Source organism: Pseudophryne corroboree, chromosome 2 (assembly GCF_028390025.1).
Source record: "Pseudophryne corroboree isolate aPseCor3 chromosome 2, aPseCor3.hap2, whole genome shotgun sequence".
Lineage (NCBI taxonomy): Eukaryota > Metazoa > Chordata > Amphibia > Anura > Myobatrachidae > Pseudophryne > Pseudophryne corroboree.
This window is the reverse complement of record NC_086445.1, coordinates 18,682,070-18,802,465: the sequence shown is the minus strand read 5'-3', so window position 1 is coordinate 18,802,465 and position 120,396 is coordinate 18,682,070. Positions and strand designations below refer to the sequence as shown.

General features: G+C 48.2%; 1 protein-coding gene across 1 annotated transcript; it reads right to left on the bottom strand.

The window, feature by feature from the left end:
- Window positions 1-14,715: 14,715 nt before the first annotated feature.
- Window positions 14,716-76,772, bottom strand: LRIF1 (ligand dependent nuclear receptor interacting factor 1). Its single transcript, XM_063950874.1, has 4 exons — window positions 76,551-76,772; window positions 57,275-58,667; window positions 18,022-18,216; window positions 14,716-16,106 (listed from the first exon to the last, which is right to left on the bottom strand). The coding sequence occupies exons 1-4, from the start codon at window positions 76,601-76,603 to the stop codon at window positions 15,609-15,611; spliced, it is 2,139 nt and encodes a 712-aa protein (XP_063806944.1). The 5' UTR covers window positions 76,604-76,772; the 3' UTR covers window positions 14,716-15,608.
- Window positions 76,773-120,396: the final 43,624 nt, after the last annotated feature.

Sequence of the window (120,396 nt, the reverse complement as noted above, 5' to 3'; positions counted from 1 at the left end):
CAGAAGATGCACCGATACAAAACCCGCAGAGAACATACAGTATACTCACCTGCCGCAGGTCTACAGCAGACGCAGTCTCCTATATATTGGGGTCCGCAAAATCCAGGTTATTACTGAAATCTGGCTTCACCCCATTCACTGAACTACCTGTAAAAAGGGCCCAAATGTAACAGACTAAAAGCTGCATAAAGTGCCAGCATTTCTACGATTTCGCAGTGAGACTTAAAGCGCCATTTTTTTTAGACGACAATACTAAGTTTTGCAGCATTAATTCTGACAGCACTTGCCGCATGTGTCAGGCTGTTACAGTTGTCCCTACATTGGTTTTCTCTAGACATTAGGTCTGTTGTCTTCCCTTGAAAAACCCACAAAACAGCGTCTCATTCAGCTAATACCACAATGGGGTTTACTCAGGAGCAATTTGCCCCCTAAATTTACAGGTTCGAAAAATTGTGCAACTCGACATGAGAAAGAATGCAGCCGCGTCAAGGTAAGTTCAGACACATTAAGATGTAACTCCTCAAATGTGGTTAGGGCCTTTCCCATCACTGGGAACCATTGGATTGCTCACCGCTGGTCTAGACCTACTCATTTTTCTTGACTGAACCCATATTGCTGGGGGAGGTGCGGATAAGACGGAATGTCTTACAACGGGTATTATGGGCACCTGCCCCGTCTCTTTGCCTCAAAGCCACACAGTTTGCACATATTACAATTACTTGGTTTCACAATTTTTGCATGATGCAACAAAACGAGATTTATGGTAAGAACTTACCTTTGTTAAATCTCTTTCTGCGAGGTACGCTGGGCTCCACAAGGATTGGACAATGGGGTGTAGAGTAGGATCTTGATCCGAGGCACCAACAGGCTCAAAGCTTTGACTGTTTCCAGAATGCACAGCGCCGCCTCCTCTATAACCCCGCCTTCCTGCACAGGAGCTCAGTTTTTAGTTAACCAGCCCAATGCAGTAGCAGGAAGCAAGACGACAACGGTTAATAGCCACATACACCACACTCTCACGACAAGAGAAGTGTCAGCGGCTAATGCCATACCAACCCAAAGAAGCTAAGTGCGTCAGGGTGGGCGCCTTGTAGAGCCCAGTGTACCTCGCAGAAAGAGATTTAACAAAGGTAAGTTCTTACCATAAATCTCATTTTCTGCTGCGGGGTACACTGGGCTCCACAAGGATTGGACAATGGGGATGTCCTAAAGCAGTTCCTTATGGGAGGGGACGCACTGTAGCGGGCACAAGAACCTGGCATCCAAAGGAAGAATCCTGGGAAGCGGCAGTATCGAAGGCATAGAACCTTATGAACGTGTTCACTGAGGACCACGTAGCCGCCTTGCACAATTAATCTAGGGTCGCACCACGTTGGGCCGCCAAAGAGGGGCCAACAGACCGAGTAGAATGGGCCGTTATGTGAGCAGGAGCTGACAGACCAGCCCTCACATAAGCATGTGCAATCACCATTCTAATCCATCTGGCCAGGGTCTGCTTGTGAGCAGGCCAGCCACGTTTGTGAAATCCAAACAAAACAAAGAGAGAATCAGATTTTCGAATAGAAGCAGTTCTCTCTTAACATAGATACGGAGAGCCCGTACCACATCCAAAGACCGCTCTTTGGGAGACAAATCAGGAGAGACATAGGCCGGTACCACAATCTCCTGATTAAGGTGGAACGAAGAAACCACCTTAGGCCAATATCCGGGACGAGTCCTAAGAACCGCCCGGTCACGGTGAAAAATCAGATATGGGGAACTACAATACAAGGCACCCAGATCCGACACTCTTCTAGCAGAGGCAAAAGCCAGTAAGAACACCACCTTAAGGGAAAGCCACTTAAGGTCAGCTGAACCCAGGGGTTCAAACGGAGGCTCCTGCAACGCCTCCAAAACCACCAACAAGTCCCAAAGAGCCACAGGCGGGACATAGGGAGGTTGGATACGCAACACACCCTGAGTGAAAGTATGATCATCAGGTAAAGTCGCAATTTTTATCTGAAACCACACCGACAAGGCAGAAATATGAACCTTGAGGGAGGCCAGACGCAGGTCTTAATCTAGGCCCTGCTGCAGAAAAGCCAAAAGTTTGGCTGTACTAAACTTGGAAGTGTCATAATTATGAGATGCGCACCAAACAAAAGTAGGAATGCCAGACCCTATGGTAAATCGGAGCAGAAGCCGGTTTCCGGGCCCGCAACATAGTTTTAATGACCTCTTCAGAAAAACCCTTAGCCCTCAAGACGGAAGCTTCAAGAGCCACGCCGTCAAAGACAGCCGGGCTAGGTCCTGGTAGACACAGGGGGCCTGAACGAGGAGGTCTGGGCGTTGTGGAAGCAGAAGTGGACGCTCTGATGATAGGCCTTGCAGGTCTGAGAACCAGTGCCGTCTGGGCCATGCCGGAGCTATGAGAAGCAGATTTCCCTTTTCTTACTTGAACTTCCGAATTACCCTGGGCAGAAGTGACACCGGAGGGAACACGTACGGCAGCTGAAACCTCCACGGCACTGCCAGCGCATCCACGAATGCTGCTTGAGGATCCCTTGTCCTTGCTCCGAAGACTGGAAGCTTGTGATTGTGTCGAGACGCCATCAGATCTACATCTGGAAGACCCCACTTTTCCACTATGAGTTGAAACACTTCTGGATGGAGGCCCCACTGGCCGGCATGCACGTCCTGACGACTGTGAAAGTCCGCTTCCCAATTCAGGACTCCCGGAATGAATATTGCCGATATGGCCGGTAGATGGCGTTCCGCCCAACGTAGAATCCGTGAGACTTCCTTCATTGCCAAACGGCTTCGAGTGCCGCCTTGATAATTTATGTAAGCCACTGTGGTGGCGTTGTCCGACTGTACTTCAACAGGATGGTTCTGAATTAAATGCTGGGCCAGGTTGAACGCATTGAAGACCGCCCGCAATTCCAGAATGTTGATCGAGAGGAGAGATTCCTCCTTGGTCCACCAACCCTGAAGGGAGTGTTGCTCCAGCACCGCGCCCCAACCTCTTAGACTGGCATCGGTCGTCAACAGGACCCAGTTGGATATCCAGAAGGGACAGCCCCTGCAATATTGTTGGTCCCGAAGCCGCCAAAGTAGCGACAGACGGACCTCCGGAGTCAATGAGATCATTTGAGACCTGATCCGGTGAGGCAGGTCGTCCCACTTGGCTATAATCAGCCTCTGGAGGGGGCGAGAATGGAATTGAGCATACTTCACCATGTCAAATGCTGAGACCATGAGGCCCAGCACCTGCATTGCCGAATGTATCGACACTTGCGGACGAGAAAGGAAGCAACTAATCCTGTCCTGAAGCTTCAGGGCTTTCTTCTGAGACAAGAACAACCGCTGGTTGTGAGTGTCCAATAGCACTCCCAGGTGCACCATGCTCTGAGCAGGGACCAGGGAGGATTTCTTCCAGTTGATGAGCCACCCATGGGCTTGTAGAAACCGGACCGTCATATCCAGATGACGTAGGAGAAGTTCTGGGGAATTTGCCAGGATTAACAAGTCGTCCAGGTACGGCAGTATCCTGACCCCTTGTCGACGGAGTAACACCGTCATCACTTTGGTGAAGACTCGCGGAGCCGTTGTTAAACCAAAAGGTAACGCCCGAAACTGGTAATGGAGGTTGCCAATAGCAAACCTCAGGTATTGCTGATGTGACGCTGCTATAGGAATATGCAGGTAAGCATCCTGTATGTCCAGGGAGACCATGTAGTCCCCAGGTTCCAAGGCCAGAACTATAGAGCGAAGAGTTTCCATATGGAACTTGGAAACCTTCACAAACCTGTTCAATGCCTTGAGGTTGAGAATGGGCCGGGAGGACCCATTCGGTTTCGGGACTAGAAACAGCGGAGAATAGTACCCCCGGCTCCTCTGAGCAAGAGGCACCTGCACTACAACTCCTATATCCAGGAGAGTCTGTACCACCGAATGCAGAGTGTTTGCCTTTGTCTGGTCCGACGGGACGTCTGTCTGGCAAAATCGATGAGGGGGTCGGTTTTTGAAGGCTATGGCATGACCTCGAGTGACGACTTCCCGTACCCAGGCAGGCTTATCGGTCTGAAAAGCTGGCTGACAGGCAGCCCAGGCTCTTTTGGGCTTCGGCTTACCAGGTTTGGAAGTGTGGGCCTGCTTGTGGTATGCCTGACCTTTTGCTTTACCTGAAGGGCGAAAGGACGTACCTTTAGACTTCGACACAGAAGGAGCGGTATTTGGCAGACAGTCAGTTTTGGCAGTAGCCAAGTCAGCCACTATCTTATTTAAGTCCTCCCCAAACAGAATATCTCCCTTGAAAGGGAGTACCTCCAGGGTTTTTCTAGAGTCCAGATCCACAGACCAGGATCTCAGCCACAATATCCGATGAGCCAGGACTGACGTAGTAGAGGCCTTGGCTGCTAGGATACCGGCATCCGAAGCCGCCTCTTTAATATATCGAGAAGCTGTGACAATATATGACAAGCATTGTCTAGCATGGTCAGAGGAGATTTCAGCTTCTAACTCCAAGGCCCATGCTTCAATGGCCTCTGCAGCCCATGTTGCTGCAATAGTGGGCCTTTGTGCAGCACCCGTGAGGGTGTAAATCGCTTTCAGACAACCCTCCACACGCTTATCCGTAGGCTCTTTTAGAGACGTGACGGTAGTGACAGGCAGAGCTGAGGAAACCACCATCCTAGCCACATGTGAGTCCACTGGAGGAGGCGTTTCCCAATTCTTAGAGAGCTCTGGCACGAGGGGATAGCGAGCCAGCATCTTCTCTTGAGGCACAAACTTCGTACCCGGGTTTTCCCAGGGTTCCGGACGTATATCCACTAGGTGGTCAGAGTGAGGTAAAACTTGTTTAACCACCTTCTGATGCTTGAACCTATCTGGTTTCTTAGGAGGGACGGATGGCTCGGGATCATCCGTAATCTGTAGAATTAACTTAATAGCCTCCAAAAGATCAGGAACATCCACATGTGAACTACCCTCCCCATCAGCCGTATCCGAGTCAGAACCTGTGGGGTCAGTGTACGTGCCGTCTTCATCAGACGAGGTGTCAGTGACAGCAGTGGATTGTGAGGAGACAAGCGCTCGCTTAGAGGACCCCTTGGACTTAGGCGAGCGATGGTCAGACTTTTTAGTAGTCAGGGACTGGTTCAAATTCTTTAATTGAGCAGATAGATCGTCCGCCCACGGCGGGTTAGCTGCAGGGACCACATACGGTTGTACCGGCATTGGGGATCCCATAGGGGGTGTTCGTTTATGAACTAGCGTATGTAGAAGCGTGGAAAAAGCAGCCCACGGTGGGCCAGTATGTGCCTCCGTTGCCACAGTCCCACTGGGGGGCAAGGAGCCCCCAGAACCAGAGCCCACAGCTGCTATATTTCTCCTCATATGGGTCTGTGGCTTCAGCAACACCGGCAGTGTGTTCAGCCCCAGAACTGTTACCCTCAGAAGCAGACATGATATAACTTGCAGTATCAGGTAACACAGTACAATTTTTAGTAGCACTATACCTCTAAACCCAAACCCCTGCGCAGTGTAGTCAGCACTAGCAGAGATAAAGGAGAGATATGGTGACTAAATCACAGAGAAAAATACGTAATACAGTATATCTTTGTGAAAATCCTATATTAGCTAAAACCTGATGCACCAAGCCCTCTCAGGTTATAGAATATAGGGATAGCAAGTTGAGTGAAAGACACGAAATGGACACCACTCAGCTATCAAATACACACACAAATAGTCACAGTTTGTACAATGCAGATGTTATTACTGACAATAATACTGCACTGGACTAGCTTACACAGCTATATAACAATAGATATAATAGTACACAGTAAGAACTGGATGTATATCACAGGGTAATTGTACTATAAAACCCCTGACTAAGTGCACTCTTTCTTAACTATCACGGTCTAAAAAGGCAGGTAAGGTCATGTAAAGTCACAGCACTGACAACCAGGCGGCTTTACATAGGAGGATTTGCCCAAGCAGTCCCAGGAACAGTGAGCTGAGGGATAATGGCGCTGCAGACACTGCCAGGGAGTGAGGAAAAGACAGATATGCAGCTCCAGGGCGGGAACACTTGCTAGAAATGGCGCCCTGGGGCTGGGGGAGGGGCTTCAGGTCTAAGACTTATCCCCCTGCTGGCAAAACCACCGGGTACTGTGGGCGATATAAAAATCGGTTTAGAGAGAAAACCTGACCTGCGCCCATGCCCTGGTGATCTAGTGGGATTGCCTGTACTGCCACAGTGTCCACCGCCAGCGCGCGCGTCCCACTGACCGCGCCGGATCGCGATAAAGACCGGGTCCCGCAAGCGGGACCCACTTACCACCTCCCGAAGCGCGGCCACGCGATCCTGGAGAGCCCCAGCCGTGTGTGTCTAACGTGAAGAAAACCGGAGCCTCCGCTGTAGGTACCCGGCAACCAGGGCTCGGGAGTGTACAGCGCCGCTGGGGAGAGCTGGAGCTGCAGCAGTGAATGTTTCCTGACATTTATCACCGCTGCTGCCCTTGAAGTCTTCACTTTTTCTTCACAAAAAAAAAGCTCTTTTTAGGGCTGCCTGGAGCAGCCCCCCTGTTAAGTGCCTGCTTACTGCAGCACCAACTACAAGACCGAGATCCTGTGCAGGGAGGCGGGGTTATAGAGGAGGTGGCGCTGTGCATTCTGGGAACAGTCAAAGCTTTGAGCCTGTTGGTGCCTCGGATCAAGATCCTACTCTACACACCCCCCATTGTCCAATCCTTGTGGAGCCCAGTGTACCCCGCAGCAGAAATGGCCTTAAATCTTGGTGAGCCAAAGAGAACATCTCTAATGAGATGACTGAGAATTGTAAACATACTAAAAAGTCCTGGGAGGACAATATATCATCCCAGAGGAAGGTCTACCAGATATGTACCATGCAGACGCCTTTGCCACTCCTTTAAAGTGACAGAACCACACCCAAGCATATCAGTTAATGAACACCTAGCCTGGATATTACCAAAACCTGGACTGTTAAGTGTGGCTTGAGGACAGAGGTTGGGAATGCCTGACTGAGCCATTCCCAGGTGTTCATTAACGGATATTCTTGGGTTTAGTTCTGTCGCTTTAAATGAGTGGGACGGGATCTAAACCCATGATAGAAGCATACTGTGTATTTAAAATCCAAATTATGTCCGAGAGCAAAACTCATTGTTGAAAGTCAGTTTAGGGACGGACCAATAGGGAATGTCTGTGAAGGGACTGACCAATAGGGAATGGTCGGGAAGGGGCTGGTCAGCTTAACAAACCTATTGCAATATTTTGAAACTAACGTTTCTCTGAATTCAGGTCACTCGCCATCCTAGACAGGAGGGTTTACTGGCTGCAGTAAATGTGCGGTCCGGGTGGCTGGCGTTAGACTGCGCAGCGTGACTAGGGAGGCCAATCCCGGGATCGGCGGGATCCCGGGATTTAGGCCCAAAAACGTCCGGGATTCAATCCCGGGATTGGAAGCTCCAATCCCGCGGATTGAGGGATCAGCGTTGAGCGTCCTCAGGACGCTCAGACGCTGCCCGGCTCCCTCCTCCTGTCTCCCCCTGCGCAGCGTGACCTGTGACGTCACGCTACGCTTTCAGCAGCCGCCGAGCCGGAAAGTACGGCGGTCTTCACCCGCTGCCTCCTCCCGGCTCCCCTACATTCACCCGCCGGCTCCCCTACACTCACCTGCCGGCTCCGCTGCACTCACCCGCCGGCTCCTCCTCACCTGCTACCTGGCTGTGCAGGTTTGTACGGGTTTATTTTATGTCTGCAGGGCGGGAGGGGCGGGGCATGGGGGGCGGCCGGACACAGTCTAAAGCCAATCCCGGGTATCCCGGGATTGACCATTTTTCAAACCCGATACCCGGGATTGAAAAAATGGCCCGGGATTGGCTTCCCTAAGCGTGACCTCTGACATCATGTGACGCTACGCTGTACGCAAAGCCAGAGGGAGCTGGGCAGTGTCCGAGCCTGCTGAAGAGGTTCCACGCTGCCTGGCACTGATAAAAACAAAACCGTGGACTGGCTAATCCCGAAATCCCCAGGAATGGAAATTCCAATCCCAGCCAATCTTTGGCCTAAATCCCAGAATCGGCCACCATAGATATATGTCATATATACACACACACTACATTCGTTAATACATCTGCCCTAATATTTGAAACTGCATGTACCCCATAGGGTTCAATCAATCAGTGTGCCTTATATCCAATGCAAGTAATTGATCTCATTTTAATGTTTCTCTCTCAGATTGTGTTTCCCGCGTGTATATCAGCAACCTAATAAGGGGCAAGGTGTGACCAGGGAGATGGCTAGACTCTTCAGTGAGTCAGGGAGATTGCTGCTATTACAGGGAGTCTCCCGGATACTCAGGGAGAGTTGGCAAGTGTGCTTTGCATGGGGTGTAGTATGATATGCCGGCGGCCGGGCTCCTGGCAACCAGCATACCGGCGCCGGGAGCCCGACCGCCGGCATACCGACAGTGTGGCGAGCGCAAAGGAGCCCCTTGCGGGCACGGTGGTGCGCTACGCTATTTATTCTCCTTCCAGTGAGGTCGTGGACCCCCACGAGGGAGATTATCTGTCGGTATGCCGGGTGTCGGGATTCCGGCGCCGGTATACTGTGCGCCGGGGTCCCGACATTCGGCATACTGAAGACCACCCCTTTGTATGTTCCCGGCTTACTGCGGCAGTCTGACCGACACAGCCAACACTTCTAGCTATCTTACAGCACGTACAGATGTGTCCTGATACATTACTGCCGCAGTCACAACAAAACGGGCCATCTCGGCGTGTCAAGTCGTTTGAACAGGTTTCTTAGTCACAATATATGCAACAAAACCGCTTCACGAGACTGCACCGATTCATTATGTACAACACCTGTACATCGGTGTGTGAATATGTCTGACTCTGTATGTGAAGCGGAACGATGCAGCAACCGCGGCTTTTTCTAACTTCAAGTCCTGTTGTGTGTCATCTGCTGCTCTGTACATATTTAAAACGAATTCCTGCGCAGTTAACGCCGCATACGTGGTGCGATGGAGACGCATATTTAAAGAAAAAAAAAAAAAAGGCATCTCGCACCACGTGGTGTATTGAGGCTAGGTGTATAAATAAGATTTTACTCACCGGTAAATCTATTTCTCGTAGTCCGTAGTGGATGCTGGGGACTCCGTAAGGACCATGGGGAATAGACGGCTCCGCAGGAGACTGGGCACATCTAAAGAAAGCTTTAGGACTACCTGGTGTGTACTGGCTCCTCCCCCCATGACCCCCCTCCAAGCCTCAGTTAGGACACTGTGCCCGGAAGAGCTGACACAATAAGGAAGGATTTTGAATCCCGGGTAAGACTCATACCAGCCACACCAATCACACCATATAACTCGTGATAGGAACCCCGGTTAACAGTATGATAACAATGGAACCTCTGAATAGATGGTTCGCAATAACAACCCGATTTGTGTAACAATAACTATTTACAAGTATTGCAGACAATCCGCACTTGGGATGGGCGCCCAGCATCCACTACGGACTACAAGAAATAGATTTACCGGTGAGTAAAATCTTATTTTCTCTGACGTCCTAGTGGATGCTGGGGACTCCGTAAGGACCATGGGGATTATACCAAAGCTCCCAAACGGGCGGGAGAGTGCGGATGACTCTGCAGCACCGAATGAGAGAACTCCAGGTCCTCCTCAGCCAGGGTATCAAATTTATAAAATTTTGCAAACGTGTTTGCCCCTGACCAAGTAGCAGCTCGGCCAAGTCGTAAAGCCGAGACCCTCGGGCAGCCGCCCAAGATGAGCCCACCTTCCTTGTGGAATGGGCTTCTAGAGATTTAGGCTGCGGTAGTCCCACCGCAGAATGCGCAAGCTGAATAGTGCTACAAATCCAGCGCGCTATAGTCTGCTTAGAAGCAGGAGCACCCAGCTTGTTGGGTGCATCTAGGATAAACAGCGAGTCAGTTTTCCTGACTCCAGCTGTCCTGGAAACATAATTTTTCAGGGCCCCGACTACGTCCAGTAACCTGGAATCCTCCAGGTCCCTAGTAGCCGCAGGCACCAATAATAGGTTGGTACAAGTGCAAACCTGAAACCACCTTCGGGAGAAAGTGAGGACGAGTCCTCAACTCTGCCCTATCCCTATGGAAAGTCAGGTAAGGGCTTTTTCATGACAAAGCCGCCAATTCTGACACATGCCTGGCCGAAGCCAGAGCCAACACATGACCACTTTTCATGTGAGATATTTCAAATCCACGGTTTTAAGTGGCTCAAACCAATGTGATTCCAGGAACTCCAAAACCACATTGAGATCCCAAGGTGCCACTGGGGCACAAAGAAGGGGCTGAATATGCAGCACTCCCTTACAACGTCTGAACTTCTGGCTGACATCCTTCCTGGCTTTGATCAGGATAAGAATGACTACCTCCGGAATGCCTTTTTCACTCAGGATCCGGTGTTCAACCGCCATGCCGTCAACGCAGCCGCGGTAAGTCTTTGAACAGACAGGGCCCCTGCTGCAGCAGATCCTGTCTGAGTGGCAGAGGCCATGGGTCCTCTGAGATCATCTCTTGAAGTTCCGGGTACCAAGCCCTGCTTGGCCAATCCGAAACAATGAGTATAGTTCTTACTCCTCTTTTTCTTATTATCCTCAGTACCTTGGGTATGAGAGGGAGAGGAGGGAACACATAAACCGACTGGTACACCCGCGGTGTCACTAGAGCATCCACAGCGATCGCCTGAGGTTCCCTTGACCTGGCGCAATATCTTTTTTATTGAGGCGGGACGCCATCATGTCCACCTGTGGTCTTTCCCAACGGTTTACTAGCATTTGGAAGACTTCTGGGTGAAGTCCCTATTCTCCCGGGTGGAGTCTGCTGCGGAAGTCTGCTTCCCAGTTGTCCACTCCCGGAATGAACACTGCTGCCAGTGCTACCACATGATTTTCCGCCCAACGGGGAATCCTTGTGGCTTCTGCCATTGCCCTCCTGCTTCTTGTGCCGCCCTGCCTGTTTACATGGGCGAGCGCCATGATGTTGTCTGATTGGAACCGTACGGCTGGTGAAGCAGGGGCCTTGTTTTGCTTAGGGCCTTGTAAATGGCTCTTAGCTCCAGAAAATTTATGTTAAGTGAAAACTCCTGTTTGGACCATAGTCCTTGGAATTTTATTCCCTGTGTGACTGCACCCCAGCCCCGAAGGCTGGCATCCGTGGTCACCAGGACCCAGTCCTGTATTCCGAATCTGCGGCCCTCTAGTAGATGAGCCCTCTGCAGCCACCACCGCAGCGACACCCTGGTTCTTGCCGACCGGGTTATCCGCTGCTGTATCTGGAGATGGGACCCGGACCATTTGTCCAATAGGTCCCACTGGAAAATCCTTGCGTGGAACTTTCCGAATGGAATTGCTTCGTACGAAGCTACCATTTTTTCCCAGGACTCGTGTGCATTGATGTACCGACACCTGTCCCGGTCTTAGGAGGTTTCTGACTAGAGATGACAACTCCTCTGCTTTTTCCATTGGAAGAAACACTTTTTTCTGGTCTGTTTCCAGAATCATTCCCAGGAACAGAAGACGTGTCGTCGGGACCAGCTGTGACTTTGGAATTGAGAATCCAGTCCTGCTGTTGCAGCACTTCCCGAGAAAGTGCTACCCCCTTTACCAACTGTTCCTTGGACCTCACCTTTATCAGGAGATCGTCCAAGTACGGGATAATTAAAACTCCCTTCTTGCGAAGGAATATCATCATTTCGGTCATTACCCTGGTAAAGACCCTCGGTGCCGTGGATAATCCAAACGGCAGCGTCTGGAACTGATAGAGACAGTCCTGTACCACAACCTTGAGGTACTCCTGGTGAGGAGGGTAAATGGGGACATGCAGGTAAGTATCCTTGATGTCCAGAGAGACCCTGTAATCCCCCTCGTCCAGGTTCGCAATAATCACCCTGAGCGATTCCATCTTGCACTTGAATCTTTTGTTATATGTGTTCAAGGATTTTTTATATTTAGGATGGGTCTCACCGAACCGTCCGGTTTCGGTACCACAAACATTGTGGAAAAGTAACCCTTTTCCTGTTGAAGGAGGGGTACCTTGATAATCACTTGCTGTGAATACAGTTTTTTGGATTGTCACCAACACTGCCTCCCTGGTAGAGGGAGTTGCCGGTAAGGCAGATTTTAGGAAACGGCGGGGGGGAGACGTCTCGAATTCCAGCCTGTGCCTCTGAGATACTGTTTGAAGAACCCAGGGATCCACCTGTGAGAGAGCCCACTGTGCGCTGAAATTTCTGAGACGGGCCCCCACCGTACCCGGGTCCGCCTGAGCAGCCCCAGCGTCATGCTGTGGACTTACCGGACGCAGGGGAGGACTTCTGCTCCCGGGAACTAGCTGTGTGCTGCAGCTTTTTCCCTCTACCTTTTCCTCTTGGTAGAAAAGATGAGCCTCTAGCTCTCTACTTTTCTGGGGCCGAAGGGACTGTACCTGATAATACAGTGCTTACTTTTGCTGTGGGGTAGCTTGTGGCAAAAGTTTTGATTTCCCAGCCGTAGCTGTGGAAACGAGGTCTGAAAGACCATCCCCAAACAGTTCCACCCCCTTCTAGGGCAAACTTCCATGTGCCGTTTTAAATCGGCATCGCCCGACCATTGCCGAGTCCATAACCCCCGTCTGGCAGCAATGGTTTTACATAGCGCTTATTAGTGATGCCAGTCGGCAAATATCCCTCTGTGCATCACGCATGTATAAGACAGCGTCTTTTATATGCTCTATTTTCAGCAAAATGTTGTCCCTATCTATAGTATAAATATTATCAGACAGGGAATCTGACCACGCAGCTGCCGCACTGCACATCCATGCCGAGGCAATAGCAGGTCTCAATATAATGCCCGTGTGTGTGTATATAGCTTTAAGGGTAGTTTTCTGCTTTCTATCAGCAGGTCCTTCAGGGCGGCCGTATCCGTGATGGTAGTGCCACCTTTTTTAATAAGCGTGTAACCGCTTTTTCTACCCTAGGGGTTATTTCCCAACGTGACCTATCCTCTGGCGGAAAAGGGTACGCTGCTTTAGAAATTATCAATTTCTTATCGGGGGAAGTCCACGCTTCCTCACACACCTCATATCAATTCCTCAGATGCAGGAAAACTACTGGTAGTTTTCTGTCACCAACATAATACCCTTTTTTGTGGTATCTGGGGTATTATCAGAAATGTGTAATACAGTTTTCATTGCCTCAATCATGTAACGGGTGGCCCTATTGGAAGGTACACTAGTCTCATCGTCGTCGACACTGGAGTCGGTATCCGTGTCAACATCTGTGTCTGCCATCTGAGGTAGCGGGCGTTTTAGAGCCCCTGATGACATGTGAGACGCTTGGACAGGCACAAGCTGAGTAGCCGGCTGTCCTATGTCGTCAAACCTTTTATGTAAGGAGTTGACACTGTCACGTAATTCCTTCCATAAGTCCATCCACACCGGTGTCGACCCCGCAGGGGGGTGACATCCCATTCACAGGCATTTGCTCCGCCCCCACATCATTATCCTCATCATACATGTCGACACAGCAGTACCGACACACAGCACACACACAGGGAATGCTCTGACAGAGGACAGGACCCCACAAAGCCCTTTGGGGAGACAGAGGGAGAGTATGCCAGCACACACCAGAGCGCTATATATCACAGGGATATCACCTATAGAGAGTGTTTTCCCTTATAGCTGCATAATATATATATATATATATTGCGCCTAATTTGTGCCCCCCCTCTCTTTTTAACCCTTTTCTGTAGTGCAGGACTGCAGGGGAGAGCCAGGGAGCGATCCCTCCAGCAGAGCTGTGAGGGAAAATGGCGCCAGTGTGCTGAGGGAGATGGCTCCGCCCCTTTTTCGGCGGGCTTTCTCCCGCTATTTTATCGTTTCTGGCAGGGGTTAATATACACCTATATAGCCTCTGGGGCTATATATGGTGTTAGTTTTGCCAGCCAAGGTGTTATTATTGCTGCTCAGGGCGCCCCCCCCCAGCGCCCTGCACCCATCAGTGACCGCAGTGTGTGGTGTGCATGAGGAGCAATGGCGCACAGCTGCCGCGCTGTGCGCTACCTTGGAGAAGACAGAAGTCTTCAGCCGCCGATTTTCCGGACCACCTTCTTGCTTCTGGCTCTGTAAGGGGGACGGCGGCGCGGCTCCGGGAACGGACGACGAGGTCGGGTCCTGTGTTCGATCCCTCTGGAGCTAATGGTGTCCAGTAGCCTAAGAAGCCCAAGCTACCACCACTTAGGTAGGTTCGCTTCTTCTCCCCTTAGTCCCTCGTTGCAGTGAGCCTGTTGCCAGCAGGTCTCACTGAAAATAAAAAACCTAAACTATACTTTCTTCTAGGAGCTCAGGAGAGCCCCTAGTGTGCATCCAGCTCAGCCGGGCACAGAAATCTAACTGAGGCTTGGAGGGGGGTCATGGGGGGAGGAGCCAGTGCACACCAGATAGTCCTAAAGCTTTCTTTAGATGTGCCCAGTCTCCTGCGGAGCCGTCTATTCCCCATGGTCCTTACGGAGTCCCCAGCATCCACTAGGACGTCAGAGAAAAGACACGTGTACGTGTATGTATGCTTGTCCCAACTCGCTTCCCCTTAATCGCCTGTGTAGTCAATCTCCAGGTTTAAAGTCAAGGTCATATAGTGGTAACTCAGGTGCTCAAGTGGTTAAATCACGTATTCAATTTAAAATAAATTAGCAAGATAAGTTCAGAAAAGAAAGGTTTAATGAGCCTTCTAATACCATCCACATAAACACATTGCAGGAGAAGAGACAATGCATCTCAGTGTGACTGCACAACACAGTGCCATAAGAAACAATACCACCTTTAGCTTCTAACAAACAAGGAGAACTGTTCAATACTGTCAGGTTCTAGGGTGTGACGCAGAGACGTACAAAGCTGAAATGTCTGTGTATGCGCCAGAGGGTGGCGCTGTAAGAACATGCATGCAATGGGGCATCCGACGCGGCTTTGTACGCACACATTTAAAAAACAAATTATTATTAAGAGATGCCCGGATTGTCTGTGCCTGTAGGTCTGTACATTACAGCAAGCAACGCGCTTGGCTTCTCCCAGTAAATACATTGCGTAGGTAGGATCGGCTTCTAGCACGGACCTCTCCTTGCAGAAACACTGAATAATAGTCTCTCACTTTGCTTTAGGTTTAGTAACGATTGTTTCAAAACACCTTTTCGTTATTTTGCAGCAAATTCAATGGACTTGCAAAAAAAAAAAAAAAAAAAAAAAAAAAAAAAATTCCAAATAATTTAGTAGTGTTCAAGTCTTAAGGGAAATAATAAAAGAGGCGTCAGGTGGCCTCTGTAGTACACAGGATTTTAGATGACATTAGCCTTCTGTCCTTGGAAGGATAATGGTGGAGCTGCAATGGTTTGGTTGCTATTTAACAATTTAATAATACCTAAACTAAAAACTCACTGGAATGACATTTCTCCGTGTCAGGTTTACTTTGTATAACCGTCCTGACACCGGCCCACCACCAGCTCTCCTGGAAACCCACTGAAACAGAACATCTTAGGCTACTATGAAGGTAAACACGGCGACTTAACTATTATTAACTTAAAAACAGTTCGACAAGTCCGCTAGATCTTCTTTTGGCGTCGCAGAGCTTCCAGGGCCTCCTCTCGCTCCTTTAGAACTTCTTTCAGACGCTGAATTTTTTCATCCTTGGTGGTTTCATCTACATACCCCGATGACAGCGATTCAAAGTGATACCTCTGACTTGGCAGAGAGACTTGGCTGAAATGTCCTGTGATATCTTGGCTAACATGGAAATCGAGGCTGTCCGAAGGACTGGTGAAAGTTTCTGTGCTGTAGTGTGAGAGCGGAGGTTCGGGACTGGTTCTTCCGTGGGGATTGGCAGACTCCGTAGCTCCGAGAGAACTTGTTTGGAACAGTGGGGAAGAAAATTTGCCAGCTACGGATGGAAAGACCGATGGTGTGGTATTGGCAGACGCTAGTGAAGACGAGTAACCACTAGACGCAGTGAAGGAATCTACACTCTTCCTCTTTGGGGCTCTAACACTTTCTGTACCTGCTGGCTTTCGATTTATGTTTTTCTGCCGAGTTCCAAAATAGTCCTATAAAAAAACAAAGGTAATTGGTTAGAGTAAGACAATAAAAAGACCCTAGCGTATAGAATGGGAAACACCAGTAAATACCTAAACGTTTCATCATCACTGTTCTCTACTACATTTAATAAACGTGACATGTATCATTCACTTAGCAATGACTGCGCCTATAGGGGGTCATTCTGACCCGTTTGCTCGCTGCGTTTTAACGCAGCAGAGTGAACGGGTCCCTACTGCGCATGCGCCGTAGTGCGCCGGCACATGCCAGATGGCCGTAGCAGGGATACGATCGCCTCTGCCTGATTGACAGGCAGAGGTGATCGCTGGGCGGAACGGCGGCCGCCGTTTCGTGGGTTTGGTCCGGCCAACGCAGGCGTGGCCGGACCAAACGGCGGGCGGTCCGCAGCGGCTGCGTGACGTCACACACAGCTGCTGCGGGCCGGGGAGCAATGGAGTAGCTCCCGGCCAGCACGCTAAAGCTGCGCTGGCCGGGATCTACCCTTGAAGTGCAAAGGCATCGCCGCTGTGCGATGCCTTTGCACTTCTGCGAGGGGAGGCTGGACTGACATGCGTGGCGGACTAGCCCTGTGCTGGGCGTCCCCCCGCATGTCAGGAAAGATCGTAGCTGTGCTAAATTTAGCACAGCTACGATCAACTCAGAATGACCCCCATAAACCGCAATCTTTTCCTACTATGCATGTGCAGAATGCTGGGAAAATGGGTGCAACATTTTCTCACTGATTTCTCCCCAGCTGCCATTGGCGAATAATTAAGAAATGGGTGCAGGGTGTATTGCAGGGCCCTACACTGGACCCAGGGGCCCCACAAGACACACAGCAACATACGGAAGTGGAATTAGCATCATAGTGAGAGTATTAACATTACTACTGAGCTCGCTTTGTTTTCTACTGCAATATATTGCAGATTTCACGTCATGGGAAAGTGGCTAGCATCTCTGCCTCACATATAGGAGTACGAGTCCGGACCCGCTCTGTTCTATCATCTCCCGCGTACTTACAGCAGACATACTTGTGACAGAATGAAACCTAGTGTGCGCCCGTGTGATAGGGAGTATACAGTGAAGACAGACACAGTCATGTGTGGTCCTAATTCAGACCAAATCGCACAGCAGCCGATTATCGAATGGCCATTTTCTGGGAGTGTCAGGAAAAACGCAGGCGTTCCTAGGTGTTTTCAGGGAGGGTTTGTGACGTCCGCTCCGGCCCCGATCAGCCCGTTTCTTTCGCACTATAAGAGTAGATCCTGGGCTACGCACAGGCTGGAATAAACATTCGATGGTGAGTTGCGAACGGATTTGCAGCTGGCTGGCGTTTGCAAAACTTTTTGCACGGGGTACACAGACTTCCACGGGGCAGATTTCCACCCTGTATGGGCGGTGGCTATATGATCGCAGACCTCCGCAAACTCTCAGAGGAACGATCAGACCTGAATTAGGCCCTATTTCAGGATGACAGTCAAAAACACTGGACCCGATTCAGGTTTGTAAGTAAAGCAAAAAAAAGCCAGTAACTGTCTGGAACAAACCACGTTACCATGCAAGGGGGAGCAAATAAATTAATATTGTTTCTGTGCAGGGTAAATACTGGCTGCTTTATTTCTACAATGCAATTTAGATTTCAGTTTGAACACCCGCCACCCAAATCTAACTCTCTCTGCACATGTTATATCTGCCCCACCTGCAGTGCAGCATGGTATTGCCCAGTTGCTTGCTTTTTTTTTTGCTTTGCTTGCACACATGAATCCGACCCATACACCCAATGTACTATATTACTGAGCTAATAAAGTAACCTGAAGAGGACATCTCCTAAAAGGACAAGAAAATAAGGTTACACAAAAACAGGCTCACAGCACAGAGGATATAGGGGAGTCCATCACAGGGAAGACGCCAATCTACAGCACAAACCTTCACGTCTCGCTCAGCAGAAGGCGCTTTGGATCTTGCGCCATTTCCCGCCTGCAGCAGAGGAATCCTCTTTAATATAACCTTTTCTTTTCTGACTAAACCATATTTCTTCCTCCAACTTTCGTCATACATTCTTTTTACTGCCGTCACGCTGGGGGTCTTGGTGGTACGCTTCATCTTCGCTTTTGCAATCACCTTTAAGAATAAGTGAAAGTTTAGAAAATATATTTAATATAAACGTATTCCAGTGACATTAATACACTTAAAATATAGACTTTGGGGCTTTGCTACTAAACTCCCTTTTTCCAGCGCACTGTACACAGAATCACACAAAGTATAATGGTGTTCATTCTAGCACCCTGCACCTTTCAAAACATGTGCAGTTCCTCTTTCCTGCCTGGGGTGTCGCTCTCTCCTCTGGTGCTTCTCAGCACACTCTGGTCTGTATTTCAGTGCTGAGATACAGACCAGAGTGTTCCGAGAAGCACCAGAGGAGAGAGCGACACCCCAGGCAGGAAAGGAGAACTGCATGGATTTTGAAAGGTGCAGGGTGCTAGAATGAACACTATTATAACACGCATTAAAATAAGTTTTCAGTGTTAAAATGTTATGTTACCCAGCCCAACATACCCTGGGCGCACCCGCTGTGGGAAGGGGCAATAACTCAGCCCTTGTACTCAGCTCCAGCTCTCAGTGACTGACGGCATCACATGCTGGCCACTCTTACATTGCCTTGCAGGTGCAGCCAGTGAGTACAGCACATCCTGCTCCTAACACGTAACAGTCATATAAACATAACACCTACACAAGAAATGGTACCTACGTATTAAAAGGAACCTCATCAGCTGTCAGCGGTCTATTACCTTATTGCTAATTGACAGAATGGCCAATTCTACACTTTCTTTCAGTTGGCAAACACTGAGCCTCTATTTCCTCCACCATAAAATACCTCTTTCAATCTGTGTGCTCAGTTTAAAGTTAATATCTGATCATTAACCCTTCCCACATAATCACACAAGTTCTCAGATACGTGAAGCCACATTTGGCCCACAGCCTTGGGAGAACCTTCACGTGATAGAGAAGTATGGTGAACGACACTGCCTGGAGGGACATGACCTCAAAGCCCTAACCAACTTTAGCAGGCTCTGAGCGATGCAGATGCACATGAGAGATTGGGCCAGCCACATCAGGCTCTCAGCCCCACTTGTATTTATCATCAATGCTATACAATAGCAATCCAAGCGGCATGGCTGGCTGTGCACCAATTCAACGTGAATCAGTTCCCCGAGTAAGAGCTTCACACATCTCTGAAATATAACATTGCTGGCCAATCTATACAGTAAAACGGACTGCTGATAAAAATGATGTCACCAAGTTTGCATGTAATAACAGTTGGTATAGAACGCTGACCCGTCCCACCCGTGCCAGGGATGTTACTTCCAGAGTTCCAGCAGATCACTTCTCACCAAAAGCCTCCTCATGATAAAGATGCTCCTAAAAATCACCCAATTACATCACATTATCCAAAAAGAATGCAACAAAAAAAGGAGATATTATTATTATTACTACTACCAGTTATGTATATAGTGCACACATATTACGCAGCACTTTACAGAGAATATTAGGCCAAATCACATCAGTCCCTGCCCCAGTGGAGCTTAAAATCTATATTCCCGCACACACACTCACTCAAGGGTTAATTTTGTTGGGATCCAATTACCCTACCAGTATATTTTTGGATTGTGGGAGGAAACCGGAGTACCCGGAGGAAACCCACGCAAGTACGGGGAGAATATACAAACTCCACACAGTTAGGGCCATGGTGGGAATCGAACCCATGATCTCAGTGCTGTGAGGCAGTAATGCTAACCATTACACCATCCGTACTGCCATGGTTAAATCTTTGTGAGGTACACTGGGTTCCACAGAGAATACATTGGGGTGTAGAGATGGACCTTGATCCAGAGGCACCAACAGGCTAAAGCTTTAGACTGTCCCAGAATGCATTGCGGGGTCTCATCTATATAACCCTACCTCCAGGCACTGGAGCTCAGTTTTGTTAACCAGTCCAATGCAGAAGCAGGTAAGAGAGAGAAGACAGATGTTAGTCACATAACTACATTCTCATGACAGGAGAAGGGACTAGCAGCTGATGCCATACAAACCCTAAGAAGCTAGGTGTGTCAGGGTGGGCGCCCTGTGGAACCCAGTGTACCTTGCACAAAGATTTAACCATGGTAAGTCTACCATAAATCTCCTTTTCTGCAGCGGGGTACACTGTGTTCTACAGGGAATACATCAGGGATGTCCTAAAGCAGTTCCTCAAGGGAGGGGATGCAGCTTAGCAGGTATGAGAACCCGGCATCCAAAGGAAGCATCCAGGGAGGCGGAAGTATCAAAGGCATAGAACCTAATGAAAGTGTTCACTGAGGACCAAGTAGCCACCTTACACAATTATTCTGGGGACGCGCCACGGCGGGCCACCCAAGAAGGTCCAACAGACAGAGTAGAATGGGCCTTAAAAGCAGCAGGAGCTGGGAGCCCAGCCTGCGCCTAAGCTTGTGCAATCACCATTCTAATCCATTTGGCCAGGCAAACCACGTTTATTCGCAGGCAAACCACGTTTGTGGAAACCAAATAGTACAAAAAAGAGCATCTGACCTCCTAAAAGAGGCAGTCCTCTCCACATATATATGGAGAGCCCTTACCACATCCAAAGACCGTTCTTTGTAGGACAAGTCAGAAGAGATGACGGCCGGAACCACAATCTCTTGGTTAAGGTGAAAAAATGCCACCACCTTAGGCAAATAACCTGGGCGACTTCTAAGAACTGCTCGGTCATGATGAAATATCAGAAAGGGTGGACGACAGGACAATGCGCCTAAGTCTGATACCCTTCTAGCAGAGGCAATAGCCAGTAAAAACAGGACCTTGGCTATGAGCCATTTGAGGTCCACTGTCTCAAGAGATTCAAATGGAGACTCTTGCAGGACATTCAGGACAACAGACAGATCCCATGGAGCCACAGGAGGGACATAGGGAGGCCTAATCCATAGTACACCGAGTGAATGCATGAACGTCAGGTACAGACGTAATTTTCCTCTAAAACTACACAGACAAGGCAGATATGTGAACCTTGAGGGAGGCCAGACGAAGTCCTAAACTTGTAAGCACAGTAATTCTTAGCAGCACACCAGGTGAAATAAGAATTCCAGACCCTATAATAAATCCGTGCAAAAGCCGGTTTGCGGGCCCTTAGCACAGTTTGGATAACCGCCTCGGAAAATCCTTTGGCCCTCGGGAGTGAAGCTTCAATAGCCACGCCGCCAAAGCCAGTCTGGCCAGGTTCAGGTAGACACAAGGGCCCTGAACGAGGTGGTCTGGGCGTTGAGGAAGTAGAAGAGGATGCTCTATCGACAGACCCTGCAAGTCTGAGAACCAATGCCATCTGGGCCACGCTGGAGCGACTAGAAGTAGTATTCCTTCTTCTTGCTAGAACTTCCGTAGTACCCTGGGCAGGAGTGACACTGGAGGGAACACTAGGGCAGCCAAAAGTTCCATGGAATTGCCAGTGCGTCCACGAACGCTGCTTGAGGATCCCTTGTTCTTGATCCGAAGACCGGAACTTTGTGATTGTGTTGAGATGCCATCAGGTCTACATCTGGGATCAGTACTAAATCCCAATGCCAGAATCCCGTCCACACAATCCCGACAGGGGTGGCGAGCGGAACGCAGCCCCTTGCGTGGACACCCACGGAGGGAGAATACGTCGGGATTGTGCCGGTCGGGATTCCGGCGTCGGTATTTCGACCGCTGGGATTCCGTCCGGCGGGATCTTGATCGCCTCCCCTACATCTGGTAGGCCCCACTTGTCCACTAGGAGTTGAAAGACTTCCTGATGAAGACTCGTCTATGGCATGCACGTCCTGACAACTGTGGAAATCCGCTTCCCAGTTGAGGACTCCCGGAATGAACACTGCCAATATTGCTGTCAGATGGCGTTCCATCCAACAAAAGATTTTTGACACCTCCATCATTGCCACGCGGCTTTGAATGCCGCCTTGATGGTTAATGTATGCCACCGTGGTGGCACTGTCCGATTGTACTTGAACAGGCCTGTTCTGTATCAGAGGCAGGGCAAGAGTCAAAGCATTGAACACTGCCCGCAGTTGCAGAATATTTATCGGGAGGAGAGATTCCTCCCTGGTCCACCAACCCTGGAGAGAGAGTGTTGCTCCAGCACCGAGCCCCAACCCCTCAGACTGGCGTCCGTAGTCAGTAGGACCCAGTTGGGGATCCAGAAGGGACGGCCCCTGCTCAACTGCTGGTCCTGTAGCCGCCAGCTCAGCGACAGACGAACCTCTGGAATCAAGATCATGTGAGACCCGATCCGATGAGGCAGGTCATTCCACTTGGAAAGGATTAACCTCTGTAGAGGGCGGGAATAAAAGTGAGCGTACTCTATCATGTCGAAAAGCTGACACCATGAGGCCTAGTACTTGCATCGCCGAGTTTATCAACACTCTTGGGGGAGAGAGGAAATATCTGATCCTGTCCTGAAGTTTCAAGACCTTCTCTGGAGACAGAACCAGTCTTTGACTGTGTCTGTGTCCAGCAGTGCCTCCAGGTACACCATGCTCCGAGCAGGAACCAGCGAGGACTTCTTCCAGTTGATGATCCACCCATGGGCTTGTAGGAAGTTTACCGTCAGTTGCAGATGACTGAGGAGGACATCAGGGAAGTTCACCAGGATCAGCAAGTCATCCAGATACGGCAGGATCCTGACTCCCTGGCAACGGAGATGAGCAGTCAGAACGGCCAGAACCTTGGTGAAGATTCGAGTGGCCGTGGCCAGTCCAAAGCGGCAGAGCCTGGAATTGATAGTGAAGGTTGCCAAAAGCAAACCGCAGATATTGCCGATGCGATACGGCAATAGGTATATGCAGGTAAGCATCTCGTATATCCAGGGATACCATATAGTCTCCGGGTTCCATGTCCAGTACAATTGAGCGCAGTGTTTCCATATGGAACTTGGACACTCACAAACTTGTTCAGTGATTTGAGGTTGGGTATAGGCCCGAAAGACCCATTGGGTTTCGGGACCAGGGTTGGGTAGTATCCTCTGCCTCTCTGGGATAGAGGTACCGGCACTACCACTCCTGTATCCAGGTGGGGACGCACAACCATTTGTAGAGCTTGTGCCTTTAACGGATCCAAAGGGATAACCGTTGTGCAGAACTGGCGAGGGTGACCTCTCCTGAAAGAGACTGCGTACCCGTGAGAAACAACTTCTCGCACCCATGCATCTTAAGTGGTCATTAACCAGACCTGGGTAAATTGTAGAAGTCAGTCTCCCACCCTGGGGACCCCCAGGGGGATGCCTGTCCCATCATGCAGCAGGCTTGTCATGAGAAGCAGGCTGACGAGCAGCCCAGGATTATTAGGCCTTGGGCTTAGTGGTTTTTGGGGGCACAAGATAATCTTGGATATGCCTGACCTTCGCTTTCCCTTAAGGCCGAAAGCAGGGAAAAGTGGTACCTTTTGCCTTCTGTGCAGAAGGAATAGCATTTGGGAGAAAGGCAGTCATAGTAGGCGCCGGTTCAGACCCATTTTTTTTTTTATAATTAGGTTATCCCTAAATAAGATGTCCCCAGTAAAGGGGAATACCTCCAAGAACTTTTGGGATTCAGTTCAACCTTCCATGACCTCAACCACAGAATACGGCAAGCCAGGACAGACGTATTCGACGCCTTGGCAGCCAACACACCCGCCTCAGGGGACGCTTCCTGGTGTAAAAAATAAGAATTTACTTACCGATAATTCTATTTCTCGGAGTCCGTAGTGGATGCTGGGGTTCCTGAAAGGACCATGGGGAATAGCGGCTCCGCAGGAGACAGGGCACAAAAAGTAAAGCTTTATGATCAGGTGGTGTGTACTGGCTCCTCCCCCTATGACCCTCCTCCAAGCCTCAGTTAGGTACTGTGCCCGGACGAGCGTACACAATAAGGAAGGATTTATGAATCCCGGGTAAGACTCATACCAGCCACACCAATCACACCGTACAACCTGTGATCTAAACCCAGTTAACAGTATGATAACAGCGGAGCCTCTGAAAAGATGGCTCACAACAATAATAACCCGATTTTTGTAACTATGTACAAGTAATGCAGATAATCCGCACTTGGCATGGGCGCCCAGCATCCACTACGGATTCCGAGAAATAGAATTATCGGTAAGTAAATTCTTATTTTCTCTATCGTCCTAGTGGATGCTGGGGTTCCTGAAAGGACCATGGGGATTATACCAAAGCTCCCAAACGGGCGGGAGAGTGCGGATGACTCTGCAGCACCGAATGAGAGAACTCCAGGTCCTCCTTAGCCAGGGTATCAAATTTGTAGAATTTTACAAACGTGTTCTCCCCCGACCACGTAGCCGCTCGGCAGAGTTGTAATGCCGAGACCCCTCGGGCAGCCGCCCAAGAAGAACCCACCTTCCTTGTGGAGTGGGCTTTTACCGATTTTGGCTGTGGCAGGCCTGCCACAGAATGTGCAAGCTGAATCGTACTACAAATCCAGCGAGCAATAGTCTGCTTAGACGCAGGAGCGCCCAACTTGTTGGGAGCATATAGTATAAACAGCGAGTCAGATTTCCTGACTCCAGCTGTCCTTGAAATGTATATTTTTAAAGCTCTGACAACGTCCAACAACTTGGAGTCCTCCAAGTCGCTTGTAGCCGCAGGCACTACAATAGGTTGGTTCAGATGAAATGCTGACACCACCTTAGGGAGAAAATGCGGACGAGTCCGCAGTTCTGCCCTGTCCGAATGGAAAATCAGATATGGGCTTTTGTAAGATAAAGCTGCCAGTTCTGACACTCTCCTGGCCGAAGCCAGGGCTAGTAGCATGGTCACTTTCCATGTGAGATATTTCAAATCCAGAGTTTTTAGTGGTTCAAACCAATGAGATTTGAGAAAGTCCAAAACAACATTGAGATCCCACGGTGCCACTGGAGGCACCACAGGGGGCTGTATATGCAGCACTCCCTTAACAAAAGTCTGGACTTCAGGAACTGAAGCCAATTCTTTTTGGAAGAAAATCGACAGGGCCGAAATTTGAACCTTAATAGATCCCAATTTGAGACCCATAGACAATCCTGATTGCAGGAAATGTAGGAATCGACCCAGTTGAAATTCCTCCGTCGGAGCACTCCGATCCTCGCACCACGCAACATATTTTCGCCAAATGCGGTGATAATGTTGCGCGGTTACTTCCTTCCTTGCTTTAATCAAAGTAGGAATGACTTCTTCCGGCATGCCTTTTTCCTTTAGGATCCGGCGTTCAACCGCCATGCCGTCAAACGCAGCCGCGGTAAGTCTTGAAACAGACAGGGACCCTGCTGAAGCAAGTCCCTTCTCAGAGGTAGAGGCCACGGATCTTCCGTGATCATCTCTTGAAGTTCCGGGTACCAAGTCCTTCTTGGCCAATCCGAAACCACTAGTATCGTTCTTACGCCTCTTTGCCGTATAATTCTCAATACTTTTGGTATGAGAGGCAGAGGAGGAAACACATACACCGACTGGTACACCCAAGGCGTTACCAGCGCGTCCACAGCTATTGCCTGCGGATCTCTTGACCTGGCGCAATACCTGTCCAGTTTTTTGTTGAGGCGAGACGCCATCATGTCCACCATTGGTCTTTCCCAACGGGTTACCAGCATGTGGAAAACTTCTGGATGAAGTCCCACACTCTCCCGGGTGAAGGTCGTGTCTGCTGAGGAAGTCTGCTTCCCAGTTGTCCACTCCCGGGATGAACACTGCTGACAGTGCTATCACATGATTCTCTGCCCAGCGAAGAATCCTTGCAGCTTCTGCCATTGCACTCCTGCTTCTTGTGCCGCCCTGTCTGTTCACATGGGCGACTGCCGTGATGTTGTCCGACTGGATCAACACCGGTTTTCCTTGAAGCAGAGGTTCTGCCTGGCTTAGAGCATTGTAGATTGCTCTTAGTTCCAGAATGTTTATGTGAAGAGACGTTTCCAGGCTCGACCACACGCCCTGGAAGTTTCTTCCTTGTGTGACTGCTCCCCAGCCTCTCAGGCTGGCGTCCGTGGTCACCAGGATCCAATCCTGTATGCCGAATCTGCGGCCCTCCAATAGATGAGCACTCTGCAACCACCACAGAAGAGATACCCTTGTCCTTGGAGACAGGGTTATCCGCTGGTGCATCTGAAGATGCGACCCTGACCATTTGTCCAACAGATCCCTCTGGAAAATTCTTGCGTGGAATCTGCCGAATGGAATTGCTTCGTAAGAAGCCACCATTTTTCCCAGGACTCTTGTGCATTGATGTACAGACACCTTTCCTGGTTTTAGGAGGTTCCTGACAAGCTCGGATAACTCCTTGGCTTTTTCCTCCGGGAGAAAAACCTTTTTCTGAACCGTGTCCAGAATCATCCCTAGGAACAGCAGACGTGTTGTCGGAATTAACTGGGATTTTGGAATATTCAGAATCCACCCGTGCTGTTTTAGCACTTCTTGAGACAGTGCTAATCCCATCTCTAGCTGTTCTCTGGACCTTGCCCTTATTAGGAGATCGTCCAAGTATGGGATAATTAATACGCCTTTTCTTCGAAGAAGAATCATCATCTCGGCCATTACCTTGGTAAAGACCCGAGGTGCCGTGGACAATCCGAACGGCAGCGTCTGAAACTGATAGTGACAGTTCTGTACGACGAACCTGAGGTACCCCTGGTGTGAGGGGTAAATTGGAACGTGGAGATACGCATCCTTGATGTCCAAGGATACCATACACAAGGTGGGAAGCTGCTCAATCAGATTGTAATGTCACTCAGGTGCTAAAAGGGGAGGGGTAATTCTGTGTAGGAAAAAAAAAACTGTGTTCCCTAATGCACACCGAGTGAATAATATTACTATATGATTTATATAATATTATTATTATTTTTTTTCCTGTCCAAGGATACCATAAAGTCCCCTTCTTCCAGGTTCGCTATCACTGCTCTGAGTGACTCCATCTTGAACTTGAACTTCTTTATGTACAGGTTCAAGGATTTCAGATTTAGAATAGGTCTTACCGAGCCATCCGGCTTCGGTACCACAAATAGAGTGGAATAACACCCCTTTCCTTGTTGTAAAAGGGGTACCTTGACTATCACCTGCTGAGAGTACAGCTTGTGAATGGCTTCCAAGACCGTCACCCTGTCGGAGGGGGACGTTGGTAAAGCAGACTTCAGGAAACGGCGAGGTGGATCCGTCTCTAGTTCCAACCTGTACCCCTGAGATATTATCTGCAGGATCCAGGGATCTACCTGCGAGTGAGCCCACTGCGCGCTGAAATTCTTGAGACGACCCCCCACCGCCCCCGAGTCCGCTTGAGAAGCCCCAGCGTCATGCGGAGGCTTTTGTAGAAGCGGGGGAGGGCTTCTGTTCCTGGGAAGGAGCTGCCTGTTGCTGTCTCTTCCCCCTTCCTCTGCCTCGTGGCAGATATGAATATCCCTTTGCTCTCTTGTTTTTAAAGGAACGAAAGGGCTGCGGTTGAAAAGTCGGTGTCTTTTTCTGTTGGGGAGTGACTTGAGGTAAAAAGGTGGATTTCCCGGCTGTAGCCGTGGCCACCAAATCCGATAGACCGACACCAAATAACTCCTCCCCTTTATACGGCAAAACTTCCATATGCCGTTTTGAGTCCGCATCGCCTGACCACTGTCGCGTCCATAAACTTCTTCTGGCCGAAATGGACATAGCACTTACCCGTGATGCCAGTGTGCAGATATCCCTCTGTGCATCACGCATATAAAGAAATGCATCCTTTATTTGCTCTAAAGACAGTAAAACATTGTCCCTATCCAGGGTATCAATATTTTCAATCAGGGACTCTGACCAAGCTACCCCAGCACTGCACATCCAGGCTGTCGCTATAGCTGGTCGTAGTATAACACCTGTATGTGTGTATATACTTTTTTGGATATTTTCCATCCTCCTATCTGCTGGATCTTTAAGTGCGGCCGTCTCAGGAGAGGGTAACGCCACTTGTTTTGATAAGCGTGTGAGCGCCTTGTCCACCCTAGGAGGTGTTTCCCAGCGCGCCCTAACCTCTGGCGGGAAAGGGTATAAAGCCAATAACTTCTTTGAAATTAGCATTTTTTTATCGGGGGCAACCCACGCTTCATCACACACCTCATTTAATTCATCTGATTCAGGAAAAACTATAGGTAGTTTTTTCACACCCCACATGATACCCTGTTTTGTGGTACCTGTAGTATCAGCAATATGTAACGCCTCCTTCATTGCCAAAATCATATAACGTGTGGCCCTACTAGAAAATACGGTTGATTCGTCACCGTCGCCACTGGAATCAGTGCCTGTGTCTGGGTCTGTGTCGACCGACTGAGGCAAAGGGCGTTTTACAGCCCCTGACGGTGTTTGAGGCGCCTGGACAGGCACTAATTGATTGTCCGGCCGTCTCATGTCGTCAAACGACTGCTTTAGCGTGTTGACACTATCCCGTAATTCCATAAATAAAGGCATCCATTCTGGTGTCGACCCCCTAGGAGGTGACATCCCCATATTTGGCAATTGCTCCGCCTCCACACCAATATCGTCCTCATACATGTCGACACACACGTACCGACACACAGCAGACACACAGGGAATGCTCTTAACGAAGACAGGACCCCACTAGCCCTTTGGGGAGACAGAGGGAGAGTTTGCCAGCACACACCAAAAGCGCTATATATGACAGGGATAGCCTTATAATAAGTGCTCCCTGTATAGCTGCTTTAATAATATAGTTTTGCCACAATTTTGCCCCCCCTCTCTTGTTTTACCCTGTTTCTGTAGTGCAGTGCAGGGGAGAGCCTGGGAGCCTTCCTGACCAGCGGAGCTGTGTGAGGAAAATAGCGCTGTGTGCTGAGGAGATAGGCCCCGCCCCTTTTTCGGCGGGCTCGTCTCCCGCTCTTTAGTGGATTCTGGCAGGGGTTAAATATCTCCATATAGCCCCCGGAGGCTATATGTGAGGTATTTTTAGCCAAAAAAGGTTTTCATTTGCCTCCCAGGGCGCCCCCCTCCCAGCGCCCTGCACCCTCAGTGACTGCCGTGTGAAGTGTGCTGAGAGGAAAATGGCGCACAGCTGCAGTGCTGTGCGCTACCTTAAGAAGACTGAGGAGTCTTCTGCCGCCGATTCTGGACCTCTTCTCGTTTCAGCATCTGCAAGGGGGCCGGCGGCGAGGCTCCGGTGACCATCCAGGCTGTACCTGTGATCGTCCCTCTGGAGCTAATGTCCAGTAGCCAAGAAGCCAATCCATCCTGCACGCAGGTGAGTTCACTTCTTCTCCCCTAAGTCCCTCGTTGCAGTGATCCTGTTGCCAGCAGGACTCACTGTAAAATAAAAAACCTAAAACTAAACTTTTCTAAGCAGCTCTTTAGGAGAGCCACCTAGATTGCACCCTTCTCGGCCGGGCACAAAAATCTAACTGAGGCTTGGAGGAGGGTCATAGGGGGAGGAGTCAGTACACACCACCTGATCATAAAGCTTTACTTTTTGTGCCCTGTCTCCTGCGGAGCCGCTATTCCCCATGGTCCTTTCAGGAACCCCAGCATCCACTAGGACGATAGAGAAAAAGGTGGCGGTGGTATTGTGAGACAGGGAATGTCTGGCATGGTCCGATATATCCTCGGGCAGCTCTTCCTCTAATGCCTGATCCAATCAATTTACTGTGTAGCTCCAAGAGGACGTAATCGTGGTCTATGTACAACACCTGTAAGGTCCCTCCACACGCTTATCTGTCGGTTCCTACAGTGAGGGGACAGTGGTGATAGGCAGAGTGGACGACACCCAAGATGGGTGACATATAAGTTCACTAGCAGTGAATTACCTACTTGTTATATAACTCTGCAGGGGGAGGATATCGAGCTAGTGCCCGTTGTAGACGGGCAATGTCTTCCCTGGATTAGACCAGGGGTCTTGTCGGATGTCCACTTAATGGTCAGATTGTGGTAACAGAGTTTTAATTACCCTCTGACGTGTGAACATATCAGTTTGCTTAACCACAGTAGGGGAATCCTCTTATCAGTGACTTATAGGATTTGCTTACCAGTAACCACAAGGGCAGTGGTATCATTTAGCAATAGAAAATCCTTGTCAGAAACACCTAATATAGATACTGACAGGACAGCATGTTCCCCCACTCGTCAGATAAAATATCAGAGAGATTATTGGATAGGGAGGAAGAAGCAGCCCGCTCAGATGACACAGAGACACGACTGTGACCTGGAATAGGGTTTTGCCTGACCAGGGAATGAGTCATACAATCTGTGAGGTAAAATTTTCCCGCCAAAAGCGGAGTAACCATAGGGACATCAGTGACTAATGTTACAGGTGGTCCCATAGGGGGCATAAAGCGTTCAACTAGAGTACCCAGTAGGTTTGAGAACGCAGCCCAGGTTGGCTCCTGATTGATTACAGGAGCTGCGGACTGACTGGGAGATGTATGAGACATAGTACACAGACCATAACACAAAACTTCCCCCTCAGGTAAATATGTTGCGCATGCTCTGCAAGATGCAGGAGCGTCCCCAGATTAACTGCCCTACATGTTAAACATTATACACAAACGCAACAGAGCGCGGCTTAGCACAATACCTGCAAATAAATCCGTTACCATGTGACCGAGTACCCAATACACAACACCTGCTAATAAATCCGGTATTATGTGACCGAGTACCCAGTACACAACACCTGCTAATAAATCCGGTATTATGTGACTGAGTACCCAGTACACAACACCTGCTAATAAATCCGATATTATGTGACTGAGTACCCAGTACACAATACCTGCAAATAAATCCGGTATTATGTGACTGAGTACCCAGTACACAACACCTGCAAATAAATCCGGTATTATGTGACTGAGTACACAGTAGAATACACATAATAGGTAAATACTGTGACACACTATATATTTACCAGACCACCTAGTCCCCTAGGGTACAGCATACAGTGAGAGATATATCTGGAATACACTGCAGTGAAATCACATAACAGATACAGGCACACAGTCACGTTTACAATGCAGATCATTATTTTCATGACAATAAAATTGCACTGGATTATTATATGAACACACAAACACAGATAGATATATATATCTATATATCTATCTATCTATATCTCTATCTATCTATATAAATGCACGGTCTGAGACCGTATGTATATGTCAGAATACTCGTACAATATATTCTGGTAGAGGTACACTTGTTCTGAACCAACGCTGTCTTAATAGTGACATGTAGAATACTTAAGTGTCTGTAAAATCACGGCGCTGATGTACAGGCAGGTTTACAAAGGAGACCTTGCCCTGCAGTCCCGGAGACCAGTCGCAGCTATTCTTAGAAAATGGCGCCCAGCGTCTCAGTCAAGGAGTGAGGGAGAGTGTAAGGCAGCTCCAGGGCAGGAACACCAGCAGTAGATGGCGCCCGGAGCTGGGGGAGGGGCAACAGGTCAAGCGCCTTATCCCCTTTGGTCCTCACCACCGGGTACTATGGAGCCTTATTAAAATGGATATTTTACGTATCAGACCTGTGCTCCCATGCCCTGCACGGCCACAGTGTCCACGCCAGCGTCACGGTCCGTATTCTTAGACCGCGACCGGAACGCAATTTAATGGCGGGTCCTGCCTGGGGGAAGCTCTTACCTCCTCCCTTAGTAGCAGCCATGCGATCCAAGAGAGCGTCTGCGGTGGTGTGCCAAGGAACCGGAGCACCTCCGCCGCAAGTACCCGGAAACAGAGCCAGCAGGAGTATGCAACACTGACATATGAGGTGCTGCAGCCCTTGAAGTCTTCTATAAAGCTTATTCAGGGCTGCCTAGCCCAGCCTCCCTGTTAAGTGACCTGCTCTGCAGGTACCAACTCTAAAACAAAACTGAGCTGCAGTGCCTGGAGGCGGGGTTATATAGAGGAGGCCCCGCAATGCATTCTGGGACAGTCTAAAGCTTTAGCCTGCTGGTGCCTCTGGATCAAGATCGCTGCAGAAAAAGCAAAAACAAAGGACATCCTGAATAGGGCAATAGTAAAGATAAAAAGTAAAAAAGGTAATGGTAAGGATAATCTATATAATAAAATTAAGTGCTGATAAAAAAAAAAAAATTATGCCAACTTGCATAGCTATCACCTGGCAATAACTTTAATCTTAGATATGTTGAGTTTAAGAAAGCAATAGGACATCCATGTAGAGACGGGAGAGAGAGTTAAAGACGAGAGGAGGATGGGGAAGGGGTTCTCAGACGAGAAGATGAGTTCCTATTGGACTTATGAAATGCATCAAGACCCACAGTGTTCATGGGATGAGGAGACTAAAAGGCCTTGTTGAGGCAGGAAGGGATAATACAGTTCTGACAGTGCCACCTTTCTTCAATGCCGCCATCATTGCAGAGACTCATTATGTTACTTCTTCAGCAGCGAGGACCCCAATCTTGGTCATCCTGTCCAATTCTGCAGTTAGCTTGCCCGTCACAGTCAGTGGTATGCGTCATGGTGCCTATACTATGGGGTGGCTAGAGTCAGCCAGCCCCATGGGATAGATTTCTGGAAGTCTTCCTATTGTCTTGTCAAATATACTTTAAACATGATCCAATTCAAAATGCTCTATTCCGAAATGTTATTTTTTTCAATTGCACTGTTACCCAGTTAGATAAAATCGAGTGAGTGTCAGAGTTAGTACAATGCATGCACATCCCACTCGATGGCCAATACGTAAAAGTCCATGTAAATCTAATTACTCAACTGGCCAATAATCGTCAGGAGGAAAGTCTTTAAGTTAGACTTCCTGCAGCTTTGTCTCACCACTTACAGGAGACTATAAATGGAACCATCCAGTTACCTAAAAAGACAAAGACCTTGCAGGAATCCAGGGCAAGAGAACATGCCGAGTACAGCGTTTCGCAGCTATCAAATCTTTATGCGTTTCTCCACCTCTGTCGGCAGCTTCCTGCTGAAGAGTAGTCCCTATTGGCCAATTACTAACAGCTGTTTATATTAGCATCTCTTCTTTATTTAATATCTTGCATCAGTAAACGGGTTCTCCACTGCAACAAGGACAGACCACTTTGTGCGGCATATAGGCTGCACCCTCCAACTACTGTCACATCTGTTCTGCCTTCAATTGCCATTTTCTGTGTATTTCCATATACTTACAGCATACTCCACACCTCCCTTGGCTGTTTACTTCTGCTAACATATCAGCTCTCCACTACTCCTCCTTCCCCATCCTACCCCAAACCCCATGGACCCTGTCACAGCACTCTGCCCCAGCCTGCACTCAAATACGCCAACCTGACACAGACGGAAGGTTGTGATGTTGGTGTTACTCAAGCCACCACCACGCAGAGTATTGAATAGCGCTATTGCGATCGCCAGACACTAAAATCACACTTACAAAATCCACAGTTATTGCATATATGTAGCATGGGCCTCTCTAGGCATGTGAATTCATAGAGCACAAAGATAACGCTGATAAAGTTAATATTTATTGAGAAAAATAACTCCAGGGTTAAGTTATCAAGAAAAACAAAGGTAAACAAGAAAGACATACAAATATGATTTGCACACATTGATTTCAGGTAAATAAAAAGGAATGAAAGTCACAAAACCTAAATAATCTTACTGTGAGGTTTTAGGATAAGCCAAGGGAGAGACCACAGAAACAGAAAATGGGATCACGCCTAGCACGAAGCTACTCCCTTGAAGAGTGAACACTGTATTTAGTTAAAAAGACATTTATCTGACCAGCATGACACACACCCACCCTTGTGGATTTTAACCCTTCCAGAACCAGAATTGTTTGTGGGCTTGTAATGCAGGGCTCCCTCGTCAAGTGAGCAGGGGCTACAGAGAATTTACAACCCTTGTATTCAAAAGATCTTGCACAGCCTTGTTGTTAACAGAAAGCACATTTGAAGAAGGAAAAATAAAAAAAAATAAGTCACCTACACTGGACCTCATTCTGTGAAGAGCAGACATTCACTTCCTTACAACCAAATTGGTTAGGGGGGGTACCAACGGACAGATCCGTGCTTAAATTCTAAGCAATCGGACTAGATTGCTTAGAAACTAAGCACGGGTCTCTCAGTGCGTATGCCCCACAGCGATATCTATGTGCGGCCCCGCGCGTCGCTATTGCCGGTGCTAGATTGACAGGCACAATCTAGGACATCACTCACTTTACCGCTGGGTGAAATGAGCGCCCCCCCCCCCTCCCTCATCACACATTGCGCTGTGTGCTGAGCGGGGGAGAGATGCGTGTTAAACGTTCGTGCTAGATTGCTCAGCACACATCTCTGGGGAAATCTCCCAGTGTGTACGGGGCTTTTCATAGTTAATAATAGGCTTGCAATTTGTCATGAAAGAACCTCTTTCAAGGGCCCTACATACTAGAAGACACGACCAATGTGGAAGATGAGCAATTTCCCTTGAACTTCCCAGAGCCCTGACAAACAAAATGGAGTGTACACACTAAGCAATTTTTCAAACAATTTGAAAGACGAAAGATATCTTTGGAATTGGCACCTTATTTACATACTTTAATATTCACACCTTGATAAAGGGGCTACGGGCCCCGAAACGTTGGTTTTCATATGAAGCTTTTTTTAAAATACATTGCAGCACTTGTTTAAATCCTGGAGCGCCGCTGCCTTTTTCGTTTACGTGTGCATGATCCACTGCGGGGGTTAGGGCACCCAGGTATTACACTACTAACGGAGAGTGTGCCGGGCACCACACATCCAAAATATATTATATTAAATAAAATTTTTATAAATTATATTATATATTATATATATATATATATATATATATATATATATATTGGACAGTGGAAGTATGGCGCCACAGGTGTGTGTGAGATAGATAAATATGACAGAATCAGACACTCCTTAAATAATTCAAGGCGTCAGCTAACCCTCAAGTATTAGGCAGGGATAAACTGCCTAGGTTAAATTGTATAAAAAGAGGGGGGATGAGGGTTACAGCGACCAAGAGAGAGAATGCTGCTTATCTTTTTAGGGTGTACCTCCATTGACTCTCCACCTTAAAAAGATAAGCAGCATTCTCTCTTTTTTTGGATATTCTATCATCACTGCCTTTATACTATTTATATTATTGTTTTAGCTATCCTTTTAGTTGGTATTAATTTTTAGCATATACCCTCCGGCTTTTAAACCCACTGTGACATTTTATTATAACTGGTTTTATACCTTGGTTTTATATTTTTTGTATTAATAAATATACTACTATTTTTTTACGTATCCAGTTAGTCTCTTCATATTTTTTATTTGACACCGTTGGTCGCTGTAACCCTCATCCCCCCTCTTTTTATATATATATATATATATATATATATATATATATATAGGGTAGTGGGGGTATGGCGCCACAGGTATGTGTGAGCAGATAACTATTAAAACAATATATATGTTATTTATAGACACTCCTTTTAAAAATGTAAGGTGTCTGCTAACCCCTAAGTAATCAGCAGTGATAAGCTGCCTTTAAAATGTGAAAAAAAGGGGGGGGAATAGGGGTACCAGCGACTTACAGTGTCTATCAAATTAATGTAACTATGAAGAATATAGCAGGATACGGTTTTAGAAAAAGAGTAACAATATATTTATATATACAATTTATAACATAATGCTGGGATAAAAAAGTAGGTAAAAATTTGATATGCAGTAAAAAGATTTTAAAAACATAAACAGGTAAAAATAGAGTATATAATTTAGCTAGAATCCAAAATCATGTAAAATCAGTAAAAACAATTTCATACTGATAAAAAATATTTCAGGATGATAAAAATGATGCTTATCTTTTTGAAGATGGAGAGTCAGTGGAGGTACACCCAACGCGTTTCGTCCTTAGACTTCATCAAGGGGACCCCTTGATGAAGTCTAAGGACGAAACGCGTTGGATGTACCTCCACTGACTCTCCATCTTCAAAAAGATTAGCATCATTTTTATCATCCTGAAATATTTTTTATCAGTATGAAATTGTTTTTACTGATTTTACATGATTTTGGATTCTAGCTAAATTATATACTCTATTTTTACCTGTTTATGTTTTTAAAATCTTTTTACTGCATATCAAATTTTTACCTACTTTTTTATCCCATCATTATGTTATAAATTGTATATATAAATATATTGTTACTCTTTTTCTAAAACCGTATCCTGCTATATTCTTCATAGTTACATTAATTTGATAGACACTGTAAGTCGCTGGTACCCCTATTCCCCCCCTTTTTATATATATATATATATATATATATATATATATATATATATATATATATATATAAAAATTCTCGTAGTTCGCAGAGGATGCTGGGGTCCACATCAGTACCATTGGGTATAGATGGGTCCACTAGGAGCCACTGGCACTTTAAGAGTTTGAGAGTGTGGGCTGGCTCCTCCCTCTATGCCCCTCCTACCAGACTCAGTCTAGAAACTGTGCCCGAGGAGACAGACAACTTTGAGAGAAGGATTTTACACAGATGGTGGTGAGATTCACACCAGCTCACACATACAAAGCAAACCAAGCTAACCAGCTTGAAACATCAGCAACGGCTGAACAATATTACTTAACCAAGTAACAAAACAGTACTTACCCAAGAACTAAGCAGTACTGAACTAAGTAACCACTGCAGGATCACGAAGCGCTGGGCGGGCGCTCAGCATCCTCTACGGACTACGAGAAAAGGATTTACCGGTAGGTAATTAAAATCTTATTTTCTCTTACGTCCTAGAGGATGCTGGGGTCCACATTAGTACCATGGGGATGTACCAAAGCTCCCAGAACGGGAGGGAGAGCACGGAGGCTCCTGCAGAACTGATTGGCCGCTGAGGACCTGAAGTTTGGTCAAAGCATCAAACTTGTAGAACTTTGCAAACGTGTTCGACCCAGACCAAGTAGCCGCTCAGCAAAGCTGTAAAGCCGAGACACCCCGGGCAGCCGCCCAGGAAGAACCCACCTTACCAGTAGATTGGGCCTTAACAGACGTAGGACATGGCAATCCTGCCGTAGAATACGCATTGCTGGATAGTGAACCTGATCCAGCGAGAGATCGCCTGCTTAGAAGCAGGACACCAAAGTTTCTTGGGATCATACAGGACAGAGTCCGATTTTCTGTGACGAGCAGTCCTCTTCACATAGATTTTCAGAGCCCTTACAACATCCAAGGACCCTGATGAAATTGAGGAGTCAGTAGCAACTGGCACCACAATAGGTTGGTTGATATGAAATGCCGACAACCTTTGGAAGGAACTGCTGACGTGTCCGGAGCTCAGCTCTATCCTCATGGAAGATCAAGTAGGGGCTCTTACAAGACAAAGCCCCCAACTCTGACACACGTCTAGCAGAAGCCAAGGCCAACAAAGTGACTGCCTTCCACGTGAGAAATTTGACCTCAACCTCCGGTAGAGGTTCGAACCAATCCGACTGGAGGAATTGTACACCACGTTAAGATCTCAGGGCATCGTAGGCGGCACAAAGGGAGGCTGGATGTGCAGAACCCCTTTCAGAAAGGTCTGAACCTCAGGAAGGGAAGCAAACTGTTTCTGGAAGAAAATGGATATGGCCGAAATCTGGACCTTTACGGATCCCAACCTCAGGCCCATATCCACACCTGTTTGCAGGAAGATGAGAAACTGTCCCAGTTGAAACTCCACCGTAGGAAACTTCTTAGACTCACACCAAGATACATATTTTTTCCAAATACGATGGTAATGTTTAGACGTTACTCCTTTCCTAGCCTGTATCGGGGTAGGAATAACCTTGTTCGGAATGCCCTTCCGAGCCAATATCTGGCGTTCACCATGCTGTCAAACATAGCCGCGTTAAGTCTTGATAAGCGAATGGCCCCTGGTGCAGCAGGTCCTCCCGAAGAGGAAGAGGCCTCGGCTCTTCTAGCAGTAGATCCAGAAGATCCGCATACCAAACCCTCCTTGGCCAGTCCGAAGCAATGAGGATTGCCTGAACTCGTGTTCTCCTTATGAGTTTTAGAACTCTTGGAATGAGTGGAAGTGGAGGAAACACATACACCGACTGGAACACCCACGGAGTCATTAGGGCGTCCACCGACACAGCTTGTGGGTACCTCGACCTGGAACAATACCGCTGAAGCTTCTTGTTGAGACGAGAGGCCATCATGTCTATTTAAGGTACACCCCAAAGATCTGTTACCTCCGTGAACACTTCCGGATGGAGTCCCCACTCTCCTGGATGGAGATCGTGTCTGCTGAGGAAGTCTACTTCCTAGTTGTCTACTCCTGGAATGAAGATTGCCGACAGCGCCAACGCGTGTTTTTCTGCCTAGAGGATGATTCTTGTTACCTCTGACATTGCAGCTCTGGCTCTTCGTTCCGCCCTGTCGGTTTATGTAAGCCACCGTCGTTACATTGTCCGACTACACTTGAATGGCTCGATCTCGCAGAAGATGGGCCGCTTGGAGAAGACCGCTGTAGACAGCTCTTAGTTCCAGAATGTTTATTGGAAGGCTGGATTCCAGACTTGACCACCTTCCTTGGAAGGTTTCCCCCTGAGTGACTGCCCCCCAGCCCCGGAGACTTGCATCCGTGGTTAGAAGGATAAAGTCCTGAATCCCAAACCTGCGGCCCTCCAGAAGGTGAGGTAGTTGCAGCCACCAGAGGAGTGAAATCCTGGCTTTCGGCGACAGACGTATTCTCTGGTGCACGTGTAGATGAGATTCCGACCACTTGTCCAGTTGGAAGGACCAAGCCTGAAACCTTCTGTACTGTAAAGCCTCGTAAGAGGCCACCATCTTCCCCAGAAGGCAAATGCAGATACCCGGGCTGGCTTCAGGACGTCCCGGACCATTGTTTGAATCACCAACGCTTTCTCCTCTGGCAAAAACACCCTCTGCTCTTCCGTGTCGAGGTTCATTCCCAGAAAGGACAACCTCCTTGTCAGCTCCAAATGTGATTTTGGAAGGTTCAGGATCCAACCGTGTTCCCTGAGCAGACAAGTCGTGAGAAAAATGGACTGCAACGTCGTCTTCCTGGACGATGCCTTTATCAGCAGATCATCCAGATATGGGATTATGTTCACCCCCTTTCTGCGGAGTAGAACCATCATCTCTGCCATCACCTTGGTGAACACCCATGGTGCTGTGGAGAGGCCGAATGGCAGTGCCTGAAATTGATAGTGACTGTTTAACAGTGCAAATCTGAGATAAGCCTGGTGCGGCAACCAAATCGGAATGTGGAGGTACGCATCCTTGATATCCAGAGATACCAGAAACTCTCCCTCCTTCAGACCTGAAATCACTGCTCTGAGAGACTCCATTTTGAATTTGAACACCCTCAGGTAAGGGTTCAACGATTTCAAGTTCAAAATTGGTCTGACCGAACCATCTGGTTTCGGTACCACGAAAAGGTTTGAATAATAAACCTTGTTTTGCATATGAGGTGGAACTGGGACAATGACCTTTGACTTTTCCAATTTTAGGATGGCTTCCTGTAGGATAGCCCTGTCTGTCAGCAAAGCTGGCAAGCCTGATTTGAAGAATCGGTGAGGCGGGAGTTCTTGAAACTCCAGTCTGTACCCCTAGGACACAATATCCTGTACCCAGGAATACAAGCCGGACGACACCCAGATGTGACAAACGTCCGAGTCTCGCACCCACCAGCCCATCCTCCAGGCTTTGCGGTCCACCGTCATGCTGAGGATTTTGAGGAACCAGAAGCAGGTCTCTGGTCCTGGGAGCCTGCGGGTGCAGGCTTTTTGGATTTTGCACAACCACCTCTAAAGAAAGTGGTAGGAGGCTTGGACTTTTTTGCCTTAGCGGTCCGAAAGGACTGCGGCACAGCTGAAGATGGTTTCTTCGTAGAAGGTGTAGCAGAGGGAAGGAAAGGTGACTTACCCGCGGTTGCCGTGGAAATCCACGCATCCAACGCTTCCCCAAATAGAGCCTGACCTGTTTAGGGTAGGGTTCTCCACACTTCTCCTGGATTCCAAGTCTGCAGACCATTGGCGTAGACAGAGTCCCCTGCGGGCTGAGACCGACATGGAAGATATCTGTGCAGTCAGCGCACCCAGGTCCTTCATGGATTCCACCACGAACCCTGCAGAATCCTGTATGTTACATAAAAACAATTCAATGTCACTTCTATCCATTGTATCCAAATTCTCTAGTAATGTGCCTGACCACTTTACTATGGCTTTAGAAATCCATGCACAGGCAACAGTGGGCCTTAACACCACTCCTGAAGCAGTGTATATGGATTTGAGCGTGGTGTCAATCTTACGATCAGCTGGTTCTTTAGAAGCGGTAGATCCAGGGACAGGTAAAACCACCTTTTTTGACAGTCTGGAAACAGATGTGTCGACAATGGGTGGGTTTTCCCATTTTTTCCCCATCTTCCTCAGGGAAGGGAAAAGCTACCAGAACCCTTTTTGGGATCTGGAATTTTTTCTCTGGGTTTTCCCAGGATTTTTCAAATATAGTGTTTAATTCCTTAGACGCAGGGAAGGTTAGCAAGGCTTTCTTATAGTCAGTGAAGTAAGCCTCCTCAACCTGCTCAGGTGTTGTGTCATTAATGTTTAACACATCTCTAATGGCCTCAATCATGAGCTGCACCCCCTTAGCCAGGGATGCTGCCCCCCTCAGCACGTCCCCATCACCGTCTGCAGTATCAGAATCGGTATCCGTGTCATCTTGCATAATTTGGGCAAGTGCACGTTTCTGTGGGAACATGCTAGGGGATTTTGCAGGAATAGGAACAGAGCCTGACCAAACTGCCATAGACTTCCTCAACACCTGAATTTCAGTCTCAGTATTAGCTACCCTAGTAGAGATCTGAGAGATCATTCCTTTAATAGAAGTTAACCACTCTGGTTGTACAATAGGGATCTGAGACAAAGCATTACAATCCTGTGTGCATGGAATGGATCCTTCCTGAGAGGAAACCTCTTCTGCAGCATATGACAGAGTCCCTAGACATGGCTATGTGAGATATTAAACAACCACACACACACACACACACACACAGGGAAATGTCAGACACAGTTTCCCCCCCCAAGTATGCCACAGAGAGACACAGATTGGAGCCAACCCACACACAGCGCTTTTTGAGGCAGAACTAATAAAATACCAGCGCTATCTGTGTACCTTAATAGACTACACAGACTTTACACAGCCCTCCAAGCAGCTGGAGTTGCTTGGAGGGACAGCTCTCCCTGTCAGTGTCTGTGTACAGGAACTGCAGGCAGGAAAATGGCGCTGAACGCTGCTGGTTCCGCTCTGAGAAGCTCCGCCCCCCCCGAACATGGGGCTGCTCACGCTCTTCATTATATTATACTGGCCTGAGGAATATATGCTGGCAGCGATCCGGGGACCATGACAGGATTGCTGACCAGTGTAGGGTATAGGCGCTGGCTCAGGGCCCCCCTCACAGCGGCGTACTGTGTACCGCTGAACCCCGGAGCGCAGTTAGTACTGTGCTCCCTACCCTTTTGCCGCAATCTTCACACTGGATCCCCGCTTGCCAGGGGGGCCGGTAACTCACTTGCCACCGAAGTGTTCTGGCTCTGTAAGGGGGTGGCGGCATGCTGCGTTGCCTGGGGCGGCTAACGATCAGCACCCTCAGGAGCTCAGTGTCCTGTCAGCGGAGATAGTGGCTCAGACCCCGCAGGGCGGACACTGCTCCCCCCCCTTAGTCCCACGAAGCAGGGAGGCTGTCGCCAGCAGCCTCCCTGGGCCTAACTAACTCTTAGAAAAATAATAAAACTAAAGAAGCTCTGTAGAGCTCCCCTAGCTGTGACCGGCTCCTCCGGGCACATTTTATAAACGGAGTCTGGTAGGAGGGGCATAGAGGGAGGAGCCAGCCCACACTATCAAATTCTTAAAGTGCCAGTGGCTCCTAGTGGACCCGTCTATACCCTATGGTACGAATGTGGACCCCAGCATCCTCTAGGACGTAAGAGAAAAAAATTAAAATAAATTATATATAAATTATATATATATATATTATATATATATATATATATATATATATATAAAATAAGGATTTTGGTACTTACCGATAAATCCCTTTCTCCGATTCCACAGGGGCCACTGGAGCGCAGTTACAATGGGGAAATAGTAGGCAGTAATTGGGAGCTGGCACTTTAAAATTCTAAAACTGTGGCTAGCTCCTCCCCTACTATCTCCCCTCCAAGCCAGTCTACGTAAAACTGTGCCCGAGGAGAGCTGTAATAAACAAACCTTAAGGTAGAGGAGGTTAATGACGCCCTGTAAACCAGGATAACACAAACCAAATCTGGAACAGAACCTAACAAAAAACAGGCTAACCTGAACTCAACAAGCAGTCATAGTGATCTGCAAACCGTTAAGCAAAAATCAAGGAGGAACAGCGCTGGGCGGGCATCCAGTGGCCCCTGTGGAATCGGAGAAAGGGATTTATCGGTAAGTACCAAAATCCTGATTTCTCCTTCATCCACTAGGGGCCACTGGAGCGCAGTTACAACGGGGACGTCCCAGAGCTCCCAAAACGGGTGGGAGAGTGCTGAGAGTCCTGTAAAACCGCTCGGCCAAACTGAGATGCAGAGGCCGCAAGAGTGTCAAACTTGTAGAATTTGACAAACGTATGTCGGCCCGACCAAGTAGCCGCCCGACATAAAGTAGTCATAGAGACCCCACGGGCAGCCGCCCACGAAGGTCCCACAGAGCGCACGGAGTGCGCTGAAATGGAAGATGGAGGTTCCCGAGAAGCTGCCAAATAAGCTTGTCTGATGGTCAGTCGAATCCATCGGGACAAAGTCTGCTTAGAAGCCGGCCAACCACGGCGAGCAGCATCGTAGAGAACAAATAATGAATCTGACTTCTGAATAGCTGAAGTCCTATCCACATAGATCTTGAGCGCCCTGACAACGTCCAATGATCTCGAATCCGGAGAGTCCCCTGAGAGGGCCGGTACCACAAGCGGCTGATTGATGTGAAAATCAGACACCACCTTAGGTAGAAAAGACATACGAGTACGAAGCTCGGCCCTATCCGCATGAAACACCAGGTAAGGAGACCTACAAGAGAGCCCCAAGTTCCGACACCCGTCTAGCTGAAGCCAGCGCCAGGAGAAGAACCACCTTCCAGGTGAGATATTTTATCTCTGATTCCAGGGGCTCAAACAATGAAGACTGCAGAAAAGACAGGACCAGACTGAGGTCCCATGGCACTGTCAGAGGACGGAAGGGAGGCTGTATTCGAAGAACCCCTTGAAAGAAAGTCTGAACCTCAGGCAGCAAGGCTAACTTTTTCTGGAAGAAAACCGAAAGAGCAGAGACCTGCACCTTTAGTGAACCCAGTCTTAGGCCTGCTGAAAAACCCGCCTGCAAAAAACGGAGAAGACGGGCTAAGCTATACACGGAAGGAGAAAATTCTCGACGGTCACACCAGGCTACATAAGCCTTCCAAATGCGGTAGTAGTGAGAAGATGTGACTGACTTTCTAGCCCGAAGCATAGTAGGGATAACTGTACGAGGAATCCCTTTCCTTTTCAAGATGGCTTTCTCAACAGCCACGCCGTCAAACGTAGCCTGCGTAAGTCTGGATAAAGAAAAGGACCCTGTTGTAGAAGATCGTCTCGTAGTGGCAGGGGCCAAGGCTCGGCCACTGACAACAGGTGTAGGGTGGAGTACCAAACCCTGCGTGGCTATTCCAGAGCCACCAGGAGGAGCAGAGCGTCTTCTCTCTTGATGCGTTGCAGAACCCTCAGCAACAGCGGGAAAGGAGGAAAGAGGTAAACGAACCGGAAATTCCAAGGAGCCGTGAGGGCACCCACGCCCGCCGCCACCGGGTCCCTTGTCCGAGAGTAATAAAGAGGCAACTGATGGTTCCGGCGGGACGCCATGAGGTCGATCTGTGGTTTTCCCCACCGGCGTACCAGTTGCCAAAACACCTGGGGATGTAGTGACCACTCTCCCGGGTGCATGTCCTGGCGGCTTAGATAATCGGCTTCCCAATTGTCCACTCCCGGAATGAATATTGTCGAGAGGGACAGAGCATACATCTCCGCCCAGAGAAGGATGTTGGTGACCTCCCTCATCGCCGCGCGGCTGCGAGTGCCGCCCTGACGGTTGATGTACGCTACCGTCGTGGCGTTGTCGGACTGAACTCGGACCGCGCAGTAGGTGATGTGCCTGAAGCAGGGCATTGTACACCGCCCTTAGTTCGAGAATGTTTATGGGGAGAGCGGATTCGTGGATTGACCAGCTCCCCTGAAACCGATGTTCCAGGGTCACTGCCCCCCAGCCTCGCAGACTGGCGTCCGTGGTGAGGAGAGTCCAATCCCATATACCGAACCGTCTTCCTTCCAACAGATGTGTCGACTGGAGCCACCAGAGCAGCGACGACCGTGCCTTTGGAGATAGCGTCACCCGCTGATGAAGGAACAGATGAGATCCTGACCACTGATGTAGAAGACACAACTGAAACGGTCGACAGTGGAAGCAACCGTACGGAAGAGCTTCGAACGCTGCTACCATCTTTCCCAGAAGGCGAATGCACAGATACACTGACACCCGACGGTGTCGAAGAACCAATCTTACCAGTGTCTGCAGAGACAGTATCTTGTCCTGCGGAAGGAAAACCCTCTGACGGATTGTGTCGAGAATCATCCCCAGAAACAGCCGTTGTGAGGGGCATAAGTGAGACTTCGGGAAATTCAGGATCCACCCGTGTCGAATCAGAAGGTCCTGTGTCATCCGGATATTCTGAAGTAACCGTTCTGCTGAGCTTGCTTTTATTAGCAGATCGTCCAGATAGGGAACAATTGTCACACCCTGCTTCCGAAGTAGGGCCATCATGACCGCCATGACCTTTGTGAACACTCTGGGAGCAGAAGAGAGACCGAAAGGAAGGGCCTGGAACTGTAAATGAGCGTCCTGTATTGCGAACCGGAGAAAAGCCTGATGAGGAGGCCAAATGGGAACATGTAAGTATGCATCCTTGATGTCTAAGGATGCCAGAAACTCGTTTTTTTCCAACCCCGCAATAACAGACTGGAGGGACTCCATCTTGAACTTGAATACCTTCAAATACGGATTGAGATATTTCAAGTTCAGGATTGGCCTGACCGAGCCGTCCGGCTTCGGTACCAGAAACAGGCTTGAGTAATAGCCCTGTTTCCGATGATGAGAGGGAACAGGGATCACCACCCTTGCGGATAGAAGCTTCTGGACCGCTGCCTGTAAGGCAACGCCTCGGTTGTCGGAAACTGGCAAACCCGTGGTAAAAAACTGCTGGGGCGGTTGTTCCTGAAAATCGAGCTTGTAACCGCAAGTGATTAGATCCCGGACCCAAGCGTCTGGGCAGGACTGTATCCAGACCTCCTTGAAATCCCACAGACGAGCTCCCACCCTGTGATCTCCCAGGTGGGAGGGAAGCCCGTCATGCGGTGGTAGTGGTAGAGGACTTAACCTCTGACTGGGCTGAGGCTGCGGAACCTCTACCCCTGCCGCCGCCTCTACCTCTATGGCCACGGAAGGTAGAAGCTCCACCCCTGGCCTGGCCTCGAAACCTGGAAGGGGCACGAAAGGATCGAAAAGAGGGACCCCTATATGGCCTGCGAGTGACTGGAGCAGCAGAATGAAGATAAGTCGACTTACCTCCGGTGGCTTGAGAGATCCAGGCATCCAAATACTTACCAAACAGAAACTCACCCGTAAAGGGCAACGCTTCTGCCGCCCTTTTGGATTCCGTATCCGCCTGCCACTGCCGGAGTCAGAGAGCTCTGCGGGCCGCAATTGCTAAAGCGGAAATTCTAGCTCAGAGAATACCTATGTCCTTGGACGCTTCGCAAAGATAAAGGGCTGATTCACGGATGTGTTCCGCCAACTCTATCAATTGATCCGCCGGCAATTTGTCACGAATTCCAGAGGACAAATGCTCCGCCCAAGCTTCGATCGCCTTGTTGACCCAACAACCTACCTGCGCCGGGCGATGTAATACCCCTGCCGCAGAGTAAATATTCTTTAAGGTAGATTCCAACTTCCTATCTGACGCCTCCTTAAGCGAAGTTGCACCCGGAACCGGTAGGACCGTCTTTTTGGACAGATGAAATACCGAAGGATCCACCATCGGAGAGGTCTCATAACGTGTCCTGCTATCTGCGGGAAAAGGATAGGAAGACAGCTTTCTTGATACCTGAAATTTTGCGTCTGGATGTTTCCAGGCTGCCGTTATGAGCGCATCCAGCTCCTCCGAAACTGGAAAGGTCACCGGCAGGCATTGGTTGGTGCCAAACCTTGAAGGGCGTAAGGCGTCCTGCCCCGTCTCCTCCACCTGTAATACTGAGCGAATAGCAGTAATAAGAGCCTCTATACCCTGAGCTACTGGTTCAGAATCCCCGTATACCTGATCCTCATCAGTATCCTGTATATCAACATCCTGTATATCCTGTACATCTAACCCCGCCTCATCTAATTGAGGCATATCATCGTCAAAGTCCTGCAACACAGAGGCTAGCAATATCTTTTTAGAAGCCTGTTGAGGGGGGCTAAAGGACGGGGTCTGGGAAGGGATTACCGCCCTAGAAAGCCCTTCCACTGACTTTGCCAATGAGACAGCCCATGCAGGAGGAGGGCTGAGCCGATGGCTGTGACTCCTCACATAAAATCTGACCCTGTTTTTGTGTTGCCTTGGAGCCTTTATTGGCCATGGCAGCACCTAACACTTCTGACCCTTCCCCCCAGGAAAACAGCACTAGGCAGAATGGGAGGGAGGGGGGAAAGCAGGGAAAAATGCAGCCACAGCAGCCTGATCTATCCTGCACGATACTGTGCAGTGACAGGCTGTAAGTAAGATATAGGTGCCCCCCTTCCCCACTGTAACAGCCTCACTGTGTCCGTGGCGCTCCTCCGTCCCGCGCTGCTGAAAGGGAATGGCCGCCCGCGCTACTTCCGGCGGTGCAGAGCGGGACTAAGTTCCACCCCCCTCCGCAAAGGTGCCAGATTCAAAGTTTGCTTTGCGCCTTTTGCCGGATCCCCGTAGCGGCTGGCGGGGATCCGAGCGGAGAGGTGGGCGAGCGGGCGGGGGGGGGGGGGGGGGGGGGCAGGCGCGTGTGGTAACCAAAGCTGAACAGGCAGAGCAGGGTCTCTACAATAAATGAATAAATAATAAAATCAACCTTGTGAAAGTCCTGTTACTTACTAGTCGAGCCACTGTAACTCAGTTTGTAACGTTATTCAAACCCCCCTGCCACCCTGTGATCTCAATCCTGCAGAGAGCCTGGGGGGGGGGGGGAGGGGGAGAGGGGGTAGGGTGAGGAAGCACACACTCACCTTTTCTGTGGTGGAGTGGCCCCGACACACGCAGCGGTGTCCGGCCACGGATACTCACCGCTGCCATGCTACCGGAATCTTCTGCTGGTGGAGCGACCCCGACACTCGCCGCACGCAGCGGTGTCCGGCCAGCTCAGGAGAGCTCAGTGTCTCCCTCAGCCGGGGCCCATCCCGAGCCGCACGCAGCTGCGATGGGACCCCGCCGGCAGCTCCCGCGGTGCAGACTGGCAGTGGCAGAGCTGCCAGTCTGTGTGTGTGTAAGAAAGAAAAATAATAAAGAAAAAGAAAAAATTCTTCAGCTAAAACCCAAGTGAACCAGCTCACCTCGGGCACTAACTAAGACTAAGACTGGCTTGGAGGGGAGATAGTATGGGAGGAGCTAGCCACAGTTTTAGAATTCAAAAGTGCCAGCTCCCAATTACGGCCTACTATTTCCCCATTGTAACTGCGCTCCAGTGGCCCCTAGTGGATGAAGGATAAATCATTGGTGGCACAGTAGATTTGGGCTGTTCTTTGGTGGGGCAGTGGTGAAGGCAGGAGGCTGAGTGGTGTGAGCTGGAGACCGAGCTGTGCAGTGCGCGGCTCCCGATTGTGAACGATATATCGTTCACAATCGTCGGTATCGGCCATAATTATCGTCTAGTGTGTATGGCCCTTCACACAGAAGATACATGCAATATACATATTGGGAGCACTATAATAATTAACATCCTGGTCATGGGCGAGTTATTACTCACAGGACAGAGTGCCGCTTACCCAGGGCGGGTTTAGTATGAAATACCTACAATCAAAATCCTGACGTTCAAAATCCCAACAATTGACAGGTCAAAAAGTCGACACAAGTTTTCTTTTTCCATTTTGGTGTGTATGTTGACATGAACACGGTATAAGTGTACCACTGCGCTCGCCATGCTTCAGCCACGGTGCCTCGCTGCCTCAGCATACTATTATATTCCCCCTCCAGGTGCACTGGGATGGTAAAGTATGAACAAGTCGGTTTTAATGAAAAAAAATCATGAATAACTCATGTCGACTTTTTGACCTGTCGACATTTTAAATGTCGGTATTTCGACCCAGGGCACACAGAATGCAGTCATGACACGTGACTTTGAGAAGTCAATGTAACCTATGGCAATGCCACAGACCCTCCTTATCTGTCTGTCTCCTGCCCTACTCCTATACTCCTCCCATCCTACCCCAGCTCTCCTGCACGTCCTTCCTGCCCTACTCCCCCCATATTCTTCTTGTATTCCTCCCATCCTACCCCAGCTCTCCTGCACGTCCTTCCTGCCCTACTCCCCCCATATTCTTCTCGTATACCTCCCATCCTACCCCAGCTCTCCTGCCGACCTGTTCCTCTATCCTCTCTTCCCTAAACCCTCTTCTCGTATAATTTGCATTCAACCTCAAGTCTCCTGCTGACCTGTTCTCCATCCATTTTGCCCTAAACCCCCAATTCTCCTGGTAATCTGGCACTGCCTCCTTTCTCCTGAGTTCCCACATGGAGAAAAGTCAATTTGCCACCTCCAAAGTCATCTAGCACCATTGTGTTGCGTCTGTCTACTCTAGGTGTACGTGTGGTCATGTACGTCTTATGCAGGTTTAATTGTCTGCCAAGCGATTTATTCTAAATGGCATCCATCCATTTTTAATCTTCTTAACTGTAATCTTTATGTACAGTACGATGTGGATCTTGCCTGCATGTCTTGTGATTTGGTCATTAATAGCATCCATGCACTTTATTCTGCTCAACCTGTCCCTGCATGTTACGTCTGTATTACGCTCTGCTGTCTTCTAAACTCTGCTGACTATGATGAACTTCTGCCCCCAGCATCCGATTTCTCCCTCCCCATTATTTCTTCTCCTTCACTACTTCTCTCCTCGCTACTCAGCGGCTAAGTCGTTTTGTTTCCCGCACCTGCCACACTAAGGAGAAACCAACCTCACACCTACAGATTATCCTTGTGGGTCTTCGTTCTCATCCTGCACCCTCTCAGAGCTGCTGTAAACACTCCACCCACATCTGTGCCGGATGAAGGGGGTCATTGAGAGTTGATCGCACGTAGCAACTTTTTGCTGCCCGTGCGATCAACTCGACGTCGCCTATAGGGGGGAGGGCTTTTTTGCATAACAAGGCTGCGAACGCTTGTGCACCACTGCTATGCAAAAAAAGTTTTGTGTAGAACTAGACCAGGGTAAGAGTTACTTACCCTGTGCGATCGATCCAGCGATGCAGGGCCCGGAATTGACGTCAGATATCCGCCTTCCAAACGCCTGGACAAGCCTGCGTTCGCCACACCATTCCCAGAAAACGGACAGTTGACACTCTGGAACGCCTTCCTCCTGCCAATCTTCTTGCGGTCGCCGCTGTGACTGCTTTCTACGTTCGTGGGCAACGGCATGCCTGCGCAATGCGGCCGCCGAGCATTTCTGACCCGATTGCACAGCTGCGAAGAAGTGCAGCGTGCGATGGGGTCGGAATAACCCCCGAAATACCTACTACCTGCTCACATTCCAGCACAAGCCGGGGCTGTCAGACTTTACTCCTTCAACTTCACATGCAGCCTCTTCCCAGTTCTGACACCTACACCGTTAAGGTTCTGATAAAATATGGCCTTTTTTTATCCACAATGCAGACAAAATTATCATCCAGTCTCTCATCTACCACTTTAGCTACTGTAACCTCCTTTTGTTGGATGCCACGCTCACCCATCCACCATTGCGCCAAACAAACTCAACAGCATTACGGATCTTCCTGCACCACTCTGCAAATCCCTGCACTGGATCTCTGCATCTTTAGGTCAACTAAACGACGTCTGGTTTACCGCACGTTGCTGAATTCCCCTTCCAGTAACAGTAGAGGCAGAGGTAAGCGCATTAGATGACAACAGCCACCGCAAAACACAGAGGCGCATATATGCTTCATTCTGATGGACAGTTGAAGGCCTAAAGGCAGCTAACAATGAGGGATACTCTTGTTATCACTCGTTAAGAATGATTAATGGTGCTCCAGCCAATCAACTCATAACGCTCATGTGTTTGAAAAATTACAGCTGATTGGCTGGAGCACCATTTATCATTCGTAACGAGTGATAACAAGAATATCCCTCGTTGTTAAATCTGCCCCCTAATTAGCTGAAATTTGCAGGCACAGTGTTTGTGTCCAAAAAGTCCTTGTTCCAACCATCATCTCATCAGGATCAATCATATGTTGATCAGGACTTGAGAGAACCTGGCCACGGTTGACGCCATTGTCCACTTTACCTGGATCCTACTATTCTGCCAGATCTTTCAGTGCTAATGACGTGTATAATAAGAATTTACTTACCGATAATTCTATTTCTCATAGTCCGTAGTGGATGCTGGGGACTCCGAAAGGACCATGGGGAATAGCGGCTCCGCAGGAGACTGGGCACAAAGTAAAAGCTTTAGGACTAGCTGGTGTGCACTGGCTCCTCCCCCTATGACCCTCCTCCAAGCCTCAGTTAGGATACTGTGCCCGGACGAGCGTACACAATAAGGAAGGATCCTGAATCCCGGGTAAGACTCTTACCAGCCACACCAATCACACCGTACAACCTGTGATCTGAACCCAGTTAACAGCATGATAACAGAAGGAGCCTCTGAAAAGATGGCTCACAACAACAATAACCCGATTTTTGTAACAATAACTATGTACAAGTAATGCAGACAATCCGCACTTGGGATGGGCGCCCAGCATCCACTACGGACTATGAGAAATAGAATTATCGGTAAGTAAATTCTTATTTTCTCTAACGTCCTAGTGGATGCTGGGGACTCCGAAAGGACCATGGGGATTATACCAAAGCTCCAAAACGGGCGGGAGAGTGCGGATGACTCTGCAGCACCGAATGAGAGAACTCCAGGTCCTCCTCAGCCAGGGTATCAAATTTGTAGAATTTAGCAAACGTGGTTGCCCCTGACCAAGTAGCTGCTCGGCAAAGTTGTAAAGCCGAGACCCCTCGGGCAGCCGCCCAAGATGAGCCCACTTTCCGTGTGGAATGGGCTTTTACAGATTTTGGCTGTGGCAGGCCTGCCACAGAATGTGCAAGCTGAATTGTACTACAAATCCAACGAGCAATCGTCTGCTTAGAAGCAGGAGCACCCAGCTTGTTGGGTGCATACAGGATAAACAGCGAGTCAGATTTTCTGACTCCAACCGTCCTGGAAACATATATTTTCAGGGCCCTGACTACGTCCAGCAACTTGGAATCCTCCAAGTCCCTAGTAGCCGCAGGCACCACAATAGGTTGGTTTAAGTGAAATGCTGAAAACACCTTAGGGAGAAATTGAGGACGAGTCCTCAATTCCGCCCTGTCCGAATGGAAAATCAGATAAGGGCTTTTACAGGATAAAGCCGCCAATTCTGACACGCGCCTGGCCCAGGCCAGGGCCAACAGCATGACCACTTTCCATGTGAGATATTTTAACTCCACAGATTTAAGTGGTTCAAACCAATGTGACTTTTGGAATCCAAAAAAAAACTACATTGAGATCCCAAGTGCCACTGGAGGCACAAAAGGAGGCTGTATATGCAGTACCCCTTTTACAAACGTCTGAACTTCAGGGACTGAAGCTAGTTCTTTTTTGGAAGAAAATTGACAGGGCCGAAATTTGAACCTTAATGGACCCCAATTTCAGGCCCATAGACACTCCTGTTTGCAGGAAATGTAGGAATCGACCCAGTCGAATTTCCACCGTCGGGCCTTACTGGCCTCGCACCACGCAACATATTTTCGCCAATTGCGGTGATAATGTTTTTGCGGTTACATCCTTCCTGGCTTTGATCAGGATAGGGATGACTACATCCGGAATGCCCTTTTTCCTTCAGGATCCGGCGTTCAACCGCCATGCCGTCAAACGCAGCCGCGGTAAGTCTTGGAACAGACAGGGTCCTTGCTGGAGCAGGTCCCTTCTTAGAGGTAGAGGCCACGGATCCTCCGTGAGCATCTCTTGAAGTTCCGGTTACCAAGTCCTTCTTGGCCAATCCGGAGCCACGAATATAGTGCTTACTCCTCACCATCTTATCAATCTCAGTACCTTGGGTATGAGAGGCAGAGGAGGAAACACATACCCTGACTGGTACACCCACGGTGTTACCAGAGCGTCTACAGCTATTGCCTGAGGGTCCCTGGACCTGGCGCAATACCTGTCGAGTTTTTCCCAACGGTTTATAATCCTGTGGAAGACTTCTGGGTGAAGTCCCCACTCTCCCCGGGTGGAGGTCGTGCTGAGGAAGTCTGCTTCCCAGTTGTCCACTCCCGGAATGAATACTGCTGACAGTGCTATCCCATGATTTTCCGCCCAGCGAAGAATCCTTGCAGCTTCTGTCATTGCCCTTCTGCTTCTTGTGCCACCCTGTCTGTTTACGTGGGTGACTGCCGTGATGTTGTCCGACTGGATCAACACCGGCTGTCCTTGAAGCAAAGGTCTTGCTAAGCTTAGAACATTGTAAATGTCCCTTAGCTTCAGGATATTTATGTGAAGTGATGTCTCCAGGCTTGACCATAAGTCCTGGATATTCCTTCCCTGTGTGACTGCTCCCCAGCCTCGCAGGCTGGCATCCGTGGTTACCAGGACCCAGTCCTGAATGCCGAATCTGCGGCCCTCTAGAAGATGAGCACTCTGCAACCACCACAGGAGGGACACCCTTGTCCTTGGTGACAGGGTTATCCGCTGATGCATCTGAAGATGCGACCCGGACCATTTGTCCAGCAGGTCCCACTGGAAAGTTCTTGCGTGGAATCTGCCGAATGGGATTGCTTCGTAGGAAGCCCCCATTTTACCCAGAACCCTTGTGCATTGATGCACTGAGACTTGGCTCGGTTTGAGGAGGTTCCTGACTAGCTCGGATAACTCCCTGGCTTTCTCCTCCGGGAGAAACACCTTTTTCTGGACTGTGTCCAGGATCATCCCTAGGAACAGAAGACACGTCGACGGAACCAGCTGCGATTTTGGAATATTGAGAATCCAATCGTGCTGCCGCAACACTATCTGAGATAGTGCTACACCGACCTCCAACTGTTCCCTGGATCTTACCCTTATCAGGGAATCGTCCAAGTAAGGGATAACTAAAATTCCCTTCCTTCGAAGGAATATCATCATTTCGGCCATTACCTTGGTAAAGACCCGGGGTGCCGTGGACCATCCCTACGGCAGCGTCTGAACTGATAGTGACAGTTCTGTACCATAAACCTGAGGTACCCTTGGTGAGAAGGGTAAATTTTGACATGAAGGTAAGCATCCTTGATGTCCCGAGACATCATGTAGTCCCCTTCTTCCAGGTTCGCAATCACTGCTCTGAGTGACTCAATCTTGAATTTGAACCTCTGTATGTAAGTGTTCAAAGATTTTAGAATCGGTCTCACCGAGCCGTCTGGCTTCGGTACCACAATAGTGTGGAATAATACCCCGTTCCCTGTTGCAGGAGGGAGGGGTACCTTGATTATCACCTGCTGGGAATACAGCTTGTGAATGGCTTCCAAAACTGCCTCAGAGGGAGACGTCGGTAAAGTCGACTTTTGGAAACGGCGAGGGGGAGACGTCTCGAATTCCAATATGTACCCCTGAGATATTACCTGAAGGATCCAGGGGTCTACTTGCGAGTGAGCCCACTGCGCACTGAAATTCATTGAGAACGGGCCCCCACCGTGCCTGAGCTTGTAAAGCCCTAGCGTCATACTGAGGGTTTGGCAGAGGCTGGAAAGGGTTTCTGTTCCTGGGAACTGGCTGATCTCTGCAGCCTTTTTCCTCTCCCTCTGTCACGAGCAGAAAAGAGGAACCTTTTGTCCGCTTGCCAACAAAGGACTGCGCCTGATAATACGGCGTCTTATTTTGAGAGGCGACCTGGGGTACAAACGTGGATTTCCCAGCTGTTGCCGTGGCCACCAGGTCTAAAAGACCGACCCCAAATGTCCCCTTTCAAAGGCAATACTTCCAAATGACGTTTGGAATCCGCATCACCTGACCATTTTACTGGTAGAATTGGACAACGCACTTATACTTGATGCCAGTCGGCAATTATTCCGCTGTGCATCATGCATATATAGAAATGCATCTTTTAAATGCTCTATAGGCAATAATATACTATCCTTATCTAGGATATCAATATTTCCAGTCAGGGAATCCGACCATGCCAACCCAGCACTGCACCTCCAGGCTGAGGCGATAGCTGGTCGCAGTATAACACCAGTATGTGTGTAAATACCTTTTTTTGGATACCCTCCTGCTTTCTATCAGCAGGATCCTTAAGGGCGGCCATCTCATGAGAGGGTAGAGCCCTTGTTCTTACAAGCGTGTGAGCGCCTTATCCCCCCTAGGGGGTGTTTCCCAATGCATCCTAACCTCTGGCGGGAAAGGGTATGCAGCCAATACTTTTTAAGAAATTATTAATTGTTATCGGGGGGAAACCCACGCATCATCACACATTTTATTTCTCAGATTCAGGAAAACTACAGGTAGTTTTTCCCTCACCGAACATAATACCCCTTTTTTGGTGGTACTCGTATTATCAGAAATGTATAAAACATTTTCCATTGTCTCAATCATGTAACGTGTGGCCCTACTGGAAATCACGGTTGTCTCTTCACCATCGACACAGGAGTCAGTATCCGTGTCGGCGTCTGTATCTGCCTGACGGCCTATGAGACGTCTGGACAGGCACAAGCTGAGTAGCCGGCTGTCTCATGTCAACCACTGTTTTTTTATATAGAGCTGACACTGTCACGTAATTTTCAACAGTACATCCACTCAGGTGTCGACCCCCTAGGGGGTGACATCACTGTTACAGACACTCTGCTCCGCCTCCACATCATTTTCCTCCTCATACATGTCGACACACACGTACCGACACCCAGCACACACACAGGGAATGCTCTGATAGAGGACAGGACCCACTTAGCCCTTTGGGGAGACAGAGGGAGAGTTTGCCAGCACACACCAGAGCGCTATATATGTATAGGGACAACCTTACAATAAGTGTCTATCCCTTATAGCTGCTTATATCTGTTATTTTGCCAAATAAGTGCCCCCCTCTCTTTTTTACCCTGTTTCTGTAGTTGCAGGATGCAGGGGAGATTCTGGGAGCCTTCCTACCAGCGGAGCTGTGTGGGAAAAATGGCGCTGTGTGCTGAGGAGATAGGCCCCGCCCCCTTCACGGCGGGCTCTTCTCCCGCTTTTTACTGGAAAACTGGCAGGGGTTAAATACATCCATATAGCCCAGGAGCTATATGTGATGTATTTTTCGCCAACTAAGGTAAATTCATTGCTTCCCCGGACTCCCCCCCCAGCGTCCTGCACCCTCAGTGACCGGAGTGTGAAGTGTGCTGAGAGCAATGGCGCACAGCTGCAGTGCTGTGCGCTACCTTATGAAGACAGGAAAGTCTTCTGCCGCCGATTTATGGACCTCTTCTTGCTTCAGCATCTGTAAGGGGGCCGGCGGCGCGGCTCCGGGACCCATCCATGGCTGGGCCTGTGATCGTCCCTCTGGAGCTAATGTCCAGTAGCCTAAGAAACCCAATCCACTCTGCACGCAGGTGAGTTCGCTTCTTCTCCCCTTAGTCCCTCGGTGCAGTGAGCCTGTTGCCAGCAGGTCTCACTGAAAATAAAAAACCTATTTAAACTTTTACTCTAAGCAGCTCAGGAGAGCCACCTAGATTGCACCCTTCTCGTTCGGGCACAAAATCTAACTGAGGCTTGGAGGAGGGTCATAGGGGGAGGAGCCAGTGCACACCAGCTAGTCCTAAAGCTTTTACTTTGTGCCCAGTCTCCTGCGGAGCCGCTATTCCCCATGGTCCTTTCGGAGTCCCCAGCATCCACTAGGACGTTAGAGAAATGGGCTTTAGGTGAATACAAAAGTGAGCCGCACTAATACTAGTAACCAACGTTAAGGAACATAGGGGGTCACTCCGAGTTGATCGCTCGCTAGCTACTTTTTGCAGCCGTGCAAACGCATAGTCGCCGCCCATGGGGGAGTGTATTTTCGCTTTGCAAGTGTGTGAACGTCTGTGCAGCCGAGCGGGACGAAAAACTTTTGTGCAGTTTCTGAGTAGCTCTGGACTTACTCAGCCGCTGCCATCACTTCAGCCTGTCTGGTCCCGGAACCGATGTCAGACACCCGCCCTGCAAACGCTTGGACACGCCTGCGTTTTTCCAAACACTCCCTGGAAACGGCCAGTTGACACCCACAAACGCCTTCTTCCTGTCAATCTCCTTGCGATCGGCTGTGCGAATGGATTCTTCGTTAAATCCATCACCCAGCAACGATCCGCTTTGTACCTGTGTGGCGCATACGCAGTAGTGACCTGATCGCGGCGCTGCAAAAAACCGCAGCGAGCGATCAACTCGGAATGACCCCCAAACAGCAGTTAACAAGCATAATCATAATACCTGTACCATACAAGATGGGAGAATTACTAGGACTAGGTTACCAAGCTTCACAAGTATATTATGTACTCCAAGGGATGCCATCGCTGTGATAGGACATTAATAAATCCCCTTTAAAGAGTGGACAGTTTCTGACAAGTCTCCTGCTTTTAACAGTCCAGATAGACCAGTGTAATGTTCACACTCCCCACAATTCATGCCACCTGTACAAAGTTTATTTGCTTAACTTCATGCCACCATACAAGTGGATGCCACGCCTTCCACCGTACAAGAGGAGGCCACGCCTGCCACCTTTGTGAGCGCCTCACTACCATGGCAACAGCTCATTTCTGAAATACATAATGAGCTACAATCGTATACTTGCTGTTTCTGTTGAAAATATAATTTACAGCCATCACTAAAATGATGATTTGAGTTTGAAAATAACAAGTTTCTTCCTCTATAATGAACACACAAACGTCCACAGCAAGAATTAATGCTTTCAAAACATACCTGATCATTTCTCATGAGAGAAGCGTATTCCTGCGGCAGTTTATCAGCAGAAAGGAGTTTGGTGGAACCAGACGTGTTTTGCAGCCCGTACTCCGTGCCGCGAGGTTTCACAGTTACGTCACAACGATTTACATAAAGGAGGGTGGACTCATTTCTATTAGGGGGAAGAGGAACAGAAGTCTTGCTGGATTTTACAGGAGTGCACACGCTGGGGTGAGCCTGCGTCTCATCGGCAGGGCTCGATGGCGGGTTGCTGTTGGGAGAGGTCTTGTTTTTGGAGAGAACAACTTCAACCACTTTATTGGAGAGATCTTTCATCGATGCGGCATCTGTTGCGGGTTTCATAGGCGATGCGTACGAAAGTGGCAATGTGTACGCCGGAGGCTCTGGCTTTTTAGTATCTGTGTCACTCAGCTCTGTCCCCCTCTTTGTCAGAAAGAATATTTTATTATTGCACATGACAAGAGCGTTCTCTTTTATTTGTATGACCTTCGAACTGTCAGAAGCGGTCAGCTTAATTTCCTCCGTCTTTGTTCCCGACAGCATCTGCAGTATCTTCGAAGCAGTATCATTGGACGAGGTGACCGGGACCAGGCAAGAAGCGGACTCTCTGCTTTCTTGCACGATCCATTTCATGGGTCCTTTCGGAGAATCCATTCTACCAGTTAGTGGAGTCTGAGCCGGTGCCGGAATCAGCGGTAAAGGTTTTGTGACAGGCGCTATACTTGAGGCGTTTGGCTTGGGACTCAGAGGGTACACTTGATTAACAAGCGTCTTCACAGTATTGACAGGAGATACATAAATAACGGAAGGGCTCTTGGTTATATCGGTGTAGCCGGTCTGGGGTAGTATCTTCTGCTGGATGGAGAGGGGCAGGGAAGAAGCCAGGACAGACCTCACTTCCGCATGGGCGGGTATTTGGAGACGATGTCCAGATGGTAACATCGGTGTTGGACTTAAAGGGGTAGATTGTCTATTCATCATTAGGAATGTCGGACTTCCTGGCGGAGAGTTTGGCGGCAAAGTCGGCTGCGACTTTTCCAGTATTACAGCTGCGTCCTGAGGCGTGGAAAACGCGCTGTCAACGCGGATAGTTTTTGGATTACTGCCGATATTTCTCGGCGTTGTGATAATGTAGTTTCCGACGGCAGGCTGTGTCAGCAGCGGTGGCGGCGGCGCAATCGCAGGACTAGGTACAGGTATATTAGAGACTGGCGAGGGCAGAGAGTTCCTGACAGCCTGTGGGCCATTCAGCGCTGATGCATTGGGAATTACAGGAGATGGAACCACAGGTGTTAGGTTATCCTTTGACTTCAAAATGGGGAAGAGATTCAGGACATTTTCTCCTTGTGGCCCGGTGGATTGAACTACTTGATACAAGCACCCTTTAAGGCTGAAAGAGAAACAAAAGGTTCATAAACCAAAAGGTGATTGCACGGTTCACAAAGTAATACGATATTGCTGCCTGCGTGGTGGACGGAATGCAGAACGTGGAAGCATGGTTTAGGCGCATTTCTCCAGATCTAATTGCATACATTCAGAAATAGATTTGTAAAAAAAATAAAAATAATATCAAAATGGATGCTATGTTTAAACTATAAATATTACCCACACGACACTGAATATGTTTTCAATATTTGGTATCATTATACTTGGGAGAAAATGAAAAAGCACAGGTAGAACGACACTATTTTTCAGCAATTTCCTAGAACCTATAAACAATATTTGCAAAATGATATTAAAAACCTTATTTAAGGGTAACGGAGCCTCGAGCCAAAGACGGGGTATCACCACGCGGCGTAACCAGGCTGCAAGCTGGCATACAATCATAATTCTACACATTTTACAGAACAATGTTTCTCTGAATTAGATGTCCGCTTTCACTGACCAGATGGATCATCCCTGTAGCTACCTTCCCCACAAAAATCTGATCACAAGTTCCCCATATACGTGCAGGAGGCTCAACCACTGCAAAATGCAGAAGGGTCTCCAGCTAGAGCCATTCCTCTGCAGATGGAAACCAGGACACTCCCATGGGTGAACACTAGAATGGTACCCAGAGAGGAAGTACGGCAGTTTTGGTTTCCTCTTCATTCCAGAAGTTCCATTTGTCCACAGAACGTTCTTCCCATGGATCATCCGTGTGGTCTTCAACTAACTGAGACCAATAAAAAAAAATAATGCAAGCAAGTATTAAATTCATTTCAGCATTTCCCCATGTGGGGGACTCATGGAATCTTAGGCAATGTAATAAAGCCCTACGACTCCTGTGTCGCCTCTCTGGAATTCTCTCCACTACACTTTATTTCTGTCTGACCTCATAATGTTACTGCGAGTTCTGGCTGCAGGGTGACTGACCAGTCACATCAGCTGTACTGTGAAGCTCAGCAAAACCTATTCTCCTATATTTATATAGAAACGCAAACATAACGGTGACAGCCAGCGTTTCCAAACTAGTTAACCAGTCAACATGCCAGACCCTGGTCATACATGAAATACCTGACCCCAGTCAGGATTCCTAGGAGAGCATCAGTGGCCAAAGCAAAGTTTGGGAATATATCACAGGCAGAGGGGCCTACGGTGACGCCGGCATGTAAAAAGTGGACAGAAGTGCCAGGATTGTGATGTGTATGTGCGAAGCATCACAAAGCATGCGAGCAGCTGTCTAAGAGTAGCATGAACAGCTAATGTCATAAGAAATGGTGCAATGTGACCGTCCTGGAACGGGATGTCATACTCAAGTCACGGTGGTAACCACAAATGGAAATAAGAATTTACTTACCGATAATTCTATTTCTCATAGTCCGTAGTGGATGCTGGGACTCCGTCAGGACCATGGGGAATAGCGGGCTCCGCAGGAGACAGGGCACATCTAAATAAAGCTTTTAGGATCACATGGTGCGTACTGGCTCCTCCCCCTATGACCCTCCTCCAAGCCTCAGTTAGGTACTGTGCCCGGACGAGCGTACACAATAAGGAAGGATCTTGAATCCCGGGTAAGACTCATACCAGCCACACCAATCACACCGTACAACTTGTGATCTGAACCCAGTTAACAGTATGATAACAACAAATGAAGTAGCCTCTGAAAAGATGGCTCACAACAATAGTAATAACCCGATTTTTGTAACAATAACTATGTACAAACATTGCAGACAATCCGCACTTGGGATGGGCGCCCAGCATCCACTACGGACTATGAGAAATAGAATTATCGGTAAGTAAATTCTTATTTTCTCTAACGTCCTAGTGGATGCTGGGACTCCGTCAGGACCATGGGGATTATACCAAAGCTCCCAAACGGGCGGGAGAGTGCGGATGACTCTGCAGCACCGAATGAGAGAACTCCAGGTCCTCCTTAGCCAGAGTATCAAATTTGTAAAATTTTACAAACGTGTTCTCCCCTGACCACGTAGCTGCTCGGCAAAGTTGTAATGCCGAGACCCCTCGGGCAGCCGCCCAAGATGAGCCCACTTTCCTTGTGGAGTGGGCCTTTACAGATTTAGGCTGTGGCAGGCCTGCCACAGAATGTGCAAATTGGATTGTGCTACAGATCCAACGTGCAATCGTCTGTTTAGACGCAGGAGCACCCATCTTGTTGGGTGCATACAATATAAACAACGAGTCAGATTTTCTGACTTCAGCTGTCCTTGAAATATATATTTTTAATGCTCTGACAACGTCCAGCAACTTGGAGTCCTCCAAGTCGCTAGTAGCCGCAGGCACCACAATAGGCTGGTTCAAGTGAAAAGCCGAAACCACCTTAGGGAGAAAATGAGGACATGTCCGCAGTTCTGCCCTGTCCGAATGGAAAATCAGATATGGGCTTTTGTACGATAAAGCCGCCAACTCTGAAACTCTCCTGGCTGAAGCCAGGGCCAATAACATGGTTACCTTCCATGTAAGGTATTTTAAATCTACCGATTTTAGAGGCTCAAACCAATGAGATTTGAGAAAATTCAAAACTACGTTCAAATCCCACGGTGCCACTGGAGGCACCATTGGGGGTTGTATATGTAGTACACCTTTGACAAAAGTTTGTACTTCAGGAACTGACGCCAATTCCTTCTGGAAGAAGATTGAGAAGGCCGAAATTTGAACTTTAATGGACCCCAATTTTAGGCCCATAGACAATCCTGCTTGCAGGAAATGTAAGAATCGACCCAATTGAAATTCTTCCGTTGGGGCCTTTTTGGCCTCACACCACGCAACATATTTTCGCCAAATGCGGTGATAATGTTGTACAGTCACTTCCTTCCTAGCCTTCATCAAGGTAGGAATAACTTCCTCTGGAATGCCCTTTTCTTTTAGAATCCGGCGTTCAACCGCCATGCCGTCAAACGCAGACGCGGTAAGTCTTGGAACATACAAGGTCCCTGCTGAAGCAGATCCCTTCTTAGAGGTAGAGGCCACGGATCCTCCGTGAGCATCTCTTGAAGTTCCGGATACCAAGTTCTTCTTGGCCAGTCCGGAGCCACTAGTATTGTTCTTACTCCCCTTTTCCGTATAATTCTCAGTACCTTTGGTATGAGAGGCAGAGGAGGGAACACATACACTGACTGGTACACCCACGGTGTTACCAGAGCGTCCACAGCTATTGCCTGAGGGTCTCTTGACCTGGCGCAATATCTGTCCAATTTTTTGTTGAGGCGAGACGCCATCATGTCCACCTTTGGTTTTTCCCAACGGTTCACAATCATGTGGAAGACTTCTGGATGGAGTCCCCACTCTCCCGGGTGAAGGTCGTGTCTGCTGAGGAAATCTGCTTCCCAGTTGTCCACTCCCGGGATGAACACTGCTGACAGTGCTATGACATGATTTTCCGCCCAGCGCAGAATCCTTGCCGCTTCTGTCATTGCTCTTCTGCTTCTCGTGCCGCCTTGTCGGTTTACGTGGGCGACTGCCGTGATGTTGTCCGACTGGATCAACACCGGCTGACCCTGAAGCAGCGGTTTTGACAGGCTTAGAGCATTGTAGATCGCTCTTAGCTCCAGTATATGTGAAGGGACGTCTCCAGGTTTGACCACACGCCCTGGAAGTTCCTTCCCTGTGTGACTGCTCCCCAGCCTCGTAGGCTGGCATCCGTAGTCACCAGGACCCAGTCCTGTATGCCGAATCTGTGGCCCTCTAACAGATGGGCACTCTGCAACCACCACAGGAGAGACAACCTTGTTCTTGGTGACAGTGTTATCCGCTGATGCATGTGCAGATGCGATCCGGACCATTTGTCCAGCAGATCCCACTGAAATGTTCGTGCATGGAATCTGCCAAATGGAATTGCTTCGTAAGAAGCCACCATCTTTCCCAGGACTCTTGTGCATTGATGTACTGACACAGTTCCTGGTTTTAGGAGGTTCCTGACAAGTTCGGATAACTCCCTTGCTTTCTCCTCCGGGAGAAACACCTTTTTCTGAACCGTGTCCAGAATCATTCCCAGGAACAGCAGACGTGTTGTCGGGGTCAATTGAGATTTTGGAAGATTCAGAATCCACCCGTGTTGCTGAAGCACTACCTGGGTTAGTGCTACACCGACTTCCAGCTGTTCTCTGGACTTTGCCCTTATCAGGAGATCGTCCAAGTAAGGGATAATTAATACGCCTTTTCTTCGTAGAAGAACCATCATTTCGGTCATTACCTTGGTAAAGACCCGAGGAGCCGTGGACAAACCAAACGGCAGCGTTTGAAACTGATAATGACAGTCTTGTATCACGAACCTGAGATACCCTTGGTGTGAGGGGTAAATTGGGACATGCAGATAAGCATCTTTTATGTCCAGGGACACCATGAAGTCCCCTTCCTCCAGATTCGCTATCACTGCTCTGAGTGACTCCATCTTGAACTTGAATTTCTGTATGTACAGGTTCAAGGATTTCAGGTTTAGAATAGGTCTTACCGAACCGTCTGGCTTCGGTACCACAAATAGTGTGGAATAATACCCCTTTCCCTGTTGTAGGAGGGGTACCTTGACTATCACCTGCTGAGAATACAGCTTGTGAATGGCTTCCAATACCGACGTCCTTTCTGAGGGAGATGTTGGTAAAGCAGACTTTAGGAACCGGCGAGGGGGAGACCTTTCGAACTCCAACATGTAACCCTGAGATATTATCTGCAGGATCCACGGGTCCACTTGTGAGCGAGCCCACTGATTGCTGAAAATCTTGAGTCGACCCCCCACCGCTCCTGAGTCCGCTTGTAAAGCCCCAGCGTCATGCTGATGGCTTTGTAGAACCCGGGGCGGGCTTCTGGTCCTGGGCAGGGGCTGCTTGCTGCCCTCTCTTACCCTTTCCTCTGCTTCGCGGCAGATAAGACTGTCCTTTTGGTCGCTTGTTTTTATAGGAGCGAAAGGACTGCGGCTGAAAAGACGGTGTCTTTTTCTGTTGGGAGGGGGTCTGAGGTAAAAAAGTGGATTTGCCGGCAGTTGCCGTGGCCACCAGGTCCGAAAGACCGACCCCAAATAATTCCTCTCCTTTATATGGCAATACTTCCATATGCCTTTTGGAATCCGCATCACCTGACCACTGTCGCGTCCATAAACTTCTTCTGGCAGATATGGACATCGCGCTTACCCTTGATGCTAGAGTACAAATATCCCTCTGAGCATCTCGCATATAAAGAAACGCATCCTTTAATTGCTCTAGAGTCAATAAAATACTGTCCCTATCCAGGGTATCAATATTTTCAGTCAGGGAATCCAACCACACTACCCCAGCACTGCACATCCAGGCTGAGGCTATTGCCGGTCGCGGTATAACACCAGTATGTGTGTATATACTCTTCAGTGTAGTTTCCAGCCTCCTATCTGCTGGATCCTTGAGGGCGGCCGTATCAGGAGACGGCAACGCCACTTGTTTGATAAACGTGTGAGCGCCTTATCCACCCTAGGGGGTGTTTCCCAGCGCGCCCTAACCTCTGGTGGGAAAGGGTATAATGCCAATAACTTCTTGGAAATTAGCAGTTTTCTATCTGGGTTAACCCACGCTTCATCACACACGTCATTCAATTCCTCTGATTCTGGAAAAGCTACAGGTAGTTTTTTCACCCCCCACATAATACCCCTTTTTGAGGTACCAGCAGTATCAGAGATCTGCAAAGCCTCCTTCATTGCCGTGATCATATAACGTGTGGCCCTATTGGAAAATACGTTTGTTTCTTCACCGTCGACACTAGATTCATCTGTGTCGGTACCCGTGACGACTGACTGAGGTAAGAGACGTTTTACAGCCCCTGACGGTGTCTGAGACGCCTGAGCCGGTACTAACTGGTTTTCCGGCCGTCTCATTTCGTCAACTGACTTTTGTAATGTGCTAACATTATCACGTAATTCCATAACTAAAGCCATCCATTCCGGTGTCGACTCCCTAGGGGGTGACATCACCATTACCGGCAATTGCTCTGCCTCCACACCAACATCGTCCTCATACATGTCGACACACACGTACCGACACACAGCAGCCACACAGGGAATGCTCTAATCGAAGACAGGACCCTCTTAGCCCTTTGGGGAGACAGAGGGAGAGTTTGCCAGCACACACCAAAAGCGCTATAAATGTATATAAACAACCCTAGGTGTTGTTTTTGATATAGGCGCTTTTAATATATCAATATCGCCAAATTATGCCCCCCTTCTCTTTGTTACCCTGTTTCTGTAGTGCAGTGCAGGGGAGAATCCTGGGAGCCTTCCTCACCAGCGGAGCTGAGCAGGAAAATGGCACTGAGTGCTGAGGAGAATAAGCTCCGCCCCTTTTTCGGTGGGCTTTTCTCCCGGGTTTTAAGAAAACTGGCCTGGGTTAAATACATACATATAGCCTTAATGGCTATATGTGATGTATTTTTCGCCACTAAAGGTATTTAATATTGCTGCCCAGGGCGCCCCCAGCAGCGCCCTGCACCCTCCGTGACTGAATCAGTGAGACGTGTAGCAACAATGGCGCACAGCTGCAGTGCTGTGCGCTACCTTCATGAAGACTGAGGAGTCTTCTGCCGCCTGCTTTCCGGACCTCCGATCTTCAGCGTCTGTAAGGGGGGTCGGCGGCGCGGCTCCGGGACGAACCCCAGGATGACCTGTGTTCCGACTCCCTGTGGAGCTAAGTGTCCAGTAGCCTAAGACTCCAATCCATCCTGCACGCAGGTGAGTTGGAAATCTCTCCCCTAAGTCCCTCGATGCAGTGATCCTGTTGCCAGCAGGATTCACTGAGATTTAAACCTAAAAAAACTTTGTCTAAGCAGCTCTTTAGGAGAGCCACCTAGATTGCACCCTTCTCGGACAAGCACAAAAACCTAACTGAGGCTTGGAGGAGGGTCATAGGGGGAGGAGCCAGTACGCACCATGTGATCCTAAAAGCTTTATTTAGATGTGCCCTGTCTCCTGCGGAGCCCGCTATTCCCCATGGTCCTGACGGAGTCCCAGCATCCACTAGGACGTTAGAGAAAAATGCTTGTGAGCTCTGTGGGGTAAGAGACAACTGGACTAGTGAGCAGTGGAGGAAGGGGGTATGATCAAACAAATCCTTCCTACACCATCAATACATTGAATGTGTGGTCACAAAACGGTTTGACGAGCATCTATATGTCATGACCATCTCAGACACTAGATGGGAACCAAGTCTAGAATGTAGGACAGTCTCACATGTGTCAGCTGAGTGAAGAAGAATGTTTCAGCATCTGTCCTGTTCCATACTCAATGCCGCAGAGCATATAGACTGCACATGAGGGCACAGCTGTGTCTAGTAGAGCACATAGACGTAGAAATATAGAATGTGAGGGCAGATAAGAACCACTTGGCCCATCTAGTCTGTCCCTTTTTTAGCCTTATGGTAACCTCAAACGCTACTAGATCTTAATTTATTTGTAAGGAGATCCTTATGCCTATCCAATGAATGTTTAAACTACAGTCTTGGCCTCTACCACCTCTAATGGGATGCTATTCCACTCGTCCACTACCCTTTCTGTGATGTCATTTTTCTCCCAAACCTCCCTCCCTCCAGTCTCAGTGCATGTGAATGTTTCCCTCCTGGACCTTTAAACCCTCCACTGCACTGCAAAAATGACCCCCCCCTGCCCATAACTACAAGCCATCCCCAAAATACTGTGTGTGGAATGTGGAATATAAGTAACCTCACAAACCCTTACCAGTTAAGAGAACTAAACACTACTGTAGCCGCTTTTAAAAAAAGAATTTACTTACCGATAATTCTATTTCTCGTAGTCCGTAGTGGATGCTGGGGACTCCGTCAGGACCATGGGGTTTAGCGGCTCCGCAGGAGACAGGGCACAATAATAAAAGCTTTAGGATCAGGTGGTGTGCACTGGCTCCTCCCCCTATGACCCTCCTCCAAGCCTCAGTTAGGATACTGTGCCCGGACGAGCGTGCATAATAAGGAAGGATATTGAATCCCGGGTAAGACTCATACCAGCCACACCAATCACACCGTACAACCTGTGATCTGAACCCAGTTAACAGTATGATAACAACGAAGGAGCCTCTGAAAAGATGGCTCACAACAAGAATAACCCGATTTTTGTAACAATAACTATGTACAAGTATTGCAGACAATCCGCACTTGGGATGGGCGCCCAGCATCCACTACGGACTACGAGAAATAGAATTATCGGTAAGTAAATTCTTATTTTCTCTAACGTCCTAAGTGGATGCTGGGGACTCCGTCAGGACCATGGGGATTATACCAAAGCTCCCAAACAGGCGGGAGAGTGCGGATGACTCTGCAGCACCGAATGAGAGAACTTCAGGTCCTCCTCAGTCAGGGTGTGCCCCTGACCAAGTAGCAGCTCGGCAAAGTTGTAAAGCCGAGACCCCTCGGGCAGCCGCCCAAGATGAGCCCACTTCCTTGTGGAATGGGCTTTTACTGATTTTGGCTGTGGCAAGCCTGCCACAGAATGTGCAAGCTGAATTGTACTACAAATCCAGCGAGCAATCGTCTGCTTAGAAGCAGGAACACCCATCTTGTTGGGTGCATACAGGCTAAACAGCGAGTCAGATTTTCTGACTCCAGTCGTCCTGGAAACATATATTTTCAGGGCCCTGACAACGTCAAGTAACTTGGAATCCTCCAAGTCCCTAGTAGCCGCAGGTACCACAATAGGTTGGTTCATGTGAAAAACAGAAAACACCTTAAGGAGAAATTGAGGACGAGTCCTCAATTCTGCCCTGTCAGAATGAAAAATTAAGTAAGGGCTTTTATATGATAAAGCCGCCCATTCTGACACACGCCTGGCTGAAGCCAGGGCTAATAGAATCTTCACCTTCCATGTGAAATATTTTAATTCCACAGTGGTGAGTGGATCATACCAATGTGACTTTAGGAAAACTCAAAACAACATTGAGATCCCAAGGTGCCACTGGGGGCACAAAAGGAGGCTGTATATGCAGTACCCCTTTTACAAACGTCTGAACTTCAGGCACTGAAGCCAGTTCTTTCTGGAAGAAATTCGACAGGGTCGAAATTTGAACCTTAATGGACCCTAATTTTAGGCCCATAGACAGTCCTGTTTTCAGGAAATGTAGGAAACGACCCAGTTGGAATTCCTCTGTAGGGACCTTCTTGGCCTCACACCACGCAACATATTTTCGCCAAATGCGGTGAAAATGTTTTGCGGTTACATCCTTCCTGGCTTCGACCAGGGTAGGGATGACTTCATCTGGAATGCCCTTTCAGGATCCGGCGTTCAACTGCCATGCCGTCAAACGCAGCCGCGGTAAGTCTTGGAACAGACAAGGCCCCTGCTGGAGCAGGTCCTTTCTTAAAGGTAGAGGCCACGGTTCTTCCGTGAGCATCTCTTGAAGTTCCGGGTACCAAGTCCTTCTTGACCCATCCGGAACCACGAGTATCGTTCTTACTCATCTCCTTCTTATGATTCTCAGTACTTTTGGTATGAGATGCATAGGAGGGAAAACATACCCTGACTGGTACACCCACAGTGTTACCAGAGCGTCCACCGCTATTGCCTGAGGGTCCCTTGACCTGGCGCAATATTTGTCTAGTTTTTTTGTTCAGGCGGGACGCCATCATGTCCACCTTTGGTTTTTCCCAACGGTTTACAATCATGTGGAAGACTTCCCGCTGAAGTCCCCACTCTCCCGGGTGGAGGTTATGCCTGCTGAGGAAGTCTGCTTCCCAGTTTTCCACTCCCGGAATTAACACTGCTGAGAGTGTTATCACATGATTTTTCGCCCAGCGAAGAATCCTTGCAGTTTCTGCCATTTCCCTCCTGCTTCATGTGCCGCCCTGTCTGTTTACGTGGGCGACTGCCGTGATGTTGTCCCACTGGATCAATACCGGCTGACCTTGAAGCAGAGGTCTTGCTAAGCTTAGAGCCTTGTAAATTGCCCTTAGCTCCAGTATATTTATGTGGAGAGAAGTCTCCAGACTTGATCACACTCCCTGGAAATTTTTTCCTTGTGTGACTGCTCCCCAGCCACTCAGGCTGGCATCCGTGGTCACCAGGACCCAGTCCTGAATGTCGAATCTGCGGCCCTTTCATAGATGAGCACTCTGCAGCCACCGCAGAAGAAAAACACCCTTGTCCTTGGAGACAGGGTTATCCGCTGATGCATCTGAAGATGCGATCCGGACCATTTTCCCAGCAGATTCCACTGAAAGGTTCTTGCGTGAAATCTACCGAATGGGATCGCTTTGTAAGAAACCACCATTTTTCACAGGAGCCTTGTGCAATGATGCACTGATACTTTTCCTGGTTTTAGGAGGTTCCTGACTAGCTCGGATAACTCCCTGGCCTTCTTCTCCGGGAGAAAACATCCTTTTCTGGACTGTGTCCAGAATCATTCCTAGGAACATTAGACGTGTCGTCGGAAAAAGCTGCGATTTTGGAATATTTAGAATCCACTCGTGCTGTCGTAGAACTACTTGAGATAGTGCTACTCCGACCGCCAACTGTTCTCTGGACCTTGCCCTTATCAGGAAAGCGTCCATATTTCTTTTAGGAAGAATCATCATTTCGGCCATTACCATGGTAAAGACCCGGGGTGCCGTGGACAATCCAAACGGCAGCTTCTGAACTGATAGTGACAGTTCTGTACCACGAACCTGAGATACCCTTGGTGAGAAGGGCAAAATTTGGACATGTAGGTAAGCGTCCCTGATATCCAGTGACACCATATCGTCCTGGTTCGCTATCACTGCTCTGAGTGACTCCATCTTGATTTGAACCCTTGTATGTAATTGTTCAAATCTTTTAGATCTCACCGAGCCGTTTGGCTTCAGTACCACAATATAGTGTGGAATAATACCCCTTCCCTTGTTGTAGGAGGGGTACTTTGATTATCACCTGCTGGGAATACAGCCTGTGAATTTTTTCCCAATACTGCCTCCCTGTCGGAGGGAGACGTTGGTAAAGCAGACTTCAGGAACTTGTGAGGGGAAGACGTCTCGAATTTCCAATGTACACCTGGGATACTACGTGTAGGATCCAGGAGTCCACTTGCGAGTGAGCCCACTGCGTGCTGAAACTCTTGAGATGACCCCCCACCGCACCTGAGTCCGCTTGTATGGCCCCAGCGTCATGCTGCGGACTTGGCAGAAGCTGTGGAGGACTTCTGTTCCTGGGAATGGGCTGCCTGCTGCAGTCTTCTTCCCTTTCCTCTAACCCTGGGCAGATATGACTGGCCTTTTGCCCGCCTGCCTTTATGGGTACGAAAGGACAGAGACTGAAAAGACGGTGTCCTTTTCTGCTGAGATGTGACTTGGGGTAACAAAAGTGGATTTTCCAGCTGTTGCCATGGCCACCAGGTCCGATGGACCGCCCCTTTATACGGCAATACTTCCATGTGCCGTCTGGAATCTGCATCACCTGACCACTGTCGTGTCTATAAACATCGTCTGGCAGATATGGACATCACATCTACTCTTGATGCCAGAATGCAAATATCCCTCTGCGCATCTCGCATATATAGAAATGCATCCTTAAAATGCTCTAGTCAATAAAATATTGTTCCTGTCAAGGGTATCAATATTTTCAGTCAGGAAATCCGACCAAGCCCCCCCAGCGCTGCACATCCAGGCTGAGGCGATTGCTGGTCGTAGTATAACACCAGTATGTGTGTATATACTTTTTTGGATATTTTTCAGCTTCCTATCAGCTGGCTCTTTGAGGGCGGCCGTATCTGGAGACGGTAACGCCACTTGTTTTTATAAGCGTGTGAGCGCCTTATCCACCCTAAGGTGTGTTTCCCAACTCGCCCTCACTTCTGGCGGGAAAGGGTATACCTCCAATAATTTTCTATCGGAGGAAACCCACGTATCATCACACACTTTAATTTATCTGATTCAGGAAAAACTACAAGTAGATTATTCCCACCCTACATAATACCCTTATTTGTGGTACTTGTAGTATCAGAAATATGTAACACCTCCTTCATTGCCCTTAACATGTAACATGTGGCCCTAAAGGAAAATACGTTTGTTTCTTCACCGTCGACACTGAAGTCAGTGTCCGTGTCTGTGTCGACCAACTGAGGTAAATGGGCGTTTTTACAAGCCCCTGACGGTGTCTGAGACGCCTGGACAGGTACTAATTTGTTTGCCGGCCGTCTCATGTCGTCAACCGACCTTGCATCGTGTTGACATTATCACGTAATTCCTAAATAAGCCATCCATTCTGGTGTCGACTCCCTAGAGAGTGACATCACCAATACAGGCAATTTGCTCCGCCTCCTCACCAACATCGTCCTCCTACATGTCGACACACACGTACCGACACACAGCACACACACAGGGAATGCTCTGATAGAGGACAGGACCCCACTAGCCCTTTGGGGAGACAGAGGGAGAGTTTGCCAGCACACACCAAAAACGCTATAATTATACAGGGACAACCACTTATACAAGTGTTTTCCCTTATAGCATTTTCACATATGTAATCATATCGCCAAATAAGTGCCCCCCTCTCGGTTTTAACCCTGTTTCTGTAGTGCAGTGCAGGGGAGAGCCTGGGAGAATTCCTCACAGCAGAGCTGAGCAGGAAAATGGCGCCGTGTGCTGAGGAGAATAGGCCCCGCCCCCTAAAACGGCGGGCTCTTCTCCCGGAGTTTGTGAGATCTGGCAGGGGTTAAATACATCCATATAGCCTCAAGGGCTATATGTGATGTATTTTAGCCATAAAAAAGGTATAATAAATTGCTGCCCAGGGCGCCCCCCCCAGCGCCCTGCACCCTCAGTGACCGCTGGTATGAAGTGTGCTGACAACAATGGCGCACAGCTGCAGTGCTGTGCGCTACCTTATGAAGACTGAAAGTCTTCTGCCGCCTGTTTCTGGACCTCTTCAACTTCGGCATCTGCAAGGGGGGTCGGCGGCACGGCTCCGGGACGAACCCCAGGGGGAGACCTGTGTTCCGACTCCCTCTGGAGCTAATGGTGTCCAGTAGCCTAAGAAGCAAATCCATCCTGCACGCAGGTGAGTTTACTTCTCTCCCCTAAGTCCCTCGTAGCAGTGAGCCTGTTGCCAGCAGGACTTTCTGAAAATAAAAAACCTAACTTAAACTTTTATTCTAAGCAGCTCAGGAGAGCCACCTAGATTGCACCCTTCTCGGCCGGGCACAAAAATCTAACTGAGGCTTGGAGGAGGGTCATAGGGGGAGGAGCCAGTGCACACCACCTGATCCTAAAGCTTTTATTATTGTGCCCTGTCTCCTGCGGAGCCGCTAAACCCCATGGTCCTGACGGAGTCCCCAGCATCCACTTAGGACGTTAGAGAAAAGTACATGGGTAAAATTAGGGTACTTTGCGATGGTAAAGACATTTAAGCTTGGTACACACCCAAGGAGGGGTACCCACCATGGGATGGGTGCAGGGGTGGGGTAGGAGGAAAATATTCACCATGGGATGGGTTGAGGTAATTACTATGGGATAGTGGGGCAGGGGTTTGGGTACTCATAAGCAGGCAGAGGATAGGGTAATCACCACATGCCACTCACCGAGGTATAGGGGGGCAGAGGTTGGGGTACTACTAACTTTTGTTTAAAGGGCTACTCACCATGGGGGGGGGGGGGGGGGGGGGGGGGGGAGTGGTTGGGGTACTCACCATTGGAGAAGGGGCACTCACCATGGGAGAGGGGGTAGGGGTTGGGGTACTCACCATGGGAGAGGGGGCAGGGTACTCACCATGGGAGAGGGGGCAGGGGTCGGGGTACTCACCATGGGAGAGGGGGCAGGGGTCGGGGTACTCACCATGGGAGAGGGGTCGGGGTACTCACCGTGTGTGGGGGGGCAGGGGTTGGGGTACTCCCCATGTGTGGGGGGGGGGGCAGGGGTTGGGGTACTCCCCATGTGTGTGTGGGGGGGGCAGGGGTTGGGGTACTCCCCATGTGTGTGTGGGGGGGGGGGCAGGGGTTGGGGTACTCCCCATGTGTGTGTGTGGGGGGCAGGGGTTGGGGTACTCCCCATGTGTGTGTGTGGGGGGCAGGGGTTGGGGTACTCCCCATGTGTGTGTGTGGGGGCAGGGGTTTGGGGTACTCCCCATGTGTGTGTGTGGGGGCAGGGGTTTGGGGTACTCCCCATGTGTGTGTGTGGGGGCAGGGGTTTGGGGTACTCCCCATGTGTGTGTGTGGGGGCAGGGGTTTGGGGTACTCCCCATGTGTGTGTGTGGGGGCAGGGGTTTGGGGTACTCCCCATGTGTGTGTGTGGGGGCAGGGGTTTGGGGTACTCCCCATGTGTGTGTGTGGGGGCAGGGGTTTGGGGTACTCCCCATGTGTGTGTGTGGGGGCAGGGGTTTGGGGTACTCCCCATGTGTGTGTGTGGGGGCAGGGGTTTGGGGTACTCCCCATGTGTGTGTGTGGGGGCAGGGGTTTGGGGTACTCCCCATGTGTGTGTGTGGGGGCAGGGGTTTGGGGTACTCCCCATGTGTGTGTGTGGGGGCAGGGGTTTGGGGTACTCCCCATGTGTGTGTGTGGGGGGGGGCAGGGGTACTCCCCATGTGAGGGAAGGCAGGGGTTGGGGTACTCACCATGTGAGGGGAAGCAGGGGTTGGGGTACTCACCATGGGAGAGGGGACAGGGGATGGGGTACTCACCATGGGAGAGGGGACAGGGGATGGGGTACTCTCCGTGTGTGTGAGGGGGGGCAGGGGTTTGGGGTACTCCCCGTGTGTGTGAGGGGGGGCAGGGGTTTGGGGTACTCCCCGTGTGTGTGTGGGGGGGCAGGGGTTTGGGGTACTCCCCGTGTGTGTGTGGGGGGGCAGGGGTTTGGGGTACTCCCCATGTGTGTGTGGGGGGGCAGGGGTTTGGGGTACTCCCCATGTGTGTGTGGGGGGGCAGGGGTTTGGGGTACTCCCCATGTGTGTGTGGGGGGGCAGGGGTTTGGGGTACTCCCCATGTGTGTGTGGGGGGGCAGGGGTTTGGGGTACTCCCCATGTGTGTGTGGGGGGGGCAGGGGTTTGGGGTACTCCCCATGTGTGTGTGTGTCGGGGCAGGGGTTTGGGGTACTCCCCATGTGTGTGTGTGTCGGGGCAGGGGTTTGGGGTACTCCCCATGTGTGTGTGTCGGGGCAGGGGTTTGGGGTACTCCCCATGTGTGTGTGTGTCGGGGCAGGGGTTTGGGGTACTCCCCATGTGTGTGTGTGTCGGGGCAGGGGTTTGGGGTACTCCCCATGTGTGTGTGTGTGGGGGCAGGGGTTTGGGGTACTCCCCATGTGTGTGTGTGTGGGGGCAGGGGTTTGGGGTACTCCCCATGTGTGTGTGTGTGGGGGCAGGGGTTTGGGGTACTCCCCATGTGTGTGTGTGGGGGCAGGGGTTTGGGGTACTCCCCATGTGTGTGTGTGGGGGCAGGGGTTTGGGGTACTCCCCATGTGTGTGTGTGGGGGCAGGGGTTTGGGGTACTCCCCATGTGTGTGTGTGGGGGCAGGGGTTTGGGGTACTCCCCATGTGTGTGTGGGGGCAGGCGTTTGGGGTACTCCCCATGTGTGTGTGTGTGGGGGGGCAGGGGTACTCCCCATGTGAGGGAAGGCAGGAGTTGGGGTACTCACCATGTGAGGGGAAGCAGGGGTTGGGGTACTCACCATGGGAGAGGGGTTGGGGTACTCACCATGGGAGAGGGGTTGGGGTACTCACCATGGGAGAGGGGTTGGGGTACTCACCATGGGAGAGGGGTTGGGGTACTCACCATGGGAGAGGGGTTGGGGTACTCACCATGGGAGAGGGGTTGAGGTACACACCATGGGAGAGGGGGCAGGGGTTGGGGTACTCACCATGGGAGAGGGGACAGGGGATGGGGTACTCACCATGGGAGAGGGGACGGGGTACTCACCATGGGAGAGGGGACAGGGGATGGGGTACTCACCATGGGAGAGGGGACAGGGGATGGGGTACTCACCGTGTGAGGGGGGGGCAGGGGTTGGGGTACTCACCGTGTGAGGGGGGGCAGGGGTTTGGGGTACTCCCCATGTGTGTGTGGGGGGGCAGGGGTTTGAGGTACTCCCCATGTGTGTGTGGGGGGGCAGGGCTTTGGGGTACTCCCCATGTGTGTGTGGGGGCAGGGGTTTCGGGTACTCCCCATGTGTGTGTGTGTGTGTGTGTGTGGGGGGGGGGGGCAGGGGTACTCCCCATGTGAGGGAAGGCAGGGGTTAGGGTACCCACCATGTGAGGGGGAGCAGGGGCAGGGGTACTCACTATGTGAGGGGGGGCAGGGGTACTCACCCTGTGAGGGGGGGCAGGGGTACTCACCCTGTGAGGGGGGGCAGGGGTACTCACCCTGTGAGGGGGGGCAGGGGTTGGGGTACTCACCATTGGAGAAGGGGCAGGGGTACTCACCATGTGAGGGGGGGCAGGGGTTGGGCTACTCACCATGGGAGGAAGGGGCAAGAGTTGCGGTACTCATCGTGTGAGGGGGGGCAGGGGTTGGGGTACTCACCGTGTGAGGGGGGGCAGGGGTTTGGGGTACTCCCCGTGTGTGTGTGGGGGCAGGGGTTTGGGGTACTCCCCGTGTGTGTGAGGGGGGGCAGGGGTTTGGGGTACTCCCCATGTGTGTGAGGGGGGCAGGGGTTTGGGGTACTCCCCATGTGTGTGAGGGGGGCAGGGGTTTGGGGTACTCCCCATGTGTGTGAGGGGGGCAGGGGTTTGGGGTACTCCCCATGTGTGTGTGTGTGGGGGGGCAGGGGTTTGGGGTACTCCCCATGTGTGTGTGTGTGGGGGGGGGCAGGGGTTTGGGGTACTGCCCATGTGTGTGTGGGGGGGGCAGGGGTTTGAGGTACTCCCCATGTGTGCGTGGGGGCAGGGGTTTCGGGTACTCCCCATGTGTGTGTGGGGGCAGGGGTTTCGGGTACTCCCCATGTGTGTGTGGGGGCAGGGGTTTCGGGTACTCCCCATGTGTGTGTGGGGGCAGGGGTTTGGGGTACTCCCCATGTGTGTGTGTGTGTGGGGGGGGGCAGGGGTACTCACCATGTGAGGGGGGGCAGGGGTACTCACCATGCGAGGGGGGGCAGGGGTACTCACCATGCGAGGGGGGGCAGGGGTTGGGGTACTCACCATTGGAGAAGGGGCAGGGGTACTCACCATGTGAGGGGGGGCAGGGGTACTCACTATGCGAGGGGGGGCAGGGGTTGGGGTACTCACCATTGGGGAAGGGGTACTCACCATGTGAGGGGGGGGGCAGGGGTACTCACCATGTGAGGGGGGGCAGGGGTTGGGCTACTCACCATGCGAGGGGGGGCAGGGGTTGGGGTACTCACCATTGGGGAAGGGGTACTCACCATGTGAGGGGGGGGGCAGGGGTACTCACCATGTGAGGGGGGGCAGGGGTTGGGGTACTCACCCTGTGAGGGGGTGCAGGGGTTGGGGTACTCACCCTGTGAGGGGGTGCAGGGGTACTCACCATGTGAGGGGGGGGGGCAGGGGTACTCACCATGTGAGGGGGGGCAGGGGTACTCACCATGTGAGGGGGGGCAGGGGTACTCACCATGTGAGGGGGGGGGCAGGGGTACTCACCATGTGAGGGGGGGCAGGGGTTGGGGTACTCACTATGTGAGGGGGGGCAGGGGTTGGGGTACTCACTATGTGAGGGGGGGCAGGGGTACTCACCCTGTGAGGGGGGGCAGGGGTACTCACCCTGTGAGGGGGGGCAGGGGTACTCACCCTGTGAGGGGGGGCAGGGGTACTCACCCTGTGAGGGGGGGCAGGGGTACTCACCCTGTGAGGGGGGGCAGGGATTGGGGTACTCACCATTGGAGAAGGGGCAGGGGTACTCACCATGTGAGGGGGGACAGGGATTGGGGTACTCACCATGGGAGGAAGGGGCAAGAGTTGCGGTACTCACCATGTAAGGGGGGGCGCTGTCTGGGTCACTACACGCTGCTGGTGGTCAGACATGGAAGGTCTCCCGGATATCACACGTCAGATACGGCAACCGACCCCCGCTACACACCCATTCACACCCGCCGGCTTCCCGCTGCTGCCTCTGACAGGATTCGTCTCACAAAACAGTGCACAACACAACAGCGCCGGAAGTTCCCGCGCACTGATGACGTCACTTCCGGGAGACGCATGTATTTCCGGCGATCGTCATGTCCGAGGGGCGTGGTGATGGAGCCACTTCCGGTCAGCTCTGAGGAGAGTTGGGGATCACTGGGTCACCTTCCAGGGTCATCTCTGTGTGTGTGGTTAAGTATGGGCGTTATAGAGATCAGCTTGTATCAGACTTAGTCCTTTCCTGTCCCCCAATGTCCCCACTTACCCCCCAAAGTTTCACCTATACCTCCAATTCCCAAGCCAGTCACCCCATATCTCACCTATCCCCCTCACCCCATATCTCACCTACACCTCCAATTCCCAACCCACACACCGCATATCTCACCTATCCCCCAAATCCCCACACACCCCATATCTCATCTGCACCCCTGAAATCCTCACCCAATCTTCCCATATCTCATCTATACCCCCCAAATCCCCATCCACCTCCCCACCATGTTTTGCCTACCCCCCCCAGTTCCCCATCTAGTTACCCCATATCTCACCTTTCCCCCCAATCCCCACCCACACATCCATGTCCAACATACAGTACACCACCTCCATATCTCACCTACTCTCCCAATTTCCCACCCACACCCCTTTGTCTCATATAAGCCTCCACAATTCCCCACTTACACTGCCCAATTTCTCACCCACCCCACCAATTCCCCACCCACACACCCCCATGTCTCAACGATTCCCCCAATTCCCCAGCCACATAGCCCATATCTTACATACCCCCCAATTCCCCACCTTCTCACGCCATTTCTCACCTACACACCCAATTCATCACACACAACCCTCATGTCTAAATTGGGCAGGAGAAAGGGTACTCACCGTGGAATGGGGGCACCACCCCAATGTTTCACTTACCCCCCCAATGTCCCTCCTACAACCCACCAAAAGCTCACTTGTCCCCTGAATGTCCCACATACACCCCCAATGACTAATTTACCACCCTATGTCCCACTTACTCCTCCACCAGGTTTATCCCTAATATCCCAGAGGTGCCCAGTTCTCTGTCTGCACTACACCCATCCCATCATGATCACACGACCCGCATTCATAGTATATACTCATGTAACACCGGCATACACCACAGCGCTGTACAACTGGGAACTCAGAATAATCCCATATTCCAGATCAGGCAAATATATAAGCAGATGCCTTTTACAATCCTGGGGTAAACGGAGGACGCTCCATGGGTTACTATTAATATAAGGGAGGGATCTGTCTAGCCATCCCGATCGAGACAGCGTTGTCCCATGGGTTGTAAAACCAGGAAGATGCAGAGACATGGTGAACGGTGACCACGAGCACATAACATGGATGGGTTGTAACACTGGGAATCCACAGAGCCGTGGTGAATGGGGCCGCAAGGACTTATTATGGATTGGTTGTGGCAGCCTAGAATTTCTGGAGAACTATGTGTGCTTCTAGGGAGAGGGCCCATTCTGATGTGGTCACACCCTCATCATGGGATTGCTATGCCCGATGTCCCTTTGCAGATGCATCAAAGTTGTACGGTATGAGAGCGTATCGCATCTCGTAGAGAAGTGACATCCCCCCAACCAGGAAAAGACCCTATTAACTGGACATTTTTAGCCAAAAAGGATTTTGTCATGGGGAATAAAGAGTCATAAGGAGGGGACCTAGTTATACCACATTAATATGTAAATAGTGACAAGTTTTGCCTACATTTGTTTATCTCCAGTAAATGGACAATAATACAAATGTTTAACTGTGCAGTTTACTACAATAGCATGTATCCCAATCTCATTCCCATTATCCCTGCTTGTCAAGATTCAGCAGCTGTTACACTTACCCACCCTGTGGTTCCTGTTACTAGGGTTTGCTCTCTAGCATTATGGCTCCCGGCTGCGGGTCCCTCCGCAGTCCTGTGGTGACTTGCAGTCATCTCCCCAGCACTCCCATGGAGCCTTCTCCTTGGCGTCTTAATGCGGGCCTTCCTGACGATTCCGTTCGCGGGGTGCCGCTATCTAGGTCTCTGTCAGCTGACGGTGAACCATCCAATCGGATTTCGGTTTCTGTGCAGCTGACCCATCCTCCAATGGGGGTATAGCAACAGGGATAAAAGGAGCCTTCTGGGACTCAGAAGGCACCAGAGTAACGTTTCTCACCAGGCATCCTGTGGCTCGAGATTCCAGGTTTCCCTGTGTATCTGCTTTTTCTCTGAGGCAGCTCTAACTGCCCAGTTCTCCCCAGTTGAGCATGCATATTGAAGTTATACTGGTTCCAGCCCAGTCCTGCATACTGAAGCTATACTAGTTCCAGCCTGGTCCTGCATACTGAAGCTATATACTCATTCCAGCCTGGTCCTGCATGTTGAAGCTATACCGGTTCGAGACTGGTCCTGCATGTTGAAGCTTACTGGTTCCAGCCCGGTCCTGCAAATTGAAGCTGTACTGGTTCCAGCCCTGTAATGCATATTAAAGCTATACCGGTTCCAACCCAGCCCTGTATATTGAAGCTACAGCCGGTCCCAGCCTGACACCTTAGAAGCTACAAACGGTCCCAGCCTGGCATCTCAGAAGCTACAGTTGGTCCCACCCCAGCATCTTAGAGACTACAGCCGAACCCAGTCCAGCATCTTAGAACTTATAGGTGGTACCAGCCCAGCATCTCAGAAACTACAGCCGGTCCAAGCCCAGCATCTCAGAAGCTAAAGCCAGTCCCAAATGGCATCTCAGAAGCTATAGCCAGTCCCAGTCCTGCATTTTAAAAGCCTAAACTGGTTCCTATCTTGTCTCCAGAATCCTTCGCCAGCTTCATCTGACTTCCAGTTCTTCCAGTCTCCCTGAATACTAATAATAATCTTGGGTATCCGCAACTGTGATCTCCATCTCTTTTTCCGATTTCAACCAGCCAAACCCAGAGTTCATAAAACTTTATGAGGAGGATGGAATAAAGATGTATGGAATATACATCTGCCCAGTTTCCAACACTCAAGCACCACATCCATAGTAGGTCAAAGGTCTCTCCTGAATATAGTGTACAAATTACAGTGTACAAATTACTGAAAACCTGACAGTTTGCTCTGGCCAGATGGATACAGGGGAGCATCAGAGCATGGGTGTAGCAGGTGCTATGAAAGGCCTTATGGCCAGACTCAAGATTCAGGAGTCTGCTCAATGGCAGGTCATGCAATAGCTATAAGAGCTCTCCACACAGCTTGACGGCATCCAATCCTCCTTAACTAATGCAGCTCCTGCTACTGCACCCGTATCTCGACTCCAGCTTCCAACCCCCAGCAAGTTTGATGGCAATCCAAGACTATTATGGGTTTTTCAACCAGTGTGAAATACATTTCAAATTATTGCTTCATAATGTCCCCACTTCAAGATCCAGAGTGGTGTACATTGTCTTCTTGCTGACTGGATCAGCTATAGATTGGGTTTCACCCTTATGGGAACAAGCAGATTCTCACCTGTTCAGTTATTCTGACTTTATCTCTTCTTTCCCAAAGAATTTTTGATGAATCCGGTAGACCTTCTTCAGCTTCTTCGGACATACTCCAAGAATGCGAAGGTTCCTCTACTGTAGAACAATATGTGGTCCAGTTTCTGACATTAACATTCGAGCTCTGCTGGAACAACTAGGCTTTGATAGCAGCTTTCTGGTTTAGCTGACAAGATAAAGGATGAACTTGCTTCCAGAGATCTCCCAATCTAGAAGATTTAATCTCTTTATGTACCAAGGTAGATCTCTGCATTCGTGAACGTGCTGCTTAGGGGTTCAGAGGTGATCAGTTCAGATCTCATCCAGCACCCTGACTACATCCTCAATCTCTTGGGGGGAGCTCATGCAGATTAACCACTTAAAATTGACTCCTGTAGAGGGTCAACGTTGTCAGCGGGCGAAACTCTGTGTCTCTGAGTTTTACTCCGGTGTGCGATCACAAGATTTACCATCCCGGTGGCTGGCGTGGCTGCGGCGACGTTGAACTGCAGCAAGGGGGGGGCAGCTGGACTGTGTGTGCAGCTGCCAGGAACTGGAGGCCGGGGTCCGGGCAAACAGAGTGCTGCTGCAAGGAGTTGCTGTGCTGGGTCCTGGTACTAGCTCCGGCTGCCAGAGGCCATGGACTGGAGCTTAGTGCACTGGGTGCTGTGTCCTCAGTGCTGGAGGCCGCCATGTTGGAGACCAAAGTCGGTCTAATAGCAATTCTCACTCTCTGCCTCAGCCATTCCATGGCAGCCTTCCCTTATAAATGGGGCTGGTTTTGAGCAGCAGGGCCAGTGCTTCTAGTTACTTTCCCAGGTAAAGGTGCTCAGCTCTGTGCTCCCAGGTTACTCCAGGTATCCTGTTCTCGTTTGCTACCGTCTGGTGGCCTCCCGCTTGCCGCAGTCCTATTGCTAACAGCCTGTCACCACTCATGGGGTAACTATGCTGTCCCTGGCCGTGGAGGGATCCAGGGGTGTGAGCGGTAGGACATCGGATGGCATTCTGCAGCCTCGTCTTAAAGTCAGAGTCTTCAATTCTTCATTCTTCAGCTTTGTCTTAAAGCTACAGTCTTCAGTTTTTCATTCTTCAGCCTCTTCTTAAAGCCACAGTCTTCAATTCTTCATTTTTCAGCCTCGTCTTAAAGCCACAGTCTTCAGTTCTTCATTCTTCAGCCTCGTTTTAAAGCCACAGTCAGGGGGCGTGGCTTGGACGCCATACTAAGCAGCGGTGCCTGGTCTGAGCTCCGGGATTTTGGAATAATTTAACCCATGATTAGCCCCCTTGGAGCCCTCCCTGCATTGCCCGCACTGTCCCCTGTCCCTGAGCACAGAGTCCTGCATATGTGGATCGTGTCCGCGGAATCGGGGAGCACGTCCGTGCGCTTCTGCGGATTGCGGCCTGTCCACATCCACCAAGCCGGGGACCGGAGGGCCGGGTGCGGCTGGCAGTGAGCTCCGTGGCGGGCTTCTGCGCTGAGCAGAGCGGAGGTCCAGTGGCAGGTGACCGGGAGGAGACGTCAGCTCCCCCCAGCGACTGCAGCAAATGCAGAGCTGTGCAGTTGAGGACAGGGCAGCTTAACGGAGGTGAGAGTGGGGGTAGCAGCTTGAAGGCCTGGTTGGGAGAGCAGCGGCGGCCATCTTTACTCTGGGCACTGACGGGCTTCACAACAGGCTGGGTGAGACAGTGTGCATGGAGGCAGGAGAATTACAACGCTCGCCTGGCGCTTTATATCATCTAGGCCCTCCAGCTGAATTGTCTCTGTCCCTGGCTAGAGCTCTACCTTTCCCTGGGCAGACATTTACCTGTATACTGAACCCCAGCACGTAGCCTGCATCTTTGACAAGGGGGGACATTATCTAGCCAGATTTCTATCTGCAGATACCATTCCATGTGACCAGATTAGCAACCTAAGTTAACTGGTACTGTTTGGGATCTGCTCTTCCCTGCTACACTGAATCTCCACCTACTCCGTTTCCAGCCTTTACGACACACGTTTCTCATATATTATCTGAAGTGCGCAGCCGCGCCAAACCCTCAAATCACTTAACCTCCCATTGCAAATGGGAAGAGCCCTACTCTCCGCTCCCATAATGCCAAGACCCAACTGCTGATGGCCACATAGAGCCACGTGGGGGGCTATCGCACAGTGATCGCCCACGCATTTTCATAATGCAAAGTGAAGTCTGTCCCGCCATTCGTCCGCTAAGCGGATTTTCTAACGATCGATCTCATGGTGAGAGGCAATAAAATAAAAAAAACTAAGACCAAGCTGGAAGGGACTCCGAGCTGCACGTCATTCATCAGATCTACGTCAGTTCTTAATAACACCCAGTGCGGATCCGTCTTCTGCCACAGTAGTCCCTGTTTCCCAGACTTTGTCTATATCATCCGACGGAATGTCCTCATCTGGTGAGACACAGCCTCAAGCGGCCTCTTCCCTAACCGCGGAAGTAATCGAGATTCTGTCACATGTTTAATCACTGCAGACAAAACAGGACTTTCTGGCTTTAGAGACTCGCTTGTTATCCACTATTAAACATGAGGTGTCCATCATCCAAAAGGACATGTCTCAACTTGCGATTGTAATCGACATGCTAGAGCAACATGAAACAACTACTGTGGAAACACATCTAAATTTAGAGAGGTTTTTTTGCAACAGATGACCAACATTTCCTTTCTTAAATCCCGCATCGAGGAAATGGACAATCGTGGGAGACGGAACAATATTAGGGTCAGAGGCCTGCCTGAGGATGTCTAGCAGGCTGACCTAATGGACGCTCTTACTAAAATATTTGGGGAAATTATTGATCCAGATCCCAGCAGTGACATTGTATTTGATTGGGCACATCAAGCCCTCAGACCTAGAGACTTGCCATTGAACCTTCCGGCAGATGTGAGGTGCAGGCCACATTATTATACCCAAAAAGAGGAGATACTGCGTAAAGCTCATCAGCTGGATGGAATTGATTTCCAAGGAGACAAGATACAACTGTTTCCAGATTTGGACTGGTCAACTCTACAGCAGCGCATGGCTCTGAAGCCCCTTACTGACGCCCTTCGGAAACTTGAACTGAAATATCGTTGGGGCTTCCCATTCTCTCTTCAGGTTTCTCATAACGGCAAATCAGCTACGCTTTCCAAACCGTCAGATCTACCAGCTTTCTTCACCGACCTCAGTATACAGCCTCTACTGCTACCAGATTGGGACTTATTCCACCGCCAACCTGAACTTCCCTCCGTTGTTCTTCACGATGATATGTGGCAACAGGTATGGTTTCCACGGAAGCGGGGGAGACATCCTACAGGCCCGCAATCCTCTGAGACGCCTTGATTACTATGTTATACTTCCTGTTGAGATAATTCCTGTTTTTGCTGACATATGCTCAGATTTTCATTCTCTTCCTAACTTTGTTATTGATTGCATAATGTCGGTTTATATTACACATATTAGGTGTTAATTGCTATTGTTATAATAATGCTCGTTTGTTTACAATGAAGTCCATTTGCCGAATACAACCGTTTATTTTTCATATTTAAAATCATTCACTTCATACTTTCATAATTTCTACTTCTTGGTATCTTTTACTGTTGATCTTGTAGCGTGGGTGATCGCTGTCCTTGCCCCCCCCCGTTGATTCCCCCATTAAGCTGCATCCACTGTTTCTCTAACGTCCTAGTGGATGATGGGGACTCCGTAAGGACCATGGGGAATAGACGGGCTCCGCAGGAGACATGGGCACTTTAAGAAAGAATTTAGATTCTGGTGTGCTCTGGCTCCTCCCTCTATGTCCCTCCTCCAGACCTCAGTTTGAGACTGTGCCCGGACGAGCTGGGTGCTGTTCAGTGAGCTCTCCTGAGCTTGCTGTGAGAAAGTATTTTGTTAGGTTTTTTATTTTCAGGGAGCTCTGCTGGCAACAGACTCCCTGCATCGTGGGACTGAGGGGAGAGAAGCAGCCCTACTCTCTGAAGCTAGGTCCTGCTTCTTAGGCTACTGGACACCATTAGCTCCAGAGGGATCGTACGCAGGATCTCACCCTCGCCGTCCGATCCCAGAGCCGCGCCGCCGTCCCCCTCGCAGAGCCGGAAGACAGAAGCCGGGTGAGTATGAGAAGCGAGAAGACTTCAAAATCGGCGGCAGAAGACTCCGTTCTTCACTGAGGTAACGCACAGCACTGCAGCTGTGCGCCATTGCTCCCACACACCTCACATACTCCGGTCACTGTAAGGGTGCAGGGCGCAGGGGGGGCGCCCTGGGCAGCATATGGACCTCTTTTGGCAAAAGTACACATATATACAGTTGGGCACTGTATATATGTATGAGCCCCCGCCAAGAAAATGCATATTTGAGCGGGACAGAAGCCCGCCGTCGAGGGGGCGGGGCTTCTCCCTCAGCACTCATCAGCGCCATTTTTTTCTCCACAGCTCCGCTGAGAGGAAGCTCCCCAGGCTCTCCCCTGCAGATTCACGGTAGAAGAGGGTAAAAAGAGAGGGGGGGGCACATAAATTTGGCGCAAAAACACAATATACAGCAGCTACTGGGTTAACATTAAGTTACTGTGTTATTCCTGGGTTATAGCGCTGGGGTGTGTGCTGGCATACTCTCTCTCTGTCTCTCCAAAGGGCCTTGTGGGGGAACTGTCTTCAAAAAGGGCATTCCCTGTGTGTGTGGTGTGTCGGTACGCTTGTGTCGACATGTCTGATGAGGAAGGCTATGTGGAAGCAGAGCTGGAGCAAATGAATGTGGTGTCTCTGCCGACGGCACCGACACCTGATTGGATGGATATGTGGAAGGTTTTAAATGATAGTGTGAATTCCTTACATAAAAGGTTAGAAAAAGCTGAAGCCTTAGGACAGTCAGGGTCCCTGCCCATGCCTGATCCTATGTCGCAGAGGCCGTCAGGGTCTCAGAAGCGCCCACTATCCCAAATTGTTGACACGGATACCGACATGGATTCTGACTCCAGTGTCGATTACGATGATGCAAAGTTACAGCCAAAATTGCCTAAATCCATCCGTTATATGATTATAGCAATTAAGGATGTGTTGCACATCACAGAGGAAACCCCAGTCCCTGACAGGAGGGTTCATATGTATGGGGAAAAGAAGCCACAGGTAACATTTCCCCCCTCACATGAGCTAAATGAGTTATGTGAAAAGGCTTGGAAATCTCCAGATAAAAAACTGCAGATTTCCAAAAGGATTCTTATGGCGTATACTTTCCCGCCAACGGACAGGTTACGCTGGGAATCCTCCCCTAGAGTGGACAAGGCTTTAACACGCTTGTCCAAGAAGGTAGCCCTGCCATCACAGGATACGGCTACCCTCAAAGATGCTGCGGATAGAAAACAGGAGGGTACCCTGAGGTCCACTTATACACATTCAGGTACCTTACTGAGGCCGGCAATCGCGTCGGCCTGGGTGTGTAGTGCTGTAGCAGCATGGACGGATACCTTATCTGAGGAACTTGATACCTTAGACAAGGATACTATATTAATGACCCTGGGGCATATTAAGGACGCTGTCCTATATATAAGAGATGCTCAAAGAGACATTAGTCTGCTGGGTTCTAGAATCAATGCTATGTCGATTTCTGCCAGAAGGGTCCTGTGGACTCGGCAATGGACAGGTGATGCCGACTAAAAAAGGCATATGGAGGTTTTACCTTACAAGGGTGAGGAGTTGTTTGGGGAGGGTCTCTTGGACCTGGTCTCCACAGCTACTGCTGGAAAGTCAAATTTTTTGCCATATATTTCCTCACAGCCTAAGAAAGCACCATATTATCAAATGCAGTCCTTTCGATCTCAGAAAAACAAGAAAGTTCGAGGTGCGTCCTTTCTTGCCAGAGGCAGGGGCAGAGGAAAGAAGCTGCACAACACAGCTAGTTCCCAAGAACAAAAGTCCTCCCCGGCCTCTACAAAATCCACCGCATGACGCTGGGGCTCCACAGGTGGAGCTAGGCCCGGTGGGGGCGCGTCTTCAAAATTTCAGCCACAAGTGGGTTCACTCCCAGTTGGATCCCTGGGCAATAGAGATTGTGTCTCAGGGATACAAGCTGGAATTCGAAGAGATGCCCCCTCACCGATACCTCAAATTGGCCCTGCCAGCTTCCCCCCACGAGAGGGAATTAGTGTTAACTGCAATTCACAAATTGTATCTTCAACAGGTGGTGGTCAAGGTTCCCCTCCTTCAACAAGGAAGGGGTTATTATTCGACCATGTTCGTAGTCCCGAAACCGGACGGTTCGGTCAGACCCATATTGAATTTAAAATCCCTGAACATGTACCTGAAATGGTTCCGGTTCAAGATGGAATCGCTGAGAGCGGTTATCGCAAGCCTGGAAGGGGGGATTTTATGGTGTGTCTGGACATAAAGGATGCATACCTTCATGTCCCCATTTATCCGCCTCATCAGGCGTACCTCAGATTTGTGGTACAGGATTGTCATTACCAATTTCAGACGTTGCCGTTTGGTCTCTCCACGGCACTGAGAATATTTACCAAGGTAATGGCGGAAATGATGGTACTTTTGCGAAAACAAGGGGTCACAATTATCCCATACTTGGACGATCTCCTCATAAAAGCGAGATCAAGAGAGCAGTTGCTGATCAGCGTAGCACTTTCTCTGGAAGTGTTAAGGCAACACGGCTGGATCCTAAATATTCCAAAGTCGCAGTTGGTCCCTACGACTCGTCTGCCTTTCCTGGGCATGATCCTAGACACAGACCAGAAAAGGGTTTATCTCCCGATAGAGAAAGCTCAGGAACTCATGACACTGGTCAGGAACCTATTAAAACCAAAACAGGTGTCTGTGCATCGCTGCACTCGAGTCCTGGGAAAGATGGTGGCATCATACGAGGCCATTCCCTTCGGCAGGTTCCATGCGAGGACCTTTCAATGGGACTTACTGGACAAGTGGTCCGGATCACATCTTCAGATGCATCGGTTAATCACCCTATCCCCCAGGGCCAGGGTGTCGCTCCTGTGGTGGCTGCAGAGTGCTCACCTTCTCGAGGGCTGCAGATTCGGCATTCAGGACTGGGTCCTGGTGACCACGGATGCAAGCCTCCGAGGGTGGGGAGCAGTCACACAGGAAAGAAATTTCCAAGGTCTGTGTTCAAATCAGGAGACTTGCCTTCACATCAACGTCCTGGAACTAAGGGCCATATACAACGCCCTACGTCAAGCGGAGACCCTGCTTTGAGACCAACTGGTTCTGATTCAGTCAGACAACATCACCGCAGTGGCTCATGTAAACCGACAAGGCGGCACAAGGAGCAGGGTGGCGATGGCGGAAGCCACCAGAATTCTTCGCTGGGCGGAAAATCACGTAAGCGCACTGTCACTAGTGTTCATCCCGGGAGTGGACAACTGGGAAGCAGACTTCCTCAGCAGACACGACCTCCACCCGGGAGAGTGGGGATTTCATCAGGAAGTCTTCGCACAGATTGCAAGTCGGTGGGAACTGCCACAGGTGGACATGATGGCATCCCGCCTCAACAAAAAACTACAGAGGTATTGCGCCAGGTCAAGAGACCCTCAGGCGATAGCTGTAGACGCCCTGGTGACACCGTGGGTGTTCCAGTCGGTCTATGTATTTCTTCCTCTTCCTCTCATACCCAAGGTGCTGAGAATAATAAGAAAAAGAGGAGTGAGAACGATACTCATTGTTCCAGATTGGCCACGAAGGACTTGGTATCCAGATCTGCAAGAAATGCTCACAGAGGACCTGTGGCCTCTTCCTCTAAGACAGGACTTGTTGCAACAGGGGCCCTGTCTGTTCCAAGACTTACCGCGGCTACGTTTGACGGCATGGCGGTTGAATGCCGGATCCTAGCGGAGAAAGGCATTCCGGATGAGGTCATTCCTACGCTGATAGAGGCTAGGAAGGATGTGACAGCTCAACATTATCACCGTATATGGCGAAAATATGTTGCTTGGTGTGAGGCCAGGAATGCCCCTACGGAGGAATTCCAGCTGGGCCGTTTCCTTCACTTCCTACAGTCAGGAGTGAATTTGGACCTAAAATTGGGTTCCATTAAGGTCCAGATTTCGGCCCTATCCATTTTCTTTCAAAAGGAGTTGACTTCTTTACCTGAAGTTCAGACGTTTGTAAAGGGAGTGCTGCATATTCAGCCCCCTTTTGTGCCTCCAGTGGCACCTTGGGATCTTAACGTGGTGTTGAATTTCCTGAAATCCCACTGGTTTGAACCACTCAAAACGGTGGAGTTGAAATATCTCACGTGGAAGGTGGTCATGCTATTAGCCTTGGCTTCGGCTAGGCATGTGTCAGAGTTGCCGGCTTTGTCACATAAAAGCCCCTATCTGGTTTTCCATGCGGATAGAGCAGAATTGCGGACCCGTCCACAATTTCTGCCGAGAGTGGTTTCATCCTTTCATATAAACCAACCTATTGTGGTGCCTGTGGCTACTACTGACTTGGAGGATTCCGAGTTGCTTGATGTAGTCAGGGCTTTGAAGGTTTATGTAGCCAGAACGGCTAGGGTCAGGAAAACAGAGTCTTTGTTTATCCTGTATGCTTCCAACAAGCTTGGTGCTCCTGCTTCAAAGCAGACTATTGCTCGCTGGATCTGTAACACGATTCAGCAGGCTCATTCTGCGGCTGGATTGCCGCTGCCAAAATCAGTTAAGGCCCATTCCACTAGGAAGGTGGGCTCTTCTTGGGCGGCTGCCCGAGGGGTCTCGGCATTACAGCTTTGCCGAGCGGCTACTTGGTCAGGTTCAAACACTTTTGCAAAGTTCTACAAGTTTGATACCCTGGCCGAGGAGGACCTTGTGTTTGCTCAATCGGTGCTGCAGAGTCATCCGCACTCTCCCGCACGTTTGGGAGCTTTGGTATAATCCCCATGGTCCTTACGGAGTCCCCAGCATCCACTAGGACGTTAGAGAAAATAAGATTTTACTTACCGGTAAATCTATTTCTCGTAGTCCGTAGTGGATGCTGGGCGCCCGTCCCAAGTGCGGACTTCTTCTGCAATGCTTGTATATAGTTATTGCTTAAATAAGGGTTATGTTATGGTTGCATCAGGGTTGAGCTGTTGCTCTGTTGTTTTTCATACTGTTGACTGGGTATGTTTATCTCAAGTTATACGGTGTGATTGGTGTGGCTGGTATGAATCTTGCCCTGGATTACCAAAATCCTTTCCTTGTACTGTCAGCTCTTCCGGGCACAGTTTCTCTAACTGAGGTCTGGAGGAGGGACATAGAGGGAGGAGCCAGTGCACACCAGAATCTAAATTCTTTCTTAAAGTGCCCATGTCTCCTGCGGAGCCCATCTATTCCCCATGGTCCTTACGGAGTCCCCAGCATCCACTACGGACTACGAGAAATAGATTTACCGGTAAGTAAAATCTTATTTTCTTTGGGATGGGAGTCGGCAGGTTTCCACTCCTAATCCATTTGCAGCTGTCCTTTCTTTTATGTTTGTTTTATACTACATCCATGTACTCTGTTGTACATCTCTTTGTATAACAGTCTTCTCTCTTTCGCTACTTTCTTTTCACTTCTACTGTTTATCCTTGGTACCTCTTCTGAATTCCCTTTCTCGGCTCTTGATGTTAGACGTTTTGATCAGGGGCCTCCATTTCTCTGCTGTTTTATGGGTTCGGTGACAAATAAGAATTCTCTCTGGTTAGACCTCTCATGGGATTTTACGATTTGCATGTAACTACCCTTAATGTAAAAGGCCTGAATATTCCTGAGAAGCGATCCAAACTCCTTAAATGGCTTAGAGATGAGAAAATGGATGTTGCCTTAATTCAGGAAACGCATTTTAGGATTAGTAATGTGCTGTCGCTTAAACGTCACTATTATCCTCATGTTTTTACAGCAAATAACCCCTCTGGGAAGACGTTAGGAGTGGCAATTTGATTAGCACGACACATACCCGTTCTTAATGTCACTTCTCATAGAATATTGGAGGGCAGATGCTTATTAGTTAAATATGATATTAATATCCAACGTTTTTGTTATGATTCCAGCACTCTGGTCAGAGGAGATCTTATGGCAAGGACCGGAGAACTGGAACGGAATGCTGGGGAAGGGAGCAGGACAGGAAAATAGCCCCTGGCGCCCTAACTCTGTTGTCTCACCCGTGTTGTCAGAAATCCCCTGCGAGACTATGGTTTCTTGAGCCCTTGGCAGCCGCGTTTGAAGGGCGGATTATGTCTGCCCAACTTCGATGCCCCCTGGTCTTAATGAGAGACAAAGGGAAACCCGAGACAGGGTGATAACAAGAGGCCCTCTAACTAAACAACCAGGCCAGGGGCTAAGCAAACTCAAAACTATAATATGTGCGGAGAAACCGCCAGGGAAAAGGACAACCAAAATATCCACTTGTCCAATTCTCCTACCCGGCACCGCCGAGTACCAGAGAGGACTTGTGGAAGCGGAACCCTCCGCAAATGCTCCAAACACAAAATATAAAAGGTAAAGCGGCTAAGCCGCAACACACGGCAGAGCCGCAACTCACGAACACCACTGGATATAAAACGGTGATCAGTCAGGACTCCAGGGAACCAAACGACCTCTTGGGATGAGATGACAACTCCCGAATACCGGACTTCTGAGGACTGGAATGACCGGATACAGCAGGACTGGAAACAGACTCTCAGCAAACAAAGGCAGCATGCAGGAAGCTATTACCGGCGTCTGTGAGAAGCCCTGGGAGTGTATTTAACAAGGAGTCCTCCAATCAGCTGCTAAAGGCTGATTAGAATAAATGCCGTGCAGCTGCCTTGCTGCACGGCCAGAGAGCAGGTGAATATCTAATTTCCTAAAGCCTAGCAACGGGGAACGCGGTCCGCCAGTGGCGTCCCCGTTGCTAGGGTCCGTGCGGCTCAGCGCGCCCGGCGTCTAGCGTTGCTAGGGAGCCGGCGGCTGTACGTGCACGGCGTCTCTAGTTGCTAGGGGCCGGGCCGCGCAGACCATCAAGCGGACCCCGGCGCCTAACAGTACCCCCCCCTTGAGGAGGGGTCAAGGAACCCCTAAAGCCAGGTTTCTGAGGAAATTCCCGAAAAAATGCCCTCTTGAGCCTCGGGGCATGAAGATCCTTATCCAGGACCCAAGACCTTTCCTCCGGACCATAGCCTTTCCAGTGAACCAGAAAATACAGCCGATCCCGGGACAATTTGGAATCGAGAACCTTCTCTACCAAGAACTCCTGTTGTCCCTGTACATTCACTGGAGATCTACCCTGAGAGATCTTCCGAGGAAATCTACTGGAAGAAACGTATTGTTTCAACAGGGAACAATGAAACGTATTTCCAATCCTGAGAGATCTTGGTAAACGTAACCGAAAGGCAACTGGGTTGACTCTTTTAATAATAAGAAATGGCCCAATAAATTTGGGTCCCAGTCTAGCCGAGGATTGTCGAAGCCTGATGTTGCGAGTCGACAACCACACCCTATCTCCCACCTTAAAAGTGCAAGGACGTCGGAGCCTGTCAGAAAATTTCTTCTCTCGAAAGGCCGCTTTTCTGAGAGCAAGGTGCACCTTTTTCCAAATGGCTCTGAGATGGGAGGTTAAGGTAAGCGAGGAGACTGAGGAATGATGAAAAAAAGAATTAGCTCTGGGGTGAAAACCAAAAACTGAAAAGAATGGAGACTCTTTAGTGGAGGAATGACAAGAATTATTGTAAGCAAATTCAGCCAACGGAAGAAACTCGGACCAATCATTCTGGAGTTTGGCTGAATACAAGCGCAAATATTGTTTCAATGATTGGTTAACTCGTTCGGTTTGCCCGTTGAATTGTGGGTGGTAACCGGATGTTAACGACAATTTCATCTTCAATGAGGCACAAAAACATTTCCAGAATTGTGCGATGAATTGTGGACCCCGATCAGAAACAATATCAGTAGGCAACCCATGAAGCCTGAATACATGGCGGAGAAACAAAACTGCCAACCCTTGGGCAGAAGGCAATCGGGGAAGAGCAATAAAATGAGCCATTTTACTAAAACGGTCCACTACCACCCATATGACTCGGAATCCGGCTGAAAGGGGAAGGTCAACCACAAAATCCATGGAAGTATGAGACCACGGCCTGAGAGGAACATTTAAGGGCATAAGTTGCCCGATGGGCAAGGAACGGGGAACCTTATGCTGTGCACAAACCTGACATGAATAAACAAATTCCTTGACGTCTTTAGAAAGACCAGGCCACCATACTGAGCGAGAGACTAACTCCAATGTCTTAGAGACTCCTGGATGCCCTGAAACTTTGTTATCATGGAATTCCGTTAAAACAGTAGCTCTCAAAAACTCAGGGACGTAAAGACGACCAGCAGGAGTAATTCTAGGAGCTTGGTGTTGAAGCTGTTTTAACTGGGTAAATAAATCTTGTGTGAGGCCCGCCCAGATGACCGAAGATGGAAGTATGGGGGTAACAGGATTGTTATTGTGAACCGGAAGAAAGCTACGTGACAGGGCATCAGCCTTAGTATTTTTGGAACCAGGCCTGAAAGTGATTATAAATTTGAAACGCGTAAAAAATAATGCCCAACGTGCCTGCCGGGCATTAAGCCGCTTAGCCGATTCAATGTATTGCAGGTTCTTATGGTCAGTCAATACCGAAATAATATGTTTTGCTCCCTCCAGCCAATGCCTCCACTCCTCGAAAGCCCACTTTACCGCCAGTAACTCCCGATTACCAACGTCATAGTTGGATTCAGCGGAGGAGAATTTCCTGGACATAAAGGCACAAGGATGTAACTCCAGAGACTCCGGATCCTTTTGAGAAAGGATAGCCCCCACTCCAACCTCCGAGGCATCAACCTCCACCACAAAGGGCAATTCCGGATTAGGATGTCTGAGGACTGGAGCCGAGACAAAGGCTTGTTTCAAGGCCCGGAAGGACAACTCAGCTTCACGCGACCAGTTGGTAGGATCCGCTCCTTTCTTTGTCAGAGCTACAATGGGAGCAACCAGGTCAGAAAAAGAATGAATGAACCTCCTATAATAATTCGCAAACCCTAAAAAGCGCTGAATTGCTTTTAAATTGGTGGGTTGCGCCCAACTAAGGATGGCCTGGAGTTTCTTTGGTTCCATGGAAAATCCCTGAGGGGAAATTATGTACCCTAAAAAAGATACTTCCGTGACATGAAACTCACACTTCTCCAGCTTGGCATATAAATGATTCTCACATAACTTTTGAAGAACCAGACGCACCTGGGTAACATGTTGTTCCATTGATTCAGAAAAAATCAGGATGTCGTCTAAGTAAACGACCACGAATTTCCCTAGGAAGTCACGGAGCACATCGTTAATGAGGTCTTGAAAAACTGCCGGAGCATTGGACAGGCCGAACGTCATCACCAGGTATTCGTAGTGACCCGACTGAGTACTGAAGGCCGTTTTCCACTCATCTCCAGATTTAATTCGGATGAGGTTGTACGCTCCTCTAAGGTCAATTTTAGAAAAAATCACAGCAGAACGTAACTGATCAAAGAGTACAGAAATCAACGGCAAAGGATAGGTGTTTTTAACTGAGATCTTATTCAGGGCTCTAAAATCAATGCAAGGTCTAAGCGACCCATCCTTTTTCTCCACAAAGAAGAAGCCTGCACTTAAAGGAGATTTTGATGGTCTAATAAATCCTTTCTCAAGGCTCTCCTTTACATAATCATTCATAGCCGCAGTTTCTGGCCCGGATAATGCATATAATCTTCCCTTTGGCAATGCGGCACCAGGAATTAACTCAATAGCACAATCATAAGGCCGATGGGGAGGCAGAATGTCCGCATTGCCTTTGGAGAAAACATCAGCAAACTCCTGGTATTCCACCGGAATGAGTTCTGGAATGATAGCTGCTACTCTGACTGGAAACGTGATACATTCCTTATCACAAAAAGTACCCCAATGAGAAATCTCCCCCGACCGCCAATCAATGGTGGGATTATGAAAGGCCAGCCAAGGGTGACCCAGAACAACTGGAACTGCTGGGCAATGTGTAAGAAAGAACTCGATTTTCTCGGAATGTAGAGCTCCTACTGTAAGTAGTACAGGGGGTGTACGGAGAGAAATAATCCCATTAGACAGTGGACTCCCATCTAAGCCATGCATGGTGACACACCTACCCAAAGGTAACTGAGGAATGCCTAAGGCCTTAGCCTAAGTTAAATCCATAAAGTTTCCTGCAGCTCCACTGTCAACAAAAGCCGACACCGAAGAACTGAGGCTGCCAAAGGAAACTTTAACTGGGACTAAAAGGGAGTTATTCGAGGAGATAAGCTGCAGACCTAGGTGAACCCCCTCACAATTCACCTGGTCAAAGCGTTTCCCGACTTGTTCGGACAATTACGAGCAAAATGTCCCTTACCCCCACAGTACAGACAAAGACCAGAATTTTGCCTTCTGGCTCTTTCTTCAGGAGACAGCCGGGAGAGACCCATCTGCATGGGCTCCTCTACGTCTTCAGGAATGGAATATACACATGGACTTGACCTTACAGGTGCTCCTTTTTCAGCCCTCCGCTCTCTGAGACGACGATCAATCTTAATAGAAAGCTCCATGAGTTTATCGAGAGTCTCAGGAGCGGGGTACTGAAGGAGACTGTCTTTTAGAGACTCTGATAAGCCGAGGCGAAACTGACTGCGCAGGGCTGGGTCATTCCAGCCACAGTCGTTCGACCAACGGCGAAACTCCGTACAATAAACCTCCGCAGGATTTCTGCCCTGTCTGAGAGCGCGCAACTGACTTTCAGCGGACGCCTCTCTATCAGGGTCATCATACAAGAGCCCTAAAGACTCAAAAAAAGCGTCAACTGACAACAATGCCGGATCCTCTGCTCTTAAACCAAATACCAAATGCCCAGGTCTGAGGATCCCCCTGGAGCAAAGAAATAATAAACCCGACCCGCTGAGATTCAGTACCCGAGGAAGTCGGTCTTAAACGAAAATAAAGTTTACAGGATTCTTTAAAATTAAAAAACTCTTTTCTATCACCAGAAAAACGGTCCGGCAAATGCATCTTTGGTTCAGGGACTACCCTTGGGGAAGCTCGCAAAAGATCTTCCTGCGACTTCACCCGAAGAGAAAGGTCCTGAACCATCTGAGTAAGTTCTTGAATCTGGCTGACTAAGAGCTGACCAGGATTTGGCCCTAAACCTGTTGGATTCATGAGGCCGATAAACTCTCACAAAACTGAATGAGAAAAAATTAAACCCCGTTTAATTTTAAGTTTTGGTATGGCCGGTAATAATGTTATGATTCCAGCACTCTGGTCAGAGGAGATCTTATGGCAAGGACCGGAGCACTGGAACGGAATGCTGGGGAAGGGAGCAGGACAGGAAAATAGCCCCTGGCGCCCTAACTCTGTTGTCTCACCCGTGTTGTCAGAAATCCCCTGCGAGACTATGGTTTCTTGAGCCCTTGGCAGCCGCGTTTGAAGGGCGGATTATGTCTGCCCAACTTCGATGCCCCCCGGTCTTAATGAGAGACAAAGGGAAACCCGAGACAGGGTGATAACAAGAGGCCCTCTAACTAAACAACCAGGCCAGGGGCTAAGCAAACTCAAAACTATAATATGTGCGGAGAAACCGCCAGGGAAAAGGACAACCAAAATATCCACTTGTCCAATTCTCCTACCCGGCACCGCCGAGTACCAGAGAGGACTTGTGGAAGCGGAACCCTCTGCAAATGCTCCAAACACAAAATATAAAAGGTAAAGCGGCTAAGCCGCAACACACGGCAGAGCCGCAACTCACGAACACCACTGGATATAAAACGGTGATCAGTCAGGACTCCAGGGAACCAAACGACCTCTTGGGATGAGATGACAACTCCCGAATACCGGACTTCTGAGGACTGGAATGACCGGATACAGCAGGACTGGAAACAGACTCTCAGCAAACAAAGGCAGCATGCAGGAAGCTATTACCGGCGTCTGTGAGAAGCCCTGGGAGTGTATTTAACAAGGAGTCCTCCAATCAGCTGCTAAAGGCTGATTAGAATAAATGCCGTGCAGCTGCCTTGCTGCACGGCCAGAGAGCAGGTGAATATCTAATTTCCTAAAGCCTAGCAACGGGGAACGCGGTCCGCCAGTGGCGTCCCCGTTGCTAGGGTCCGTGCGGCTCAGCGCGCCCGGCGTCTAGCGTTGCTAGGGAGCCGGCGGCTGTACGTGCACGGCATCTCTAGTTGCTAGGGGCCGGGCCGCGCAGACCATCAAGCTGACCCCGGCGCCTAACAGTTTTTCCTTTTTAAATGTTTATGCTCCCAACACGAAGCAGCCTTCTTTTCTATCTTCTGTCTTAGAAAAAGTTGAGCCTCTCCTTGAAGGGGTAGTGGTGCTAGGTGGTGACTTAAATTGGACTCTTGATCCTCTTCATGATACTTTAAAAAAAGCTTTCTATAGACCAGAGAAGGTGTATAGGAGAGTGAGGCGCACCTTGCTTGACTACCAGCTGATCGACACTTGGAGATTAAATCACCCCTCAGACATTGATTATTCTTATTTTTCACATCCTCGTCAGACATACTCCAGAATAGACTATTTGTTTTTAAGTCACAGGCACCTCCAGTTATCTGATGCTTCAATAGGACAAATTACTTGGTCTGATCACGCCCCTGTCAATCTCACAATACGCCTTCCCGAACAGACATGAGGGCAATGGTCATGGCATTATAATTATTCCCTCCTCCAAGACGCATCCTGTAGTGCCCAATTAGATTCCGCCATAGACTCCTATATTAGTGATAATGACTATGCTGACACTTCTAAGGCTTAGATATGAGAGGCACATAAGTGCGTCTTGCGGGGTGTTTGTATCCAGATAGGATCCTACCGGAAAAAGCAAAAGATGAAGCAGAGGGATGACTTATTAACCAAGATATGACTCCTAGAAACCATACATAAGAAATCTCAGTCCCCTCAACATTACTCTGACCTTGAAAAGGCTCGAGCCGCTTTGAATAAACTCCTTTCTGATAATGTAAAATTTTCATATCGTAAGTGCCGTAGCCGATGCTACCAATGGGGCAATAAACCAGGTAAACTACTGGCTAAGGCCCTTAGGGAACAAAGAGCAATCACCTTTTCTCTGACGTCCTAGTGGATGCTGGGAACTCCGAAAGGACCATGGGGGAATAGCGGCTCCGCAGGAGACTGGGCACAACTAAAGAAAGCTTTTAGGTCACCTGGTGTGCACTGGCTCCTCCCACCATGACCCTCCTCCAAGCCTCAGTTAGATTTTGTGCCCGGCCGAGGTTGGATGCACACTAGGGGCTCTCCTGAGCTTCTAGAAAGAAAGTATATAATTAGGTTTTTTATTTTACAGTGAGACCTGCTGGCAACAGGCTCACTGCAGCGAGGGACTAAGGGGAGAAGAAGCGAACCTACCTGCTTGCAGCTAGCTTGGGCTTCTTAGGCTACTGGACACCATTAGCTCCAGAGGGATCGACCGCATGGAACTGGCCTTGGTGTTCGGTCCCGGAGCCGCGCCGCCGTCCCCCTTACAGAGCCAGAAGCAAGAAGAGGTCCGGAAAATCGGCGGTAGAAGACATCAGTCTTCACCAAGGTAGCGCACAGCACTGCAGCTGTGCGCCATTGCTCCTCATGCACACTTCACACTCCGGTCACTGAGGGTGCAGGGCGCTGGGGGGGGGGGGCGCCCTGAGCAGCAATAAAAACACCTTGGCTGGCATATATATCACAATATATAGCCCCAGAGGCTATATATGTGATAAATACCCCTGCCAGAATCCATAAAAAAGCGGGAGAAAAGTCAGCGAAAAAGGGGCGGAGCTATCTCTCTCAGCACACTGGCGCCATTTTCTCTTCACAGTGCAACTGGAAGACAGCTCCCCAGGCTCTCCCCTGTAGTTTTCAGGCTCAAAGGGTTAAAAAGAGAGGGGGGGGCACTAAATTTAGGCGCAATATTGTATATACAAGCAGCTATTGGGAAAAATTCACTCAATATAGTGTTAATCCCTAAATTATATAGCGCTCTGGTGTGTGCTGGCATACTCTCTCTCTGTCTCCCCAAAGGGCTGTGTGGGGTCCTGTCCTCAGTCAGAACATTCCCTGTGTGTGTGTGGTGTGTCGGTACGGCTGTGTCGACACGTTTGATGAGGAGGCTTATGTGATGGCAGAGCAGATGCCGATAAATGTGATGTCGCCCCCTGTGGGGCCGACACCAGAGTGGATGGATAGGTGGAAGGTATAAACCGACAGTGTCAACTCCTTACATAAAAGGCTGGATGACGTAACAGCTATGGGACAGCCGGCTTCTCAGCCCGCGCCTGCCCAGGCGTCTCAAAGGCCATCAGGGGCTCAAAAACGCCCGCTCCCTCAGATGGCAGACACAGATGTCAACACGGAGTCTGTCTCCAGTGTCGACGAGGTTGAGACATATACACAATCCACTAGGAACATTCGTTACATGATCCCGGCAATAAAAAATGTGTTACACATTTCTGACATTAACCCAAGTACCACTAAAGAAGGGTTTTATGTTTGGGGAGAAAAAGCAGGCAGTGTTTTGTTCCCCCATAAAATGAGTGAATGAAGTGTGAAAAAGCGTGGGTTCCCCCGATAAGAAACTGGTAATTTCTAAAAAGTTACTGATGGCGTACCCTTTCCCGCCAGAGGATAAGTTACGCTCAGAGATATCCCCTATGGTGGATAAGGCGCTCACACGTTTGTCAAAAAAGGTGGCACTGCCGTCTTAGGACACGGCCACTTTGAAGGTACCTGCTGATAAAAAGCAGGAGGCTATCCTGAAGTCTGTATTTACACACTCAGGTACTAGACTGAGACCTGCAGATAGTGCTGCTGCAGCGTGGTCTGTAACCCTGTCAAACAGGGATACTATTTTGCGAACATAAGACGTCGTCTTATATATGAGGGATGCACAGAGGGATATTTTGCCGGCTGGCATCCAGAAATAATGCAATGTCCATTCGGTCAGGAGGTTATTAGAGACCCGACACTGGACAGGTGATGCTGACTTTAAAAGGCACATAGAGCCTTATAAGGGTGAGGAATTGTTTGGGGATGGTCTCTGGGACCTCGTATCCACAGCAACAGCTGGGAAGAATTTTTTTTTACCTCAGGTTTCCTCACAGCCTCAGAAAGCACTGTATTATCAGGTACAGTCCTTTCGGCTTCAGAAATGCAAGCGTGTAAAACGAGGGAAGAGGGAAAAAGCTGCACCAGTCAGCCAGTTCCCAGAATCAAAATTCTTCCCCCGCTTCCTCTGAGTCCACCGCATGACAGGGGGGCTCCACAGGCGTAGCCAGGTACGGTGGGGGTCCGCCTCAAAAATTTCAGCGATCAGTGGGCTCGCTCACAGGTGGATCCCTAGATCCTTCAAGTAGTATTTCAGGGTACAAGCTGGAATTCGAGGCGTCTCCCCCCCGCCGTTTCCTCAAATCTGCCTTGCCGACAACTCCCTCAGGCAGGGAGACTGTGCTAGAGGCAATTCACAAGCTGTATTCCCAGCAGGTGATAGTCAAGGTGCCCCTACTTCAACAAGGACGGGGTTACTATTCCACACTGTTTGTGGTACCGAAACCAGACGGTTCGGTGAGACCCATTTTATATTTGAAATCCTTGAACACATACATAAAAAAATTCAAGTTCAAGATGGAATCGCTCAGGGCAATTATTGCAAGCCTGGAGGAGGGGGATTACATGGTATCCCTGGACATCAAGGAGGCTTACCTACATGTCCCCATTTACCATCCTCACCAGGAGTACCTCAGATTTGTGGTACAGGATTGCCATTACCAATTCCAAACACTGCCGTTTGGACTGTCCACGGCACCGAGGGTCTTTACCAAGGTAATGGCAGAAATGATTATACTCCTTCGAGAAAGGAAGTTTTAATTCTCCCGTACTTGGACGATCTCCTTATAAAGGCGAGGTCCAAGGAGCAGTTGTTGGTCGGAGTAGCACTATCTCGGGAAGTGCTACAACAGCACGGATGGATTCTATACATTCCAAAGTCACAGCTGGTTCCTACCACACGCCTACTGTTCCTGGGGATGGTTCTGGACACAGAACAGAAAAAAGTGTTTCTCCCGCAGGAGAAAGCCAAGGAGCTGTCATCTCTAGTCAGAGACCTCCTGAAACCAAAACAGGTATCGGTGCATCACTGCACACGAGTCCTAGGAAAAATGGTAGCTTCTTACGAAGCAAAATTCCATTCGGCAGGTTCCATGCAAGAACTTTTCAGTGGGACCTCTTGGACAAGTGGTCGGGATCGCATCTTCAGATGCATCGGCTGATAACCCTGTCTCCAAGGACCAGGGTATCTCTACTGTGGTGGCTGCAGAGTGCTCATCTTCAAGAGGGCCGCAGATTCGGCATACAGGACTGGGTCCTGGTAACCACGGATGCCAGCCTTCGAGGCTGGGGGGCAGTCACACAGGGAAGAAATTTCCAAGGACTTTGGTCAAGTCAGGAGTCGTCCCTACACATAAATATTCTGGAACTGAGGGCCATTTACAATGCCCTAAGTCTGGCAAGGCCTCTGCTTCAAAACCAGCCGGTACTGATCCAATCAGACAACATCACGGCAGTCGCCCATGTAAACCGACAGGGCGGCACAAGAAGCAGGATGGCGATGGCAGAAGCCACAAGGATTCTCCGATGGGCGGAAAATCACGTCTTAGCACTGTCAGCAGTGTTCATTCCGGGAGTGGACAACTGGGAAGCAGACTTCCTCAGTGGACACGACCTACACCCGGGAGAGTGGGGACTTCATCCAGAAGTCTTCCAACTGTTGGTAAACCGTTGGGAAAGGCCACAGGTGGACATGATGGCGTCCCGCCTAAACAAAAAACTAGAGAGATATTGCGCCAGGTCGAGGGACCCTCAGGCGATAGCTGTGGACGCTCTAGTGACACCGTGGGTGTACCAGTCAGTTTATGTGTTCCCTCCTCTGCCTCTCATACCAAGGGTACTGAGAATAATAAGAAAACGAGGAGTAAGAACAATACTCGTGGTTCCGGATTGGCCAAGACGAGCGTGGTACCCGGAACTAGGCCGCTATATACGATTATCTAAAATCTATACATTTCCCTGCCTTGTCGAAAGAAGACGCGGACTCTTTAGATGACCCCTTCTCTACTGAGAAGGTTATGAAAGTTATTGACTCCTTACCCAATGGTAAAAGCCCAGGCCCTGATGGGTTCTCTATTGCCTATTATAAAGCCTTTAAAGGGAAACTGGTCCCTCTTCTCACAAGGGCGTTTAATGCCATTTCGGATGAGTCCTATTTTTCGGCACAATCTCTTGAGGTTCGCATCACGGTGCTGCCAAAAGAAGGTAAAGACCCCAGTTTATGTTCAAGTTACCGACCGATTTCGCTCTTGAATATAGATATTAAAATTTTAGCTAAATTGCTTGCGATTCGCCTTAAATTATTGTTGCCAAATTTGATTCATGGAGACCAGACGGGCTTTATCTTGGGTCGAGAGGCTAGGGACAATATCTCCAAAGTCATCAATATGATCCATTATGCATCCCTATCCCCATCCCCCTCTATAGTAATATCGACAGATGCTGAAAAAGCATTTCATAGGGTGGATTGGGGTTTTATGTCTGGCATCCTAAGATCTCTAGGACAGGGTAACGCCTGTCTCCATAGAATCCTATCCCTCTATACCTCTCCGCTCAAATGAAAATCAATGGCTCCTTGTCTGAACCTTTTACAATTTCTAATGGCACGAGACAAGGGTGCTCTCTCCCCCCTCCCCCCCCCCGTTATTTGTACTATGTATAGAAGCTTTGGCTAGAGGCATTAGAGCCAATCAAAATATTCCAGGTTTGTTTGTTACAGGATAGGAATAAAAATTGGCTCTCTACACTGATGATCTGCTTGCCCTAATCTCGAATCCGACGATTTCCCTTCCAAATTTGATTTTGGAATTTAATAGATTTGGAGCTCTCTCCAACTTTAAGATAAATTACTCCAAATCCATCTCTATGAATTTAACTACCCCTCCCACCGTATTTGCTAGTTTGAAATACTCATTTCCTTTTACGTGGCATGATTATAAATTGAAATAGCAAGGTGTTCAGATCTCCAATGATTTGACTAAACTGTTTTCCTTAAATTTTACCCCGTTACTGAAAACACTCAAAAGACTGCAAACAATGGGTGTTATTGGAAGAGGGCTGCCTCCCACATTATATTGAAATTATCCCCTGGCTGCCTACTCTCCTGAAAGTTAACCTCCCCACGGTCTCTCCCACTCTTAAACTATGGTGTAGGCTTCGGTTACATGGCCACATATCTTCTAAACTATCCCTTCTCACTTCCTTAATTTTCAACCCCGACTTTATTCCAGGTTTCCAAGGAACTGCCTTCACACAGTGGGCTGAGATTGGGATTTTTAGGGTAGGTCAGCTGGTGAGCTCTGGCAAGGTGCAGTCATTTTCTGATATTCAATCACTCTGGAATATGCCAAGTCCCGACTTTTGGAAATATCTTCAGGTACGTCACTTTCTAACATCCTCCAAGAATCTTTCTGATATAATGAGAGATCTAACCACTTTTGAAAAATTGTGCATCTCCCCTCAGTCTCCTACCCACACTATTTCTCAGATATATACCATTATTATTGAAAACCTTTTTACTCAACCTTTTTCATTTATAACCTCCTGGGAGAGAGATCTGCAAGGCCTGTTCACACAATTTAATTGGGACTCCATATTTTGCAACACTCAGGCGAGTTCTCTCTGCCTATCTATGATTGAAAATCTTTATAAAATCTTATACAGATGGTATAGAATCCCCCTCATCCTCAATAAGATGTATCCCACTGTATCTATCTTCTGCTGGAGGGAATGCTCCCTCATATCCCCTTTCTGGACAGAGGTGTTCAGATGCTCCGAACTAATACTCGGTGACGTGGTACCAAAAGACCCAGGGTTTTGGCTACTTAACTTGACTCCAGCAAGTACACACTCTTATAAGCATTCACTGCTAGACATTTCAATAACACAGCCAAGGCCATTATACCAGTTCTCTGGAGATCCCCTTCACCCCCGTCGATTAAACAAGATCGATTATTTTTTAGAGATGGAAGATCTCATCTCCTTTTCTTCAGGGAAGACCATTAATTTTACTGTTATTTGGCTGCCCTGGTGTGAATTTAAAGAGACACCCATATATAAATCATATCTGGGTATATAGACAGTTGCCCAATACCCTTTACTTTATTTTACGCATATATTTTATGACGCCTATGAATGGGCTGCCCATTTTATGTTTACGATGCTCACTGCCCTGTCTTTCACTAGGGATATCCTTTCTTTCTTTCTTTCTTTCTTTCTTTCTTTCTTTCTTTCTTTCTTTCTTTCTTTCTTTCTTTCTTTCTTTCTTTCTTTCTTTCTTTCTTTCTTCTATTTCTCTTAATTCCTCTTCTCTTCTTCCTTTCTCTCCATATCTCTTTTTCAACTGTTTTGATACTATGTTTTTTGGCTGTATATTTGTATAGTTGTCACTATAGACAAATTGTATTTTTGGATATTATCATAAGACAAAAATAAATAAATACATTTGACAAGTATCCGTATGCACCTTCATATGCTTATACTGCAATTGTTTCTTGTCATTTAAACGTGTTGTTATATCTGTCTACTGCCTTAATAAAAACAGTTTAAATTAAAAAAAAGTCACAGTCTTCAGTTCTTCATTCTTCAGCTTTGTCTTAAAGCCAGTCACAGTCTTCAGTTCTTCATTCTTCAGCCTCGTCTTAAAGCCAGTCTTCAATTCTTCATTCTTCAGCTTTGTCTTAAAGCCACAGTCACAGTCTTCAGTTCTTCATTCAGAGTTTTTCAGTCTCGTTTTTCAATCATAAACTCCATTCTTCAGCTCAGTCATTCAGAAAACCACGGTCTTTGTTTATCATCGTTACTTCATTAAATCATATTATATATTCTTCATCGTCCTCAGTCTCTCCTTGGGTTCATAATTAGTTCTTCATCCCATGAGAAGGAACTACATCCAGCCTCCTCGCCTTCCCTCTCCTCAGGCAGCTGTCTCTCAAGTCCAACCTCAGTTGTCGGAGCCTCAACATCAGCCTAGCATGACAGTAAGCACTGGCCCAATGGATCCGACGAGTGAGTGGGCTACTGGAGGCGATGCTACTGCAGATATTCTGTCCTGCCTAAGCAAGCAGGAGGCTATGCAAGCTCAGATTGTGCAATTTAAGCAGAGTATGTCCGCCCGTTTGGATTCTCTTCATACGGCTATATCTTCATCCCAAGTATCTGTACCTGCTCCAACTTCTCCAGTTCAGAGTCCTCCAGTGTTTGGGCTAGTCCCTCGGTTGCAATTGCCGCCACCTAACAAGTTTGATGGAAGTCCAAAGCAATGTCGTGGATTTCTCAATCAATGTGAGATTCAATTCGAACTTCAGTCTGCCAATTTCCCGTCAGCTAGGACAAGGATTGCTTATATTATTTCCTTTCTAACAGGACAAGCACTTGAATGGGCCTCACCATTGTGGGAGAGGACAGATCCCATTCTCTTGAATTACCCGGAATTTGTAGCGACCTTCCCGTAAGATCTTCGATGAGCCAGGCCAAACTACCTCCGCATCTCTGGAGATTCTGCGTTTGCGTCAAGGAACATGTTCTGTCAGTCAGTACGTGATCCAATTTCGTACCCTCTCACCTGAACTGAGTTGGAATGAGGAGGCTCTCATCATTGCCTTTTGGAATGGCCTCTCTGATAGAATCAAAGATGACCTAGCCACTCAGGATGTTCCGGACAAACTCGATTAAATTAATCTCCCTATGTAATAAGATGGATCTCAGATATAGAGAGCGCGGTTTGGAACAAGCAAAAACTGATTGTTCTAGATCCCGCGCTAACCCCTCTCCAAGACCATCTTCACCTTCGGCAGAAGAGCCCATGCAAATCAGTCATTCACGCCTCACCAATGAAGAACGTCAGAGGCGTAGACAAGGCAATCTCTGTGGGTACTGTGGTGCGGCCGACCATTACGCTAAATCCTGTGGTTAATGGCCGGGAAACTCCCGCTACTAGCTTACGCAGGAGAGGTTAAGCTAGGAGGTTATCTGGAATTTCTTACCAAGAAGGAGTCGGTCCTGTTTATGAGTTTCGAGCTTCCCTCTACATCCCTTCAAATCGCTGCTGTCCTCGACTCTGGAGCTGCTGATAGTTTCATCACTTCAGCATTTGTTCAATGCTCTGGAATACAGACTGTACGTTTTGGATCGAGCTATCTCTGTCACCACAGTAGATGGGAGTTTCATTCCTGAAGAGATCATCACTCGTCGTACTGTGCCTCTGAAGATGAAAGTCAGAGTTCTTCATTCCGAAAGTATCTTTCCTGGTAATTCCCAAAGCCTCTCATGAAATAATTTGTGGATTTCCATGGTTCCAAAAACACAACCCTCGTATTGATGCACTATGGATGTGCTCTTTTGTGGAAAGTCCTGCCCCCAGAATTGTCTGTCCACTATGAAACCACTCTCTACGCTCAAGCCTTCTAGTCTTCCAATTGCTTATCAAGCTTTCCAAGATGTCTTCAGTAAACAGGTGGCAGATGAGTTACCTCCTCATCGATGCTGGGACTGTCCTATTGATCTGTTGCCTGGTAAAACTCTCAGAGGTCAGATTTATCCTCTCTCCCTCCCAAAGACCCAAGCTATGTCCGAGTACATTCAGGAAAACTTGGATAAAGGATTTATCCGGCCTTCCTCTTCTCCAGCCGGGGCAGGGTTCTTTTTCGGAAAAAAAGGATGGGGGCCTGCGACCCTGTATCGACTACTGGGGTCTGAATGACATTACAGTTAAGAACAGGTACCCCTTGCCCCTGATCCCAGAGTTATTCGACCGAGTGAAGGGGCTACGGTCTATACCAAACTAGATCTGTGTGGGGCCTACAATTTAATACGTATCTGAGCTGGAGATGAGTGGTAGACAACAGTCAACACCTGCGATGGACATTACGAGTACCTGGTAATGCCCATTGGTCTATGTAACGCCCCTGCAGTTTTTCAGAATTATGTCAACAAGCTGTTTCGGGATCTACTCTACAAATGCCTGGTAGTATACCTTGACGACATTTTGATTTTTCCCGAAGATCTGAAGGCCCATCTCGAGCAACTCCAGGAAGTCCTAAGTCATCTTAGAGAGAATCGCCTGTTCTGTAAGCATGAGAAGTGCACGTTCGAGGTGTCCACAATTCCTTTTTTGGGTTATATCATTTCTGGGAAGGAGTTACAGATGGACACTGCCAAAGTCCAGGCAATCCGGGATTGGACTCTTCCTGTCTCCCTTAAAGGGGTTCAACGTTTTTTAGGGTTTGCCAACTTCAACAGAAAATTAATTAAAGGCTATTCTTCCACCATTGCTCCCATTACTGCCCTGACTAGGAAAGGAGAAAATCCATCTGATTGGCCATCTGAGGCTCTCGAGGCTTTCTCCTCCTTAAAGAATGCTTTTATGTCAGCTCCAATTCTTCGGCAGCCCGATCTCAGTCGTCCTTCCCAGGTAGAAGTGGATGCATCTTCGGTAGGAGTGGGAGCAGTCCTATCCCAGGTCTTCGAGGATAAAAGTCCATCCCTGTGCTTATTTTTCACAAAAATTCTCTCTGGCCAAACAGACTTATGCTATTGGAGAACAGGAATTGTTGGCTATTAAGTTGGCCTTTGAAGAGTGGAGGTATATGTTAGAGGGAGTGCAATATCCAAATTCAGTAATCACTGACCATAAGAACCTTCTGTATTTGCAATCCGCTCGATGTCTAAATCCACGTCAGGCTAGATGGGCCATCTTCTCTCGCTTTTCTTTCAAACTCCGCTATCGTCCGGAGCACTCAATCAAAACACTGATGCCCTTTTCCGCTCATTGAGTGTTGACGACTTTCTGGAGCCGCCACTAATACCACTCCACTTCCACCTCCGGGAAAGACGTTAGTTGCACCAGAGCTGAGGAAAAAGCTGCTTACCTGGGCTCATACCTCACCCTTCATGGGCCATGCCGGCAGCGTCAAAACCCCCAAGTTCATCCAGCATTCTTATTGGTGGCCTCATCTTAGGTCCGATTTGTTGGAGTTCATAGTTGCCTGTCCAAAGTGTGCTCAACATAAAAGTCCTAAGGGACAAAGACATCCAATAAATATAAACGCTTTGCGGATCAAAAACGAAAGGCTCTACCAAGTCCCAAAGTAGGAAATGGTGTGTGGATTTCTACCCGTAATTTATGGCTCAAAGTGCCCTCTAGAAATTTGCTACTAGATACATTGGATTTTTTCCGAAAGAGAAGGTCTTGAATCCAGTGGCTTACAAGGTGAAGTTACCTCCTTATTTAAAGGTTCCTAATGCCTTCCATATTTCTTTGTTGAAGCCTTTAGTGCTCAATCGATTCCGGGCAGCACTTCCTAAGCCTCACAAGATTTAGTCTGCACAAGCAGAAGAATTTGAAGTTCACAAGATTCTTGATTCTCATCAAATGTATGGCCGTCTCCAATATCTTATAGATTGGAAGGGATATGGCCCGGAGGAGAGGTCTTGGATTTCTGCAGAAGATGTGCACGCTCCGAGGTTAATCCGAGTTTTTCACGCCAAGAATCCAACTAAAGGCCTAGAGTTTGAAGTCCACCCCAAAAAGGGGAGGTGCTGTCACCCTCCCCAGTCTTAGCTCCGGTGTGCGGTCACATGGTTTGCCATCCCGGTGGCTGTTGGGGCTGCGGCAACATGGAACTGCAGCAAGGGGGGGCCGCTGGGCTGTGTGTGCCACTGCCAGGAACCGGAGACCGGGGTCCGGGCAAACAGAGTTCTGCAGCAAGGAGTTGCTGTGCTGGGTCCTGGTTCTAGCTCTGGCTGCCAGAGGCCATGGAACGGAGCTTAGTGCACTGGGTGCTGTGTCCTGGTGTGTCCTCAGTGCTGGAGGCCACCATGTTGGAGACCAAAGTCGGTCTAATAGCAATTCTCACTCTCTGCCTCAGCCAATCCGTGGCAGCCCTTCCTTATAAAAGGGGTCTGGTTTTGAGCAGCAGGGCCAGTGCTTCTAGTTACTTTCCCAGGTAAAGGTGCTCAGCTCTGTGCTCCCAGGTTACTCCAGGTATTCTGTTCTCATTTGCTACCGTCTGGTGGTCTCCCACTTGCCGCAATCCTGTTGCTAACAGCCCAGCTCCACTCATGGGGTAACTACGCGGTCCTTGGCCGTGGAGGGGATCCAGGGGTGTGAGTGGTAGGACATCGGATGGCATTCTTCAACCTCGTCTTAAAGCCACAGTCTTCAATTCTTCATTCTTCAGCTTTGTCTTAAAGCCACAGTCTTCAGTTTTTCATTCTTCAGCCTCGTCTTAAGCCACAGTCTTCAATACTCCATTCTTCAGCTTAGTCTTAAAGCTTTCAGTTCTTCATTCAGAGTTCTTCAGTCTCGTTTTTCAGTCATAAACTCCATTCTTCAGCTCAGTCATTCGGAAAACCTCAGTCTTTGTTTATCATCGTTACTTCATTAAATCATATTATATCTTCTTCATCGTCCTCAGTCTCTTCTTGGGTTTATAACTAGTTCTTCATCCCATGAGAAGGAACTACATCCAGCCTCCTTCCCTCTCCTCAGCCATCTGTCTCTCAAGTCCATACTCAGTTGTCGGAGCCTCAACATCAGCCTAGCGTGACAAGCTTCTAATCACTTTCTAAGTTTCTGTCTTTTTCTGCTGGGAAACTCCCAGAACCTAATCTGTTCTGAGGGGTGTTAGGTTGAAGGTTCTTGCTAAAGCTCCTCCTGGAGTATGCTCAGAAGTCTCAAGTCCTGACCATCTTAATAGGCTCAGGTAGAGCAGGCAATTTTCTCTCATCTTCAGTAGTCCAGAAGTTAAACATTCATTGAAAACTCTAACCAGATCCATAATACTGACTCAGTCGATGGTAACCGTGTGACTGATGGGTTGATCATCCACTCCACTGTATCTTTGTGTAGGAGCCCTACGCCAAAAGCAAAGAATTCCTACGGATTCCAAAGGCTTCTCATGATATTGTCCTAGGCCTACACTAGTTGCAATTACACAACCCTCAAATCGACTGTCTACTTCACAAATTGTAATGTGGAGGTCCTCTTGTTTTCAATCTTGCCTCGAATTGTACTTCTGCAAGAAGTAAATGCCAGGCTATCTGCTGAATTACCATTTGTCTATAAAAAGTTCATTGATGTGTTCAGTGAACAAGCAGTGAACAAATTACCACCACGTTGGGAATGGGACTGTCCCATCAACTTAATTACTGGAAAAATGCCACCCAAAGATTGTATTTACCCCCTAAAAATGGATACCCTCTTCCGTTAATTACTGAGCTTTTTCATAGATTGAAGAGGTCCACTGTCTTCACTATGTTGGATCTGTGACGAGCATATAATCGGATCAGAATTTGAGCAGATGACGAGTGGAAAACAGCCTTCAATACCAGGGATGGGCACTTTGAGTACTGTACCTCATAATGTCCTTTGTTCTCTACAAGGCTCCCAAAGTATTTCAGCACTTCGTCATTTACATTTTTAGAGATCTGTTATCAAGTTCATCAGTTCTATTTTGGTTTGGACTCTTCCATTGCCTCAAGGCAAATTCAGAGATCCTAGGTTTTGCCAACTACTAGAGAAAGTTTATCTGAGGATATTTAACTTTTGTGGCACCAATCACTGCCCTTACAAAGAAAGGTGGTCAACTAGCTTGGTGGTCTGAAGAGGCATTAGCCGCCTTCCAATATTTAAAACAATCCTTTATCTCAGCTCCTGTATTACATCAACCCAACACCGACAAGCCCTTTTCCCCAAAGTGGATGCATCTGCAGTAAGCATAGGAGCCGTTCTATCTCAATATGCTGAGAAACTATATCTCTGTGGCTTCTCTCAGAAATTCTCACCTGCAGAAAAAAATTATTCTATTTGTGATCAAGAGTTACTTGTATTCAAGCTTGCTCTTGAAGAGTGGAGATATCATTTGGAAGGAGCACAGTTCCCTGTAAAAAAAGTAATATCTGAAGACTGCTCAGTGCCTTAATTTTAAAAATAATATATCGACCGGGATCTCAAAATCGAAAGGCAGATACTTTATTCAGGTCTTTGGAGACAGAGGAAGAGTCTACTTCACAGGAAAATCATCTAATTTTCAATCCAGTTGCTTTTGTTACTACACAGGTGTCGCCTACTCCACCCATGGGCAAAATGCTGATAACTCCAGGTCTTCGTAAGAAATTAATGTTCTGGGCCCAAGTTCCCTCTTTGCCAGTCACTCTGCAGTTACGAAGACATACAAGTTTCTACAGAGAGCATACATTCAAGAATTTATTGCTTCCTGCTGAAAATGTGCGCAGCATAAGGCATATCGGCAGGCTCCTGCTAATCCTTTTTAACCTCTGTCCATACTTAAACACCCATGATCTTTGCAACAGACTTACCTCCTTCTAAAGGATATAACTCATTTGGATGGTGGTAGATTGATTATCCAAGATGGCCCACTTTGTTCCTCTAAATGGTCTACCTTCTGCTGCAATGTTAGTGCAACTTTTTATTCATGAGATCTTTCAGCTACATGACCTTCCAGTTGAAATAATCTCAAACTGAGGCATCCAGTTTGTCTCGAAGTTCTGGAAAGCTTTATGTTCTGCCTATCAAGTGAAGCTGAACTTCTCTTCTGCATACCATCCCCAAACAAACAGTCACACTGAGATGGTTAATTAAGAACTTGAAGCCTTTCTCAGACTTTCTTCTACAAACTAGAGAGAAAAAAGTATTCCGTATTAGGGCACACTCAAAGGCAAATACACTAATATATCCTAAAAGTCGACGCCCCTTAGGGGAGAGGACCAAAAATTGATAAAATATAACTTTTATTGGTATACATTAAAGCTTACGAAATATGTGCAAGTGAAAAAATAATAAAGATAATGAAAAAATAATAAAAAATGTTTTAATTGTGCAGACTAAATGTGATATTAAAAAGCTGAACCACTGTGTAGATGTGTGTGTTGTAAATTCTTCCAATGAAAGAAGTGTGTATCACTTAGTTCTGTGGTTACATCAAATATTGCTACAGCAATTACAATACTGTAGCTGCTTATGACAGGGATAGTGTTTATATCAATTTCACTGTGATGGGCTTATTTTTAGATGCCCACTACACCTCACACATAAACATGAAATATGTCTGACGTCTAAATGTCACTTTATTCTACTTAAGATAATGGGGTAGAACATCTGCCATGGGCTGAATTTGTTCACAATTTTCGTTACCACTCTCCTTCTAACAGCACTTTTTTGTCACGGTCTACAGTCAACATCCACACATACAGACTTTCAGTCCTTACCATCAGTGGATGCTCCAGCAGCCACCCTCAACCTACAGCACTTTACAAAGCTTTGGAAATAGATATTTCTATCAAGAAAGCATCCAGCAACTACCAAATCTTCACTGATCGTAAGCACCAGGCTGTACCAAGCCTAAAAACAGGAGATTGAGTTTGGCTGTCCACCCGCAATCTTAGACTCAAAGTACCTTCAAAGGAGTTTGCACCCAGATTTATTGGGCCATTTCCAGTTGAACGTGTTATTAATCCTGTCACATACGAATTGAAACTGCCTACATTCCTGTGAATCCCAAAAGCCTTTCATATCTCTTTGTTACGACCATCATCTTGAATAAATTCCAATCATCTCCACCCAAGACTTCTCACATTCAGACTAGTGAAGGATTCTATTCGCAGTAGAAAGAATCCTGGATTCTCATTTTAGGTATGGTCACTTACAATACCTTATTGATTGTAAAGGATACCATACAGAAGAAAGGGTTTACCTCCGGTTTCAGCACCTGTCCTCATGTTCTAATACTTCTTTTCCTTTGAAGAATGTTTCCCTCCTGTACCTTGGTAAAACCCTTGATATATGTGAAAGTTTGTATAATTTACCTCTCGTTTCTCTTCTCTGCGCCAAACTATACATATTAAGATAGTCTTTTAGTCTTTCCCGATATGTTTTGTGGTGTAGACCATGCACCATTTAAGTTGCCCTTCTTTGAACAGTTTGTAATGTATTTATATCCTGGCAATATGGCCACTGGATCTAAACACCGTATTCTAGATGAGGCCGTACCAGTGATCTATACCAGAGGATTTCAATTGTGGTCCTCATGGCACCTCAACAGTCCAGGTTTTAAGTATATCCATGGCTCAGCACAGATGGTTAAATTAAATTAACTGAGGTACTAATTAAGTCACCTGTGACCAAGCATGGATAAACTTAAAATCTGGACCATTGAGGTGCCTTGAGGACCTCGTTTGGGAACCTCTGACTTATACAGTGGCATTATTACTTCTGTTGCTGATTCTTTACCCTATGTAACCAAGCACCTGACTAGCCTTCTTCATTGCTTTGTTACATTGCTTACCTGCCTTTATGTCACCTGAGATAGTGACTCCTAGATCCCTTTCCTCCTCAGTAGTTCCCAGTATAGTGCCATTAATACTATATTTATCCTTTATGTCACCTGAAATAGTGACTCCTAGATCCCTTTCCTCCTCAGTAGTTTCCAGTATAGTGCCATTAATACTATATTTATCCTTTGTCACCTGAAACAGTGACTCCTGTATCCTTTTCCTCCTCAGTAGTTTCCAGTATAGTGCCATTAATACTATATTTATCCTTTATGTCACCTGTAATAGTGACTCCTGGATCCCTTTCCTCCTCAGTAGCTCCCAGTATAGTGCCATTAATACTATATTTATCCTTTATGTCACCTGAAATAGTGACTCCTAGATCCCTTTCCTCCTCAGTAGTTTCCAGTATAGTGCCATTAATACTATATTTATCCTTTATGTCACCTGAAATAGTGATTCCTAGATCCCTTTCCTCCTCAGTAGTTTCCAGTATAGTGCCATTAATACTATATTTATCCTTTGTCACCTGAAACAGTGACTCCTAGATCCCTTTCCTCCTCAGTAGTTTCCAGTATACTGCCATTAATACTATATTTATCCTTTATGTCACCTGAAATAATGACTCCTAGATCCCTTTCCTCCTCAGTAGCTCCCAGTATAGTGCCATTAATACTATATTTATCCTTTATGTCACCTGAAATAGTGACTCCTAGATCCCTTTCCTCCTCAGTAGTCCCCAGTATAGTGTCATTAATATTATATTTATCCTTTATGTCACCTGAGATAGTGACTCCTAGATCCCTTTCCTCCTCAGTAGTTCCCAGTATAGTGCCATTAATACTATATTTATCCTTTATGTCACCTGAAATAGTGACTCCTAGATTCCTTTCCTCCTCAGTAGTCCCCAGTATACTGCCATTAATACTATATTTATCCTTTATGTCACCTGAAATAGTTACTCCTAGATCCCTTTCCTCCTCAGTAGTTTCCAGTATAGCGCCATTAATACTTTATTTATCCTTTATGTCACCAGAAATAGTGACTCCTAGATCCCTTTCCTCCTCAGTAGCTCCCAGTATAGTGCCATTAATACTATATTTATCCTTTATGTCACCTGAAATAGTGACTCCTAGATCCCTTTCCTCCTCAGTAGTTTCCAGTATAGTGCCATTAATACTATATTTATCATTTGTCACCTGAAACAGTGACTCCTAGATCCTTTTCCTCCTCAGTAGTTTCCTGTATAGTGCCATTAATACTATATTTATCCTTTATGTCACCTGAAATAGTGACTCCTAGATCCCTTTCCTCCTCAGTAGTCCCCAGTATACCGCCATTAATACTATATTTATCCTTTATGCCACCTGAAATAGTGACTCCTAGATCCCTTTCCTCCTCAGTAGTTCCCAGTATAGTGCCATTAATACAATATTTATCCTTTATGCCACCTGAAATAGTGACTCCTAGATCCCTTTCCTCCTCAGTAGTTCCCAGTATAGTGCCATTAATACTATATTTATCCTTTATGTCACCTGAAATAGTGACTCCTAGATCCCTTTCCTCCTCAGTAGTTCCCAGTATAGTGCCATTAATACTATATTTATCCTTTATGTCACCTGAAATAGTGACTCCTAGATCCCTTTCCTCCTCAGTAGTTCCAGTATAGTGCCATTAATACTATATTTATCCTTTATGTCACCTGAGATAGTGACTCCTAGATCTCTTTCCTCCTCAGAAGTTTCCAGTATAGTGCCATTAATACTATATTTATCCTTTATGTCACCTGAAATAGTGACTCCTAGATCCCTTTCCTCCTCAGTAGTTTCCAGTATAGTGCCATTAATACTATATTTATCCTGTATGTCACCTGAGATAGTGACTCCTAGATCCCTTTCCTCCTCAGTAGTCTCCAGTATAGTGCCATTAATACTATATTTATCCTTTATGTCACCTGAAATAGTGACTCCTAGATCCCTTTCCTCCTCAGTAGTCTCCAGTATAGTGCCATTAATACTATATTTATCCTTTATGTCACCTGAAATAGTGACTCCTAGATCCCTTTCCTCCTCAGTAGTTCCCAGTATAGTGCCATTGATACTATATTTATCCTTTATGTCACCTGAAATAGTGACTCCTAGATCCCTTTCCTCCTCAGTAGTTCCCAGTATAGTGCCATTAATACTATATTTATCCTGTATGTCACCTGAGATAGTGACTCCTAGATCCCTTTCCTCCTCAGTAGTCTCCAGTATAGTGCCATTAATACTATATTTATCCTTTGTCACCTGAAATAGTGACTCCTAGATCCCTTTCCTCCTCAGTAGTTTCCAGTATAGCGCCATTAATACTTTATTTATCCTTTATGTCACCTGAAATAGTGACTCCTAGATCCCTTTCCTCCTCAGTAGCTCCCAGTATAGTGCCATTAATACTATATTTATCCTTTATGTCACCTGAAATAGTGACTCCTAGATCCCTTTCCTCCTCAGTAGTTTCCAGTATAGTGCCATTAATACTATATTTATCCTTTGTCACCTGAAACAGTGACTCCTAGATCCTTTTCCTCCTCAGTAGTTTCCTGTATAGTGCCATTAATACTATATTTATCCTTTATGTCACCTGAAATAGTGACTCCTAGATCCCTTTCCTCCTCAGTAGTTCCCAGTATAGTGCCATTAATACAATATTTATCCTTTATGCCACCTGAAATAGTGACTCCTAGATCCCTTTCCTCCTCAGTAGTTCCCAGTATAGTGCCATTAATACTATATTTATCCTTTATGTCACCTGAAATAGTGACTCCTAGATCCCTTTCCTCCTCAGTAGTTCCCAGTATAGTGCCATTAATACTATATTTATCCTTTGTCACCTGAAATAGTGACTCCTAGATCCCTTTCCTCCTCAGTAGTTCCAGTATAGTGCCATTAATACTATATTTATCCTTTATGTCACCTGAGATAGTGACTCCTAGATCTCTTTCCTCCTCAGAAGTTTCCAGTATAGTGCCATTAATACTATATTTATCCTTTATGTCACCTGAAATAGTGACTCCTAGATCCCTTTCCTCCTCAGTAGTTTCCAGTATAGTGCCATTAATACTATATTTATCCTGTATGTCACCTGAGATAGTGACTCCTAGATCCCTTTCCTCCTCAGTAGTCTCCAGTATAGTGCCATTAATACTATATTTATCCTTTATGTCACCTGAAATAGTGACTCCTAGATCCCTTTCCTCCTCAGTAGTTCCCAGTATAGTGCCATTAATACTATATTTATCCTGTGTCACCTGAAATAGTGACTCCTAGATCCCTTTCCTCCTCAGTAGTTTCCAGTACAGTGCCATTTATACTATATTTATCCTGTATGTCACCTGAGATAGTGACTCCTAGATCCCTTTCCTCCTCAGTAGTTTCCAGTATAGTGCCATTAATACTATATTTATCCTTTATGCCACCTGAAATAGTGACTCCTAGATCCCTTTCCTCCTCAGTAGTTCCCAGTATAGTGCCAGTAATACTATATTTATCCTTTATGTCACCTGAAATAGTGACTCCTAGATCCCTTTCCTCCTCAGTAGTTTCCAGTATAGTGCCATTAATACTATATTTATCCTTTATGCCACCTGAAATAGTGACTCCTAGATCCCTTTCCTCCTCAGTAGTTTCCAGTATAGTGCCATTAATACTATATTTATCCTTTATGTCACCTGAAATAGTGACTCCTAGATCCCTTTCCTCCTCAGTAGTTTCCAGTATAGTGCCAATAATACTATATTTATCCTTTATGTCACCTGAAATAGTGACTCCTAGATCCCTTTCCTCCTCAGTAGTTCCCAGTATAGTGCCATTGATACTATATTTATCCTTTATGTCACCTGAAATAGTGACTCCTAGATCCCTTTCCTCCTCAGTAGTTCCCAGTATAGTGCCATTAATACTATATTTATCCTGTATGTCACCTGAGATAGTGACTCCTAGATCCCTTTCCTCCTCAGTAGTCTCCAGTATAGTGCCATTAATACTATATTTATCCTTTGTCACCTGAAATAGTGACTCCTAGATCCCTTTCCTCCTCAGTAGTTTCCAGTATAGCGCCATTAATACTTTATTTATCCTTTATGTCACCTGAAATAGTGACTCCTAGATCCCTTTCCTCCTCAGTAGCTCCCAGTATAGTGCCATTAATACTATATTTATCCTTTATGTCACCTGAAATAGTGACTCCTAGATCCCTTTCCTCCTCAGTAGTTTCCAGTATAGTGCCATTAATACTATATTTATCCTTTGTCACCTGAAACAGTGACTCCTAGATCCTTTTCCTCCTCAGTAGTTTCCTGTATAGTGCCATTAATACTATATTTATCCTTTATGTCACCTGAAATAGTGACTCCTAGATCCCTTTCCTCCTCAGTAGTTCCCAGTATAGTGCCATTAATACAATATTTATCCTTTATGCCACCTGAAATAGTGACTCCTAGATCCCTTTCCTCCTCAGTAGTTCCCAGTATAGTGCCATTAATACTATATTTATCCTTTATGTCACCTGAAATAGTGACTCCTAGATCCCTTTCCTCCTCAGTAGTTCCCAGTATAGTGCCATTAATACTATATTTATCCTTTGTCACCTGAAATAGTGACTCCTAGATCCCTTTCCTCCTCAGTAGTTCCAGTATAGTGCCATTAATACTATATTTATCCTTTATGTCACCTGAGATAGTGACTCCTAGATCCCTTTCCTCCTCAGTAGTTTCCAGTATAGTGCCATTAATACTATATTTATCCTGTATGTCACCTGAGATAGTGACTCCTAGATCCCTTTCCTCCTCAGTAGTCTCCAGTATAGTGCCATTAATACTATATTTATCCTTTATGTCACCTGAAATAGTGACTCCTAGATCCCTTTCCTCCTCAGTAGTTCCCAGTATAGTGCCATTAATACTATATTTATCCTGTGTCACCTGAAATAGTGACTCCTAGATCCCTTTCCTCCTCAGTAGTTTCCAGTACAGTGCCATTTATACTATATTTATCCTGTATGTCACCTGAGATAGTGACTCCTAGATCCCTTTCCTCCTCAGTAGTTTCCAGTATAGTGCCATTAATACTATATTTATCCTTTATGCCACCTGAAATAGTGACTCCTAGATCCCTTTCCTCCTCAGTAGTTCCCAGTATAGTGCCAGTAATACTATATTTATCCTTTATGTCACCTGAAATAGTGACTCCTAGATCCCTTTCCTCCTCAGTAGTTTCCAGTATAGTGCCATTAATACTATATTTATCCTTTATGCCACCTGAAATAGTGACTCCTAGATCCCTTTCCTCCTCAGTAGTTTCCAGTATAGTGCCATTAATACTATATTTATCCTTTATGTCACCTGAAATAGTGACTCCTAGATCCCTTTCCTCCTCAGTAGTTTCCAGTATAGTGCCAATAATACTATATTTATCCTTTATGTCACCTGAAATAGTGACTCCTAGATCCCTTTCCTCCTCAGTAGTTCCCAGTATAGTGCCATTAATACTATATTTATCCTTTATGCCACCTGAAATAGTGACTCCTAGATCTCTTTCCTCCTCAGTAGTTTCCAGTATAGTGCCATTAATACTATATTTATCCTTTATGTCACCTGAAATAGTGACTCCTAGATCTCTTTCCTCCTCAGTAGTTTCCAGTATAGTGCCATTAATACTATATTTATCCTTTATGTCACCTGAAATAGTGACTCCTAGATCCCTTTCCTCCTCAGTAGTTTCCAGTATAGTGCCATTAATACTATATTTATCCTTTATGTCACCTGAAATAGTGACTCCTAGATCCCTTTCCTCCTCAGCAGTTTCCAGTATAGTGCTATTATTACTATATTTATCCTTTATATCACCTGAAATAGTGACTCCTAGATCCCTTTCCTCCTCAGTAGTCCCCAGTATAGTGCCATTAATACTATATTTATCCTTTATGTCACCTGAAATAGTGACTCCTAGATCCCTTTCCTCCTCAGTAGTTTCCAGTATAGTGCCATTAATACTATATTTATCCTTTATGTCACCTGAAATAGTGACTCCTAGATCTCTTTCCTCCTCAGTAGTTTCCAGTATAGTGCCATTAATACTATATTTATCCTTTATGCCACCTGAAATAGTGACTCCTAGATCCCTTTCCTCCTCAGTAGTTTCCAGTATAGTGCCATTAATACTATATTTATCCTTTATGTCACCTGAAATAGTGACTCCTAGATCCCTTTCCTCCTCAGTAGTTTCCAGTATAGTGCCATTAATACTATATTTATCCTTTATATCACCTGAAATAGTGACTCCTAGATCCCTTTCCTCCTCAGTAGTTTCCAGTATAACGCCATTAATACTATATTTATCCTTTATGTCACCTGAAATAGTGACTCCTAGATCTCTTTCCTCCTCAGTAGTTTCCAGTATAGTGCCATTAATACTACATTTAGCATTTGTTTTTATTTTTGAGTCCCAAGTGCTTAATTTAGCTTTTTTTGACATTAAACTGTATTTGCCAAGTTCTTGACTATTCCTCTAGTCTACCCTTCCTGGCGTGTGTACCCTGTTGCATATCTTTGTGTCATCTGCAGAAAGGCATACTGTCTCTTCAGTACCACTACTGTCCCCTTTTGGATGCACAGTCTGCTGTTAAACTAGCACCCCTGAAGTTTAAGCTCTCGTACTTTGGCTGATTGGTCTGTTTTGGGGTATGGCTGAGGCTTGATTCTCCTATGTGATCTATTCCTTGATGTTAAGGCAGCAGCCACTGATCATCTCCTGTAATATTAAATTTAACACTATAGACCACAACAGTTTTGTTCTGTACTACATCCTAATGGTACCTAGTATTAATCCCTTCCATGGTACTATATTCTACACAGGCGGGAAAATGTTTTTGCCCCCTTCCTGACTACTTCTACTGTTGCATATTAATCACATTTGTTTCAGATTTACAAACAAAATTCAATATAAGATCAAAGCAACCTGAGTAAACAGACGATGCATTTTAAAATGTTAATATAATTTATTGAAGGGAAAAAGTTATCCAACACCTGTGTCAACCATGTTTTTCACATCGCTGTGGAGGTATATTGTTCCACTCTTCTTTGTTGTTCTTACAGCCACATTGGAGGGTTTTCAAGCATAAACTGCCCATATAAGGTCATACCACAGCAACTCAATTGTACTATTGTCAGGACTATGACTTGATCACTCCAAAACCTTAATTTTGTTTCTTGTGAGTCATTAAGAGGTGGGCTTCCTCTTGTGCTTTGGATTGTTTACTTGGTGCATAACCCAATCGTGCTTAAGTGTAGGATCATGGACTGATGACCGAATATTCTCCCTCAAGATTTTCTGTTAGAGAGCGGAATTCATGAAATCTATCAATAATGTGAGTTTTACAGGTCTTGAAGCAGCAAAGCATGACCACATCATCACACTACAACCACCATGTTTTACATCATGGTATGATGTTCTTACTGTGGAATGCTATGTTAGTTTTACTCCAGATGTAACGGGACCTACATCTTCCAAAAGTCCCTTTTTTGACTTCTTAGTCCACAGAACACTAGCCCAAAGCTCTTGGTTGATCATCAATGTGCTTTTTGGTAAGTGTGGAATGAGCCTTTATGATCCTCTTGGTTAGCAATGATTTTCTCCTTGCAACTTTTCCGTGGATACCATTTTTCCCCCCAATCTTTTTATTATGGTGAAATCATGAAAGTAGCCAAACATGATCTGCATGCATCTCTAAATAAGACCAATTCAAATTTAAAAGGCAGTGGGGCATCTCAATATCTTTCTCTTCCA

What these genes read in the sequence shown, in the direction of transcription:
- LRIF1 (XM_063950874.1), bottom strand. Translation starts at nt 76,603, where the DNA reads ATGTCTGACCACCAGCAGCGTGTAGTGACCCAGACAGCGCCCCCCCTT. An exon ending in ACAGCGCCCCCCCTTACATG is followed by an intron (nt 58,668 to 76,550) that starts GTGAGTACCGCA and finishes TTTCTCTTTCAG; the next exon opens with CCTTAAAGGGTGCTTGTATC. An exon ending in CTGCTGAGCGAGACGTGAAG is followed by an intron (nt 16,107 to 18,021) that starts GTTTGTGCTGTA and finishes GTTTTTTTATAG; the next exon opens with GACTATTTTGGAACTCGGCA.